The sequence below is a fragment of the Lissotriton vulgaris genome, chromosome 3_1 (assembly GCF_964263255.1).
Source record: "Lissotriton vulgaris chromosome 3_1, aLisVul1.2, whole genome shotgun sequence".
Lineage (NCBI taxonomy): Eukaryota > Metazoa > Chordata > Amphibia > Caudata > Salamandridae > Lissotriton > Lissotriton vulgaris.
Genome location: NC_141689.1, coordinates 1214893621 through 1215037799, shown reverse-complemented (window position 1 = coordinate 1215037799; position 144179 = coordinate 1214893621). Strand labels below are relative to the sequence as shown.

At 44.5% G+C, this 144179-nt stretch overlaps 1 pseudogene across 1 annotated transcript; it reads left to right on the top strand.

Annotated features, from left to right (window-relative positions):
* Positions 1-66183: 66183 nt before the first annotated feature.
* Positions 66184-123251, top strand: LOC147727667 (nicotinamide N-methyltransferase-like; annotated as a pseudogene). Its single transcript, XR_015309505.1, has 3 exons — positions 66184-66350; positions 80648-80855; positions 122813-123251. The product of XR_015309505.1 is annotated as a nicotinamide N-methyltransferase-like (transcript).
* The last annotated feature ends 20928 nt before the right edge of the window (positions 123252-144179 follow it).

Below are 144179 nucleotides of genomic sequence, written 5' to 3'. Positions count from 1 at the left end.
GTATCCAAAATGTTTGTCTTCAAAATATCTGTACTGTTTGGTTCTTTCTCCGCCAAATATTCAATTTCTTGTACAGATTTCAAAACTCGGTTTCGTGTTGCAGCAAGACCTAGACTCACCCATTTGATTGTTCTTGATTTGGCATAGAGACTTGCTGATGATAACCGATCAGAACATTCATATGCTTTAATTTCTCGATGCAACAACATCTTCGGACTGAAACTGTATAATTTTTTACTTATACTCTTTTCATGTAAAATGTCTTCCCACATTTCCTTCAGTTCAGTCTTTTCTTTATTTGTGATGTAAGACGTCACATATCGAGCCACAGCAATAGAGTTGTCAGCAAAGAACTGAATATCCATGTTAGCATTCCACATGGATAAAATCACTGGGTTGTAGTCGTTGAAGTACTTGGACTCTTCGTTTCTTTTTAAATTGTATATATTTTTTTGTGATTTCCTTGTTACAGTATGTCGCAGAAAAGACATCAAATTATTTACTCTTCCTTTAGAAATCACTGGTCGTGGAAACGTGAAACGACATTTCGTGTAGAATTTCTCCTTGTTTTTAAATTTTCGACGACAGTACTTTCCACAAAGATGAGATTGAAAACGTAAAACTTGTTGCCTTAAACTGTTTTCTTCAGTAGTTTTTGGAACAGCATATGTTGAAAATTCTTCAATGAAACTCATCACTGTGTCATTCGAACCAGTTCCAAATTTGGGTGCATCTTTAATCCATAACAACATATGTATGTGAGGAGCACCTCTCGCTTGAAACTCCTTCTTCCAAAAGAAATCCAAAACCTCTCCAAGGGGAGGATTTTTTTTGTTGGTCATAAAAGACATCATAGCTTCAAATCTATGATTAAAATATCTGCAAACATTCACTGGACCCAAAGAACACAGTTCTCCAGGTGTTTTCAATTCTATATTTTGTATGTGTCCATTTGCCTCTCGTAGAAATTAAAGTAAGTCGTCCCATGCATACTCAGCACAGCTAAGAGTGAGGAACCATGTAGGAGTTCCTAAGTTTCTTAGCATACATTTCAATTCCCCATGACGACGGAATCAATACTCGTTTGTTCCACTCTGACATGCCATGAGATTGATTAGCTGAGATTCCAAAATACTGTCTTGCAGATTGACTTTCTCCATAAAGTCCCTCGCCGAAACATTTTGCAGATGAGCTCCACTTTTCAGTATATGATTAACTGCATAAGAAAGCCCAGACAAATCACTTTCATACAGTAGATGAAACAAATACGGAATGCATTGACGAAACCTTGGATCTTCAGCATATAATCTTAAAGTCCGGTATTCAGCTGCAAGAATTTGAACTGGTCGATCGTCATATCGTCCACCTCGACCTGTTGGAAATAACTGTGGAAAACAACGAGCTTCCAAACTTTCTTCCCTTACACTAATAGGACTTCCCTTTGCTGCTTTCATTTGAAACAAGTCAATTGCATTCCCCATTACTTCTTTGGAATGCAAAGGATGAACAGTATAATGTTCATATATTTCTTCACTTCTAGACACATCAACTTTTTCAATTTGGCCAACTGAACAATCACTGTCTTCTTCTGTAGCTGTTTCCTCTGCTCCAACACTTACATCTTTGTAGTACTCATTGTTTTTGACCAAATACAATGTTGCCTTTTTGACTTTCACTAAATCTTGCCAGATTTTCTTACTCTTTGTCGGAACCCCATTAACTAGAATAACCAGAGGATCCTCTTCTACTCTTTCTACACCAATTGTATCAATATTTTTCTTGACATCTAGAGGCAAATAAACAACTCTTCCCTTTAATCCTCTTTGTAAATCTGTAGGAGGTAATTTCCCTATCTTAGGCTCCATGCGAACAATAGCTTGAAAAGGATGGACCCATTTAATCAAAATTGATTCATAAGTATTTAAATCCATAAATTCAGTAGGAATATCTATCAACTGAAGATTATTATGAACAGCTCTAGCAGGCATTCTTTTTCCTTTAATTTTTTCAAACAATAAGTACAAATACGTTGATCAAAACTCAAATCGAAAGAATTCTCCACCAACAAATACCTTACAAAATCCTTCCATTCACTATTATTTTCCAATTCACATTTTGCATATACATCAACTAAACTAGTCTGAATCTTATAATGAGTCCGTTGACAACACACACAAGTTAAATTAGGCCTTTCACTTGATTTCACCTTAAACTTGGTAATTTCCTCGTCAAACCTTTCTATACTTGAAATCTGTACATTGTCTTCCACATTACTATCCATTACTATATCCATTTATACACTGTCCTCTTTATTCCCAAAATAACAAAACTCAATTTCTTCAAAAGTAGTCTTCACATCTACTTTAGATCCATGCAAAAGAGCACTGTTTAACTGTTTAAGCTTAAGTGCTGGACTTTTTGCATAATACAACCTTCTAATTAATTTCCTCACCTCATTATGATGCACTGCTAACATCCTAAAATGGTGAAAAACACTCTGACATACTTTTCTAGAAAGACAAGCCAGTGAATGCCCATGCAAACCTGTGTTTTCTCTCACTCTGCAAGGATCTAACTCTTGCAAGATCTTCACTTTCTGTTTTACACTTTTCTTACTATATGTACGTAAGAAATGTCGAAGCAAATCGATTGAATCCTGTCGCACACTACAAATACTACTGCACTTCCATGTATACACTGGACCCTTAGTACGTCTCCCTAAAACTTCATCTGCTAACACCTTCTCTGCATCTCTAGACACAAGTTTCTCTTTTTCCATCGGACAACCATCTTTCACCTCATATGCTCGACCACTGGTGTCAACTGCATTCACCAAATCATTTTCCTGAAAGTAACTCTCCTCATTAAAAAATGGCTCAGAACTTGAACTATGCATCCATTCTCCAGAAAATACTTCACAAAAATTAGTCCGATTAATTATTCTTTTCCATATACTGTTCGATTTGAAAACATCAATTGCCTTGTTAAGTATCCTAATTCTATTGATTACTAAAATAAATAATTTTTTCTTAACTTCAAAAGCCTGATCAACAATCTTCTCTACACTTTTCTTTTTCTTGTAAAAAGCATCTCTCTGTTTACCTTTCTTTTCATTTTTTAGCAAATTTAAAACTACCCTATTGCGAAACATTCATCTACGAATGCCTCTAAATACATGTTGCCTTCTATTGCTATCCATACTCTTCTCTCCTGGTCCAGTAGAGACATTTTTTGAGGGCCTCTCCTTCCTTTTCAAATTTGTTCTCTCCTTCTGGATCTTCACATTACCGTTAACATTTGTTTTTGTTCTATATATGTTGCAAAAAAAAGACTTAGTTGTCTTACCAGGAACTCTTTTGGTGTTTTTTGAAGTACTTGTTGTAGAGGATTCCTTTAATTCCGTTGCTGATTTTTTTGTATTCCGTATGGTATTTTTTCTTCTCCTTTGCCTTGACGGCATTTTTGCTTACTTTTCAAATGTTGATTTCAATCTGTGGTAAAGAAAAAAATAACACATTATACACCACTATTAGCAAACAACAAAGCAATGACAATAAGCAAACGATATAAACAATAATTTGCAACATATCTAAGTTTATACCACAGCAACTATATAACTAGGAGTAAGACAAAGAAAAACAGCTAGAGGGAGTAACACAAAAACACAGAGAGACTCAGACAAAGAAACAGGTAGAGGGAGTAAAACATACAAAATGACTAAGGCAAAGAGAGTGTATAATATGTTGAAAGACAGAAAAAGGATGTAATAGGGAGAGGGAGTAAGTCAAAAAAAGGGAGTAAGTCAGAAAAAGGATGTAACAGGGTGTAAAACAGAGAGAGGGTGTAACAGGAAGTAACACAGAGAGAGGGTGTTAGAATAGAAAAGGTTGTAAAAGAGACTAAAACAGAGAAAGCCTGTAAAGGAAGAGACAGAGAGTAAGTTTGGGAGAGGGTGTAAGAGGAAGTAAATCAGAGACAGGATGTTACAAGAAGTAGGTCAGACAGAGGGTGTAACAGGGAGGGAGAAAAAAAAGTCAGAAAGAGAAAGAGAGATGGTATAAAACTGACAAAAGGTGTAATAGGGAGTAACTCAAGGCTAGAATATTACAAAGAAAAAGGTTGATTAGATAGTATTTGCATGATTCAAAAAATATATTAGCACATTTCACAATCATGTCATCTATGTTTCCACAGATTAGTCATATTTTTGGATAATGCTTGGTTAAAACATTTCGTTGCATAGAGAAATTGTCTTTTGTGAAAGAGTGAATTTTCAGTAGTGAAATTGAATGCTTGTACATAGGACCTGTGCTGTGTTTCTAAAATGTAATTTTAAAAACAACTTTGGGGTAATTTAATGGCTTTTATATTTTTCATAAGGAATTAATAGTGTCTTCCTCATTAAATAAATATATTTGAACCTTTTACAATGATGTCATCTGCATTACTTCATATTAGGAAACAGATTGAGCTTCTTTCTTGTTGGTTTGTGTCATGTTTTTTGATAATGCTAGTAAAAAGATTTTGCTGCATAGAGGAATTGAATTATGTAAAATTGAGAAGTTTCACTAGTGACCTGGAATGCTTGTACATAAAACCTGTGCTGTGTTTGCAAAATCCTCTATCTTGCAAATGTTGATAACAAGCATTATCAAAAAGCAAGACACAAACCAACAGCAAAGAAACTCAGGGCCTTATTTATGAAGGCCTTGCGCCACCAGTGCGTCACTTTTTTCCCATGTTAAAAGTGACGCACCGGCGGCACAAAGCAATCATAAATAAGGCCCAAATGTAAATACCATTGATTTGCTCCCAAAATCGTTTTTTGAATAACATTTTAGAAACACAGCGCAGGTCCTATGTACAAGCATTCAATTTCACTACTGAAACCTCACTGTTTCACAAAATACAAATCCTCTATCTTGCAAATGTTGATAGCAAGCATTATCAAAAAGCAAGACACAAACGAACAGCAAAGAAACTCAGGGCCTTATTTATGAAGGCCTTGCTCCACCGGTGCGTCACTTTTTTCCCATGTTAAAAGTGACGCACCGGCGGCACAAAGCAATCATAAATAAGGCCCAAATGTAAATACCATAAATTTGCCCCAAAATCGTTTTTTGAATAACATTTTAGAAACACAGCGCAGGTCCTATATACAAGCATTCAATTTCACTACTGAAACCTCACTGTTTCACAAAATACAAATCGTCTATCTTGCAAATGTTGATAGCAAGCATTATCAAAAAGCAAGACACAAACCAACAGCAAAGAAACTCAGGGCCTTATTTATGAAGGCCTTGCGCCACCGGTGCTTCACTTTTTTCCCATGTTAAAAGTGACGCACCGGCGGCACAAGGCAATCATAAATAAGGCCCAAATGGAAATACCATTGATTTGCCCCTAAAATCGTTTTATGAATAACATTTTAGAAACACAGCGCAGGTCCTATGTACAAGCATTCAATTTCACTACTGAAACCTCACAGTTTCACAAAATACAAATCCTCTATCTTGCAAATGTTGATAGCAAGCATTATCAAAAAGCAAAACACAAACCAACAGCAAAGAAACTCAGGGCCTTATTTATGAAGGCCTTGCGCCACCGGTTCGTCACTTTTTCCCATGTTAAAAGTGACGCACCGGCGGTACAAGGCAATCATAAATAAGGCTCAAATGTAAATACCATTGATTTTGCCCCCAAAATCTTTTTTTGAATAACATTTTAGAAACACAGCGCAGGTCCTATGTACAAGCATTCCATGTCACTAGAGAAACTTCCTAATTTAACATAATGCAATTCCCCTATGCTGCAAAACCTATTTACCAAGCATAATCCAAAAACATGACACAAACCAACCAGAAAGAAACTCAATCTGCATCCTAATCTGAGGTAGTGCAGGTGACATCATTGTAAAAGGTTCAAATATATTTATTTAATGAGGCAAACACTAATAATTAATTCTCAAAAATATAAAAGGCATTCAATTACACCAAAATCGTTTTTAAAATAACATTTTAGAAACACAGCACAGGTCCTATGTACAAGCATTCCATGTCACTAGAGAAACTTCTCAATTTTACATAATGCAATTCCCCTATGCTGCAAAACCTATTTACCAAGCATTATCCAAAAACATTACACAAACCAACCAGAAAGAAACTCAATCTGCATCCTAATCTGAGGTAGTGCAGGTGACATCATTGTAAAAGGTTCAAATATATTTATTTAATGAGGCAAACACTAATAATTCCTTCTCAAAAATATAAAAGGCATTCAATTACACCAAAATCGTTTTTAAAATAAAATTTTAGAAACACAGCACAGGTCCTATGTGCAAGCATTCCATGTCACTAGAGAAACTTCTCAATTTTACATAATGCAATTCCCCTATGCTGCAAAACCTATTTACCAAGCATTGTCAAAAAGCAAGACACAAACCAACAGCAAAGAAACTCAGGGCCTAATTTATGAAAGCCTTGCGCCACCGGTGCGTCACTTTTTTCCCATGTTAAAAGTGACGCACCGGCGGCACAAAGCAATCATAAATAAGGCCTAAATGTAAATACCATTGATTTGCCCCCAAAATCATTTTTTGAATAACATTTAAGAAACACAGCGCAGGTCCTATGTACAAGCATTCAATTTCACTACTGAAACCTCACTGTTTCACAAAATACAAATCCTCTATCTTGCAAATGTTGATAGCAAGCATTATCAAAAAGCAAGACACAAACCAACAGCAAAGAAACTCAGGGCCTTATTTATGAAGGCCTTGCGCCACCGGTGCGTCACTTTTTTCATATGTTAAAAGTGACGCAACGGCGGCACAAGGCAATCATAAATAAGGCCCAAATGTAAATACCATTGATTTGCCCCTAAAATCGTTTTTGGAATAACATTTTAGAAACACAGCGCAGGTCCTATGTACAAGCATTCAATTTCACTACTGAAACCTCACTGTTTCGCAAAATACAAATCCTCAATCTTGCAAATATTGATAGCAAGCATTATCAAAAAGCAAAACACAAACCAACAGCAAAGAAACTCAGGGCCTTATTTATGAAGACCTTGCACCACCGGTGTGTCACTTTTTCCCATGTTAAAAGTGACGCACCGGCGGCACAAGGCAATCATAAATAAGGCTCAAATGTAAATACCATTGATTTGCCCCCCAACTCTTTTTTTGAATAACATTTTAGAAACACAGCGCAGGTCCTATGTACAAGCATTCCATGTAACTAGAGAAACTTTTGAATTTAACGTAATGCAATTTCCCTTATGCTGTAAAACCTATTTACCAAGCATAATCCAAAAACATGACACAAACCAACCAGAAAAAAACTCAATCTGCATCCTAATCTGGGGTAGTTCAGGTGACATCATTGTAAAAGGTTCAAATATATTTATTTAATGAGGCAAACACTAATAAATCCTTCTCAAAAATATAAAAGGCATCCAATTATGCCAAAATCGTTTTTAAAATAACATTTTAGAAACACAGCACAGGTCCTATGTACAAGCATTCCATGTCACTAGAGAAACTTCTCAATTTTACATAATGCAATTCCCCTATGCTGCAAAACCTATTTACCAAGCATTATCCAAAAACATGACACAAACCAACCAGAAAGAAACTCAATCTGCATCCTTATCTGAGGTAGTGCAGTCGACATGATTGTAAAAGGTTCAAATATATTTATTTATTGAGGCAAACACTAATAATTCATTCTCAAAAATATAAAAAGCATGCATTTACTCCAAAATCGTTTTTTAAATAACATTTTAGAAACACAGCACAGGTCTTATGTACAAGCATTCAATTTCACTACTGAAAATTCACTATTTCTCAAAATACAATTCCTCTATGCATTAAAATGTTTTAACCAAGCATTATCAAAAAACATGACACAGAACAACATTAAAAACAATCTGCTTCCAAATCTTCTCCATAGAGCACACAAGTCTCCATCTAAATTAAACGAATCATTTCTTAACTTTACAGATGCTTTGGGAGATAGAGAACAATGTCAGACACACACACCAATTTTTCTTTAGCAGAGCAAAAGGTATGCACTCCAGACATTGCAACCATGAATGGCACAGACAATCTCTAATTCTACACAGATATGCCTCAATTCAACCAATCAAAACTCTTCCCTCACTATTTTCAAACCAACTCCCTTCCCCCCTCAGCCCTTTCTATCTGTTACCATAGCAACTCCCTCCTTACTGAACTCTCAGGTTCAAAAGTTTATTCTACAATGTTGCAAATGAACTAAGCAAGGATGTTTGACCTCTCAATACACCAGCTTATCCGATGAAATGTTTCTTTAATTGACTTTTTCTTAACAATTCAAATTGCTTCTTTCACAAAACACAACCATGCACCCTAACTTTTACTTTTCAACTATCTGAATCCACCAATCATTGCTTGTGATTCAAGAGCAGTGAAACTCCACAATTATTTTTTTGTAAACTCCTACTATTCCAACTGCCATTTCATTCCCACACTTCATCTGACTGCACCAGAACCTTCTCTCATCATGTATTCTGTGTGGATTATTGGACATAGCTACATCCACTGGGCTAAAAGGAATGCAGCTAGCAGAAATGTTCACAACCTTGATTTATCAAATGTGGATATCAAGTGGATTGGCCAGAGAGGATTGAGATGTCACCAATTAATACCATTGGTGAAAACCTTTTTGCATCTGCCAAACCCTGACCTCTTAATAGTGCATTGTGGTGGAAATGACTTGGGCACTTTGACTGGGGTTGGTCTGGAAATGCTTTTAAAGGGCACCTTTGATCAATTGATAACACTTTTTCCACAAACTGCTTAGGTATATTCCAATATATGCCAACGACAGAAATGGAACTGGTCCAACCAATTTTGTCCACAATTTGAGAAAGCACGGAAACATGTGAATAAATCTGTTTCTGCTTACATGAGAGACTATGGAATGGGTTCAATATACAACAATAACTTGCGTTTCAACATGCAAGATATCTACAGAGGAGATGGTGTGCACTTCTCAGATGAGGGGAAATGAACATTCCTCCTGAATTTAAGACTGTGCATTGGAACCTACTTGTAGGTACCTAAATCAGCCACAGAACCCAAAAGCTCTTTTCAGGGCTACCCTACCTCTGATCCCTCAAAATGATTATCTTTCTCTAACTTTTTTCACTATTTTTCACCAGAGTACGCTCCCCGGTGTTTTTTTGTGGCATATATGCCCCTCCGAAACTCCCCTCAGCAAACCTAGAGGGTCAAGGGCTGTCTACTGTGCTCCTTTTTACCCATTCCCAACGTTGTTTTTCCTTCATCTTGTGTCTCAATGCGACCGAAACACAAAATGGCGGAGTCCCGTATCGCTCCCGGTACGCGTACCGGGGCGCGCACCGGTGAGCGCTCCCAATGAAAATGTGGGAAACGAAATTACATAAAAACCACTGGACAGACTTTCACCAAATATAGCATAGACCCTACTACATACCAGTCCCTACCATTATCTCACATTTGATGGTATTCCATTGAGGCATTTGGGCTGTAGCCCCGTCTAAAAATCCTGAGGTAAATTACATGACAAAAACACATATGAAAGTGTTGGAAATTACAACCAATTAAAATATTACTTACATTTTGTACTTTTATGTGCTGACATTTGATTGGTTAAGTACATGAATATATAAGAAAAATGACAGGAAAACACAGCCATTTTGACTAATACTACCTGAGGTACATTTTGATTGAATTTTGACAGAAAACTTCAACTACTTTGAAAAAGGTAAGTTGTTAATTTGAAAGGGGAACTATGTTGTGCACTTTAAGTTAATTTTGGGAAAACGTTTTCTGATAGTTATATACTATCCCTGTGTAATAGTTATAGATTGAGATAGGCTTCTCTGTTATAATTATGGATTGAGTTAGGCTTCTCTGATATAATTATGAATTTACTTAGACTTCATCACATGCACTTTTTAATAGTTCTACTTCCTGCCTGAAACCATACACTGCCCCAAAATTACTTCACTGTTAAAAACTCAGAAGTACCTGTCTAAACTTAAACCCAACAACCCTAACTCTACTAATATAGTTAATTTTTATGCAATTTTCAGAAAGAAAATGGAAGGAGAAAAACAAGCAAATGTTACTTCTATCGAAGTAAAGGTGGAAAATCCAGAAGAGCAAAAAGATAAAGTTGATTTCATGGATGACTCTTTGGCCCAACAGTTAATAGAATGTTTGGAACAAATGGAATCATTTACTTATAATTATGAGGAAATACCGGACAATATTATGTTACAAGTTTTATTAAATTATGAAAAAGAATCAGAAGAATACATTTATATTTAATAATTTTAAATTGTTTGAGACAATATTCATTTTTATATGTAATTCATGAAGTATTACCAAAATGATTATATTATAAAATGAGACTTATAGTATACTGTGCAACTTTTTTGTGTTACATAGTAAGTTTACTCATAGTTGCTACCTTTCTACCACTATATTATCTCCTATGTGTATTTTACATCGCTTTTTCATCAGAAGGGAGCAGGATAGACTACCCATGATCCCCTAGGACTTCTCAAGGAGTGCTTAAAGGATATGTTTCTGCTTTCCTGACAGACTTTGTTATGGATTCCATATACCACAATAACTTCTATAACAACATGCAAGATATCTACAGAGGAGACGGTGTACATTAAATTCAAGTCTCTGCATTGGTACCTACATGTAGGTACTTAAATAAAAAAATAACAAAAAGAACATTTCTTTAAAACAGCTACTTTTTTTTAAAACTGTCATTCTATTTCCCCATGGTACGCTCCCCGGTCCGCTCCCTGGTGCGCGTACCGGGCGCTCCCCCCGCAAAAATCGAAAAAAATATATAACTTTTTAGGCCCCGCGGGGCCCTTTTATGGCCCCCACATCAAACCTAGGGGGTCAGGGGGGGTCTACTCTGCCCTCTTATGGTCAATTCCCCCTTTGTTTTTGCCACCTCTTGTGTCTCGATCCTACCGAGACACAAGATGGCGGCCGCTCCGGACTGTTTGGAATGTTTACAGACACCCGAGAGCCAATCAGCTTTCCGCACGCAAGTCGCGTACCACGCCCGGTACGCGCCCTGGTGCGCGTACCGGGGCGCTGCCATGGATATATATATTTTTTTGAACCTAAATTACTCAAAATCCACTGGAGCACATATCTTGAGACATAGCAAAGGCACATTGGGCTACCAGTCCCTACAATTTTGCCAAGTTTGGTGGAAATCCATTCAGCCGTTCGGGCTAAAAGTGAGTTCGACCGCCCTATGGAAATTAACATGGGGAAAACACATTTTGGGACCCCCCTTTTATCTCGGCCCCCGCTTGAGTGATGTCACTGACCATGTCATGAGTGATGTAATATGTGACATCATCAGCAGTGCATTGCAGGCGCGCAAGTTATAGTGAGTCCAACTAATTATAACGTGGTAATTTTAATGGTTTTATGTTAGTAAAATTTCCAGCTAACTATAACTGGTGTGAAACCTATGTTTTTTTCAGTGAATTTAATAAGTTTTTTAAATGCTAATTCCTAACTATAACTGGTGTGAAACCTATGGTTTTTTCAGTGAATTTCATAGGTTTTTTAAATGCTAATTCCTAACTATAAATAGGGCCTCAAACCTATGAAATGTAATATTTTTTATAATGAATCCTATATTGTATATTTATATAATACAATTTTTTATTTTTTTTGCCCTGGAGCGCTCCCAGTGTGTGCCCCGGTGAGTGCACCGGTAAGCGCAATTTTCCGGCGCGCCCCGGGGCGGGCACCGGTGAGCGTCCTGTTAGCGCTATTGCCGCGAAAGAAAACATCATTGTGACGTATCGAGTAGCCGCGTCCGCGTGACACGCACGGCGTAAGCGCACCCAGAAGCACTCGAGCGAATAGGATTGCGCAACGTAAGCATCCAACGCGCTTACGCGACGCGCCCGGTGGCACGTAGCGTAAGGGCGTCGGGTCATTTGACCTGAAAATAACACTTTTTATTGGTGCAGAACAGTTTTGGTTTCCAAATAATGAAAGCCTGGGTCATGTGACCTGAAAATAACACTTTTCCTTGGTTCAGGACAGTTTTTTTTCCAAATGATGAAAGCCCCCACCTTTTTTCCTTATTCTGACTTTGTCCTTTGACTTGAGGAAGACCTGTTTGGAGATCTGTGACTAATATTTTGTACTTTAAAATGGCTACAGTAGCAGCAGCAGCTGGAGCATCTGCACCACCACCACCACCACCAAGAGGACCACCACAACACCACAGTGGTGGAGATGAAGAAGAGGAGGAGGAGGAGGAGGAGGAGGGGAGTAGGACATTCCTACCAGAAGACAATACCCCATATAGGCCAAAGCAGCACATTGTATGGGAGTTTTTTTCCATTCCAGAGGGCAAGAAGAAAGTGAATGCGCCAAAGGTGACTTGCCAAATCTGTGGCATTGAACTTTCAAGGGGGAACCCTAATAATAAATACTCATTTGGCAATAACACCATGATTCGGCACATGCAGCGCAAGCATCCCAACAACTATGCTGCGGCAGAGGTGAGAGAACTGGCCAGCAACTCTCCCCAATCTTCACCCAGCACCTCCAAACGAAATCAACCAACTCCGTCGGGACCAAAGACAAGGGAGAGGGTCCCAAACATACAACCTACAACCACAGTTTGGGGAATACAAAATCTCTTGTATATTTTGTGGTAAGACCATCACCTATGGTGAGCAAAGCACAAAGCTCATCAACCGTGCTGGTGACAACCACAATTGCCCCAAAAAACAATAATTTTTTCCTTATTTTTTTGCTCCAGTTGAGCCGTTTACAATTCCCTGTTTTTTGTTTCTCCCCATAAAAATAACAAAAAAAATATAAAATAGTTCATAAAAGCCAAGAAAAGTACAAAATGTTAAAAAAAAAACATTTAAAAAAATATAAAAGAAGAAAAAAAACAGTTCTTTTCAGAACTACCTCAATTTATAAAAAAAGGCTACATTTTTAAAAAACTCTGTCATTCTTTTTCCCCCATGGTACGCTCCTCGGTCCGCTCCCCAGTGCGCGTACCGTCGCTCCCCCCGCACAAATCGATTTTTTTTTTTTGCCTTGCGGGGTCCTTTTATGGCCCCCACATCAAACCTAGGGGGTCAGGGGGGTCTATCCTACCCCCTTTTGGTCATTCCCCTCTTTGTTTTTGCCACCTCTTGTGTCTCTATCCTACCGAGACACAGGATGGCGGCCGCTCCAGACTGTTTGGAATGTTGACAGACACCGGGGAGCCGATCAGGTTTCCGCACGCGAACTCGCGTGGCGCGCTGGTACACGCCCCGGTGCGCGTACCGGGGCGCGCTTATAGATATATATATTTTTTTGAACCTAAATTACTCAAAATCCACTGGAGCACATATTTTGAGACATAGCATAGGCACATCGGGCTACCAGTCCCTACAATTTTGCCAAGTTTGGTGGAAATCCATTCAGCCGTTCAAGCTGAAAGTGAGGTCGACTGCCCTATGGAAATTAACATGGGGAAAACACGTTTTGGGACCCCCCTTTTATCTCGGCCCCCGCTTGATGAATCCCCCCCAAACTTTCAGGGAAGGACCGGAGCGCCGTGAGGCAAATGTGAGGACATTTTCAGGCAGATTCCTCAACCGGCGCCAAAATTATTCCCAATAGAATGTTGCGATTTCCTATTGAAAATAATCCTAACTATAACTACCTACTGGCGACCGCCAGTAGGTAATATATATATATATATATATATATTTATATATATATATATTACCTACTGGCGGTCGCCAGTAGGTAGTTATAGTTAGGATTGGCTACCATAGAAAATTCCGAACATTCTATTGGGAATAACTTTGGCGCCGATTGAGGGATCTGCCTGTAATTTTCCTTAAAATGGTCTCGCTGCGCTCCGCTCATTCCCTGAAAGTTTCGGGGGGATTTGTGAAGTGGGGGCTAAGATAAAAGGGGGGTCCCAAAACGTGTTTTCTCCATGTTCATTTCCATAGGACGGTCTGACAAGTCTACAGCCCGAACCGCTGAACGGAATTACGCCAAACTTGGCAAAATTGTAGGGACTGGTACTCAGATGTGCCTTTGCTATGTTTGGTGAAAATTGCTCCAGTGGTTTTTATGAAAATTAACGTAATAAACACATATATATCTATAGGCGCGCTGCGGGCGCTCTCCGGTGCGCGTACCGGGGAGCGCACACGGCCCGCTACGGGAGTGTGCGAGCGGAAAGCTGATTGGCTGTCGGGTGTCTGTCAACATTCTAAACAGTCCGGAGAGTCCGCTATCTTGTGTCTCGGTAGAATTGAGACACAAGAGGTGAAAAAAGAAAGAGGGAAATAATTAAAAGGGGGCAGAGTAGACACCCCCTGACCCCTAGGTTTTCTGAGGGGGGCCTAGAAGGACCTTGAAGGGCTAAAAACTTTATTAATTATTTTTTTTTAAATTTGCGGGTTAAGCGCTGGCGGCGCTCCCCGGTACGCTCTGCGGTACGCGCACTGTGAGTGCACCACGGGGAAAAACAGTGTAAAAAATAGAGTAAAAAAAAAATGTTGAGTGTTTAGAGGAAAGTGATGCATTGCTGGAGTGTGTCACAAAAATGATGCAACTCCAGCAATGCATCCTTTCACATGGGGCAGTCCCATGTGAAAGGGCCTGCGTTAGTCTTACGGCTGCTGTTAAGTAGGCGCAAGATTTGGACGCAACAGCGTCATAAAAGTAACGCATTGATTTCTCTTAGATTTCACTGCGTCACCTCTACGACCCTTTCTTGCATCATATTAAATATATGACGCATTATGTCGCAAGTACTTACAGATACGTCAGTATTTCAGAAGTATCTGTAAGCGCAAAAGTGATGCATTGCTGGAGTGTGTCACAAAAGTGACACAACTCCAGCAATGCATCCTTTCACATGGGGCAAGTCCAATGTGAAAGGGCTGCATCAGTCTTACGCCTGCTGTGAGACAGGCGCAAGATTTTGACACAACGGCGTCCTAAAAGTGATGCAGTGAAATCTCATAGATTTCACTGCATCACCTCTACGACCCTTTCTTGCGTCAATACACCCCTTTTGTATACATTACACCTGACGTAGGTATAATGTGGCGCAGGGGTTTACAAAGTGACGCATCTACTTAGATGCGTCACTTTGTAAATATGACTCAATAAGGTGCCTTTTTTACAGCACTGGTGCGTCACAAAAAGTGACGTACCGGTGGCGTAAAAGTGACGCATGGCCTCATAAATGAGGCCTTCAGTCTTCTACTCATGCGTCATATTAAATATATGACGTATTATGTCGCAAGTACTTACAGATACGTCAGTATTTCAGACGTATCTGTAAGCGCAAAAGTGATGCATTGCTGGAGTGTGTCACAAAAGTGACACAACTCCAGCAATGCATCCTTTCACATGGGGCAAGTCCCATGTGAAACAGCCTGCCTCAATCTTATGCCTGCTGTGAGACAGGCGCAAGATTTTGACACAACTTCCTAAAAGTATATTCTAGCTTTCCGCAGAGCAACTAAAACCTATCTCTTTCCCCCCCTTTAGGTCCCTCCCTTCCCTTTGTTTCAGTTGGTTGTGTTATGGTTCCAGCGCCGGGACTCCCCGTTGCGGGGGCAGCTGTTTGCGCTTTACAAAACTGATAACATAACATAACAAAGTGATGCAGTGAAATCTCATAGATTTCACTGCGTCACCTCTACGACCCTTTCTTGCGTCAATACACCCCTCTTGCGTTCCTTACAACTGACGTAGGTATAATGTGGCGCAGGGGTTTACAAAGTGACGCATCTACCTAGATGCGTCACTTTGTAAATATGACTGAACAATCTAATAGATTTCATTTTGTTGCCTCTACGACCCTTTCTTGCGTCAATATGCCCCTTTTGCATACATTACACCTGACGTAGGTATAATGTGGCGCAGGGGTTTACAAATGGCGCATCTACCTAGATGCGACACTTTGTAAATATGACACAAAAAAGTGCATTTTTTACAGCACAGGTGCGTCACAAAAAGAGATGCACCGGTGGTGTAAACGTGACGCATGGCCTCATAAATGAGGCCTTCAGTCTTCTACTCATGCGTCATATTTAATTTATGATGCATTATGTCGCAAGTACTTACAGATATGTCAGTATTTCTGTAAGCGCAAAAGTGATGCATTGCTGGAGTGTGTCACAAAAGTGCATCCTTTTACATGGGGCCAGGCCCATGTTAAAGGACCTGCGTCAGTGTTACGCCTGCTGTGAGGCAGGTGCAAAAACAAGGCCTTCAGTCTTCTACTCTTATTTTTCTTTCACTTTCTCTGTTTCTTCACTGCCTTACTTACCTGGTCCGACACTTACTTGTCTTTATCCAGTCTGTATCTCCACTCTTTCCAAAACATCACTGCTCCTTTCTTACCCTTCCTCACCCCCGTTCCTTTACTACATTTTCTTCGAATATCCACATTCCCCACGTTCACTCTCCTTCTCCTTACTCTCCTTTTCCACACTCACCTTCTTTCAGTCCCCCTACTTCACTTCCTTTCTCCTCTCGTCCCTTTCTGTGCTTTCTTACTCATTTTCCTCTCCTTTATCAATGCACTCCACTTCACTTACTCTTTTTCATTTTTTTAAGAACATACGACCACATGCATCATTGTTGCCGTTTGCGATTTCTTAATTGCGAAAATTAAGGAATAGCAATTAACCTCTTCAGTGCTCATGACAAGGCCAACTCGTCATGGGTTTTACCTGCCCTGTGCTTATGACGAGTTGACCTTGTCATGAACAATGGGGATCCTGGAAATCCAGCGCATGAGGGGAAAACCCCCTAGAAGCCAAGGTGTTAAGAAATCGCAAAAGGCCATGCATCAAGAAATCACAATTTTTTTTGCGATTTCTAAAAATTCCTTAATTGCGATTTACAATTTGCGAATCGCAATTAAGGAATCCCTTCCCATTGATTCCTATGGGCCAAGATGCTCGTAGGAATCAATGGGTAGTCATTCTCAATTTGCGATTAGCAATTTGCGAATCGCAAATTGAGAATGCAATTTCAAGGGTGCAGGGGGGGGGTCCAAAGGACCCCCCCTTGCTCCCCTGAAATATAACTTTAAGTGCATTTTTCACACACACATGCCCCAAGGGCATGTGTGTGTGTAAAATAAAACTTTCAAAAATGCACTTTTGTGCATTTTTGAAAGTTTTTGCAAATTACCATGAAGGTCAACTTCATGGTAATTTACCTCTCCCTATTTGCGAATTCGCAAATTTAAAAGGTTCATGCATTGCATTTAAGAAATCTCAAATTGCGATTTCTTAAATGCAATCGCAATTTTAGAAATTGCAACATGATTGCGATTTCTAAAATTGCGAAAAACATGATCCATCCCAATTTTGTCAATTGCATTCGCAAACGGCCGAAAATTGCAATTCGCAATGTTTGCGAATGCAATTCACAATTATGTGATTCACAATGATACATGTGCCCGATAGCTCTTTGATGAGAATTGGAGGTAGTTCTGAAAAGAACTTTTTTTTTCTTCTTTTTTCCTTTTTTAGAACAAAAACAAAAACAGGGAATGGAAACCGCTCAACAGGAGCAAAAAAAAAAAAAATGTAGGGCTGGGAACGGCAGCGATGGTTCTCCAATTCTCGAACCATGAGCAGAACACTTTGTTCCCCATAACAAAATAGATGATCACAGTCTCTGCATTTAAGAACGCCTTTATTAAAAGCAGGCTGAATGTTAGGAATCAGCTCTTGCGATCACCCCCTCACTGAAGTAGTTGCTCCTCCGGTTGAAGTAGAGGCCCCATTACTGGGAACCTCTCGTGCCAGAGCCCTGACACTCTCCCGGGCAAAATTCTGGGGGTGCCTCCTCTCCACATGGCGAATCATTGTGGAGTTTCCAAAAGAATATTTCTTGGTGGGGTCACCCCGTGACAGGACAGTGTGACAAATCCTGCACTCCACTTTTGGAGCATTTACTTTTTTCTGGTCATTAGGAATGGAAAAAACTTTTATATGAAGTGTTCTTTTACTTTCAACTGAGGAACCTCTTCATCAAGAAATTCATTGGAGTCATCTTCACTGCTGGATGGTCTGGCAGCCATGATAATCCAATATATTATTCCAACAAAGATCCGACAGCAAAAAGGCAGGTCTTGCAGTCACAAAAGTGAAAGAAGAAGTGAAGGAAATGGGTGGGGATTTCATTATTTGTAAAAAAAATGTTAACAACCAATGAAAAGAGTTATTTTAAGGTCACATGACTTGACGCGCTTACGCTGCGCACACCAAAGCGCTCCCGGGGGCGCTTACGCAGCGCGAACGTAGGCGCTTCCGGGGGCGCTTACGCGGCGCGCTTAAGTGACGTTTCGATAGCTTCACGGAAATGCAAAATCATTTTCATTTCGTAAATCAAAAATACTGCTTTTATAAGTATGAAAATGTCTTGCGTCATTATTTACTTTTCATACTTTTTTTTTAACGAACGCAGAAATGGCGCTCAAGGTGCGCTCTCGGGAGAGCTTACCGGTGCGCGCACCCTGAGCGCCCCATGAATTTTTTTTTTTTTTTAAAAATGGAAAAATATTATTTAAAAAATAAATTATTAATAATTAATACTTACACAAAACAGCAAATAAAAAAAAATAGTAGGTTACAAACTTGATATAGAAAGGAATTCGCTTTTAAAAAACCTAAGAAATTCAGTGAAAAGACCAGAGGTTTCACAATCGTTATAGTTAGGAATTAGCATTTAAAAAACCATTGAAATTCACTAAAAAAATACATAGATTTCACATTTGTTATAGTTAGGAATTAGCATTTAAAAAACCTTTGAAATTCACTGAAAAAACCATAGGTTTAACACTAGTTATAGTTAGCTGGACATTTTACTCATACAAAACCATTGAAATTCCCACGTTATAGTTAGTTGGACTCACTATAACTCGCGCGCCCGCAATCCACTGCTGATGATGTCACATATTACATCATTCATGACATGGTCAGTGACATCACTGATGACATCACTGATGACATCTCAAATGACATAACTGATGACATCACTGATGACATCATCTATGTGATAATATAATGCACCTCCTCACACTCTAATCTAATCTTTGATACATACAGTGTTAAATACAAACTACCATTCATGAAATTATTGACACACCAATACCAGTAACTACATACACACTCACTGATTTCTAAGTCTACACACACATCCACTCATTCACCCATACAATCAATCATACATACGGTCACTCATCAATAGAACATTATCATATCCAGTTATATACCTATACAGACACTTATACACTGACACTCATTCACAGAGTTACTCAAACACCTAGTCAGTTATGCAGAGAATCAATCACACTCCCATTTCCTCAACTACAAAGTTATACACACTAAACCTTACTTATTCAAATATATAGTAAAACATACTTACTCTCTTTTACAATCACTGAAACAAGTACACATTGAACCATACAGTCACTTATGCAATCACAGGCTCTCATGTATAGTCATTTATATATGGCAACTCTCACATGCACTGTGTTTTACATATGTACCTACTTTGACATGTAGCACTGAGATAGCCATTCACTCACCAACATATTCATGCAGACAGTCAACCCCCATACAGCTCTTTCCACATGCACTCTTGAACCCATATACCAAGAGAATCAACTGCTCACCTATAATAATAATGACTCACTCATACAGTCAGTCACGCACCTACTAAATCCTTCATCCAGACACTCATATACATCATCCATACACATATATATATATACACATATATATATAAACACATATATACATATATATATATATATATATATATATATATATATATATATATATATATATAAACATACTTCCTTCTCACGGCTCTTTTGCGGTGGAACCTCCCACAGTCCGGTGGCGCGTTCACGGCTGGCAGAGCCCCGCCAGTCACTTATTTCCCATAATTTTCCAGTTAGACGCGCACTCAGAGGTAAAGTGGTATACAGTGTCGCTTTATTTGCTGTTACGCGTTTCGGAAGCCAAAACTCCCTTGCTCACACCATATATATATATAAACATATATATATATATAAACATATATATAAACATATATATATATATTTATATATATATATATATAATCATATATTATATATATATTTATAAATCCAACATCACAGGAACCCTTTTGAATCAGAGCCACACGAGGGTAAGTGAAAGCTCATTTTTATTGGGAAGCAGCCTGCCAGCAGGAACCATCCAAGGAATAGCAATGTTCAAATAAAACGCCAGATGCGTTTCAAGGTTAGTCCTCTCTTTAGTGGCGTTGTTGCTAACTGCCCGTGAAGATGCTGTTAAAGACACACAAATACGTTCCATCACCTTTCCCGATAGGCGTGGCCTCCCACATGGCCTTATGGGTGATGTAGTGCTCTTTTTCTTGTTCTCACCAGTGGGCACGCCTTCTCAGTCTTTCACCCGCAACAATTAATATGCAAAATCCAAGGCGGGACCTGCCCCGCTTTATGGCTGTCACCCGGAGCTTGTTGTACTGGCTCCCTCCCTGTAAGGTCACCAATAGGTCCTCGTTCTCAATAGGCAGCGCCCGCATGGTGCCACCAAAGATCCGCAAAAAGCAGTGGGCTCGTCTTCGCGACCGCCCCCCTTTCTCTACCACTCTGCAAACATGCATCCTGGCACAGCACTGGTTGGGGGATGAAGTCAACCATACTCCTTAGGGACTGTGGGGACCAAGAAGCCCACCTGGTCTCTTCTGTAAGTCCTAAGCAGTGGAATTCCTGAGTGCTGGTTGGAGGCCCAGTCCCATTTATCCACCACTCTGCAAACGCGACTACCAGTTAAAGAAGCATTTTTAATGTAATAGGTCTTGCATTTGCAAGAGTTAGAGCTAGTGGCATTGTAAACGTTTTTTACTAATGTTTTTGGGAGTGGAGTGGATGTACTTTGCGTATAGTGGAATTATGTGGTATGTTGTACAGTAAAATTAGGTGGATAAAAGTATGTGGTATTTAGTATATAGGAATTATGTAGAGTGGGTTTGCTTGCTATGGAGAGTAATTATGTGGTATTGAAGTCTGTTTTGTGGAGTCATAACCTCAGGTTTAGTATTCCTCGTTTCCATAGAAGCTAAATTATGAACTCTATGAGACAATAAAAATAAGGAATCACTGAGGAGCACTTCTGGACTTAGTCAGGGGTATGAGCAGGGCCACTGGAATCATGCGACTGTTTGGTTGTGCCGGCTTTTGCACAATTGTACGTTTTCCACATTAGCCACATAATCCATCATCTGCTGCCTAATCTGCAGATTTAAACAAAATAAGCCTGGTTGCTAGCTCAAACTGCTCAAACATTACCCAAAATGCAGAGACAAGTGTTACAGCATGGTGGAAGGCCCTTTGCAAACTTAAAATGGTCACCTGTTACTTAATGCTAAATGTGGGTGTTAAATTGGTACTAATGATTTGCAAACCACTCTTGCTACTTTCATGGAGTCTTTTGCCACTTTCTGCATTTCCATTGCTTCTTTCTGCAGCGTTCTTCTTTCTGCACTTCTTTTGCCTCTTTCTGCTCATCTCTTACACTGTCTGCACCTCTCTTGCCTCTTTCTGCACCGCTCTTGCCTCTTTTTCCACCTCACTTGCATCTTGATGTCCCCTTTTGCCTCTTTCTGCAACCCTGTTCCCTCTTTCAGCACCTCTCCTGTCTGTTTCAGCACATCTCTTGCCTCTTTCTACACTTCTCTTGCCTCTTTCTGCAGCGCTATTATTTCCTTCGGTACTTCTCTTGCCTTGTTCTACACCCCTCTTGCCTCTTTCTCCAACTCTGATGCTTCTTTCTGTACTTCTCTTCTTTCTGCACCTCTGCTTTCTCTTTATGTACCCCTCTTGCATCTTTGTGTACCTCTCCTACCCCTTTCTGCACACCTCTTAAATCTCTTTGCATCTCTGTTGGTTCTTTCTGCACCTCGTTTGCCTCATTCTGCATTTCATTTGCCTCTTTCTGTACCCCTCTTACCTCTTTCTGCACCTCTATTGCTTCTTTCTGCACTGCTCTTGCATCTTTCTGCACCTCTGTTCCAAATTTCTGCATTCCTCTTGCCTTTTACTGCACCCTTTTTGCCTGTGTCTGCAACTCTCTTGCCTCTTTCTGCCGTTGTGTTGCCTCCTTCTGCACCATACATGCCTCTTTTTGCACCTTGTTTGCTTCTTTAGCATTGCTCTTGCTTCTTTCTGCACCTCTCTTGCAACTTTTGGCAACCCTCTTACCTGTTTCTGCAACACTCTTCCCTCTTTCTGTCATTCTCTTGCCTCCTTCTGCACCTCTGTTGCTTCTTTCTGCACTTCCCAAGCTTATTTCTGCACCTGTCTTGCTTCTTCCTGCACCACTGTTGTCTCTTTCTGCACTCAACTTCCTTCTTTCTGCACCTCTCTTGCCTATTTCTGTATCTCACCTGCCTCTTTCTGCACTTCTCTTGCCTCCTGCACCTCAATTGCTTATTTTTTGTACTTCTCTTCCTCTTTCTGCACCACTCTTGCCTCTTTCTGCACCTCTGTTGCTTCTCTTGCTTCTTTCTGCACTTCTCTTGCTTCTTTCTGCAACTCTCTTGCCTGTTTCTACAGTTCTCTTGTCTCTTTTGACAGCTCTGCTGTGTCTTTGTGCTCTTCTCTTGCAAATTTCTGCACCCCTCTTGCTTCTTTCTGCACCCATCTTCCCCCTTTCTGCACCTCTCTTGCTTCTGTCTGTACCCCTCTTGTGTCTTTCTGCACCTCTGTTCCTTCTTTCTGCAGTTTTCTTGCTTCTTTCTGCAACTCACTTTCAGATTTCTGCATCCCTCATGCCTCTATGTATACCTCTGTTGCCTCTGTCTGCTCTTCTCTTGCCTTCTTCTGCACCCCTCTTACCTCTTTCTGCACCTCTATTAGTTCTTTATGTACCTCTATTGCCTCTGTGTGCACCCTGTTCCATCTTTGTGCACCTCTTTTGCCTATTTCTACACCCCTTTAGCCTCTTTCTACACCCCTCATCTCTCTATCTGCACCTCTTCTGCCTTTTTTTGCATCTCTCTTGCACATTTCTGCAACCCTCTTGCCTCTTTTTGCACCTCTTTGCCAATTTCTCCAACTCTCTTGCCTCTTTCTGCACTTTCCTTGCCTCTTTCTGCACCTCTGTTGCTTCCTTCTGTACTTCTCTTGCTTCTTTCTACACCTCTCTTGCTTCTTTCTGCACCCCTTGTTCCTCTTTCTGCATGCTTCTTCCCTTTTCCTGCATGTCTCTTGGTTCTTTCTGAACATCTCTTGCTTCGTTCTGCACCCCTCTTGCCTCTATCTGCATCCCTTCTGCTCCTTTCTGTACATGTCTTGCCTCTTTATGCACACCTCTTGCCTTTTTCTGCACATCTGTTGTTTTTTGCTGTACTGTTTGTGCCTCTTTCCATGCCTCTCTTGCCTATTTCTGCAGCCTTCTTCCTTCTTTGTGCACTTCTCTTCCCTCTTTGTGTACCTCTCTTGCCTCTTTCTGGACCCCTCTATCCTCTTTCTGCATCTCTTTTGCTTGTTTCTGCTCTTCGTTTGCCACTTTATGTACCCCTCTTGCCTCCTTCTGCACCTCAGTTGTTTCTTACTACACTGCTCTTGTTTCTTTCTGCACCTCTCTTGCAAAATGATGCACCCCTTTTGCCTCTATTGGCACACATCTTCCCTCTTTCTACATCTCTTCTGCCTCTTTCTGCACCTCTTCTGCCTGTTTCTGTACCTCTGCTGCTTCCTTCTGCACCCCTCTTGCCTCTTTCTGCACCTCTTCTGGTCTTTCTGCACTTCTCTTGCCTCTTTCTGCACCCCTCTTGATTTTTTCTACACCTCTCTTGCTTCTTTCTGCACCCCTCATGCCTCTTTCTGCATGCTTCTTCGCTTTTCCTGCAAGTCTCTTGGTTATTTCTGCATGTCTCTTGCCTCTTTCAGCACCCCTCTTGCCTATTTCTACACCTCTTTTGCTTCTTTCACCACTTTTTTTGCCTCTTTCTGCACCTCTCTTGCCTCTTTCTGCACCTCCCTAGCCTCTTTCCGGACCCCTCTAGTCTCTTTCTGCATCTCTTTTGCTTGTTTCTGCTCTTCTTTTGCATCTTTCTTTACCCCTCTTGCCTCCTTCTGCACCTCTGTTGTTTCTTACTGCACTGCTCTTGCTTCTTTCTGCATCTTTCTTTCAAATTTCTGCACCTTCTTGACTCTTTCGGCACCCCTCTTCGCTCTTTCTACATCTCTTCTGCCTCTTTCTGCACCTCTTCCGCACCTCTTCTGCCCGTTTCTGTACCTCTGCTGCTTCCTTCTGCATTTCTCTTGCATCTTTCTGCAACCCTCTTGCCTCCTTCTGCATCTCTGTTGTTTCTTACTGCACTGCTCTTGCTTCTGTCTGCACCTCTCTTGCACATTTCTGGACTCCTCTTGCCCTTTTAGCACTCTCTTCTCTCTTTCTGCATCTCTTTTGCCTCTTTTTGCACCTCTTCTATACCTAGTCTGCCTGTTTCTGAACATTTGCTTCTTCCATTTGCATTTCTCTTGCCTCTTTCTGCACTTTTCTTGCCTCTTTCTGCATCTCTGTTGCTCACTTCTGCACCCCTCTTGACTCTTTCTGCACCCCTCTATCCTCTTTCTGCATCTCTTTTGCTTGTTTCTGCTCTTCGTTTGCCACTTTATGTACCCCTCTTGCCTCCTTCTGCACCTCAGTTGTTTCTTACTACACTGCTCTTGTTTCTTTCTGCACCTCTCTTGCAAAATGATGCACCCCTTTTGCCTCTATTGGCACACATCTTCCCTCTTTCTACATCTCTTCTGCCTCTTTCTGCACCTCTTCTGCCTGTTTCTGTACCTCTGCTGCTTCCTTCTGCACCCCTCTTGCCTCTTTCTGCACCTCTTCTGGTCTTTCTGCACTTCTCTTGCCTCTTTCTGCACCCCTCTTGATTTTTTCTACACCTCTCTTGCTTCTTTCTGCACCCCTCATGCCTCTTTCTGCATGCTTCTTCGCTTTTCCTGCAAGTCTCTTGGTTATTTCTGCATGTCTCTTGCCTCTTTCAGCACCCCTCTTGCCTATTTCTACACCTCTTTTGCTTCTTTCACCACTTTTTTTGCCTCTTTCTGCACCTCTCTTGCCTCTTTCTGCACCTCCCTAGCCTCTTTCCGGACCCCTCTAGTCTCTTTCTGCATCTCTTTTGCTTGTTTCTGCTCTTCTTTTGCATCTTTCTTTACCCCTCTTGCCTCCTTCTGCACCTCTGTTGTTTCTTACTGCACTGCTCTTGCTTCTTTCTGCATCTTTCTTTCAAATTTCTGCACCTTCTTGACTCTTTCGGCACCCCTCTTCGCTCTTTCTACATCTCTTCTGCCTCTTTCTGCACCTCTTCCGCACCTCTTCTGCCCGTTTCTGTACCTCTGCTGCTTCCTTCTGCATTTCTCTTGCATCTTTCTGCAACCCTCTTGCCTCCTTCTGCATCTCTGTTGTTTCTTACTGCACTGCTCTTGCTTCTGTCTGCACCTCTCTTGCACATTTCTGGACTCCTCTTGCCCTTTTAGCACTCTCTTCTCTCTTTCTGCATCTCTTTTGCCTCTTTTTGCACCTCTTCTATACCTAGTCTGCCTGTTTCTGAACATTTGCTTCTTCCATTTGCATTTCTCTTGCCTCTTTCTGCACTTTTCTTGCCTCTTTCTGCATCTCTGTTGCTCACTTCTGCACCCCTCTTGACTCTTTCTGCACCCCTCTTGCCTCTTTCTGCACCTCTTTTGGTTCTTTCTGTACTTCTCTTGTATCTTTCTGCACCTCTCTTGCCTCGTTCTACAGTTATCTTGTCTCTTTTGGCATCTCTGTTGCTTCTATATGCACCTCTCTTGCCTCTTTCTTCACCCCTCTTGTCTCTTTCTGGTTGTTTCATTACTGCTCTTGTTTCTTTCTGCACCTGTCTTCCAAATGTATGCACCCCTCTAGCCTCTTCCTGCACCCCTCTTGCTTCTGTCTGCACCTCTCTTGCACATTTCTGGACCCCTCCTCCCCTTTCAGCACCCCTCTTCTCTCTTTCTGCATCTCTCCTGCCTTTTTTTGCACCTCTTCTACACCTAGTCTGCCTGTTTCTGTATCTTTGCATCTTCCTTCTGCACTTCTCTTGCCTCTTTCTGCATCTCTGTTGCTCACTTCTGTACCTCACTTGCCTCTTTCTGCACCCCTCTTGCCTCTTTCTGCACCTCTTCTGGTTCTTTCTGTACTTCTCTTGCATCTTTCTGCACCTCTCTTGCCTCTTTCTACAGTTCTCTTGTCTCTTTTGGCATCTCTGTTGCTTCTATATGCACCTCTCGTGCCTCTTTCTTCACGCCTCTTGCCTCTTTCTGGTTGTTTCTTTACTGCTCTTGTTTCTTTCTGCACCCGTCTTCCAAATTTATGCACCCCTCTAGCCTCTTTCTGCAATCCTCTTCCCTCTTTCTGCACCTCTCTTATTTCTGTCTGCACCTCTCTTGCATATTTCTGCACCTCTGTTCCTTCTTTCTGCACTTCTCTTGCTTCTTTCTGCAACTCTCTTGCAAATGTCTGCATCCCTTGTGCCTCTATGTGTACCTCTGATGCATCAGTCTGCTGATCTCTTGCCTTCTTCTGCAGCCCTCTTGCCTTTTTCTGCACCTCCGTTAGTTATTTATGTACCTCCATTGCCTCTGTGTGCACTCCTGTTCCCTCTTTGTTCACCTCTTTTGACTGTTTCTGCAACTCGTTTGCCTCTGTGTGGACCCCTGTTCCATCTTTGTCCACCTCTTTTGCCTAATTCTACACCCTCTATTGCCTCTTTCAGCACCCCTCTTTTCTCTTTCTGCACCTCTTCTGCCTCTTTCTGCATATCCTCTGCCCATTTCTGCACTTCTTCTGGCTCTTTCTGAACTTCTCTTGCCTATTTCTGAACCTCTGTTGCTTCTATCTGCTACTCTCTTGCACATTTCTGCACCCCTATTGCCTCTTTTTTGCACCCCTGTTGGTTTTTTCTGTACCTCTCTTGCTTCTGTGTGCACCCCTGTTCCTTCTTTGTGTACCTCGTTTGCCTGTTTCTCCAACTCTCTTGCCTCTTTCAGCACTTTCCTTGTCTCTTTTGGCACCTTTGTTGCTTCCTTCTGCACTTCTCTTGTCTCTTTCTGTATCTCTCTTGCCTCATTGTGCACCTCTGTTCCTTTTGATTGTAGTTTTCTTGCTTCTTTCTGTACTTCTCTTGCTTCTTTCTAAACCTCTTTTGCTTCTTTCTGCACCCCTTCTGCCTCTTTCTGAACGCTTCCTCCCTTTTCCTGCATGTCTCTTGGTTCTTTCTGCACACTTCTTGCCTCTTTCTGCACCTCTGTTGGTTCTTTCTGCACTGCTCTTGCTTCTTTCTGCACCCCTGTTTTCTTTTTGTACTTCTCTTTCTTTTTCTCCACCTCTATTGCTTCTTTCTGCTCCCCACTTTATTCTTTCTGCACCCTTCTTACCTCTTTGTGTACCTCTTCCCTCTTTGTGCACCTCTCTTTCCTCATTATGGACCTCTCTAGCCTCTGTCTGCATCTCTTCTGCCTCTTTTTGTACCTCTTCTAAACCTCTTCTGCCTGTTTCTGTACATTTGCTTCTTCCTTCTGCACTTCTCTTGACTCTTTCTGCACTTTTCTTGCCTCTTTCTGCATCTCTGTTGCTTACTTCTGCACTTCTATTGCCTCTTTCTGCCATTCTATTTATTCTTTCTGCACTTCTATTGCTTCTCCCGACACCTTTATTGCTTCTTTCTGTACCCCTTGTTCCTCTTTCTGCACGATTCTTCCCTTTTCCTGCACCTCTTCTGGTTCTTTCTGCACTGCTCCTGCCTGTTACTGCATCTCTGTTGGTTTTTTCTGCACTGTTATTGCTTCTTTGCACACCTCTTCTGCCTCTTTCAGCACCCCTATTGCCTCTTTCTGTACCTCTTTTGCTTATTTATGAACTTCTTTAGCCTCTTTCTGCATCCCTCTTGCCTATTTATGCACCTCTCTTGCCTCTTTCTGGACCCCTTTGTGTGTCTTTCTGCATCTCTTTTGCTTGTTTCTGCTCTTCTTTTGCCTCTTTCTGTACCCCTCTTGCCTCCTTCTGCGCCTCTGCTCCTTCTGCACCTCTACTGCCTCTTTCTGAACTTCTCTTGCCTCTTTCGGTGCCTTTGTTGCTTCTTTATGTACTTCTCTTGCTTCTTTCTGCATCTCTCTTGCAAATTTCTGCACCCCTTGTACCTCTGTGTGCAACTCTCTTGTCTCTTTCTGCTGTTCTCTTGCCACTTTCTGGACCCCTCTTTTTGTACCCTTCTTCTCTCTTCTATACCTCTCTTCCCTCTTTCCGCAACTATCTTGCCTCCTTCTATAGTTCTCTTGTCTCCTTTGCAACCTCTGTTGCTTCTATCTGCATTTCTGTTGCCTCTTTCTTCACCCCTCTTGCCTCTTTCTAGTTGTCTCTTTACTGCTCTTGTTTCTTTCTGTACCTGTCTTCAAAATTTCTGCACCCCTCTTGTCTCTTTCTGCACCCCTCTTCCCCTTTTCTGCACCTCTCTTGCTTCCGTCTGCACCCCTCTTGCGTCTTTCTGCACCTCTGCTCTTTTTTCTGCACTTCTCTTGCTTCTTTTTGCAGCTCTCTTGCAAATTTCTGCATCCCTCGTGTCTCTATGTGTACCTCTGTTGCCTCTGTCTGCTCCTCTCTTGCCTTCTTCTGCACCCCTCTTGCCTCTTTCTGCACCTCTGTTAGTTCTTTATGTACGTCCACTGCCTCTGTGTGCACTTCTGTTCCCTCTTTGAGCACCTATTTTGCTAATTTCTACAACCCCTATTGCCTCTTTCAGCACCCCTCATCTCTCTTTCTGCACCTCTTCTGCCTCTTTCTGCATATCTGTTGGTTTTTTCTGCACTATTCTTACTTCTTTCCACACATCTCTTGCTTCTTTCTACACTCCTTGCCTATTTCTGCACCCTTCTTCCTTCTTTGTGCACTTCTCTTCCCTCTTTGTGCACCTCTCTTGCTTCTTTCTGGACCCCTCTAGTCTCTTTCTGCATCTCTTTTGCTTGTTTCTGCTCTTCTTTCACCTCTTTCTGTACCCCTCTTGCCTCCTTCTGCACCACTGTTGTTTCTTACTGCACTCCTCTTGTTTCTTTCTGCAGCTCTCTTGCAAATTTTTGCACCCCTTTTGCCTCTTTCGGCACACCTCTTCTCTCTTTCTACATCTCTTCTACCTCTTTCTGCACCTCTTCTTTGCCTCTTCTACCTGTCTCAGTACCTTTGCTGCTTCTTTCTGCACTTCTCTTGCCTCTTTCTGCACCTATGTTGCTTCTTTCTACACATCTCTTGCTTCTTTCTGCACCTTTCTTCCCTCTTTCTGCACCTCTCTAGCCTCATTCTGCACCTCTCTTACCTCTTTCTGTAGACACTGTGCTACTTTTAAACTGACCTCGGACTCAGCAGTGCACACATGCAAGTGCAGAATAGGGCTGCTGGCTTCTAAACTACTATATGCTAGGGACTTAGAGGTTGTTTTAATCCCCCTGCCCTTTTAGGTACTAGCGCCTTACAGGGAAGGTCATGTCAATTACAGGGGTACTCCAACCCATAGTGTACCCTAGTGCATGCAAGTGTTTTCACTGTATTCTAAGTGTCTTTCAGCAAAGCACCGGCTCTGGGCCTGGTTAGTAGGCATGAGCGGATTTTGCGGATTGGCAATCCGCGAATTTGCGGATTTGCGAACTCGCAATCCGCAAAATCCGCGAATTCCCGCGAATTTGCGGATTTTTTTTTTTTTTTGTGTTCGCCCGTGTTTCTGCCAGTTCGCGAGGGTTTTTACAATTTCGCAATTTGCGAACTTACCTGTCGGGTCGCAAGTTTTGCGAACTTGTTGTTTCTATGTGTCCAACCTGTTTGGGACACTCTTCTTCATCACTGCCACTCTCTGTCACCACTGCCACTCTCTGACTACTCATGCCACCCTCTGGCCCACCCATGCCACCCTCTGTTTCATCACCACACCCTCTGGTTGTCCAGTGTACATTATTTTCGGCAAAGCAAAGCACACCTTCCCTGCCTCAAGTGACCTGAATTAATTTGGGGCTGATTAATGTGTCACAGAATATTTTTTTAGCTGGCACCTGCTTCCTTAGTGCGCCCTGATTAGTGATCTTTTGCACTTGCTAAGTGCTTTCATTGTTGCAAAATTAGTTACAACACCTGCCCTTCCCCAACTGACCATAATGAATTAGGGGCTCATTAATGGATTTTAACTTCCAGCCTGGCTCCTGCTTGTCTCCCTTAGCTGTAATTCAGGACCTTTGTGGCATATGTGTAACTATTCTGAGGTTCAGAGCAGGGTCACATAATAGTTTCAACTGGCAACTGAACTCTGGAGGGGCCCCTCAGGAAGCACTACAGGAAATGGCTACTAATGATGTGCCTGAACTTTTGAACCTGGTAAGTAGTTACTTTCAGTTTTGCTTAGATCGTATTTCTGCAATTTCGCACTTATTCGCGGGGCGCGAACTCACGCGAACAGTGCGAGCAGTGCGAGCAAAATCCGCTGCTCGCGGATTTGCGGATTTTGCAGGAAATTCGCAAATCTCGCGGATTGCGGATTTCCCGAAAATCCGCAAAATCCGCGAGCGGAACGGATTTTCCGCCCACGCCTACTGGTTAGGCAGAGCCCAGGGTCAGTCAGAGTCAGTTACCACCATTACCCGTCTCAAAAAGTTGGGAGGTGCCCAGGGCACAGGATGACTATGTAACAAGGACTAATGTTCCCTCTTTTAGCATTTCTCTTGCTTTTTACTGTTTACATGTATGTTTATGTTTAAGTGATTTCTATAGCGCACCAATATCCTGGGGTGTCTCTGCACTTATGGACTACGAATCCAGACAGGGGAGGTGCTAGAGGATGCGTTATTGGTTAAAAAGCCAGGTTTTTTATTGTTTCCTGAAGGCAATGAGTGTGGGACTGGTTTTAATGGTGAGAGGAAGAGAGTTCTAGAGTCTGGCTGTGGCGACTAGAAAGCGCCTGTCTCCCTAGGAGGATTTTTTAGTGCGTGGGACCGGTAGAAGGTGGGCTGTGGAGGAGCGAAGGGGTCTGTTAGGAGTATACAGGGAAAAAGATTTTTTAAGAAAAGTGGTCCTGAATTATTGATGGCTTTATAAGCGAGGCATAGAGCTTTGAATTTGGTCCGGGTTCTGATAGGCAGCCAGTGAAGTTGGCGTATGGCTGATGTAATGGATTTGAATTTGGGGATGCCGAGTAGAATTCTGGCTGCTGCGTTTTGGACCGACTGCAGTGTGTTAAGGACCTTTTCTTGGGCATTGAGCATTGAGCAGGAGGCCGTTACAATAATCCGTTTTAGAGAAGATAAGGGTGGTGATGAGAGTTTTACCAACTGATACTGGGAGGTATGGTAGTAATTTATTGATTTTCCTTAAGGTGTGGAAAGATGAGGAGACAACGGCATTTACGTGATGATGGAACAGGAGTTTATCGTCGAACAGGACCCAGAGGTTTCTGACCTTGGTGACGGGTTCTGGCGGAAGGCCCATTTCATTTGGCCACCAGGTAGGAGACCACCCGGGAGTGAGGTTCCTGAAAGTTACTACCTCAGTCTTATCCGAATTTAAAATGAAGCAGTTGCTCGTCATCCAGGAGCTGATGGCAAGCATACCCTCCTGTAATCTGGCCGCAACCGCTATACCGTCCTTACGTACTGCTAGCACCAGCTGGGTGTCATCAGCATAGGAGGTTAAACTCAGCCCCTGCGATTTGATGACCCTCGCCAAGTCTGAAACGTAAATGTTGAATAGAGTTGGACTTAGCGAGGATCCTTGAGGCACCCCGCATGGGAGAGTAAAGACAGGAGAGTAGAAGGAGCCTGGCTCTACTGTTTGTGTACGGTTGGAGAGGAATGAGGCAAGGAGGTCCCTGGCTGAGTGGTTGATCCCTAAGGTTGAGACACGGTCGATCAGGGTGGAATGATCGACTGTGTCAAAGGCGGCGGATAAATCCAGAAGTATAAGGACCGCCGCACCGCCGTGGTCTAAAATCACCCTAATCTCGTCGGCGGCCTTTATCAGGACCGTTTCGGTTCCATGACTCTGTCTGACTCCGAATTGCCTATCGTCCAGGAGGTGTTTTTGATTGATAAAATCTGACAGCTGTTTATTCATTAGATTTTCCAGAATCTTAGCTGGGAACAGAAGGCAGGCTATGGGTCTGTAGTTGATTGAGGCTGTAGTGTCGAGGGACGTTTTTTTCAGTAGGGGTTTGATGACTGCTTTTTTCCAAACAGAGGGGTAGGAGCCTGTAAGGAACATGGAGTTACAGATATTGGTGAGTGAAGGGGTTGTGACATTCGGAATGAGTTTAAGGTTGGAGGGTGGGCAAGGGTCTAGAGGGGATCCTGACCAGATAGAGGAGATTAATTGGGTGATCTGTTCGGGGGGAACCTGATGGAAATTGGAGAAAGTAGTGGTGGCGGTGATAGGGGGGTCATGGTTCATGGAATTGGAGTGAGTGTGAGAAGTGAACTCCGAATATATATAGTGGTGACCTTGTTTGCGAAAAAATTGGCGAGAGAGTTACAAAGGTTTTGTGATGCATCCAAAGAAGGGCAGGTGGGGGGATTGGAAAGGGTGTTGACTACCTGGAACAGTTTTTTTGAAGAATTTTGAGCAGATTCAATTTGAGATAGATAAAAGGAGCTCTTTCGTGTTATGATAAAGCGTTTGTATATGGCCAGGGCATCCTTGTAGATTTGTTTGTCCTGGGGGTTGTAGTGTCTGTGGCAGTGTCTCTCTAAGTTTCTGCAGTGTTGTCTCTGTAGTCTGAGGTCTTCCGTGAACCAAGGGGAGGAAGGAGTAGTTCGGTTGGGAAAGATCTTATTGGGTGGTGCTAGAGAATTGAAGGTGCCATGTAGCCAGTCCAAATAGTTATTGGATGCGGTGCTAGGGTTGGGGGAGAGCTCGTCAAGGGAGTTGGTGAATATAGCTGTGCCTTTCTTCCACTTTCTGCACATGTCCTCCCTCTGTAGGCATAGTTAGAAATTATCATTTAAAAAACCTTTGAAATTCACAGAAAAAAACACAGGTTTCTGGGACATAATAGCTAGAATTTTCTTTTTTTTAAAACCTGAGCAATTCACTGAAAAAAACACAGGTTTGAGGGACATTATAGTTAATTGGACATTTTTCCCATACAAAACCAGAGAAATTCGGACATTATTGTTAGTTGAGCTACCATATACAAAACCATATACACACCAATACCAGTTACTACATACCCACTATGCAAACACAAGGAGATGATGGACGGAGCGATAAAACTTTTCAGACACTCACTCCCAGTCACAGATCTGGGTTGAATATATCATAGTTCTTTAGCTCACTTTGCCACCTCTGTTCAGACCCACCTATATGCAAATCAGTCTTGACCCTGTGCCTCATGGGAACAGTTCAGCACGAACTGCCAAGCCAGGTCTTCCCTGAACCAGAAACAAGCATCCTGGTACCAGTTTCAGGCTAAAAGCCCTAATCAGCCAGGCTAGCTCGAATCCAGTGGCAAAGTGATCAAAGGACCCACATCTGGGCATACCCTGCCAACTTAGGGCGAACAAAGCAAACACAAGCATTGATGATGAACGGAGCCCTGAAACTTTTCAGATACTCACCCCCAGTCACAGATCTGGGTTGAAAACATCATCGTGCTTTAGCTCACTTTGCCACCTCAGTTTAGACCCACCTATATGCAAATCAGTCTTGACCCTGTGCCTCATGGGAATAGTTCAGCCCGAACTGCCAAGCCAGGCTTCCCTGAAACAGAAACAAGCATCCAGTGTGATGCTGCACACTGGAGGGCGGTCCCTCTCTCATTGCTTGGCCAAGCTGCTCTTTTCAAGATGATGTCCCTGCCCTTCTTTCTTTATGCCCTGCAAAACTATCTCGTCCAGGTCCTAGCACGATATTTTATGCAGATCGAAGACTTACAGCAGCAACTGCGTTGGGACGGGAGACCGAGAATAGCACTTCCCAAATTAACCCTTAACTGGTATGATGGCGGCATCAGACTCCCTGACATAAAGAAATACTATTGGGCGGCCCATCTCGCTGCCATCAACCAGGGTACATACCGAACCCCGGATGATCCAGGCTATGCCATGGATAGATAGCTACTACTGGGCGGGACGTACAACGGAGCCCTTTATGCTAAACCCAGGAAGTGCCTCCTGATGGGCCTACCCCACACTCGGTCCAGGTGTGGCACCCAGTCAACAAGAGCTTAGGATGGAATCGAAGACTCACCCTTGCAACACTTCTGTGGGACTCGGGGCTATTCGGTAGTCTACATGGCTACAAGGGGTTTGACAAATGGGACCTCATAGGTGGTTTTCGGGTGGGCAACCTTGGGTGAAAGGTAGAATGCTCAGTTTTATCAAGTTGAAACAGCAAAACGAACTTGCGGAATCAGAATTTTTTCGTAACTTACAAATTCGCAACGCGCTAACCACCACCATTAATGGGGACTCCCCCCTCCCTGACTCCTCCCTCTTAGAGGATAGACTATTGGATGGACTGCTTCCACAGAAAGCTATCTCATTAACCTACAGACAACTTGATAATAACATGCCAGATCCACTGGTCAAATTGCAGGAGTCGTGGCAGGTGGATAGTCTACTGCTGGACGACGAGGAATGGAGAAGGACAGTGGCCTCCCCCAGGGAGGTGGCGATCTCTGCACGTCACAGTTTAGTAAAACTGAACATTCTTTACAGGATATACATCACAGGACCACAGATGGTCTGTATGGGGCGGGGCAAAAACTGTAACTGCAGACGGTGGTATGGACAAGTCGCCACTTTTATGTACATTCTTTAGGAGTGTGAGCAAGTTCAAAGGTATTGGAGGGGGATACATATGATCATGAGTGAGGTTCTGCACAAATCTGTCCGCCCTGAGGCCAAAAGATGTCTCCTTAATGTGTAGGAACCCACTGATTTGGGAGGGGCGGAGAAGTTGTGGGTCACACTGGGGGCTGCGGTTGCCAAAAGAGACATAGCCCAATTATGGGGAGGACTGGTACTCCCTACTGTCACAACTTGGAAGCAAAATGTTGACTGGTGCATGTTTCATGGGAAAACGGTCTATGTTGCAAGAGGATGCCCCCCAAAATGTTCCTGAGTATGAGCTAAGTGGAACACTTATAAGGAGATATCTGTGTCGCACCAGCTGCCCCCCTAGACAATGAAACCCTGTCCCCCTGAGTACTTGATTCTACAAAGGTTCTGTTTCCTGCATTTTCTTTGTGTCCTACATGAAATGTTGTACTCAATCATGCATATTTCAAATATATGTGATTGGCCGACTGTTTGTTTGTTCATCATAATCAATAAAAAGATAACAAAAAAAGACTGATTTGCATATAGCTGTTTCGGAACTCGGGTGGCGAAGTGAGCTAAAGAACGATGATGGATTCAACCCAGATGTGTGGCTGGGGGTGATTGTCTGAAAAGTTTCAGCGCTACGCCCATCATCTCCTTGTGATTACTTTGTTCACCCAGAGTTGGCAGGGTATGCCCAGACATGGGTCCCTTGCTCACTTTACCACTGTATTCAAGCTAGCCTGGCTGATCAGGGCTGTAGCCCAAAACCGGTCCCAGGACGCTTGAATCCAGGGGCAAAGTGAGCAAGAAACCCATGTTTGGGCATACTCTGTCAACTTAGGGTGAACAAAACAAACACAAACAATTCAACGCATATCTATGAGTGAGGGGTGAGTCTCTGAAAAGTTTCAGCGCTCCGTTCATCATCTCCTTGTTATTGCTTTGTTCGCCCTAAGCTGGCAGGGTATGCCCAGATGTGGATCCGTTGCTCACTTTGCCTTTGTATTCAAGCTAGTGAGGCTGATGAGGGCTGTTAGCCCGACACTGGCCACAGGGTGCTTGTTTCTGGCCCAGGGAAGACATGGCTTGGCGGTTCGGGCTGGACTGTTTCCATGAGGCAAAGGATCAAGACTGATTTGCATAGAGTTATGTCTGAACTGGGGTGGCGAAGTGAGCTAAAGAACGATGATGGATTCAACCCAGATTTGTGACTGGGGGTGAGTGTCTGAAAAGTTTCAGCGCTCCGTCAATCATCTTCTTGTGATTGCTTTGTTCGCCCTAAGTTGGCAGGGTATGCCCAGACGTGTGATCCTTGCTCAATTTGCCACTGTAATCAAGCTAGCCTGGCTGATGAGGGCTGTTTGCCCTGTAGTGAAGACAGGACCCTGCCTGCACAAATTGTTATGTTAGTATAGGCTTATTACAAGTTTAAACACAATTTTTCCACTCTGCAGCTTTTGCACACAACACTACATGTATATGTTGTTTTAAGTTAGACTGCTTGGTTTCCTCACATGAGAACGGTCTGTTTTTCAAATCCCTAGACTTCCATCATGACCTTAGTCTGTACACTGTGTAGAAGCCTTCGAGGTCACCATAACAATGTATGCTGTTATTCAGGTTGATCGGCCCCCTCTGTAGACACAACTCGCACACAGCGGCACCCAACTGAAATTCTAGTGCCGTTAATATTGCACTGCATGCATGCTTTGGGCACTTGGATAGAAAACCTTTTCCAGACACAGAGAGCTTTGCTGATCTTGAGAGACCTTCTATTAATATAAAACCTAGTTCCTAGTAGGGAGGGTGGTTCACAAGGTGCTAGAAGATCTGTTTCCACTATCATTGTAACATGATATCTCCCTTTGTATTTTATGGAATTGTAACAATGTTGATTGATTTATTTCTAATCATATGCCTGCTTATGTTTGCCAAAATACTGCATTTTAGAGTACGTCGTTAAAAATAAACATTTTAAACTTTTCCAAGTCTCTGATTACTCATGTTGTGGACTGGTATGAGAATAAAAATGAAAGACTGTTCTTGATTCCCACCATTCCTGAGAGTAACCTAAGTTGCATGTCTGGGTTGTCTAATCATCGGTAGCTTCGCTGTAGGACGGAGAGCTAATGAGACACTGATGCTAGTCGGATAGGGGTTCTGGGTTCTTAGGTGAGTTTTTGGTATACCACAATTCACTGAGGTCCTGGTTTCCTGTGCATAGTTCTGTGCATGAGCAGATTCCCTGCAACAGCCCGGAACCAGTCACAGGATGTTTGATTCTGGTCCAGGGAAGACATGGCTTGGCAGTTAGGACTAGACTGTTTTTATGAGGCAGAGGGTCAAGACTGATTCGCATATAGCTGTTTCTGAACTGGGGTGGTGAAGTGAGCTAAAGAACAATTATGGATTCAAACTAGATCTGTGACTGGAGTGATTGTCTGAAAAGTTCCAGGGCTCCATCCATCATCTCCTTGTGATTGCTTTCTTCGCCCTAAGTTGGCAGGGTATGTCCAGTCGTGGATCCCTTGCTCACTTTGCCACTTTATTCAAGCTACCCTAGCTGATGAGGTCTGTTAGCCTGAAACTGGTCCCAGGATACTTGTTTCCGTTCCAGGGATGACATGGCTTGGCAGTTTGGGCTGGACTGTTCCCATGTGGCACAGGGTGAATAATAATTTGCATACAGCTGTGCCTGAACTAGGGTGACAAAGTGAGCTAAAGCAAGAAGATGGATTCAACCCAGATCTGTGAGTAGTGGTAAGTGTCTGAAAAGTTTCAGCGCTCCGTCCATTATCTCCTTGTGATTTCTTTGTTCGTCCCAAGTTGGCAGGGTATGCCCAGTCATGGGTCCCTTGCTCACTTTGCCACTGTATTCAAGCTAGCCTGGCTGATGAGGGCTGTTAGCCCGAAACCGGTCCCAGAGTGCTTCGTTTGGGTCCAGGGAAGATATGGCTTGGCAGTTTTTGTTGGACTGTTACCATGAGGCACAGGGTCAATACTAATTTGCATATAGCTGTGTCTGAACTGGGGTGGGGAAGTGAGCTAAAGACCGATGATGGATTGAACTCAGATCTGTGACTGGGGGTGAGTGTCTGAAAAGTTTCAGCACTCCGTCAATCATCTCCTTGTGATTGCTTTGTTTGTCCTAAGTTCATAGGGTATGCCAAGACGTGGGTCCCTTGCTCACTTTGCCACTGTATTCAAGCTAGCCTGGCTTATGAGGGCTATTAGCCCGAAACTGGTCCCAGGATGCATATTTCCGATCCAGGGAAGACATGGCTTGGCAGTTCTTACGAAGGTCTCAGAATGCAATAGACATGCTCACAGCACGCCCCTGAGATTCTCCTGGAAACTTTCGTGTTTGTGTGTTTTCAAACAGGGACCCAGCTCACCTCTGGCCCTTGGGAATAAGTTACTTCAGGACACAGTACACAGCAAAGTACTTCAAGCAGGGGGAAACAGCACAAAGTCCCTTTAGCCTTTCCTTGGCTGCAAACTGCAGGCCAGACCCAGAACACAGAGCAAGGGTCAGGCCTATCCTCAGTCTCTTCAGTTGTTTCTTCCTTGGCAAAGGTCCTCTTGACCGTGAAGTAGCTCCAGTTTTGTTCACACTTGATCAAGCCATGTTCAGGGGCTTCAGCTCTCATAGTTATACCCCTCAATGGCGTTGAAGTCTTTGTGTTTCAGGGGGGCACTAACCTCTGTCCAAACCAGTTCTGGGTGCCTCCCTGCCACTGATACCTTTCTTCCTTTGATTAGTGTGGGTCTGGATTCTCAATCACTCAGCAGGAGATGAGACAATTGTTTTATAGCAGCAACCCAGGCCTCTTCACCTCTAGTGGCTTCTCCTCCCCCTACACTCCAGATACAGGTCAGTCTGTTGCTTTCTCACCTCCTCCCCTGGGTCAAGACACTCCACAGATCCTATCGCTTTCAAATCTAGACAGTCAACCCACACACAGAAATGTTGGAGCACAAAAACTCAGCCAGTTCTAAAAGAGTGGCTTCTGAACACACAATGCAAAAACCTCCTTCATAAAAAAATGTCTTCTTACATTGTGAGTTCAGACATACTAAACATCATCTTTCCATCTTAAGCCTTTGAGAAGATAGGCTGGAAAACATAGTACACAGCCTTCCCATTCTATCCTATGGGCAAGATGGCCTTTCAACCGTGAAAAACGAAAATGGAGATTATATCACTGTCAGGACATGACACACACTTTAGTACATGTCCAACCTTTCACATGCACTACACCCTGTCCAGTGTGTACCCTAGATCTACCATAGGGGTGTCTGATGTGCATAGAAAGGGAAGTGTATTGTCTGGAAAGTGAGTGCACTTGACAGAACAACATGGTAGTTTAACAAACTGTGCAGAGGCCACGCAATGGTAAACCTGAGTTCCATTTTTAATGCTACTTGTGTGGGTGGCACAAATAGTGCTGTAGGCGCACTCGTAGCAGTTGCATTACCATCCATGGACCAAATAGTGCACTTTACTAGGGAATTTACTTAGTAAAGCAAACATATCAATCATGGACAACCAATTACCATTACACTTTATACAGGGAACACTTGCATATTGACACTGTTTAGCAGTGGCAAAGTGTCCAAAGCATCAAAGTTGGCGACAATTGTCAGAAAGAAGGTCTAGGGAAAAAGCAAAAAGTTTAGGGACTTTAGTCAAAAAGGGCCAAGTCCTACAGACACTCACACTCAGTCACAGATCTGGGTTGGATCCATCATCATTATTTAGCTCACTTCACCACCTCAGTTCAGAACCAGCTATATGCATATCAGTCTTGACCCTGTGCCTCAAGGGAACAGTTCAGCATGAACTGCCAAGCCAGGTCTTTCCTGAACTTGAAACAAGCATCCTCGGACCGTTTTCTGGGTAACACCCATCATCAGCCAGGCTAACTTCAATCCTGCGGCAAAGTGAGCAAGTGACCCATGTCTGGGTATACGTGCCAACTTAGGGCGAACAATGCAAACACAAGGAGATGATGGATGGAGCACTGAAACTTTTCAGGCACTCACCCCAAGTCACAGATCTGGGTTGAATCCATCATCATTCTTTAGCTCACTTTGCCACTTCAGTTCAGACCCAGCTATATGCAAATCAGTCTTGACCCTGTGCCTCATGGGTACAGTCCAGCCCGAACTGCCAGGCCAGATCACTGAGTCACATCAGTAGCATCACATTCATGACAACATCGAACCAGCATAAACAAATGCAAACTGCAATAGAAACACAGTGCATAAGCTTACACCACACACAATATGTTTGACAAACGTCACAAGACATGGCCTGCAGCCTCTGACTATGGTTTTGAGCGCATGCATGTGAATGATAAACATAGTTAAACATAGTTAGTGCAGGTGTACACATTTAAGATAATTGCAGCCCTTGGCTATGCATCATGTGGAGACACAATGCATGATTTTCAGATGCAAATATAGACAAAACATAATTAACAAACTTAACTTGTCAAACAATTTTTAATATCAGTATATTTAATCAAAGTAGGGCATGACTCTTACTCTTCTATGTCTGATCCACGTAGATACACAAAACGAGGGCCCCAGCCTTGGAGTACAAACCATGTTCATGCCATGTGTCGCACAATGAATACCTGCTCACTATGTATATTATTAAGGGCTATTAAAGATGGTCCTCTACTTTTGCCAGCAGAACTTGTTCATTGCTTGGCCTGGTGCACACAATGCTTGTCATACAGCATACACCTTTGGAATATGAGTAATGCACAAGAAGCTTCACAAAGTGAACAACCCCTGATCGTTACCTCTTTACACTACTCTAATACACTTAACACATCTCACACCCAAAACCTGCGAGTCCTGTCTGTTACGTGTACTGAATACAAGCAGTGCACCTCTCAGATACTCTAAACTTAGCACACAGCCATCACTGAGGATGTGGGTATGATTTAAATACACCAAGTATGCTCAGTTGCTTTCTGCTGCAGTATTTAAAAAATATCTGTAGTCCTATATCTTCCTGTCTCGCTTCCTCCATCCCTTCTTTCCTCCCTTTCTCTCTCCCTACACAGAGGCACACAATTTGTCTTTCAGTTAACAAGAGCCACATTGATAACATTGGAGATGAATGTTTGTTAGTAGTGTGAACGAGACAGTTGTTGTTAGGTGGCTAATTTGAAGATCAAAGATTCTAATATAATTTATTTGAGTTTTAGATTGACACAAGAGTGTCAGATAAACATGTAAAACAGAGCAAAAAACAAAATTAATTCATTTTCCCTTGTTCTGCATATTTCCAAGCCAATTGTCCAGTCTTGGACATGTAATTCTGCCCCATTTTCGTGCCATTTCCCTTGGCAGGGTATGCTCAGGCGTGAGTCCCTTGCTCACTTTGCCACTGGATTCAAGCAAGCTGGGCTGAAGACGGTTTGAATGCCAGAAACCGGTCCTCGGAAGCTTGTTTCTGGTCCAGGGAAGACATGGCTTGGTAGTTCGGGCTGGACTGTTCCCATGAGGCACAGGGTCAGACTGATTTGCATATAGCCATGTCTGAACTGGGGTGGCAGAGTGGGCTAAAGAAAGGTGATGGATTAAACCCAGATCTTTTGACTGGGTGTGAGTGTTTGATTGATTCAGATGCTCCGTCCATCACCACCCCCTTTTGTACCGCTTTTGGCCGCCATAAGTATGGCAGGGTATGCTCAGACGTGAGTCCCTTGCTCACTTTGCCACTGGATTCAAGCAAGGTGGGCTGAAGACGGCTGGAATGCCAGAAACCGGTCCTCGGAAGCTTGTTTCCGGTCCAGGGAAGACATGGCTTGGTAGTTCGGGCTGGACTGTTCCCATGAGGCACAGGGTCAAACTGATTTGCATATAGCCATGTCTGAACTGGGGTGGCAGAGTGGGCTAAAGAACGGTGATGGATTGATGGATTAAACCCAGATCTTTTGACTGGCTGTGAGTGTTTGATTGATTCAGATGCTCCGTCCATCACCACCCCCTTTTGTTCCTTTTTAGTCAGAATGAACCCTAGGTTAATCAGTTGTCTTTAATAAGAGGTTGCCTCAGATCCCCTCCATATTCCCAGTGGCACCGGTGGAGCATGCGCTTCGATAATCACTCCTGTGGCATCCTCCATTTTGTGTATCACTCCTTCCCAGAAGGTTTGTAGTTTGGGCCAGCTCCATAGTGTTTGTAGGAATGTTCCCTTTTGGTCAGTTTCTCAGACTTGTCGCCCCTACCGATTCTGGATAACAGTGATCTGGTGTAGTACATTCTATGTAGCATTTTAAACTGCATGAGAAGGAAAGGCGCCTTTGAAGCCACTTCACTAGAGAATTGTAACACGTCTCTCCTGTCATCATTATGTAGCTCCATTACGTCTCTCTGCCAGTGTGCCCCTAGTTTCCCAAGCTCATCCTGTGTATTTCTCATCAGTGTGGCCTATGTGAGAGAAATGACTTTTTGGCCATGTGTCTGTCTAATAAACTGCTTTCCAGGTGGAATCCTCTTCCATTTCCTCCCCCTGAGGAATGATATGATATGAACAATTTAGAAGCATATTAACAAGGAACAGGGAAAATTAACGCTAAGAGCTCGTAGCGTTAATTTTTTTAACGCCCTCTATCGCTGGATTATATCGCCTGGTTATCACGTTATTAACAACGCTAACCGCCTAGACGATACAAATATTCAGCGATAGCAGCATTTTTGGGAGGTTATCGCTGGTAATGCAGCGATAAAACTACAAGGCTAGTGATATCCTTGTTGATAGCCCATGGTGGATTTAGCCATGTAATCCACCTCCCATTGGATTACATGGCTAAATCTGAAAATTAGCAGACATAAAAAGCAGCGTTAACCGTGGTTAGCACTGCTTTTTTTTCTCTAACAGGGTTAGGGTGAAGCTTGATAATAGGAGAAATGTCACTTAGCAAAGCGAAGCGTAGTGAAAAAGGGTGCTAGTGCTAACATGTGATTTAGCGATATTTTTATCTCTGCTTCTTTGGCTTTTAAAGCCAAAAAAGCAGAGATAAAGTCCTTGTTAATATGCTCCCAAGAAAGCACAACAAACATCCCCATGCGTCAAGACGATGTAATCTCAGTAGACCGCTCGGCAAAGGAGTTGGTTTGACAGGATGCCAAACGAACTAACTCTCCCTACAGGATAAAAAGTAAAAAGCCAGGTCTTTGAGACTTTCCTAAAGGGACAGTGCACTTTAATACTAGTCAGATGATGAGTAAGAGAGTTCCAGAGCCTTGCAGGCGTGACCTAGACAGCTCTGCCTCCCAATCTTTTCTTTCAAACTCTGGGCACAGTTACCAAGGAGTAATAAGCTGAACTGAGATTTCTCCCTGTCGTATACCAATGAAACATAGCCTTGATTCCCTCCAGACTAACATGATAGAGGGCCTTATGCACAATGCAGAGCAACTTGAACATTGTGCATTTTTTATTGGGAGCCAGTGCAGGTCATGTAGTCCCTTGGATACTGACTGCCATTTAGGAATATCCAGGTGAGCTCTGCCAGTGCATTCTGCACTAATTGCAGTTTGGTTTGATTGTTATTGTTGGTCTCTCGGTAAAGTGAATTACAATTGTCAATTCTTGTGGAGACCTGCACTGAGGCTACTTATTTCCGAGCCGGAAGGGGGATGAACGGGAGTATTTTCTTCAACATTCTTATAATCCAGAAACTGGTTTTTGTTGTGTGGTTAACCTACCGGTCCAGTGAGAGCTCATTATCCAGAATCATCCCTAGATTTTTGGCCTTGCCTGTTTGAGCTGGTAAGGTACAGAGTGTATCAGGCCACCAATTAGTGCTCCACATAGTGGATTGTGTTCAAGAGGACAGCAGCTCTGTCTTCTCACCTTTATGATTCAGATATGGGAATCCTCACCTGTAATTCAAGCCGTAGTTGGAGATACTTAAATATTTGTGTCTCTGCCATCTCATATTTGGTTTAGAGATACTCAAAGGGTACCATACCATTTGCATCCCACATGTCCTCTAGTACTAAGAGGCCAATGAAGTCCCATTTTTTGGAAGCCTAGCAACTCAGTCACAGGGCCAAGTCTCGTTCCTAACCATAATGGGGTTTTGATTGGCAGACACTTTTCTCATCCCATTTCTACACTTAATTTATGGCAAATTTATATGACTGTTCAAGTTGCTGGTCGTGTGTCTGTCCCGAATCTCACTCCATACAATATGTGTGAGTATTATTTTTGTCCACATTTTAGCTGGTCCAGCCTGAATTCTGAGTCATCTAATGGTGCATATTCCCATTTGTTTACTATGCTGACCTGAGTGGCCTCGTAGTATCCACAAATGTTTGGTAGTGCTATGCGTCTCTTACACACAGTTTTTTTGCAAGGTTGATACCATGAGTTAGGATAGGTCATTTATCCATAACAAGGTCCGTATTTATCTATTTATCGTCCTGAAGAACATATCCAGAAATGTGTACAGACTGCTTTGCAGTATGTCTGCGAATCAAAGCAGCGCTCTGTGCAGAGCACTGTGCCTCTCCACCCGTTTCTTTTGTTTTCTGGTAGTATATAGATCATTTTGGCATCTTTTACTACTATTCAATGGGGGTGTTTTATTTAACACTAGCACTTTGCACGTAGATAAAGGTGGGGGTCAGACTGTGAAATGTTCCCACTTTGGCTGCCATTTTGATTAGTTTGCAGTCTAGTCGCTGGAGGGGGAAGTCCTCAGCCTTTATAAGGGAAGCCAGTGCACGGATGCACCTAAGGCAAGCCCTTCTTCACCCATTCGCACTCTGCCCACTCTCAGCGCCAGCCTTGCTGCCCAATTTTCCTCTCACAATGGTTTGCCTCAAAGTTATTCTTCAACGGAAATTCATGTGTAAATCATGGCACCCTATGCTCAGGTATGTGTAATTTATCAAGTTTGCCTTTTCCTTTGGTCTGTTTCCTGTGCTCTTCTAGTGCATTTTGCCTGATAACACTACCCAACCACTCCCGAAATGTATTAAGAACTTAGCAAATACTCTTGTGGTTGAGGCAGCACTAGTTAATGTGCGCTCCCTCCATAAGACTGCACTTCACATTCATGAGCTCCTTGGGAAGAATTGTTTGTACATACTCTTTCTTACTGAAACGTGGTTGAGTGATAGCTCAGCACCAGATATTTCGTTAGCTATTCCTGGGGGCTACACTATATTCCATCATGATAGAGTTGGTAAGACTGTTGCCATAGTTACCAAACAAACCCTAAAATGTATCACTTTTGAGATTGCAGAACTCCAGAGGGTTGAATCCTCGGTATGAGGAGCTTGCATGGTACATGATGTCCACTAATAATAAGTGGACACCTTGCACCAGTCCAGACACTCCTTATGGAGATTTAAGAGGTCTTAGACAACCACAGAAAGCTCTCAAAGTGGTATCCGTGGAGAGCAGCCTTCAGATTTAGTCTTGAAGGAGTGTAAAGAAGATTGTTTTACTAAAATGCAATCTTATAGTATGGATTAAATGAAAGAGAACCACACAAGGTATTTATAAAAATAATTATTTATTATATATTATTATGTAGAACGTTACAGTATCTCCCGCACGGAGATATACACAAAGCACATAATGTTATAGCAAATAAGTCACAGTAAATAGCACCAATACACTGTGGGCTCTAGGTTGAGGGATCAAACTATATACTAAGAAAGTGGTATAAGAACCAACGTCTTGAGTCAGGACAATGTCGAAAGGCTGTAGAATTGTTGGGGACCACCCAAGGTAAGTAGACAGGGACCCAATGGAGGACGCGTGCAGTGTGAGAACGCCATCGCAGGCTTAGTGCAACTCTACGTTTAAGTTGCTGTTGGAGTTTTAAAGATTAGGAACCCTTCCGAGTGGACCCTGAGGAAAACCCGTGGAAGACAGGAGGTTGGAGAGCCACCCCACCCGTGGATACCATGGTACCCAAGTTACCTATCTCAGGGAATCCGGGTGCATAGGTGTAAAGTGGCGTTGGAAACTGCTGTTGAACACAATGGCGGACTTCAGGAAAGTGCCACAGGTGGAAGAGGAGAAAGTGTCCATGGGAATCCAGATATGTATTCTTGATGAAGAGTACCTGAAAGCAGATGGGACAGAGTCTGGGTCACTTGGGAGTGACCAGGGGCTAAATAGACGAATGCCCACCAATGTCAGGTGCTTTAGAATAGATGTCGATGAACTTGACTCTACAGCTGTGGGAACCAGGCGATGCTGAGGACAACCAGGAGCCAGATACGAGCTGTCCCCCAAAGGATGTCGAGTGCTGAGGGGTCGGGGTCCGGCGGGAGCACCAAAAAGCCTTGGCAAAAGCAACACACCGAGGAGGTCAAGAAGTTGAAGGAAGAGGACCAGCAAGATCCAGGAGACTCACCACAAGCAGGGGGAGTCAGAGAAAGCCCAGAGTAATCAGAGGAGCCCAAAGAAGATGTAGTTTACCCACCAAAGGACCCACAGGTCGAAGACACTGCAGTTGCAGGAGTATCTCATGCAGCTTTACAAAACAACAAGCAACGGAGCACACGGTGCAAGGTGGTTGAAGATTTTAGCAGGAGAAGTTGCCAGAGGTTGGGGCTACTCGGAACCCAATGCACTTGCTGCAGAATTGCCAACAATCAGTTACACTTGCAAAAGTATGCGGTGCACAGGGGTTTGGATATTGCAGCCCCCAAATGGGATACTGGACTCAAACTCAGTAAGAAGACAGCTTAAGCCTTGAGGGACATTGGAACCCATCTCCTGTGTTGTTGAACCCTTTGGAGTCAGTAGGAGCTCAGGATCAGCAGACCTGTCAGTAGTGTTGCTGTACCTGCGAATGAATGGGAGTGACACCTTCACTCCCAGGGAGATTACTTTGATAGTCCTTGATGCTTCACAGGCATTTGAAGGTTCCTGTATGATGCACAGGAACAGACAATGCAGCAGACTGAAAGGGAGACCAAGTCAGGCCCAAAGGAAGTCCAGAGTGCCCAGATGGTAGCAGTGTAGTTCTATCAGATCTGAATCTTATCAGATGACAAATCTAGGGAGCTACACCCAGTTAAGCCCTTAAGTACCCTAAAGAAAGGGCTGGGATGATTCAGGTGGCCCTTTCAGTGGAGGGTCTGGTCAGCGGGGATTTTACTCCCATGTCTTTTGTCCAGTTTTGCACCAGAGTGTGAGCCAAGGCCTCTCAGGACTGATTCAACTGGACTACACACAGGGACACCAAATGTGCACCTCAAAACCTCATCTCTCAAGGAGATACTCTCCCTGAATGAGGCCCTGAAACTGACTTTCCAATGGCTTGCCTCCAATCAACTCAAACTCAAAACAAAGAAAACTGAATTTCTCCTAATTTCCCCTCCAAAAGCCAACCCTGAGATTCAATCATGGATTAAAGCTATCACAGCCTTAAATTGCCCTCCGACCATCGTGGACTCGGCCAAATCCCTGGGAATTACCCTTAACTGCAACTTGAATATGCAGGACTACATCAACTCGATGGCCAAATCAGCTAGATTCCACCTGAGCTACCTAAGGATAACGAAACCCTTCCTCGATGCTCCTGACCTAAAAATGGCAGTCCAAGCACTTGTCATCTCTAGACTGGAATATGGCTGTTCTACCCTCTCTGGTTTACCCAAGATCTCCCTGGCACCTTCAAAAAGCCTGCCTCAACGCAGCCACCAGACTACTTACTGGTGGGGAACAGCCATTACAGAGCAGTTTTTACCACACATTGCTATTACATCGCATGCATTACAATGCTTTCGATGTTACAACTCATGGTAAAAACCACACATATCATTACATCACATGCGCTTTTACAATGCATGCGATGTAATGTGTAATGGCGGCAGCAGCTATCCATGTAGTTGTGTGGAAACTTAGGCTGTTTCCGCAAAACGAAGTACACCAAACAGGAAGGAAGAAGCAGGAACCGGGAGCAGAGACGGCAACGCTGGAGAGGAGAGAGGTAAGGGGGTTTGAGCATGGGGGGGAGGTTACCTTTGTAGGGTTTAGGGTAGAGTAAAAGTAGTGTTCTAATGTCTGTGTGTTTTTTTAACATGTTAGTGTTTTATTTTGTAGTGTAGTGTAGTGTAGTGTTGTAGTGTTTATTTAGTGTAGTGTATTAGAGTTTAGGGTTTTAGGGTAGTGTAGTAGTGTTTGTGTAGTGATTTAGGTTTTAGAGTAGCATAGCAGTGTTTGTGTAGTGTAGTGTTTTATGGTTTAGGGTAGTGTAGGGTTTTAGGGTTTAGTGTAGTATAGTAGTGTTTGTGTAGTGTTTTAGGGTAGTTTAGTAGTGTTTGTGTAGTGTTTTAGGGTTTAGTGTAGTGCAGTAGTGTTTTTGTAGTGTAGTGTTTTAGGGTTAAGGGTAGTGTAGTGTTTGAGGTATTAGTGTAGTATAGCAGTGTTTGTGTAGTGTAGTGTTTTAGTGTTTAGTGCAGTGTTGTAGTGTTTCAGGGTTTAGGGTAGTGTAGGGGTTGGAGTAGTGTGGGTAGTGTTGTAGTGTAGTAGTGTTTTAGGGTTTAGGGTAGTGTAGAGGTGGGAGTAGTGTGGGTAGTGTTGTAATGTGATAGTGTTTTAGGGTTTAGGGTAGTGTAGTAGTGTTGGTGTATTGTAGTGTTTTAGGGTTTAGTGTAGTGTTTTAGTGATAAGGGTAGTGTAGTAGTGTTTGTGTAGTGTAGTGTTTTAGGGTAGTGTTGTAGAGTTAGTGTAGTGTTTTAGGGTTTAGCGTGGTGTAGTGTTGTAGTGTAGTAGTGCTTGTGTAGTGTAGGGTTTTTGGGGAGTGTAGTAGTGTTTGTGTTGTGTAGTGTTTTAGGGTTTAGGGTAGTGTAGTGATGTAGGGTTTAGTGTAGTATAGTAGTATTTGTGTAGTGTTTTAGGGTAGTGTAGTAGTATTTGTGCAGTGTTTTAGGGTTTAGGGTAGTGTAGTAATGTTTGTATAGTGTAGTGTTTTAGGTTAAGGATAGCATAGTGTTTTAGGTTTTTGTGGGGTATAGTAGTGGTTGTATAATGTAGTGTTTTAGTGTTAGTGTAGTGTTGTAGTGTTTTACAGTTTAGGGTAGTGCAGGGGTGGGAGTAGTGTGGGTAGTGTTGTAGTGTAGTAGTGTTTTAGGGTTTAGGGTAGTGTAGAGGTGGGAGTAGTGTGGGTAGTGTAGTGTGGCAGTGTTTTTGGGTTGGGGTAGTGCAGGGGTGGGAGTAGTGTGTTGTGTTGGTGTAGGGATGTCACTTACCTTGCAAACTTTTACTATGAGTATTGCTTTACCACACATGCCTTTGCGTTGTAATGGCATGCGTGGTAAAGGCATACTCTTGGTAAAAGTATGCGATGTATTGGCATGCGATGTCATTGACATTGCGTAGTAATATCCACGTTGTAATGGTACGTGTGGTATTACTATGCTATGTAATGACATACATCCCTTACTGGCATGAGGAAATTCAACCACATTTCTCCACACCTGAAAGCTTTGAACTGGCTTCCTCATAAGGCAAGAATACAGCTTAAACAAGCTTGTATTACACACAAGGCTTTATACTCAAACTCCCCTGCATATCTTACACAGAAACTTGTGGTCGCCGGAGGAATCAGAAACTCTCGGTCCGCCAGAGACCTCTTGCTCCAACCTGCAGGATTTCGGAAAAAAACAACTACAATCAGGTTTTCTTTGGGGCCGCTCCAAGAATTTGGAACTCTCTCCTACCCGCCATCATAAAAATCCCTTCTCTGGCATGCTTCAAAAAGGATGCCAAAGCCTTCCTTATTGGGAAATTCCTCATTTAAATTCTGCCTTCAAACACCACTGAGCCGCCAATCTATTTCCGATTATTGCCTCCCCTCTGATTACCCAGTCACCGCACCAAGAAACCTGTGACCTTATCTTGAGTAATTTTTTACTGTAAACTGTACATACGTGTCCTTCTATCCACTATATAACCAGCAATGGGGTCTTGTCTGGAGTAATTGTAAATGTATACTGTACATACATGTCTTTATATCCCTTAGGTATACAGCACCCCCCTCCTTATCGAATGTTTACTTTGTGATTCCAAGCCTTTTGTACAATTCTAGGTAAAGCCCAATGACACCCTAATGGGTCAAGTTTGCGCTCTATAAAACACCCAAAAAATAATCATGCAGGGGCCGATCCACAGAACTAATCTGAGATAAAATCCTACACTTACTACTTTTGGTTTTCACAGAAGGCATTTAGTAGTACTAAAGTTTAGACTGCTAACTTTGCTACTACTAAACTGAGATAAAGTCTTAACTTTACGACTTTCGGTATTCACAAAAGGCATATAGTAGTAGTAAAGTAAGGAGTCCTAACTTTACTACTTCTAAATGCCTTCTGGGAATACCAAAAGTAGTACGTCTAGGATTTTATCTCAGTTTAGTAGTAGTAAAGTTATGAGTCCTCATTTTACTACTACTAAATGCCTACTGTCAATATCAAAAGTAGTACGTTTAGAATTTTTTATCTCAGATTAGTTATGTGAATCTGCCGCAGACTTTCAGGCGCTGGCAAGCGCACCCACCCAGCCCCAATACAATATAACCTGTCTGGGAACAGGTCACACCTCCTTATGACAGGATGCCTATTGTTCCACCTTTCTCTGCTCGAGCTTGGCTCAGCAGCAGGAGGGCAGAAATGTGTCTCGGGTCTGCAGCAACCATTTTGTGCTGTTTGGTTCAAGAAGGCTGGTAGCAGGAACACTAAGAGCCTAATGGAGGGCTCTTCCAGTGCTTGGAATCATACCTCCCACACCCTTTATGGTGTGGGGGTATGATTCCAACATGTTTGATAACAAACATGGTAGGATTTGTTGTAGCCGTTTTCGAGATGTCATCACGTAATTACGCGGTGCCCCTCTATATAGTATATGGCTGCTTCACTGACAACCCAGGAGAATGGACTCAGTAGGCTGCAGGGGTGTCATGCTCATGCAGAGGTACCCTCTCACTTAAAACCAGGCACCTTGTACTCAGTATTGTAAAGGCCTGCTAGAGGGGTGACTTTTAGATTTTAAGTGCAGCGACCCTTAGATACAGTAAACCTATATCTTTAGTAAGTGGTGCTTTCACCAACTTACACAGGTGGCATTGGCAGGCCTGTACTTCCATCTTGCATGGTCCCTCATGGGTGGCATAATGCATGCCTTAGCCCATGGGAGACCTCTGGGGTACCTATGCCCTGGGTACATGGGTACCATACACCAGGGACTGATAAGGGTACCCCAGTATCCAATCTGGGATTGTACCTAAGTAGTAACACGAACGTTTAGGGAAAAAGCAGATAGACTGGGGTCCTGATTAGCAGGATCCCAGTCAGACTAGTCAAAAAACAGTGTCACATCAAGCAAAAAGTGGGGGTAACCATAAGAAGCAGAGACTATTTTCCTACACTTGGGTTTTTGCCTTTCCCCCATAGGAAGTAAATCCTTGGCAGAATTTCTAAATTACAGCTGTTCTGGCTATGCCGGTATGTTTCAGTCCTTCTTGAATGAATGTCTTTAGAAAATATCTCCTAAAATATTCACATTTTTCCATCTCGGAAGACTTGAACATTCATTTGGATAAAGTTGACAACTGTCTACTTCCTGTCAAAATGTCTACTTAGAACTTGAAGCAGTTTGTGGCCCAACCCACTCGTTTAGTAGGTCACTTGCTCGACTCTATCTTTTTGAACTGTTGCATTTACATTCGCGATGTCTGGAATAACACCTGGTTAGATAATACAGCAGTTTACTTTAGCTGGAGATTACAGCAGGGTCCCAAGTGCTGAAGGCTTAATACTTCTTTACCCCACCAAAGTTGGGCTAATTCCAACATGGAGAAGATTACGCCCATTCTCAACAAAACTTCCATCTTTGTAATGAGCCCCAATGTCCCCCAATATAGGCCTAGGTAATTGCGCAACCTTTTACCTACAATTGTCCTACCTTGCCCTACATTACTGTTCTGGCGTGGACCGTTTACCTAGTTATATGCCGAAAAAATGTGTGGTTTTCCCCAAAAACGAGCCTAATTTATTATGGATTGGGATTCTTAGTATAATATCTTTATCCCCTGCCTAGAACTTGCACAGCAGGATTACCATCTTCTGTATAATAGCTTGGTTGAACAATAGATTCACAGTAACATTTCACATCTAGGTAGAACCCCTGAGGGTACTTTTCGGGTATAAAAGAACCACATGTTCACTGGGCAACCAGAGTCGAAGTTTCCACGGTGACACAAGATGCTGAAGTCCCTGCAAGCAGAAACTCCAGCACGCAGTGGTCTGACATCCCTTGCGGGGTGTCCAACTGGAGACAAGACCGGGTCCAGAACTCATGGTAACCCCTCACTAGCAGTTATAACAGAAGTATTGAAACATATACAGAATGAGTACGGGGCAGAAGCTGCCCTGGACTTGGGGTGACATGGATAGGCAATTTTGCCCAGGTATCAACAATTCTGTTAGCTAAGATAAAAGGGGAATGCAAAAACAACAGTTGATGGACAGAATGCAGAACAATGGCATACATTCACCCCAGTACAGAGATGGGAACAGTCCAGCCCGAACTGCCAAGCCAGGTCCTCCCTGGACAGGAAACAAGCATCCTAGGACAGGTTTCGAGCTTTCAGCCGTCATCAGCCAGGATAGCTTGATTCCAGTGGCATGGAGAGCACGGGACTCACGTCTGAGCATACCCGTCCCACTCTGGGTGACAAATGCAAAAACAACAGTTGATGGACACAATGCAGAACAATGTTATACATTCACCCCAGTACAGAGATCTGGGCCTGAATCCATCATTTTTTTGTTCACCATGCCATTCCAGTTTGAACTCAGCCACATGCAAATCAGTCTTGGCCCTGTGCCCCATGGGAACAGTCCAACCTGAACTGCTAAGCCAGGTCCTCCCTGGACTGGAAACAAGCATCTTGGGACCAGTTCCGGGCTTTCAGCCCTCATCAGCCAGGATTGTTTGATTCCAGTGGCATGGAGAGCACAGGACTCACATCTGAGCATACCCGTCCCACTCGGGGTGACAAATGCAAAAACAACAGTTGATGGACAGTATGCATAACAATGTCAGACACACCCCAGTACAGAGATCTGGGCCTAAATCCATAATTTTTCTGCTCACCATGCCATTCCAGTTTGAACTCAGCCATTTGCAAATCAGTCTTGACCCTGTAACCCATGGAAACATTCCAGCCCGAACCTCCAAGCCAGGTCTTCCCTGTACTGGAAACAAGCATCCTGGGAACAGTTTCGGGCTTTCAGCCCTCATCAGCCAGGGTAGCTTAATTCCAGTGGCATGGAGAGCACGGGACTCACGTCTGAGAATACCTATCCCACTCGGGGTGACAAATGCAAAAATAAGAGTTGAAGGACAGAAGGCATAACAATGTCAGACATTCACCCGAGTACAGAGATCTGGGCTTAAATCCATCATTTGTCTGCTCACCATGCCATTCCAGTTTGAACTCAGCCATATGCAAATCAGTCTTGACCCTGTGCCCCATGGGAACAGTCCAGCCCGAACCTCCAAGCCAGGTCTTCCCTGTACTGGAAACAAACATCCTAGGGCCGGTTTCGGGCATTCAGCCCTCATCATCCAGGATAGCTTGATTCCAGTGGCATGGAGAGCACAGGACTCACGTCTGAGGATACCCGTCCCACTCAGGGTGACACATGCAAAAGCAAAAGTTGATGGACAGAATGCAGAACAATGTCATACATTCACCCCAGTACAGAGATCTGGGCCTAAATCCATTGTTTTTTTGCTCACCATGCCATTCTAATTTGAACTCATCCACATGCAAATCAGTCTTGACCCTGTGCCCCATGGTAACAGTCCAGCCCGAACTTCCAAGCCAGGTCCTCCCTGTACTGGAAAAAAGCATCCTAGGGCCGGTTTCGAGCCTTAAGCCCTCATCATCCAGGATAGCTTGATTCCAGTGGTATGGAGAGCACGGGATTCACATCTGAGCATACCCGTCCCACTAGGGGTGAAAAATTCTAAAACAAAAGTTTATTGGCAGAATGCAGAACAATGTCACCTCTCATTGGGGAGTAGTGGAACACTGCAGCTTGGGGAAGGCCCAGACTCCTCCACGGTTTGATAACCCCCTGACCTGGGTAGAGAAGGTGTCCCTGCCTGCTGGATGGAGCTTTGGCCGGTGGGGACCGGACTTTCCAGGCAAAGGTTATTGCTGCACTCACTTCTACTTGGGGGTTACTAGAACTGTTTGGCCTTGGTTGGCTTTGGTCAATTCCTGGTGCCCTGACATGTGGGACCAGGCAAAAGTCAAAGCTTCACCCACATCTGTTTAATTCTTGGAGCTTGGTATAATGCCTTCCTGGCCTTGGAAGGAAACTCTGCTCTCACCAATGCCTTAGTGACTGGATACCTTCATACATGAGCGCCAACCTCAGACCATCTCTTGCTGGTAATACTTGTAATTGGTAAGTCCACATGCCTCCTGGTCCTAAGTCAGCCTGCCCTGACTAGGGAAGTTCATGTGCTTTCCCAGGCTTGCTGCTGCCAACACAGTCTTTTGGCTGTGGACTCCAAAGAGTAATATCCATCTTCTTGGATATCAGCCTTGTTTAGCCAAGGTGGATTAAGCACCCCCGCATCACACCCTCTCAGACTATTAAAGAAGCTATTTTCATTGACTGTAAAGTCCTCACAAAGTCCGGGCTTATGTTACCCAGGAGGAGGAAACTGATGCTCATAGCTGTGCCAACTGACCCTCCATGAATCTGGTCTCCCAGCTAATGACCTTGTGGCCTAGGCATCCTGCTGACCAGACGGTCTGGGTCATGCAAGGCCACCAGCCAGATAGCCTGTTCAACCTCCAACCAGATTGCCTGGTACAACCACTGACCAGATGGCCCATGTCATCCACTGACCAGAATCTTCAGGCACATGGGAGCCACCGACCAAAGTGGACAAGTACATTGAAGACAGCTATCAGGAGCCTCTGCTCTATGAGTCCCTGCTTCATGCCAACAACTTGCTTCCTTTGAAAAGCTAAGAAGTTAGGCCCCTAGGAACAGTGAATAGGCAGGACCCTTTATATATCAGTAAACATAAAAAATGCCTATACCATTTATAATTTCAAATTGTCAGCTTTCAGGTCAAACACAAATTATTTTTGTTTGCACAGGTATTTTATTTATACCTTTTGATTTCACATTTTTTTTCATATATATCTCTCTTTATCGCATTTGCGTGTGAAAAGGAAAAAATATACAATCTATACAATATTTATGTCAAAATACAATGTTATCTACAAACACTTATTTACATTCCACATATTTACTGTGACATACTCCACATCATACATCCTGGATACAAAACTCTATACAAACAAAAATGTGTACTTATATCTTTATATTTTAACTGAATTAATCTATATCCAAATTAAAGACAAAGTCAGGAAGAAAGGAGCTGAACCACCAAAGGGTGCCAAATTTCAGTGATAGCAGAAATGAATTCGAACTATCATTAAAGCTGAATTCCTAATGTTGTTATGTGCTCCTTATTTGTGCCGACGCTTTTCAAATCCAGGCAAAACAGTTCCAGGATTCTCATCGGAGTTTTGTCACTTTCTGTATGAGATGTAAGAAAATAAAATAAAGTTTTGTTTAAAACTTTAAACTACTTCTCTGTCTTTGAATTACACTACTTTAGCATAGAACTCTATTTATATACCTGAGTAATTTGGGCGAGGGAGCCTTCTTAATCTTAGTTGTAAGCTCTTATCACAGTGTCTCAATCCGTTATTTTGGGAAAACAAGGTTCACTCTATTTGATTGAGATATTAGATCCCTAAGGAGGAAGAATATGAATATATATCAAGCTTGCTATCATCTCGTGTTCTATTTAAATTGGTCAATCCCTGTTAGTTCATACCATAATATGTCTGGCCAAGGTCGCTGATTTTCAAAAGCGGCACCATTCTTTATAGCTTGTCAAAATCTACTAAGATAGGCAATCGTATTAGGCTCACTGCGCTTTTTATTCAAAATTTCAAACATTTCTGAAAAGATCTCCCATACCTTGTCAGGTACCTCTCTAAGTGCTGTGTGCGGCTGAGGGTTTTCTTTTTCTGCTCTCAATTCTACGTTAGGTTGCTATTGCCGCATTCAATGTATATTAAGCTTGCGAAAGAAAGATACATATGTATTCCTATCCAACCAAATTATAGTCAAATGGATTCACTGTAATACACAACGTCTGTGTGCATACCTGCTTGCGGTCGTCAGCTGATTACCGATGCAGTATAAGCCTCTGTTATGCTCCCCGGTAGTTCCTAAACCAAAACAACATTTGTTTTACTTTCTATTGTCAACTCCCCCAAACTCTGTTATATTTATTTAAAAGAAGGGGTGAGTGGGGCGAGGGAAAGGGGGAGGAGGGAAAGGCGATAAGCCACAGTACCTCTTGTTTAAACCACCAGAACGATCCAATTTCACTCGACCACTGCGGCGGCCATCTTACTAAAAATGATTTGAACTCTACCTACCGCAGTGGAGGATTCTGGGACACGTAGTGTATTCTTTGTCAAACTATCGCATAGAGTTGCCCGCTCCTATTAGCTTATACCGCAACCACTCAATACATTTTACAGTCATTACCAGACAGAGAAATGTATTTGATAAAGATGGAATATACTGTTGTCTGTTAATATCTCGGATGAATACAAATCCTTAGTATTCCAAGACTATATATCAATTGTGTAGAAAAATACCAGCCAACATTATTTACATCGACATTTGAGGAGACGTGGGTACATGACTGTGTACTACAACCTTGATATTTCTGACAAGTTGTTTAGCCCAGTTTGCGTGCTGTTAAATTTCAGGATTAGATAGGCTTCTTTTTGGAGCAACACTGTCACTATGTCTGCGGGGCGCTTTGCTGGATTTATAGTGAATAAAATTGACCATTTAAAATCATTTTCTCCATGTGATTTCTCAACCAAATGTCCCACCATTGGAACTGTCAGAACTTTTTGTAACTTACTTAAAGCCGATTCCATACATATCTTTGCCTCTTGCCCTGTGTTAACACCTTTAAAACAAGACATAGAGAGGTTCTTATCATCCGTTCTCCATAGAGAGGTTACTCTGTCAAATGAGGCAATGGTACTTGGAGCAGACGATCCAGATAACCTTGGGAGTGGCCATGAGTTCATATTTGTCGCGATGGCTGTCTTGCGGCTATGCCTAGCTTTCGCTTGGCTAGACCCGTTAGCACCCTCTTTCCAACAGTGGCTAGCTAGACTATTAGCGGTGCATAATATCGAGATAGCCATTTACAAACGGAAAGGTAGACAGCGTCGCAGAAGGGGCATGAAAATCTGGACTCCTCTGACACAATGGCGGGACTCACAAAGTTAATCTAATATACTAGCATTGTTGTAATGTACATATGATTTTGTTCTTAGTCTGTTTTATGTAATGTTGGGTAAAAAAAACAATGTAATATTCATGACGTTAATGTACGTATGTTTACCTGTCCGTCACATGTGGGGTTGGGGGGTAGGGAAGGGGGGGAGAATGTAAAATTTTGTATAAAAACATAAAAAATAAAAAAATAAAGGAACTGTCGTAACTTTCTTTTTAATACGGGACCTGTGTTGAGTGATTCTCATGTGAATTTGCTGGTTGGTCTTTCCTACAGAAATCTTCATACAGGGGCATATTATCACGTAAACCACATTTTTTGTCTTGCAAGTCGAAAAGCCCAAATGTTTCCATTTTGTTCCTAAGCGGTTGAACTAATTTCCTTCAATAGTATTGGAGCCAGCCATGCAGTTTCCACACTTGTGGTGCCCCTTCACTGGTTTCAGGTTCCATTGTGATAGTAAGTCACTTTTTGGTTTTGATATTGAGACATCTGCGCGGACAATCTGTTGCCCTATACTTTGGTTCTTTTTAAAGGCAAAAATGGGTCTTGGAAAGGGGCATCCAAGGTCTTCAAGGAGGTGCCCATTTTTTAATATCACCTGCCGCATTCTATGTGTATCTGGTCCATAGGTAGTTACACAAACCAATCTATCCAGTTCTTGTTTCTCTTTAACCTGAAGGAGGCATTAACGCGGTGTAAATCGTGCCCCTTTGAATGAATGTTTAAGGAGTTTTTTGGGGTACCCTCAATGTAGCATCTCCTTACAGAAGGTTTGACCATATTCTTCTAAATCACTGACTTCCGTGCAATTTCTCCTAATTCTTAGGAGCTGCCCATATGGAAGATTTGCATTTAAATTCCTTGGATGGGCACTTCTATGATGCAGAATGGTATTTTTGTCGGTGCCTTTCTTATACTTTACTAACAACTTGCTTCCTGGCACCCCTACTGGCACCTGCTAGTTGTCTTGCTGACTTGAAAGGAAGGGTGTCCCCAACCCTGCACTCAGTGGTGCAGGGCCTGGAGGCCAAGCATCCCACAGCTTGAGGAGGCAGCTCTACCTCTGGCCCCAGTACACCAACAGGGAGGCAGGTAGAACAGATAATAGCAATAGCAGGCAGTTCAACTAGTGAACCACAAGGTCAGTTTTAGTGTTTAGCCCCAGCCCATCAACACAGGGATGGTCAACCACGTACCTGGCAATGATGGATGGTGGCACCATCTGCACTTCAGTTGTCCGATACCCACTCAGGCTGTCAGGAGCCTGGAAACGGCCTCTGAGTGTTGAGAGTCCTTTGCCTAGAAGGTGGCCATAAGCCATGCTGCCAGGTTGGGCCCCACAGGCCTGGTGGGGAAGCACTGATGGAGAAAAAAAAGGTTATGCCCCTCCATTGGAACAACTTACACAAAAACCACTGAGGTGGGTGCATGGAATCGTAAATAGATAGGGCTAGCTCCCCTCCACTGAGAGGAGCCAGAGTTTCACTCATAGACCCAGCTCCTTCCCATTCCAGGTTGATCTCCATCCAGGGTGGGCCACTCCTCTGAACCTAAGAGCCTGAAAGGGCCAGAATCATGCATGGCATCAGGGTTCTCTCTCAGGCCCAGCCCAGAGAGGCACTGCAATTTGATCACCAGGATAATGCTGAGTTATCTTAGTTTCCATATCAGAGGACTTTCTGCCACATCAGGCCCCACCTAGACCCACTGGCCAGAGACCCCATGCCACCAGCCCTCACATTTATCAGTTGTGTCATCATTGGTTGGCAGAAAAACCCACCCATAACCTGCCCTCACCTCAAGTGGCCTGCACATTAGAGGAGGTACCAGGCCCCAAGCCTGGGATTCCATCTGCGAGGCAGCAGAGATTCTAGCTAGCACCCCTGACACTTAGGCTGCTTTGCATTACTGATGCTTTCCCAGGTTTGCCTACGAGAACTTTAACACAGCTTTTACTTCCATTGGTAATGAAATTTGATCATCTTCTCTGTACTCCAACAGGGCTGTGCTTGATCCTGATGAGGCCAATTTGAGGATCTCATTAAACAATTCCATCAGAAGTAGTGATGGGTGGTGTGTACAAAGGTGAGCGGTTTCATTAAAGCCAACCTATGTACAACACTAGCTGTCAATTCCTCATTCAAGGGAAAAATTACAATCCCCTATTACTATCACCAATGGGATTCAGAGGGATACCAGCATCTGTTGGTGAAGGGTAGACACACGCTGATCCATTCAGTGTTTTGCACAATCAATCCCGGACATTTATGGGCCTCAAAGACCTGATTTTGCTCAGTCTTGTGTGGATGAACATGGTTTGTCACTCTAAGTTGAGCGGCAACCACTAGCAGTCATGTAAACAGTTCGCATAGAGAAGTCTTACTCATTATTGGAATTGACTAGACAAAACACTCCACCAACTAAGAAGAGTTATGCACCACTGTAAGAAAGTAGGATTTGCTTTTATGGCTACCCCCACTTTTTGCCCGGTGTTATTCTTTTTATGACTAGTCTGACGGGGATCCTGCTAATCAGGACCTCAGTCTCTCTGCTTTCTCCCTTAAATTGTTTTGGTCAGTACTTAGGTACATCCCAGATTGGATATTGAGGTACACTTATCAGACCCTAGTATTTGGTAATAAGGTACCCAGGGCATAGGTACCCCAGAGGTCCTCCTTGGGCTGAAGCATGCATTATGCCACCCATGGGAGGCCAATCAAAATGCAACTACAGGCCTGCCATTGCAGCCTGTGTGAGCTGGTGCTAGCACCACTTACGAAAAATATAGGTTTCCTATATCTAGGGGCACTGAACTTAAAACCTACAAGTCACCCCTCTAGCAGGCTTTTGCAATCCTGAAGGCAGGGTGCTTGGTTCTAAGTGTGAGGGTGCCCCTACTTGAGCAGGACACACCTACAGCCTATGGAGTCCTTCGTTCCGGATTGTAGGTAAGACAGCCATGTACCATATGGAGGGGCACCCTGTAATTATGTGATGACCATCTCAAAACTGGCTCAAACGAATCCTATCATGTTTGACAACAGTGTGAGAGGTATGATTCCAAGCACTGGAACGGGCCTCTGTAAGGCTCTCAGTGCTCTTGCTGCACAACATTGCTGCTGCCAACTAGAGACACGATTCTGCCCTCCTGCTGCTGAGCCAAGCTTGAGCAGGGGAAGGCAGAACAATAGGTATCCTGTCAATGGGAGGTGTGACCACCTCCCAGACAGTATTTAGTGTAATGGGGCCGGGAGGGTGCACTTGCCAGCACCAGTCAGTCTGCATGAGGGGTCCATTTGGTGCCCTCCTTGCAACGTCTGGTTCAGACCAGCTCTGGAAGCTGTTGGCTCACGCTCTGGTGTGAAACTGGACAAAGGTCATGGGAGTATCCTCACCCCTGTCCAAACCCTTCCCTGTGAGGGTCCTCTGAATTGTCCCAACCCTTTCCTTAGGGTACTTAAGGGCTTACCTGGGTGTAGGTCCTTAGATTCGTTGTGGGGCAAGATTACATTCAGACACCATTCCAACTTCTACTATCTGGACACTCTGGACGTCGCTGGACTTCATTTGGGCTTAACTTCATCTCTCTTCCAGTCTGTTGCATTGTCTGTGCCTGTGTACCATATAAGTATGGGCGAATTTTGTGGATTTGTGGTCCGCGAATTCACGCGAAATGGCAAAAAAAATCTGAGAGTTCGCGGATTTTCCCGCGAACTTGCGGATTTTTTTGCCATTTGTCACACGTGTGTCTGTAACTTTGCCACTGCGCTGAAAGGTTCCGAGGTCCCTCGAGTGAGCTGTCGATCATTGTGAGGAAAGGGCGCAAAGACATTGCATACCCTAGTGTGTGTGTGGCGGGGCCAAACAGGCGGGGCTTCCATGCGAGTTCACATGCCTCTTTAAGGGTCAGAGCCCGATCAGAGCAGAGATAAGAAGGAAGCAGCCTCCTGGTCACAGGAAGTACACGGGGATTGCGCTAGAGAAACTCGTGGATGCAAAGACCTCCATCAAGGATTACATTTAATTGTAGTCAGTAGATATGGGGAGGAAGCACATCTGCCTAGCCTCGACCATGCTCACTAGTTGTTTGGGCACCTAGGTCCCTCGAGTGAGCTGTTCATCATTGTGAGGAAAGGGCGCGAAGACGTTGCATACCCTAGTGTGTGTTTAGCGGGGCCAAACGGGCAGGGCTTCCATGCGAGTTCACATGCCTCTTTAAGGGTCAGAGACCGATCAGAGCAGAGATGAGAAGGAAGCAGCCTCCTGGTCACAGGAAGTACACGGGGATTGTGCTAGAGAAACTCGTGGATGCAAAGACCTCCATCAAGGATTACATCTAATTGTAGGCATTAGATATGGGGAGGAAGCAAACCTGCCCAGCCTCGACCGTGCTCACTAGTTGTTTGGGCGCCGAGGTCCTTCGAGTGAGCTGTCCATCATTGTGAGGAAAGGGTGTGAAGACGTTGCATACCCTAGTGTGTGTGTGGTGGGGCCAAAAAGGCCGGGCTTCCATGCAAGTTCACATGCCTCTTGCTCATAAAGGGTCAGAGGCCGATCAGAGCAGAGATGAGAAGGAAGCAGCCTCCTGGTCACAGGAAGTACACGGGGATTGCGCTAGAGAAACTTGTGGATGCAAAGACCTCCATCAAGGATTACATTTAATTGTAGGCGGTAGAGAAATGGGGAGGAAGCACACCTGCCTAGTCTCGACCGTGCTCACTAGTTGTTTGGGCTGATTATAATGTGTGAATGAATTTGAGCTTCAACTCGGGCACCTGCTTTATGTATATCATTCTGTAAGTGCTTCCGGTTGAGGTTTAATTTTTGTGACAGGAGCATTGTGCCAGAATGAATCCTGCCTGCATTATCCACGAAGATGCTGCAAACATTTTTTACAAATCCGCCTGTGAGCGGATTTGTGGATTTTTCTGCAAATTTACGCTATTTGCGGATCGCAAAATTGACGAAAATCTGCAAAATCCGGGAGCAGAACGGATTTGGCGCCCACCCTTAGTACCATACAGGAACCTTCCAAGGCCTGTTGGCATTCAAAACACCTAAAGGAATCTACCTTGGAGTGAAGGAGTTACTTTCCTGCATCTGCAGGCACCACAACCAAGCTGACTGGTCTGTCGATCCTGAGCTCCCACGGACTACGAAAATGCTCAACAACACAGGTGATGGTTCTTCTCAGCTCTTGAGGCATACCCTGCCCTCTCACCAAGTTTAAGGCCAGTATCCCTCTTAGAAGCCGCAGGAACCCAACCCCTGTGCACCGCATCGACTTGCTGTTGCAAAGGCTTGTTGGCTTCCTTCCATCAAGATCTTCAGGCTCCAAGTAGCCCCAACCTAAAGCATTTTCAGTGACCTAAATCTTTGTCCACATCACATCATTTGCACCATGTCCTGCATCATTTGGTGAGCTGCTTGAGGTTCTCTTGTGACTCTAGTGCCTCCGGCTTGTGTGTCCTGTTGAGGGTCATCTTTGTTTCTTTTGGGCCCTTTTGATTGCTGGGGGCCTGCCCTGACTCCCATGCTTGTGGTAAGACCCCTGGATCTTTCTGGTCCTGACACTGCACCTTCTTCGACTTCCACATTGTTTGTAGTTGTCAAGGCTTGTTGGTGCGCCTGACAAACACTGGCCATCAACGCTCGACATCCGACGTGGGACAGCTCGTGCACGGGTCCTGGTCTTTCTCAGCATTGCCTGGTCCTCACAGCTGCAGAGTCAAGGTCACGTCAACTCTCCTGCAAATCCCGACATTGGTGGGCAATTGTCATCCAGGTCTCCGGGTCATTCCTAAGTGACAAGGACTCTGTCCCCTCTGCTTACAGGTACACCTCAACTTCGATCCACCTTCCGGTTCCACTGGATACTTTCTCCTTCTCCAGCAGCAGCATTTTCCTGAATTCCTCCATTGGGTTCGACAGCGGTTTCAGACACCACTTCACACCTATGCACCTGGCTTCCCTGGTGTAGGTAACGTGGGTACTAGAGCATCCAAGGGTGGGGTGGCTCTCCAACATTCTGTTTTCCACAGGATTTCTTCAGGGTCCACTGGAAATGGTCCTTTAAAATTGCAACCGCGACTTACACGTTGATTTGTATGGAGACATAATTGTGTTCCCACACTGCACAAGATCTCTGTGGGGTTGCTAGTCACTCACCTTGAGTGGTTCCTTGGGTCCACGGCACTTCTAGGCCCTCTGGACATTGTCTTTAACATGAGTCAAGGTTTTTATACCACTTTCTTAGTATGTGGCTCGGTCCCCCCCTGGGGTCCACCTTGTACTTTGAGCTATTTACGTGATTTCTATCCAAAGTATTGTGTGCATTGTGCATATATCTGGGTAGGAGATATGTGTTTATTTTAGTTAGTGTTATATAATAAATAATTTTTTTATAAATACACTGTGTGGTTCTTTTTCACTTAGTCTATACCTATAAAATTGCATTCTGTCAACTTACATAAGTGTACATCATATACCAGACCAGCCTCTGACAACCACTGCCAACAGATTTAAGAAAGAGCTATCACTCTGTCAGTCCTTTCCTTTTCCGGGTCTGGTGAGATTTCCTGTGCTGAGCCAAATTAAACTGAAAGCTTCACGAGTGGTAGTGCTTTCCATCAATTTCTTCAAATTTCAGCTATGCAACCACACTCTCCCAAACCCAAAGTCTTTGGTTTCCTGGAAGCTGCTTGGCAGGTAATGGGAATAATACTGCTGGATCACTAGTCAGTGTATTCAGGGTCTGAACTCAGATGATACCTGATATTATCCGAACCTCTGATTTTCATTCTTGATAAGGAAAACTTTCTTGGCAAATGCTTTCACTTTGGTTAGTCTTGTTTTGGTCCAAGAATGTTATCCCTTTTGGCACAATAAGAATGCCCCTGGCCATCTCTCTTAATCGTGGCCCAGGTTCCAAAAAGCAACAAAATAGAACCAAAGCCTTGTTCCATTTTTCCTATCTGAAGTATTCAGGTGGCCGTACGGCTCTGAAGCTCTATAGACATGGACAGGTGGTACCTCATCTCAGAGTGAAACAACTTGCTCCCAAGAACCAACAACGAGCTTTTAAGCGACAGCAACTTACATATATGCTATTTAGCTAGATTTACACTGGCTACTGGCAACAGACTTACCTTCCAACAGATCCTAGTTAAAGGATTTAAAGTGTACTCACTCTAATTACAGGGCCTCAAAATAGTCTTGTATTGTTATTTTTTATCATTACCTCCCTGAGTCAAGAGTGGATACTTTTTGGACCTGTTGTCTTCCTTGGATGTGTCATTCATATCATTGAGTGCTTTCTGGACTCAAACCATGATTTCCCATTATCTGTGGTCACCATGGTAGACACAGAAACTACCATCGAAAGTTGATAGGGTAAACATCCAAATCTAAAGGAATAAGCAACCGGCCGAGGTTATCTAGATTCACCATAGTGGTAGGACTAGCCATGACTGGTTTGTTCTGATAAATGCACACACTCCTGGTGGTTAGCATTTGGAGGCATGTATTAGCTCTGGAGTTGTCATAGTTATCATCGTAACAGATGGAGCAATCAAATGAACCATAACTGATTTAATAAGTCGTTCTCATTTTCACTGTTCTTAGTCCAGCATTGTTTAATCTTTGAAACAAGTAAATGCTACTGGCAGAATCAACCAGGTAGCGGTCCCTGCTGTAGGAGGAGATGTGTGCCTGTACCAGACTAAGCGTCACATCCTTTGGCAGCCTGTATGAATGTGGAGGCAATGTTACCTGCTAGAGCTGTGAGGACAGAGTGATCCTGCGCGCAAAGGTGGCTCTGTCTGCTCTGTGATGATGGAATGGAGCAGCAAGTCCAAATCAAGGAGCAGCCTGGCTGAGATGGGGACACCACACGAAACAATCATTTCGAGCTGCTACAGAAATACATTGAATGAGAAAGGGCAAACGTGTGGCACACTGGGCTTGGGCTGTTATGCATGCATTTAGCATGACAGTGGGTGACAATCAATCTCCTGAAGTCCAGACTGGGCTTCAAGCTGCTAATGAGCCCCTTGTGGACATTAGGGCAGCTCTGCTATCTGGTCACATCATTCACTCCTATTCAGTGCAGCACCAGAATACTGGGCCCAGTAGATGGAGATCTGGTCTGACCATGCCTTCTGTACAGCAATCGGAGTGGCAATCGCCTCCCACAGTGTCCCCATATGTACCCCACTCAGAGTTTTTCACCGCAGTGAAACAGGGGAGACCCCCAAGGTGTGTAAAATCCTATCCTGGTCTCTCTGACACATTATATTCTGGTGCCTGCACTTCAGATCCTTGGGCCCTTTCATGTTACCCTTCAAAACACTGACCCGGGGCCCAATCAGGTCTTTTCACCCGGCCTGTGGGACTCTGCCCTGGGTTCTTTGTGACACAGCGGGTTTGAGATTGGAAGCCAGTGCCAGGGTCTTGCAGATTTGATGTGTTTTGTTTATTTCTTTTAAATACAAAACTTCATCAGTTACATTGGTGTGGCAATAACTTCAAACACCCCTAATTATACTCTTGCATACTCCTAAGTTCCAGGCTGCATTGTTTACCATGTTTCTCATATATTTGTTAGTTGTTTTGAGACTGTTGTGTTGGGATTGGAATGTTAATTAGCTGTTGCTTGCCTTGCTTGCCAGCCTGCACAAACAGTCTGCTACATGAGGCGTGTATATTATAAATGTAGTGAGGCACAGGTCTCAGAGCTCAGCGCACAACGAAAAGTAGTAGAATGGAGTTTACGGACAGAAGCATGAAAAACCTTCACGATGAGTTTGACCCAGAAGACTATTTGAAAGCCTACTATCCTTTAGATCCTAAGGCACCTTTGAAAGACGACTGTTTAAAAAAGCTGTTAATAAAGGTGCACAGTATATTCTCTTCAGGTAAGATGCTTTTACCAACTTTGAAATGTAAACCCATGTTCACATACTGATACATTTTTGCTGTCGTTTCTTGCCAGCATTAAAGGGAATAAAAATGAGTGGCCATTTCATGGAGAGCTGCTCTCCAAATATTACTTAACAAAAACAAATGTCCCTGTAGGAATTATTTAATCAATATTCGTTAAATTAATAGTTTGCCACCAAAGTGATCAATTTTTAGACAGAAGCAAGGAAGAAACAGAATTAAACTGTTTATTGTTATTCTCCAAATTATTCTTTTTTACGCAACAATGTAGAATATGGAAACAGAAATACTACTACATTGACAGATATGATTCTCAGTAGTATATGGCAACTTTTGCTAGACACATGAAAAAATAAATGCCATGTTCAGAAAAGTACTTGGCATAATACAATCATATAGAAATCAGAAGATGATACATTCATAAGCAAAACGTTGTCAAGGGTCGACGTTTCGGTCCTTAGTAGGTTAAAACATTCCATAGGACCATCTTCAGGACCATACGTTGCACATATCAATCAATGACCTCCAGCCGGAAGTCCTAAGGCTATGCACTGCAATAGTCTTATGTAGGTGAGGTCCAATAATCTTCACCTATATCGTCTTGCGTATCGATTTCAAGACGCTGCCAAGAAATAGAGCAATCACGTAACTTAACTACGTGGGGGAGAACCGCGTTGACTGCCCGCTCGACTGTAGCGTTTTTTGCAATTTTCACTCCAAATGGGCTGGGTATGCTCAGACGTGAGTCCCAGGCTCTCTACATCACTGGAGTCAAGCTATCCAGGCTGAAGAAGGCTGATAGCCAGAAACCCACCCGCGTAGCTAGGGGGGGCGGGAGGGGCGGTCCGCCCCAGGCGGCACTATTATGAGGGCGGCGGCCGCGCAGCACTGGCCCATTGCAGCGGCCTTCATAATTTATTTAGGGACATTGACTTCTCACAGTCAGTGTCCTCAAATAAGTTGTAAAGGCCGCCGCAATGGGCCAGGGCTCCGCGGCCGCCGTTTTGCAAGCGCTGCTCCCATTTAGGGCTTCTGCTAGTGCTACAACTACAAAACTGTAAAAGTGTGGCAGTGCGACGTCCCTGGCATACTCGCTATTTAATTCTGGCAGCCAGTATGGCGCTCCCGGCAGAGTTAAGGCAGGCTGCTGGCTGGCGCCTACTCACCCCAACTGTTACAATGTAGCACAATACATTTTTTTCCGATTCCCCGGGGCACGGCTCTGTCAGCCAACGTCATCGAGGTGGTGTGCCGATGATAATTGTCTGTCACCGGAGCCCACCCCCTTCCCTGGGACTCACAGGAGTCAAGACAGCCCCTGCCTCATCAGAGGCGGGCTGGGCGGCAAAGCAGTTAATTTTCGCGGCGGTTCACGGCCTGAGTCTGCCTGCTGCAGCCAGACTAAATTAACTCCCTGCCCGATTGGTATATTCAGATTAGATCTCCCCAAAGATAAGGAGCCTTCCACGTGACATGTGTCACAGTGTTCTTCTGTTGTGTTCAAACAAATTAATTTCGATCCAGCGGACAGTGCATGCCCCTTCGTGGATCTGGTGCCCTACCTGTAATTTTTTCGGAAAGGCCTCTGCACCACTGTGACCACGCGTGTGGTGCCCTTATTGGCCAGATGCAGACAGACGGAAAACTAGCAGGCAGCTTTGATTTTCCTTGCCAATACAGTCGCTGCCTGCCTAAGTGGCACGTTTTAGTGCGCAGCACCCAGCCCACATGTGCAGCCCGGAATTCAGGAGATCACGGGCCAGCCAGTCACATTCAAGGCAGTGTGGCAGGAAAAGGGAGTCTGCTGTAATCAAAGCGAAGATTTTAAAAGGTATGTTAAATGGTGAACAGATGCCGGGGCTGTGTGTCATGACTCATGCCACCTTTGCATTTAATGTTTAGATAATAACTAGCTGCGGATGTCGGCACTCACTCTAAAATTTCCAAATTCCAACCGTTTTTTCTTAGCATTTAAGCTTTGTAGTTCTGTTTATAATTCATTAGGAAAAAAATGTGACTGCAAAGGATTAGATGAAAAACTCACGCCTGGCAGGTCCTGGAGAACTTAGGAGCTTTGATGGCAATGAGATGCTTTTAGTAGATCATGGCCTACCCAAACATCGTTTTTGTCTGTTTCCATACTTGCGCTTTAAAGGGGATATTTGAAACTACATACTAGGTCCTCTTTTACACTTGCAAAAAGTATCAGATATTACCTTTAAGTGAACATTGGATTCCAATATGAACCACACCTTTGCTGTTGGTGTGGACAGGAAGACAAAACAAAAATACACAACTTCAGAAAAAGCTTAGTTGACCAAAGCAGGGTGGTCCCTAACAGCCAGAATAGGTGTAATAATGTGGCTTGAAGAAAAGCAGAGTTCACACGTCATGTAGTATTTGGTGTCAGGTTGTGACTTGTCATTTCCCGTCTTGTGTATGATACTAACCCAGGCTTCTGAATATATTTACGCTCTATGAGGGATGCAAGGAGCATTCTGGGATATGAAGTCCTGTCTACTCCATGTTAAATGCAATGCATTATATTCCAATCTATTTTACATGGGCTTGTAGTCTTGTGAGGTATGTGTCCAAGGAAATAGCTGTTTAATTTAGCAGATTGTCTAGGGTATGTCGGGAGTGAACATCGCATCCAGAGGGTTGTGGGACATATTGTTTAACTTCATTCAGTGTCTGAGTTATTACAGCCAGGTTTTACTTCTACATGAAGTACTGTGAACCGTGTCAGCACCTTTTCAAGCCGGGTCACTTGAAAGCCCTTCAACTTGCCGCACATCTCAAGTCAGTGCATAGAGTGAAGTAATACACTCTGCTAGTTTCTCATAACATTAAAGATGTGCTTGCCTTTTAAACTAGCAGAGCCTAGTGCGCAGTCATGATTATCTTCAGCTGCCTGCTCTGTTACAAGATGTAGTTTTGCAGTCACTCACAGCCTGTGTCTGTTCAATCACTCGTTTTCACGAGACGTGCTTCTCCACATACAGCCGCACTAAAATCGTGTTAGGCCGCTCGGGGTTTCTGAGCCACACCGTGTCACTTAAGTCAATAGAGCCTAGTGTAGCTCTACCAGCATGTGGGGGTCATGGTGTGATTGGTGCCTTGGGCATATAGAGGTTCCCCAACCAAGGGAGGGGTGAACGCAGACCTCTCAGGGTTAATGATTTTTATTACAGTTGGAGTCAAGTTAGCTTTTGGAAAAAACATTTCTACTCATTTATGTTGCATTTTTTTATTCAACCCCAGCGTGTTTCCCTTGTTTTCATTGCTTAATGTTAGTTTTGTGAAGGTGTCATTCATTGTCATTGAAACATAAAACATAATTTCACTGAAATTATGAAACGTCACTCATAGCAGTCTGAAACCTTGGCAGCTATGGTGCTCTCTCTGTTATGTGTAGAGGGAGTGGGTTGCAGGCTCTGACCTTGGCCTTGGACACAGGGACAAACTGGCACAGTAATAGGAGCAATGTTTTAAATGGGCCTGCACTTCAAAATACTCTTCTCCTCAGTAATGGAACTTTTGTTTCGCAGTTTTGTAGCAGTACAGAGGTGTTAAAAGTACTACTATGTTCCTTGTATATTGAGCAGTTTTCGGGCAACACACAGTGTCAAGTAAACTCTGGTGATTAGTTTAACTGCTGGAGAGAGATGGGAGTTTCATCTAGTGGCAGGTTTCATTTGTGTGAGGTAGCGCAGGTGGTTAATATCATAGCTGCCAAGTATTCGCATTGCTAATGTGACATTTCCATTGATGCAGTGACTTATGAAAGACATTCCACAGCGAAATGTGACACTTCAAAAACATTTTATACTGTGTGGAGTGCAAAAAAACGTTGGATTTAGGCCCAGATCTTTGTACTGGGGTGAATGTAAGACATTGTTCTGCATTCTGTCCATCAACTATGTTTTTTGCAATTTTCACCCCGAGTGGGCTGGGTTTGCTCAGACGTGAGTCCCAGGCTCTCCACATCACTGGAGTCAAGCTATCCAGGCTGAAGAAGGCTGATAGCCAGAAACCGGTCCTTGGATGCTGGGTTCTGGTCTAGGAAAGACATGGCTTGGTAGTTCGGGCTGGACTGTTCCCATAAGGCACAGGGTCAAGGCTGATTTGCATATAGCCAGTGTCTGACCTAGGGTGGTGTGGAGTGCAAAAAATGGATTTAGGCCCAGATCTTTGTACTGGGGTGAATGTAAGACATTGTTCTGCATTCTGTCCATCAACTGTGTTTTTTCCAAATATTACAGACTGCACAAATCAAAAGTAGTGATCAGAGTTTGCCTGTCTCTGTCACCGACTTGGGCTGTCTAAAGATCCAAATTATATGTATGAACTTCAGACACCTTAAATGCAATAAAATATGCATGCAACTCTGTTCTGAGCCAGCGCAGGACTTCATGATATGGCCCCATGATGGGTTTTGTGTGAAATATTTCCAAATCGTCCGTCAAAGAAATACTTTAGCCCCCTTCCAAAGGTTATATCTTTTATTATGTATGCTCCTCCATACCATTGACTCTAATGGAGGTCCAACATTTCCAATGCTGTAGCATCAGGTTAAGTAGAAGTTGGAGAGATTTATCAACACTTTACATCGCTGTTATGTCACAAAAAACTGCAGAAAGTGGCGCAAACTCTTGATAAAGTATGTAGTTAATTTTGCTTTTTATTTACTTTAAGGATGACTTTCCATCACCAAGTTGTCCTTTAGGTAAGACAAATATAAATGTGTGCCCCTTTGCGCTATTAAGTATCAAGGGGTTTTCAATGGGTTTTACTACCGTGTTCCAACGCTAACATCTATATTGCTTCCTTGAAATGAGCTAAAAAGGAGACATTTTTAATTTCTCTAAATATTCACATTCAGTGTGTAAAGTGTGAAAAAAAAGTCTAAGCATAGTATTTTATGAGGGAAGGGTATGCTTCCGGTACAAAACCTATGTAAGAGATAACACACACAGCCATGCAATATAATGCAAAGATGTGTGAGTGGGGCTAAGCAGCCTCAAAGACGATTGGTCCATGGGAAGCCAGCTACAGTAGGCCATATTTAGAAAATTTGACTCTGCGATGCTCTCTCCCTTTCTCGGAAGTAACCCAGCACCGTACTTTGGTGTCACAAGTACAATTTGCTGGTCTGGCCCCTGTAACTGTTATATGAGAGCGATACAAGTTAGAAAGGTCAGGGGGCAGCTCTTTGATACAAAAGCTTACCCTAAAGGGGCACATCTGACAAATGTTGTTTTGACCGTGCCCTATGCAGTAATAGTTGTTCGGTAGACTGAACAGCAAATGTGGGCTTTGTGAATATGAAACTGACCTAAAAGACACAAACTTTAAGAAACACACTGGGCTAAATATGAGGTTGTTAACTACGGCTGTGCAAACATGAAGGTGAATATGCTCGAAACAACTCACCCACATAGCTACCCCATGACAAGTGTGACAAAAGAATGTGATGGTATGGACCTATAAAAGTCTCATAGAAAGAGCACTTTATATGCTTCTATCCTTCTACAACTACGAAAGGACAGAAAATTGAAGGTGCCACTATTAAGAACAGAACATTTAGTTAGCTAGACCAAGGACTGAATGGTACATAGTATTTGACTTCTGTGGTCAGTGCTTAATTTGAGCCAGTATGTGCTCTAAAACGGCCTTCTCCCTTATAGGACCAATTCAAAGAGGGGTCATTTCACAATAAATAGTTTGACATTTTGGAGCCAATTCTCAAATGCATTTTGTGTACTTGAAGGAGAACTGCTGTAGTACTACATCACATGCTTACAAATGACTTTATTAATTGATCCTGACAGGCAGGATTCTCAAACACAAGTGTGAAGGTCTCTGCACATAAAGATATATGTTCTTGATGTAAATGTGGGAGGAGCAAGAGAGAGTTGTAGGAACATGGGCAATATCTACTATGAAATTGGAGGAGTAAGGGAGAAATAAGGAGGAGCTCTGGAATGCACACCAATCAAACATTACCTACAAAAGAATAAGACAATTGCTATTCAGCAAAGTTGCACTTACATCTACCACAAGGGTACTACCGGCAAAACAGGCTCAACTCTACTCCAGCCAAGTCTTGGAGTAAAATCACTCACCCTACAGTGGCAATCACTAGTAACATAAGGCTCCCTCACAGAGATCAGTGGAGGCAGGGAATAAGCTTCTCAAAATGTCGGAGGGGGCGGAGCTTGCCGGCGTCCATGAAAGACGTGTGAGCGTTGAGCTCCTCGCCTGAGCCCCATTAAACTCCGTCAAACTTATCCTTCTGGCACCTAACCAGCTCTAAAAGTTGCGGCGGACTCCCTACCTATGCTCTGGCCCGGTGGGGGTTCTTTACCCGGTCAAAATCCGGTGTGGTGGAGCTTTGCTGCTCGGAGGACGGTGCGGAGACGGACCAGGCCGTAATCCACGGACTATCCTGAGGGGCGGCCCGTGCTGCGTCACACTACGTGCGGCTAGCTGTACTGAAGCGGGGCCGGTCTACCTAACCTGCTGCTGAGCAACTGGTCCTGAGCGGCGCTACTACGCCCTGTCTCCGGGCGGTGTTGTGGTGAACTGGCATTCGATTGTGAAGGTTTGGATGGGGCAGACGTGCTGGTGTTTGTGGTGATCCTAGCCGCTGGAGGAAGTTTCTGGCTGGCCGCCGATCTGCTGGGAGGACGCCCTAGCTGCTTGTGCCTGGACCCCTCGCTACCTACAGACAGCTGCGGGACCGTAGGTGTGCTGTGACCCGGAGTGGTGGTGACCCGTCTGCCCGGTCTTGGTTCGGTGTGGTTACGGAAGAGTGCTTGACGGTGTACCTTTTTGGTGGCTGGGCCTACTCGCACTATCGTGCGGACGGCCGCCATTTTGGGCGCATTTCTTGCTGCGTAACACCTCGCCCTGTGGCGCCCACTGCCTCAGTGTCTCCTGTTTGCCCTCCTACCATCCGCTGGTGGTGTACTGCTAGCGGATGACCACCAGGAACGCCATGGGGAAGGGCGACAGAACCCAGCCCAAACTGTCGTTTGATCAACGGAAAGCGAAAGGAGCTGAAGGACCGGCCCCAGACACCTCGCCGCGGCCCGCTGCCCCCGACAGCTCATTATGTGCGGACATACGAGGAATGCTAGTGTCGATGGAAAAAGGCTTGCAAGACAGCATGGCGGCGATTGGTACTAAAATTGATGCATTGACATATCGGATGGACCGCATGGCCGAGAGGGCCGATAAGCATGCTGAACGGCTGGATATGGCGGAGAGACGGCTGACGGAGGCAGAGGAGGCCCAGACAGAATGGGATAAAGATCGCAAGCAGTTCGGAAGGCTACTCCAAGTCATTCAGGACAAGACGGAGGACTTGGAGGCGCGCTCACGGCGCTCCAACGTTCGCATTACTGGGGTGGCGGAGTCTACCAACACTGGTAAAATGGAGCTGTTCGTAGAGAAGCTGCTGCGGACCCTGTTAGGGGAGGAGGTCTTCTCCCCTATGTTTATCGTCGAGAGGGCACTTCGCATGCTGGGGCCGAAGCCGCAACCAGGACTCCCACCGCGGCCGATTATTGCGAAGCTGTTGAACTATCGAGACAGGGACATAGCGCTTCGGCTGGCCAGGGAGAAAGGAGATCTGCAATTCGAGGGCATGAACATCTCTCTCTACCCGGACTTCACAGCGAGAGTGCAGGAGGAAAGGAAGCGCTTCGCCCCATATAAGAAACAATTGAGGGAACTTGGGCTTGACTATGCCATGTTGTACCCTGCGAGGCTCCGGATTAACAGGCAGGGGCATTCACATTTTTTCACCGACCCTACGGAACTGAAAAAATCTCTGAAGGAGTGGGCCAAGGAACAGAGCAACAGTCCGAGGAGTCGTCGAGAGGACGCTGATGCTGCATCTAACATGGACGACCAGGAGTAACCGGGAGTCCGGCCTCCTTTATGGGTCGACTGTGCCCTATCGTACTCTGGCCCTTGTAAGACGATGCAAGCCTAGTGACACAATCTCGGGGTGAGATCTTACTGGTTACTTCCTGAACTAATTTGATTGTACCGGGGAGTTTGTTGGCACCACGATCTGCTGGCCGTGTGTTACTGTGGGGAAGGCCCTCCCGCGTGCGGGAGTTTCATTATTAGACTATGAGGATTTGAGCTGGCGAAGGTGCCGAATGTTGGTCGGGGGCGGGGTGGAGGAGTAACTGAAGTTTAAGGTCCCGGACCCAATTGTGCTGTTGTCTGGCTGGGAACCTCTGCCCCTGCGCTTTCGGCTTTTGGCTCCTTTGAGAGCCCTTAGGGTTTGTAGAGTCAGTTGGTAGTTCGGGGGGGGGGATGGTGGGTGGTGGCGGGGCCTGTCTGACTGGGTAGGGGATGGTCGGCTGTGGGTGGGTGGGTGGATGTTCTTTTATCCCTTTGTTGAACGTGTTGAATATGACAAATGGGGACAGTTGGGGGGAGGGTTTTGTTTGGCCTACTACGGGACTGTGTCTGCGATTCCAACTGCGCGAGTTCAATACACTCATTACTCTGCAATGGCGGACGCTGAGGTTTTAGGGTCAGAGAGTGGCCCCAACTCTATCAGAATGCTGACTTGGAATGTGAGAGGGTTGAACGACTTTCGTAAACTCCGGAAGGTACTGGCATATTTACAGCGACACCGGGTTGACCTTGCACTGTTCCAGGAGACACACCTGCCTCTATCCAGCCCTATGCTGTTGACTAGAGGGCTTGGAGGCAATTGCGTGGCAGCGGGGTTTACTACGCATGCAAGGGGTGTGCTTACATGGGCTAATCCCAAATCACAATTGAAATTACAGCAGATGGTTGTGGACCCGGAGGGTCGATACACAATTGCACGTTGTGTAGGGAAAGGTCAGGATCTGATGGTTGTGAATGTATATGGCCCCAATTATGATACGCCTGACTTCTACTCCTCTCTAGCGGATCTAAGCAGACAGTATGAGGGTTCCAGGTTGCTGTGGGGAGGTTGATTTCAATTTTGTGCTGAACCCAGAGCTGGACAGGTCGTCTGGCACTTCCAGAAGCCCGGCGGCCTCGGCATTGATTATGCAGGCGGAAATGGTGAAGCTTGACCTGGTGGATGTGTGGTGCCATAGACATCCGGCGAAGGGAGGTTACACTCACTACTCGGCCTATCATAACATACACACGCGAATTGATTATTGGTTTGCCTCCCACTCCCTCCTTAATTCAGTGAAGGGTTGTGTAATATTGCCCCGCACGTTGTCGGACCATTCACCACTGCTTATACTGCTGGAGGCGCCGGCTAGGAGAATCCCCCGTTCACTTGGAGGTTCCCCCCATACTCACTTATGGATGAGGCTTTCAGAGGGGAATTAGCTGAAGACATCGACACTTACTTTGCGACTAATGTGGGGTCGGTGGATAGTGTGCAGGTTCTTTGGGATGCGTTCAAGGTGTACATACGAGGTATGACGATGGCCAAACACTCAGGGGTGCTCAAAGCTATCAGGCAGCGGTTGAAGTACTTAGAATCGCAGCTGTCTGATCTGGAACGGCGAATGGGGTGTGCAGGAGACACTGACACTGATGAGAGGCTTAAATCCTTACTAGCAGAATTCCATGATGAGGCGGACAGGGAAATACAGCACATGGGGAAATATGCCACGGCACGCGCCTATGGGGAGAGAGACCGCCCTGGTTCCCTACTGGCTAAACTCATGCGAAATAGTAGACCGCCATTGGTGATTGAGGAATTACTAACATCTAGCGGTGGGGTGGTCACGGAGGAAGGAGATATACTGGCGGAATTTCACGCTTACTATACTGAACTGTACAGAACGCGGTCAGGTCACCTAGAGGAGGAAATAGATGACTACCTGAGCTATATTGATATGCCCTTTCTAGCCAATTGGCAGAGAGAATTTCTTATGGCTCCGATCCAGAAAGAAGAGATTTCGGAGGCACTCGAGGGAATGAGGTCAGGCAGTGCTCCGGGGGCTGATGGGCTTACGGTAGCTTTCTATAAGGCTTTCCAAGATAAACTTATACCACACTTGATGTTGCTTTTCGATGACATTTGCCAACAGGGTAGTATGCCGAAATCTATGAGGGAAGCACTTCTCATTACAATTTCGAAGCCGGGGAAACCTCCCAACGAATGTGGCTCGTATAGGCCGCTCTCCCTGATTAATGTAGACGCCAAACTGTACGCGAAAGTCCTGGCTGCGCGTCTGGCTCTCCTGGTCCCGGACTTGGTTGCCCCGGAACAGGCTGGGTTTGTCCCCGCTAGGAATTTGACATATAACATCCGTACTGTGTTAGGCACCATACAGCATGTCCTACAAGAGAATAAGGCTGTCGCTATTTTCCTGGACATGGAAAAAGCCTTTGATTCGGTGGAGTGGCCATTCATGCTCAGGGTCCTACGTAAGTATGGGCTGGGCGAGCCTTTTTTGCAGATGCTAGGAGCCTTGTACTACAAGCCGACAGCCCGGTTGAAGATAGGGAACTCGGTCACTGCTCCGATTGAGATCAGCAGAGACACCAGACAGGGTTGCCCCCTCTCCCCTCTTCTGTACGCCTTAGTGGCGGAACCACTGGCATGCGCTATCAGGGAATACCATGGGTTTGAAGGGATCAACTTTCCTACCTATCAGATCGGCATATCGACGTATGCTGACGATACCCTGCTATATGTTCGGGAACCGGAAGTGAACTTGGTGTCTGTCCTGCGGGAAGTGGTGAGGTTTGGAGCTCTGTCTGGTTTGCGGGTCAACTGGGACAAGTCCGTGGCGTTACCCCTGACCCCGGTGACCCACCCATTTGACTCGGAGTACCCGTTGCAGTGGACCACAGACTCGATTCGCTATTTGGGGATACGTGTCCACACTGATCCCGAGACCTTGGTACGCGAGAATTATGGTGTAGCGTACTCTAGACTGGTGGATAATGTGGAAGTGTGGTGCAGGCTGCCGTTGTCCTTGATGGGCAGAATAGCGATTATGAAGATGGTGGTCCTCCCCAGGTTTCTTTTTCTTTTTACTAATATCCCCGTGCTGCTTTCAAAGGCATTTTTCCGGCAGCTTACGCAGACGCTTATCAGGCTTGCGTGGGGGGGCAAACAGCCTAGGGTCCAATGGCAGACTTTAATGCTCCCCTATGAACGAGGGGGACTGGGGGCTCCGGATCTGAAGCGGTACTATAGAATAGCGCAGGGGGCTCATCTACACACTTGGGTCCATGGGAACCCCGGTATCCCACACGTGAAACTTGAATGCCTCTTTGCGGATCCCACCCAGCTCCCGGCCACAATATGCTGCCCTGTTGACCGTAGGGTTGGGAATTTAGATTATTTTGCGGCTACGAACCATGCCTGTCATGAGCTGGTCCACTCGAGGGAGAGCGAGCTACTGTACTCGCCCCTCATGCGCGTGGAATGGGCAGTGTGGTTAACTCCACTGACAGAGAAGGGGGTCCTTATGGCGTTACGGGACTTGGGCATAGAAAAGATGGGCGATCTCTTCCTGAAGGGTACTGTTAAAACACTGCAACAGGTCCTACAATCCCGTCCTGGGAAGACGCTATTGCACAGTTTTCAATATCATAGGGTCCGTGGTGCGCTACAGGCGATACTGGGCGCGGAAATGTCGGAGCCCCTGGAGGTGCCGGAGCTCACCTACGTTTTCAAAAACCCCTCGTCCAGTAAGTTGGTCACGAACCTTAAGAAACTGGGGGACCGACACAAGCTGTACCCGCTCTCCAAGGCCAGATTAGCATGGCAGACTGATCTACAGATGACGGTCACGGATGAGATGTGGCAGTACTGCTGCACGAATACTAGAAAGATTTCGCTTAATAGCAGACATAGATTGATACATTTTAAGTATCTGCAGCATGTCTATTACACCCCGGAAACACTGCACAGATACGGACTGAGGGATTCGGCGGAGTGCGAGCGGTGCCACTTCCCCTCGGCTGATTTTTTACACATGGCCTGGACCTGCCCTAGCATTTATACATTCTGGCGGGGGGTATTCTCGGACCTCAGTGTGATATTGGGAATGGAGGTCCTGCCGTGCCCGGCACTGGCGCTGCTGGGCTTCTCCAAACTGCTGCCGGTGGTGGTGCGGCGCTTGGCGGATATTGCGTTGTTGACTGCCAAACGCCTGGTTGCACTGTGATGGATGAGGGGACCGATACCAACTAAGAGGCGTTGGGAGGTAGATTTGCTGTACTGCTGCATGCAGTCAGAGGTCTATAATGAACTGCTGCCCCCGAAGAGTCGCCCTAAGAATTTCTGGGGTCTATACAGGGAATATCTGTGTGCCAAGGAAGGTGGGGAGTCCGACCCTGAAGGGGAGGAGCTGGATGTGCTGCAGGAGGGAGGGGTGGAGGCGACGAAGAGAGACTTACTACACGTTTGAATGCTTCCTTCTGAGAGGTGGTCACTGGTCACTTGGTGCTGTTGGCTGTGCTCTGGGGGGTGGGTGCCCCCGAGGAGGTTACACAGGGAGGGTAGTCCTTGGTGATTGTTTCAGTGGAAACACTCGCACACAAGGGGCCTAATGGTCTCTGGCTGTAGGCACAGTGTTAGCATTTAGACATTGCAGATATGGCAGGTGGGTGGGTGGACACATGTACGGGTAGGTCGGTTGCTGGGGGGGTTGGGGGTTTGTTTGAGTATGGGTTTTATTGTACTGTTACTTAGCGGAAATAGTTTATTGGCTTCAGGACTTCTTTTGCTCAGTCACTCTAGCTGCACTGCACTTGCACTTTACTCTACGGTTCTGGGTTCCGATATACAGATTGTCCATTCCATTCTTGCTGCATGGCAGCACTGTTCATACATGAGAATTTCTCTGACTGCGCCGCCAGGCCTCCGGGATGCTGGCATTACGGCTGTGTATGATGCTATTGAACACTGTACCGGATACTATTTACTGTTGCCGCCGGCCTCCGGGTTGTGGGCGAAGAGTGCTGTGTGCTTTTGTTGAATATGCAATAAAGTACAAATTTAATAAAAAAAAGCTTCTCAAAATGTCAAAGTCACTTGGGAACAGGCAACAGTTGGCAATTGAATTCTATTCCATTGCCCCATTCACTTGGGTCCTAGGTGCCTTCAATTGAACCCATCTGGCTCTTCAGCCATTCTTCCAGAGCAGACAAAATTTCCACGAAAGACAATACAGGCACTTCATCAATGTGCAATCTGTCTGCTCTTGCTTGGCAATTTGTGGCTGGGTACTTCAGTGGCACACGGCTAACTGATTAGGTTTAAGTAACTCACTCTGGAACAGTATGTATCCCAGAGGTATGGATTCACGAATGTATTCACTCAAAACTTCACCTCATCATGCAAGCCTATATCAAATGTTTGCAACAATGTGACATTTAAGCAAATATCACATGTTTTTTCTTGCAGGTAATGCCGAGTATGCCCTTACCCCTATTGTACGACCCCCTTCTGACATTCAATTGCAAAAATTTAATACGGCACACACATGTATGCAAGCCATCAATTAACACACTTTTCTCATCCCTAAGTTCTGCTTCAGATATTTTGAGGATAAAGAGGGTGATCCAGTATTTCCAGAAGAAGCATGCAAGATCATTCTACCCATTGCGTGTCACACAACATTATCATTCAGTAGGCTTAAATGTAAACCTCACCCTTGAACTGCAGCTCCATTTAGGGTCCAGGGGTGAGGCACAGAACAGAGGGCAGGGTCTGCAGGTGCCTTCTAGTGGCCTCACATTTCACTTGAGCTGCTGGTTTTGTTGCTGCATCACAGGGATTTACCAGTGTTAAATCAGTGGCTAAAGGTGGACTCTGCCACCATCCACATATGTCATCCTGAGACCTGTGCTGGTAGTTCAGGCTCGACTGCTTCAATTGCAGCAGGGCCAAGGCTGATTTTCATATGAATAGCTCCTGTTTGACGTGGCATGGTGGGAACAATGTATGGACTGGATTACTGGCCAGAGTAATTACCTGTGACTGAGATTAATTCAAGCATCAAGCATTCCAACATCATGTTTTTGTTTTGCTTCATGCCATGCCTAAGTGTGATTGGTAGGCCCAGACGTGGTTCCCATGGTCAATGTACATAGGACTCAAGCAGCATCCTACTGAATTACTTATTTTAGTTTTCTTTTGCAAATTTTACAAACCGGCACATTTGTTAAATAAAAATCTAAATATGTGCAGATGGTATATTCCAATGTCTCACATGAGTAACTTGGCGCAAGTTATGCTGAACTATCATATTACTCTTTCTTCAAGGACGTGTGAAAGGAAATCTTCTGCTAGATATAGGCTGCGGACCAACCATCTATCAGCATTTATCTTCTTGCGAGGCCTTCACAGAGATCATTGTATCAGACTACTGTGCAGCCAATCTGCGCTACTTTGAAAGATCCCTGAACAATGAACCAGGAACTAAAGACTGGACTACATGCATCAAGTTTGTCTGTGAACTAGAAGGCAACAGGTAAGATCTAAATAATAATGATGTATGTTTTAATGTCTTTATTTGTTTATGTATTACTTTAGTACTTGTATCTATCACTCAAGCAGCTGTATCTTCTCACTTTACAGTACAACCATAAAAAGTGCCTTACAAATAGTAGAACAGAGTTTGAAGGCACGTTCTATGGCTGCAGAACAAGTATATTTAAAAGAATAGAATATGAAATGAGCAGAAGTGAATGTAAGAGAAGGAAATAAGTTTGAATGGCTAATTCAGTAGGTTCAAGGAAAGAGCATGGCTTGTCAATTTAATAGGCAAATAGAAGGGGTAGCTCCCTCCTGCAGACTAAAAAATATTGGAAATATGGATCAGAGTGCAGTGCTACATAGACAAACAGGGATCAGCAACTATAGCTTAGAGTGGGCTTGATTGCGGATGAAGATAGAAAAGGAGCTGAGAGGAAAGAAAAGAATCAGAGTTTTTTAAAACTATAAAAACCTGTAAAGGTCTGGGTAAAATTTAAATTACACAGGATTAATTCACGTAATTAAGGACATCTGTTCACATGTTTCACCATTCTCCCACCCCTAACCCTTCTTCTGCCCATACAGCTGAAGGGGCACATGTCATTGGACTTTGGTCTGGCAGGGGGCCCTGTTCCGTTCATTCCCCAGGACCTCCAGTTGCTCACCCAACTAAAGATATGCTTTAAGTACCAGACTTCCTTCTCATTTGGCCTTCTTATCTGAGGACCCTGGCTGAGTACGACAACAATCTACCCTAGTATTATGTTTTAATGCCTATAGTAACAGGAGCACATTGAATTCACTGCAGTGTGGACATTACGCCCTATCCATAGTTCTTCAAATAATCCCGATTTAGCTAACATCTTACCTGTAATAAATACTGATGTCGTCCGTCATAAAGCATGCCTCCTACCAATGGCCTAGTGGTAGTATCCCTGAATATGATTGGATTACGCACAATAAAAGGAAGCAAACACGCACATAGCTTAAATCTCTCTCTCCAGACAAAGTCCTCTTGCAACAAACCCACCTTAGATCTGTAGACCACCAAAAAATTACAAAGAGACTGTGTGGAGACAATATATTTCTCCTGTAAACCTTCCCCCTGTGCTATCCTTGACAAAAACAGGATTTAGTTTAAAAAGCGAAGTGGCAATATTTATCTGCAGGGATCTCCCTATCCGGTCAACACAGTCCCTGTTGGACCCTGACGTTCATTACATTTTCATAAAACTCCAGGTACATCATCAAACCCTGACTCTAGGATCTGTACATGCCCCCAACTGGTAACAAAATCACATTCTTTAAGCAGATAACTAGATTGCTCCTTTCTCTGCCCCATAATAAGTTCTTAGTGTGAGTGATTGGAACCTAGTGCCCGATCCCTATTTGGACAAATCTCAACATTAAACAATACACCACCCCAAGGACTCACACCTTTTACGAGACCTGATACAGGATTTTTCCTTTAAAGCATATGGTGACCATAGCATCCATGGAGAGAGATTACATGTTTACTTCATGTGCCCATAGCACTCTTACCTGTATCGACTTTTACTTGGTATCTCTTACTCTTCTACCCAAAGTTATGCACAGTGACATTGTATGCTGCAGTATATATGATCACAACATTATCACAACGTGTATTGATTTACTCACTGGGACTTGGAGAATCCATGTATTGTATTACAAACTATGATAAGAAGCATCTCCAGTCCCACTTAGCCTCATACCTGACAGCCAATGAAGTCACTGTCTCTTCTGCACAAATATTGTGGACAATTGGAAAGACCAGTGTCAGGGGAAGACTGCCTAGGGACTCAACCCAGCAGAGGAAAAACACTAACCAAAAGTAAATCCTCAGTGAAGGACAAAAGCAAAACCTCACAAACACACACAAGCAACACAGCACACCACACCTCAGACACTTCAGTTCCTTCTGCAAGCAAAATATGACCATAATGCCATACTGACATAAGATGTGGAAAAAACATTATTTCACATCTGCAAACATCACTATGAGAGGGAGGGAACAGGACAATTCTTAGCCCAACAAATCAGGGAAAGAGAGGCACAACACACCATCCCAGTCATGCTCAGTAACCATGGTGTACTCGTGAAGCATTCGATCGGCATACTAGAGACATTTCACAAGATATATCAGTCATTATACAGAGCATACTGACTCTTGAGAGAAGGAGGACTGGCTTATCTCACATGTTTATCTGCTTACTCTGCCTCCAGACCTATCCCAAACTCTTAAGAGGGAGATTGCAGCCAATGAAATTGACAAAGACATAAATGCCCTACCAGCTGGCAAAGCGCAATGCCTGGATGGCTACCCCACTGAATACAACATAATGGAATGGCACAGCATGTTTTGAGTGTTGGAGAAGGAGGGATTTCTTACCAAACTCAAATGGCTATATTTAAATACCAGTAGTATGCCATGTTGTTTTGTCTCAGACTATTACTCGAGGAACCAGACAGGCTGCTCCAGTTGTCCCCTCCTTTTCATAATGGCATTGGAACCACTAGCAGCAGTGATGGAGAACTTCATAATAGGGGAGCACAGACTACAGGAGGAGAGCAAAAGGCTCTCTACTATGCCAATGATATATTAGTCATGCTCCCAAACTCACGCAGAGTAATCCTGGCTTTAACAGCTTGAATATCAGACTACTCTACAGTCTCTGGTTATTGCGTAAATTGAGATAACAGGGAGGTGCTTCCTCTCACCCCAGGTATAACTCAAGACTCTCTTGGAGACTCCCCACACAGCTGTCTCTCTCACAACCTCTAATACTTAGGAACCCACTTAAACAGGGGACTTCAGAACATAATTCAAGACAACATTGGTCCCATACTTGACAGAATACAGATCGATATCACTCAGTGGTTAGCAAACTAATTTGTCTCCTTGGGGAAAAGTACAAACAATAAAGAATAATATTATGCCCCACCTGAATTGTGTATTTGCAATGCTCCTTTTTTGAATCCTGGCTACTCTACAAAAACACTATCACAACTTTGGAAATCATACTTATAACATGGCATTAAGCCTGTCCTTAAAGTGATTAATCTATACGTTGCCACTTAATGTGGGGGGCCTTCGACTGCCTCATGTGAAATCATGTTGGCTAGCCTTAAACTAGCACAACTACAGTGTCACACTCATACATCTTTTGATACCGCCTTCTTGGTAGTGATAGAAAATGTGATTGGGGGAAAAACAAAGGCCTAGGCATGGGGTACACCAAGTGTCAGGGAAAGACTGAGCGAATAAACCCAATACTACATTCTACAGCATATGCACGGTTGGAGTCCCCCAAGGCTTAACCCTGTCCCCCACCCTCTTCAATCTTTACCTAGAGCCACTCACCGAAGTTCTCCGTACTGCCAACATCTCCTATCATATGTATGCGGATGATACCCAAATTTACATCAATATCTCTTCGCTCAAGGAGATCCTCCGCCTGAACGAGACCCTGGAAATTACCGTTCAATGGCTAGCCAACAACCATCTCAAACTTAATGCAAAGAAAACAGAATTTCTCATAATCTCCCCTTCAAAAACCAACCCAGAGATTCATAATTGGACCAAGACCATCACAGCCCTGAACTGCACACCAACCCTTGTGGACTCGGCCAAATCCCTGGGCATAATCCTCGACTGCAACCTAAACATGCGAGACCACATTGACTCAATGGCTAAAGCAGCCAGATTCCACCTGAGCTACCTCTGGAAGCTGAAACCTTTCATCGATGCTCCTGACCTAAAAATTGCAGTTCAAGCACTAGTCATCTCCAGACTGGAATATGGCTGTTTCACCCTCACTGGACTGCCCAAGAAATCCCTAGCGCCTTTAAAAGCTTGCCTCAACGCGGCCGCCAGGCTACTTACAGGCACCAGGAAGTTCGATCACATCTCGCCACACATGAAAGCACTGAACTGGCTCCCTCTAGAGGCCAGAATTCACGTTGAAACTTGCATGCATTACACACAAGGCCCTATACACAAACTCCCCCGCCTATCTGGCACAGAAACTAGTGCTATCTGAAGGAAGCAGGAACTCCCGGTCCACTAGAAACCTCCTACTCCAACCTGCCTCCTTTCAGAAAAATAGAACCTGCAACAGGGCGTTCACCGGAGCAGCACCAAGAATTTGGAACTCTCTCCCACCTTCCATCAGAAGAATTCATTCTCTAGCACGTTTCAAAAGCGAGGCCAAAACCTTTCTCATGGGTAAATTCCTTGTCTAAGCCATACACGCAACCACTGCATTGCCGGACTAATCCAAGACTAACACTTTTCCCAGATCACCAACTCCCTACACAGAGAACTTATTGGTCCAGAGCAATTACAAACTTTCTTCGTGATTGTAACCTTACATGTTGATCTTGTATATTTCTGCACTAAAATGTTCTTATCTGTAACACTGTATACCATGTAAAGCGCTCTGATGCCCTCACAGGTCAAGTTTGCGCTCTATAAAACATAATAAATACATAAATAAATAAATAAATAAATACATTCATTTTAATATGTTGATGTGCTAATTTGTATTTGTATTGTTTATAGTCAGCTGTGATTCTACAAGGTAACAATATTTGACAGTAATATATGCATGAATATCTGAACTATGTTGATGAAATGCATCACTAATTCTTTTTATCTTACAAAAATACTGTTAACAGGATGCATGGCACGTTTAATATATGAGATGTCTAATAAGATGCATCAATATTTTTACACCAAAATCTGACATTTTTGATGCATATTTGTATACTTGAAGGGGAGCCTCGGTCAGACCATCTTTCCAGAATATATCCATATTTTCAACACTTTCTCTTTAAAACTTAAAGGCAAAGACTACAGATGTTTGCAAAATGCTTCAACAATAGATCGCATGACGTATGTTTCACCACGTAGAGAAGGTAACAACAAATACATTTTCTGGACTTACAAATTCTCATTGAGGATGATAAAATGATTGTGAGCCTATATACCAAGTATACAGACCACAGAACCCTTTAACATTTTCAAAGCTTTCATCCACATACAGTGAATGAGAACAATGTATATGAGGGAATGTGCTGGACATCCAGATCATTTTGACAATGCATACAATTTACCCTAAAACACTATTTAGAAAGGCCTTCAAAAGTGCATTATGTATAGTCCAGTTGGAAATAGAATTTGCAGCACCAAAAAGAAGCATTGGCACTTACTGGATCCGTTAGTAATAGATGAATCCTTGTTCTCCTTTAAGGAAACCAAAGAGAATCACAGTTCAGAGCAGATGTAGCACAGAAAAACCAACTCTAAGAGCACTTAGGAATCTTGCAGAGGTAGTAGGACACTACATGTATGGGTGATTGCTCTGTTTGTCTGCCTACTTTTAATACAACTGAAATCACTATTAATGGGAGTACACACTAAAACTATTTTCCTGCTGCAGCAGTGAAAAGATAATATATGCCAGCTTCCGATCAACACTTATATAGATTGACAACCAGACAAATTAGAAAATGTATAGGACAAAATATGTACCCCATAAACTGCAGTATGGTGACTGCCTCCTTGGTCAGTCACTTCAGAGACATGGGTCACACTGCAACTGATCTCAGATAGACCATCTTTGCTAAAATTGAAAATGACCAATGAGGTGGCAACATGAAAAGACAGCTCCAGTCCCTTAAGCCCAGGCGTGCACAACAGTTCAACACTGTGAACCGCAACTTGAACACCTTAGACAAAAAGTGTAATTTGATTGGGTTTCAATTATACTTTCATGTCTGTGTCAGTAATTACACCAACATGGTCAATATATTATATGGAGACTGCACTGTGCTATTGCAAATATGTTTTAAATTTTGCACAAACACTATATTAGTTCGGCACATTTCATTTCATTTCATTATTTATCCTATGTATATTGCGCCTTTGTGTGGGTGTAAGGTCATCATGGTACTCCAACCATGATGGCCTTACACTCACCCAAAGTCTTACAATTGCTTTAGTTAAGATACAGGCCTCCTTTGTCATATATTGTATTACTGTTTCCGCGAATGCCAAACATTTGCAAAGTCTATATGTGAAGTTTTCTATCCAACAGCCAATTTATGATTAGCCTTCAGCTTAAGCATTCCTGCCTCATGACAAATTATTTTTTATTGCAACTGTGCTGCTATGATACCCCCTAGAACCACTGTGCATCTGTTTCAGTCAATTTGCAAGTCTTTCTAATGTATTATATTTTATTGTATTTTATTGGGACATCTATGAGTTCATGTCTTTAGAAGGTCCATATAGCCTGTCCAATGGCCGAAAACGGCAGATCCATTTACCTGCTTGATTAGTTGCACTCCCTTACGTGCCCCCAGAGTCACCCTACATCAGTTAAGTCAGGGTTCCGGCCTCTACCATTGATTCTTTGTTCGCACTTTGTGACTGTCTCCTTAGAGTTGGATGAATCCTTGCACTTATGGCATGTCCATTCATTTGAACCCCTGACCTAGGGGTATCCCTGGTCTTTTACATTCTACAGAATGGTGTGAATTTAAAAAGACACAGATGCCTTCCATCTGGCTGTTTTTGTAAAACCTGGTATGTTTGCGTAAGGTCAGGGGTACTGTTAGAATTTACTACATGGATATTTGCCACACTTTTGTGTGCCCATTTTCTATGTCAATATGTTCCTTTTATCGCACATTTTTGTATGAATATGGTTTTAATTGATAGGTCCTTGGGATCATCCCAATGAGGTATATTGAGCGCTCAACATTTCAACAACACCTGTAAGGCCAACTCTCTCCAAGAAAACAAGGACATTATTAAGGACTATTAGTATGTATTGTTACATTGCTGGACGAACAATATTATCTGTAAAAAATGTGGACCTCATTTCAACAAATAAGCTTGGATGCTGAGCAGTAATTTGTCAAAAGATTGCCTCAAGTAGTATTTGGTCTTAAGCATTCTTTCCATGCATACTTATGGCATGGCATGGCAGGAAGCCTGTCCATAAAGTGATTAATCTATACGTGGCCACTTAAAGTGGGGGCCTTCGACTGCCTCATGTGAAATCATGTTCGCTAGCCTCACACTAGCACAACTACAGTTCCACACTCATACATCTTTTGACAGCGCCTTCTTGGTAGTGATTGAAAATGCGATTGGGGAAAAAAACAAAGGCCTAGGCATGGGGTACACATAGGGGCCGATTCCGATTCGGGAGAAAAAAACGTCGTATGAATCGTATTCGTAGCTGTCTCCGTACGAATGGAAAAAGACCGTCAGAACTGCGTAGTACGATCCGTATTCCGTAAATACGTCCGAATATCAGCGAACCGTACGAACCATAATGGAAGACCCATACGAAAAGGCGTCTGAACCCAAACCGTACGATTTGTAAACTTGCCGTACGACCAAACAAGTACGATCCAGACCGGGGACCGAGTACGTGATTTGTACGGGCAAACCTAGTCGCGCCTGAAGCATGATTCATATGGAAAACATCACGTATGAGCGATCCGCACCAACAAACACGAACCGCACACCAATCAATAAAGCGTACACGAACACCCAGCCCAAAAACGTCTCGTATGAGCGGGCCGCACCAACAAATACGAACCGCACACCAATCAATAAAGTGTACCCGAACCCCCACCCCGAAAACGTCATGTATCAGCCAGCCGCACCAACAAATACGAACAGCACACCAATCAGTGCCTTACAGTATGGGGGTGGTATGTGGGTGGTCATGACTCCCAGCAGTGCCTAACAGTATGGGGTGGTATGTGGGTGGGTGGCCATGACTCCCAGCAGTGCCTAACAGTATGGGGTGGTATGTGGGTGGGTGGCCATGACTCCCAGCAGTGCCTAACAGTATGGGGGTGGGTGGCCATGACTCCCAGCAGTGCATAACAGTATGGGGTGGTATGTGGGTGGGTGGCCATGACTCCCAGCAGTGCCTAACAGTATGAGGGTGGTATGTGGGTGGGTGGCCATGACTCCCAGCAGTGTCTAACAGTATGGGGGTGGGTGGCCATAACTCCCAGCAGTGCCTAACAGTATGGGGGTGGCATGTGGGTGGGTGTCCATGACTCCCAGCAGTGCCTAACAGTATGGGTGTGGGTTGCCATGACTCTCAGCAGTGCCTAACAGTATGGGGTGGGTGGTCATGACTCCCAGCAGTGCCTAACAGTATGGGGGTGGGTGGCCATGACTCCCAGCAGTGCCTAACAGTATGGGGGTGGGTGGCCATGACTCCCAGCAGTGCCTAACAGTATGGGGTTGGTATGTGGGTGGGTGGCCATGACTCCCAGCAGTGCCTGACAGTATGGGGGTGGCAATGTCTCCCAGCAGTGCCTAACAGTATGGGTTGGTATGTGGGTGAGTGGCCATGACTCCTAGCAGTGCCTAACAGTATGGGGTGGGTGGCCATGACTCCCAGCAGTGCCTAACAGTATGGGGGTGGTATGTGGGTGGGTGGCCATGACTCCCAGCAGTGCCTAACAGTATGGGGGTGATATGTGGGTGGGTGGCCATGACTCCCAGCAGTGCCTAACAGTCTGGGGGTGGGTGGTCATGACTCCCAGCAGTGCCCAACAGTATGGGGGTGGAATGTGGGTGGGTGGCCTTGACTCCCAGCAGTGCTTAACAGTATTGGGGTGGGTTGCCATGACTCCCAGCAGTGCCTAACAGTATAGGGGTGGTGTGTGGGTGGGTGGCCATGACTCCCAGCAGTGCCTAACAGTATGGGGGTGGTATGTGGGTGGGTGCAAAGGACTTCACTTCCAGCAGTGCCTAACAGTATGGGGGTGGGTGCAAGGGGAGTGCCAGAAGATGGAAGGTGGAGGGTGAGAGGGTGCAAGGTATAGGCTAGGATGCTGCACTCATCCCATATGGCCCAGGTACAAACCCATGCACAATGCCAATGCAGAGGGAATGTGAAGGTGCTGAAAGATAGCTGACACTGGGCCCTGGTGTAGGCAGCACAAGGCCCTCCTGTGACCAGTGAAAACACTAACACCAGTACAAGGTCAGATATCCTGCACAGGAACTCACAACCACCGCCATGGCAGCATGCTTCATGGGGGGACAGACACACCACGAGGGACGTCCACTTGCAAATCACACTCAAATTACTAGCATGGCCTGTCACACACACCCCTTACAGAAACAGAGCCTCTGGGGACAGGCAATGGAGTGCACCACTGTCACAATTGTCATGTAACACAACAAAACAAATACTGAACTGATGACGCATCCAAGATAAAAAAGCACAGTGCAGAATCACAAGTCCATTGTGCCTCTCACACAATGCTGTAGTCATAGCTTATGGACGCTGTGGATGCACTTAAATAGCACCATGGACCTGTGCATTGACAAGGTGATGCATCTTTGAGAAGTGCCATGTTCTAAAGCCCTGTGCCACAAGTAGGTGTACTGGTCCAGGGGGGTTGGCAGTGGGTGGCCGTCACGCCACAGCAACAGCTCACAAAAGTTGCTGACTGAAATTAGAAAAACTTCCCCTTTGTCTCTATCATAAACATGCTGCATTTAAACCCTGTGCATGCTTGAACCAGGCGTAAGGATTGACGCTGCATTGTGCAGATTTGGACACAAAGAGCGCAGCTGGATGTGTGTTGTGCTGGCGACACAAGCCACAACAATGGTTGTGGCAGTCAGCGTAAACACTACCGAACATGTCAATGACCCCTGAGCACATGTCAATCTGATTCAACAATATACCCATACACAAGTGAACCATGGCAACAATACAAAGCAGGTGGAACAGTGCTAACGAAAATGGTTAACAAAATTGGATGGCGCATGATAGTGCATTAACAGTGTCTGTCTCTCACACCCACAGGGCAATGTGTGGACACTACCCACAACCAGGGGGGAGATGGATCCCAGTCCCAGGCTCAGCAGGACCTTGACCCCACCAACAGTGACGCCTCTCAACACACTGTGGTTGACCCCAACAAACCTGGCCCCTCTGGATCCCAAACCCATGCAGCAGCTGGATCAGACACATCTGTGCCAACCACCACACCCATTCCCGCCACATCCCAGCAGACAGCTCGGAGCCCTGACCATAATCCACAACAGAGCCAGTCTGATAATGAGGGACAAGGTTCGCCGAGCACCCAGGAAGTGGCAGACAACACCACCACTGCCATCACTCATGGGTCCCGTCGATCCCATGTGCCCACAAGCGCTGGTCAGGCTCGTTTTGTCAGGGGTGGTGGGAGTGGCGCAAGGCGGAGGCGAGAATCTGACCAGCAAACTGCAGGGCCCGGTATGTCAGAACTCCAAAACATCATGGAGGCATACCAGCACCAGGGAGTTCAGCCAGGTAGTGGAGGCCCTCAACCAAATTAAAAGTCTTCAGGTCGAGCAACATGCCAGTCAAGAACGACACCAGGGATGGATGGAGGCGAGACTGGATGAGCTCTTGACGGTGCATAGGGAAATAAGCCAATCACTCGGTCAGATTGCTGTCAACATGCAGCACCCTCTCTGTGTCAACAGGCCAGAAACATCAAGGCAAAGAACAACACCAGACACAGGGAGGGAGGAGGAGGAGGATTTGTCTGATGGAGCGTCCCAGGCATCGTCAAGGCCTGCACGTGAGGGTCCCCCAAGGAAGGTGGGTCGTCCACAGCTAAGACGTTGAGAGGGAGTGGGCTATGCACAGCTCCCAGGTCACCTGGTCTGGCATCTTGCCTTTGTGTGCAACAGCATCACCTTATTGACTCTCCCACATGGACTTGCTGGTCGCAGTGTGTCAAATGATGCCAAGCACTGTGGCCTGGACTCTGTTGACTCAAACTGTAAGGCATCACATCTCCAGCTGTGAACTTTGGATTCCCCCACTTTTTGTACAGCACCTACTCACGTTTCACGCACAAGATCACAAAATAAAATAAATAACATAATACGCAGTGGTGGAGACGTTTTGTACCCAGATACAAAAACATATGTGTGGGGACATGTAAAAAATGTTGAACAAACTGCAGCCATCCACACACTGGGATCTGAGTCTGGTTGAGGACACACATAGGTCACAATATTCAAACAACTACATACATGGATGGCAATACACACCTGTGATGGTTACAAAATGCAGTAGGGGGGTTGGCTTGCAATACTGCAATTACAGACAGGTACTGAAGAGTCACTAGGAGGTGTACAGATCATGGGTAATATGTAGGTGTCCACGGAGGGAGTACCAGGATCTGTGTCTGGAGGTATGAGAACTATCTGCTGCATGCAGTTGTACTGTGGATGTCATGAATGGTGCCCAGGCTAAGGGTGGCAGGACGGACTGCGGGCAACGGGGTGTTGGATGGTAGACGTCCATATTAGTTAATTGGCCTGGGCCTTTGGAGTACCTACTGAGTGTGGCTGAGGAGTATGAAGGTGAACCTGCAGTTGACTGTGGGACTATTGTAGGTATCTCAGGTGGATGGTCATGTGGCAGTAGCAGGGTATGTTGAGGATGAGGTGTATGCATGCACCCTGGAGTTGCACAAGTACTCCTGGAGTCTGGTACTTATACCTGTGTAGAGGTTCTTGCTGTAGTTGGGCTGGCTGGTGTCGTTGACGTCGACCAGGCTGAACACCACCTCATCAACAGACATTGCCATAGCCATCCCTGAAGACTATAAGATCTCCTGCAGACAACGAACCAACAGAGTGGGATGAGAAATCACCATCATCCACTTGAACACTCCCAGAGTCACTACTAACACCAACGACACCCTCCACACCGCCTAGCACATGCACTTACAGATCCACACTGACGCCAACAACACCTTCAGAGGAACACTCATCGACAGACCACCGGGACCCCAACCACAATCCATCAACTCCATCCCTGACCTCATCAGCATGCACGCCCTCGGCTACACGGATTACAAATTCCTTGGGGGCATGAACCTCCAGCTTGAGAACAACAACGACGCAAACTCCACTGCCATGAACGACAACCTCGTCAACCTCGTATTAAAACTACTCATGACAACACCCACCCACACCGCTGGACACACACAGGACCCCATCTTCTCCGCAACTCCACACGTCTCCTTCAACCACACCACCTTACACCACTGGACAGACCACATATGCCTCCACTTCATCTTCAGTAAACCCACCACACCACCCCGCACACAGCACATGCCATGCCGCTGCGGGTGCGTGGACTAACTGACCGCCACCCTCGCCCTGGGACCACCCGCCGACCACACCTACCCACGACTCGGCTGTCATCAAGCTCAAACAGTGGATCAACGACTGCGCCAACACCCTCCCCACACTCAAGATCGCCGCCACCTATCACAACAACAACATAGCCGCATGGTTCACCAAAGACCTCAGGATCTCCAAGGGCACCTGTTGGAAGCTGTAGAGGAGCTGGCTCCGCAACCAAACGTCATAAAGCTACACCGTTCACAAGAGCGCCACATGCAGACACCAAAAACTCATCAGGACCGCCAACAGGACAACCTAGACAGCAACGCACACAACAGCAAACATCACATCAACATCGTGATTGAACTCACAACTCCCACCTACAACACCAATGCCATAGCACCATTTCAAGACCTGTGTGACTCACTGTCCACCTTCTTACACCGTAAGATCATCGACATCCACAACAGCTTCCACTCCGCTACCCCCACCACACAAACGAGTCCACCCCCCCTTAGACCAACACCTACAAAAATTACCTCACCGCCTGGTACAACGGCAGCAACGAAGACACCATCAGGACCATGGATTCCATCCACTCTGGATCCCCATCTGACACATGGCTTCTCAACATTTTCAACAAATCCAGCTAAGCCAGCGCACCCCTTCCCCCAAAAACAATCAACATCTCCTTCGAGACAGCTACTTTCAGTGGGAGCTGGGAGAATGCTGAGATCAACGTCTTAGTGAATATACAAAATGCGGACCACAAATACCTCAAGAACTTCAGGGCCATCTCCCCCTCACAGAAAAGGTCCCATAGAAGATCGTCAACAGACTGTTGAGCCGCTACCTCAAAGACAACAACATCATGGGACCATCCCAGTCTGGATTCCGCAGCAGCCACATCACGGACACCGCCCTCATCACCGCCAACAATGACATCAGCATCCTCATGGACAAAGGAGAAACAGCTGCTCTCATCCTTCTGGACCTATCACCAGCCTTCCACACAGTTTGCCAAGACACCCTAACGGCACGCATCCATGATGCCGGAATCCAAAAGATTGCCGTAGCCTGGGCCACATCCTTCCTCTCCGGCAGTGCCCAGAGCTTCTGCCTCCTACATTTCTATTCCAAGACCACTGAGACCATCCGCAGCATCCCACAGGGATCATCCCTCAGCCCGACGTTGATCAATATCCACATGGCACCACTCACCCATGTTGCACTACAACATAGCCTCAACATCAGCTCCTACGCCAATTACACACAGCTGATCATATCCCTCACCAAAAAAGCACACACTGCCAAAGGAAACCTCCACAGAGGAATGAAGGCCGTTGCCAAATGGATGAAGTACAGCAGGCGGAAGCACAATTCTGACTAAACAGAAGACCTCAACCCCGGCCCCACCACCTCAGCCTGTGATGACTCCTGTTGGCTAACATTGCTAGGAACAGCCCCAGAACCCACCAACCACACACGCAACCTGTGGGTCATCCTCAAATCCTCCCTCACCATGACCAAGCAGGACAACGCCATCTCAGCTTCCTGCTTCAACACCTTCTGAATGCCCGCAGGATCTTCAAATAGATCACCTCAAACCCATGAGAAACAGTCATCTGGGCCCTCTCCACGAGCTCACTGGATTACGGGAATGCCCCCTATGCAGCTACAACAACCAAACTCATGAGACGGCTGCAATGCATCCAGAACGCCTCGTCACGTATGATGGTCGAATTCCCCAACACGCCCACATCACACCACACCTGAGAGGCCTCCACTGGCTCCCTGTCAACAACAGGATCACCTCCAAACTCATTATCCACTCACACAAAGCTCCTAACCACGCCGGACCAGCATACCATAACACCGACTCAGCTTCTAAACACCCACCCGAAGCCTCCGCTCTATAAATCTCGCACTTGCCACAGTCCCTCACTTCTGGAAAAACACCGTCAGTGACAGATCCTTCTCCTACCTTGCCTCAAAGACCTGGAACACCCTCCCTACAAGGCTACAACAGACCCAGGACCTGCTGGCCTTCAGATGACTTCTCAAGACCTGGATTTTAAATCTGCAGCATCCCCCCCCAACCCCCCCAGCGCATTGAGACCCTCACGGGTAGGTAGGGCGCTCATAAAATGAAGAGATTGATTGTTTGATAGATGGTTTAGCCAAATTGTGTGGCATCTGTGGTCTAATGTTAGAGCAAGATATTAATCTCACACATTTTGACCATACTCTAATTGGGGATCTGTTAAATGAGATATTGTTTAATTGTGATTTGGGATATGCAAATGAAGTGGCTCACCAACCGACACTATTTGCCCTGACCTTTATTGGTAGAGGAGCAGCGTCGACCATTGATTTTACTATTTGTTCAAATAGCTATGGCCACAAATTAAGTGGATATAAGATTTTGGATTCACCTATGAGTGATCATCTCCCTCAAATTCTTGAGATGGATACTCCATTTGTGGTATGGCAAAAAGATCTGCCTCCTACCCATGAAGTTCAGGATGTTATCCTGGGTAGGCAAAATGGGTACACACTCAAGTGGAGTAAGGTGGCCCCAGAGGAACTTTTAGCTAAAGTGGTGAATGCCTGCACAGATAGTTTTAGAGTCTGCCTGGGTGAAGATTCCTTGAGTGAACATATAATAGAACACTTCTACATTATAGCTTCCTTTATTAAGGATAGTCTAAGGGTGGAGTTAAAGAATGGGCGCAAGAATAACAGAAGATGGTTTAATACGGAATGTAGCAAGGCCCTGACTGAGCTCAAACACGCGATACATTGGGTGCCCCGGGACCTCTCTTTAATAAGAGATTTAAGAAAAAGTTATAATTTGGCATTAACCAATAGGAAAAATGCCATAAAGAAAATGGCCTGGGAAGATTTATGTGCAGCTTCAGAATCTAATGATATATCTGCTTTCTGGAGGGTGGTAAATGCCCCATTCCTTTGCGATAATACCAAAGCCCGCCTTGAAATTGCGATAAATGAAGATAAGTGGGATGCTCATTTTTCCACTCTTTACATGTCTTTAGAGGAAACTCCTGAAATAGGACTGTACAGAGTGTATGAGAAAGGGGATGATGTACAAAATCTGGGGGTAACTCTCCCCGAAGTCCTAAGGAGTATAAAAGCCACAAAGGGTGGAAAGGCTGCAGGTCCAGACGGGATCCCAGCGGATCTGTACAAAGCGAACAGTGACATTTGGGGTCCCATTCTGGTACAGCTTTTTAATGCAGCCTTAGCAAGGGGTTTAAGCCTGTCCTGGTATACATTGATCATTGTCCCTATTTACAAGAAGGGAGATAGGCAAAACTGTGTATGTTATAGGCCAATATCCCTACTTGACTCATCGATAAAGATCCTTGGTAGAGTTATTTCAGAAAAACTACAATATTGGGCAGAGGACAACGGGGTAATAAGCGACCTTCAATTTGGATTCCAAAAGGGCATAGGAACCATTGAGCAGGGCTTAAATGTATTTATCGTTCAGCAGAAATCAGAACGATAAAAAGGGAGCGTTTATATTTTACGTTTGTCGACCTTACATCGGCTTTTGATTGTGTATCCCACAACAAACTATGGGAATTGCTGCAAAGGCTGGGGGTGGAAGAACCGATTATTCGGTTTCTGAGGGAGTTGTATTCAGGGGCAACTGCTACTGTTCGTTACGGAAAAGGGGGGGAATGTAGTAGATCATTTGGAATAGGGCGTGGTGTACACCAGGGGTGCGTCCTGGCACCTTTTTTATTCCATATCTACATAAATGGTCTAGAGGCTCGTCTCCTACAAGAGTGCAGGGAAATGCCCAAGGTGGGGAGAAGATCTATCCCTGCGCTCTTGTATGCAGACGATGCTGTTTTAATGGCCCGTACCCCCATGGCCCTGCAAAAACTGTTAACTTCCTTTAACAACTTTATGCTCAGCCTGGATTTAAATATTAACTGCAGCAAAACTTTCACCATGAATTGTGGACCATGAACAAAGAAACAAATGAAAACGATGTTTATAAATAATGCTCCCTTAGAACATACGTCCACTTTTCCTTATTTAGGCATTCTGATTCATGAGAGTGGTTCTTGGGCCAGAGTAATAAAAGCAAGAACTGGTTTGTTCTCAAAGACAATAATGGCCTTAAAGAGTTTTTTTAAAAAACTGGGAAAGAAACCAATAAGAGAGATTTTAAGTATTTATAATGCAACGTGTCTATCTGTGGCTCTGTACGGATCAGGACTGTGGGGGTATTCCAACATAAAATCGATTCAGTTAGTGGAAAACAAGTTTATGCGGCACATTTTGTCCATACCCGAAAGTATTGCAACCATTATTTGCCACGTGGAGCTGGGGCAGCCATATATCTCTGATATAATTAGGACACAGTCATTTACAGTCCATACCCTGTGGCACAGGGTATGGACTGTAAATGAGTGTGTTGTAAATCGTGCCATACTTTAGGATGTGTTAAAACTTGAACATGTGAGTGATTTTAAGTGGTTAAACTATGTTAAGACCTTCCAGACAGAAATTGATTGTTTACAATATTATGAGGATCCACTGACAATGGTACACATATCGCGAAAATCATTGAAACAAATGTGTATGGAATACCTAAGGGAAAAAAGACTGTCAGAAGAAATAAAGAAAAAGACGGTCTGCTCACATCAGCTTATTTTAACTGGAGGTAAATTACAGCCATATTTATGCATTGTCATTTCAAACCATGAGAGATTCTTTTTAACACGTTCTAGACTTAATATACTTTTTAGAGTATTGACATTCCCAGAAATGAACTCTTGGTCGAAAGAATTGTGTATGTGCCCATGTAATGAATTGTCTCTGCAATCGGATATCCATGTTTTATTTTTTTGTAAATTTTATACCTTGCCTCGTAGAAAATGTATTGTCCCTGCACTTAAAGATATGAATATAAATAGATGCCGCCCAGCGTTTTTAGAATTACAAAAAATTGACACTTTTTTTATTGTTGTATCATTATCAGAATTTTTTAAACATGTTTTTAAATTGCGAAAATCAATATGTTTGGATGATTCTTAATTGTTTTTAGTAAAAACTGTGATTCCTTCGCCTCAGATAAAAATTGCTGTAATATTCACTGTAAATGAATTCTTATTTTGTCGCTTTTATGGTTATTGTCTCTTTTAACCGAATAAAGTACTTTTTGACTTGTGTGTAGGATTGGAGAGCTGTAGATGATAGTTACAAGTGGTCAGGTCAGGCTGTTGGTGTGGGTATAGAGTCAAAATATCGAGTATTTTTTATTGACTAGACATATTATTGAGTAAAAAATATAGAATGGACATAATATCGACTAGACATAATATAAACTACCAAAATATCGACTAGAACATTTTGATATCGAATAGCATGGACATAATATCAAATCAAAAATATAGAATGGACATAATATCGATTAGACATAATATAGACAACAAAAATATCGAATTTAGGATAAGTTAATATTAATGTTTAATTTTTGTGTAATATAATTCTGTAGCGGGTTGTGGATTTATAGGGGAATAGGGTGGGAAGTATTTTAATTATAATTAATTTAATATGTTATTTCATTTATTGGTATTTTTTTATAATTAATTGTTAATTAATTATTAATTGTTAATTAATTAAAATATAATTGGTAAATAATTTTAATTGATTAATTGATAAATATGTTAATTTTAGTCATTTATTTTCTGTAGCGGGTTGTTGGTTTATAGGGGAATAGGGTGTGGAGTAATTTAATTATAATTAATTTAATATGTTATTTTATGTATTGGTATTTATTTATAATTAATTATTAATTAATTATTAATTGGTAATTAAATAAAATATAATTGGTAATTTATTTTAATTGATTATTGATAAATATGTTACTTTTATTACATTATTTTCTGTAGTAGGTTGTGTGTTTATAGGGGAATAGCTTGGGAAGTAATTTAATTGTAAGTAGTTATATTTAAAAAAAAGATTTGTGTCTAATTTTTATTTATTTTTATATTGTAAAATAATGTAGTTGTAATTGGTAAATAATTAGTATTAGTAGGTAATTTTAATTGATTAATTAATATATTTTATAAAATTGTAAAATATTTTAATGATTTTGTAATTGGCATTAATATTTATGTTATTTATATATATATATATGAAGTATTTACTTTCCCTATTATTGCACTCACTGGAGTGGGAATAGCATTTTTTACCCCTACGCTATCCAACGCTTTCCGTACTGTTGCACTCACTGGAGTAGGAATAGTAATTTTTACCCCTAGGCTAACCAACGCTTTCCCTACTGTTGCACTCACTGGAGTAGGAATAGTAATTTTTATTCCTACGCTATCCAACACTTTCCCTACTGTTGCACTCACTGGAGTAGGAATAGTAATATTTATCCCTACGCTATCCAAAGCTTTCTCTACTGTTGTACTCACTGGAGTGGGAATAGTAATTTTTACACCTACGCTATCCAACACTTTCCCTACTGTTGCACTCACTGGAGTGGGAATAGTAATTTTTACCCCTACGTTATCCAAAGCTTTCCCTACTGATGCACTCTCTGGAGTTGGAATAGTAATTTTTACCCCTACACTATCCAACGCTTTGCCTACTGTTGCACTCACTGGAGTGGGAATAGTAATTTTTGTCCTTACGCTATCCAACGCTTTCCCTACTGTTGCCCTTTCTGGAGTAGGAATAGTAATTTTTATCCTTACGCTATACAACACTTTCCCTACTGTCGCACTCTCTGGAGTGGGAATAGTAATTTTTACTCCAATGCTATCCAACACGTTCCCTACTGTTGCACTCTCTGGAGTGGGAGTAGTAATTTTTACCCCTACGCTATCCAACGCTTTCCCTACTGTTGCACTCTCTGGAGTGGGAATAGTAATTTTTACCCCTACGCTATCCAACGCTTTCCCTACTGTTGCTCTCTCTGGAGTAATAATAGTAATTTTTACCCTCTCACTATCCAACGCTTTCCCTACTGTTGCACTCACTGGAGTGGAAATAGTAATTGTTACCCCTATGCTATCCAACACTTTCCCTACTGTTGCGCTCACTGGAGTGGGAATAGTAATTTTTAACCTTACGCTATCCAACGCTTTCCCTACTGTTGCTCTCTCTGGACTGGTAATAGTAATTTTTACCCTCTCACTATCCAACGCTTGCCCTACTGTTGCATTCTCTAGAGTTGGAATAGTAATTTTTACCCCTACGCTATCCAACGCTTTCCCTACTGTTGCACTCACTGGAGTGGGAATAGTAATTTTTTCCCCTACGCTATCCAACACTTTCCCTACTGTTGCACTCACTGGAGTGGGAATAGTAATTTTTAACCTTACGCTATCCAACGCTTTCCCTACTGTTGCGCTCTCTGGAGTGGGAATAGTTATTTTTACCCCTACGCTATCCAACGCTTTCCCTACTGTTGCACTCTCTGGAGTGGGAATAGTAATTTTTACCCCTACGCTATCCAACGCTTTCCCTACTGTTGCTCTCTCTGGAGTGGTAATAGTAATTTTTACCCTCTTACTATCCAACGCTTTCCCTACTGTTGCGCTCTCTGGAGTGGGAATAGTAATTTTTATCCCTACGCTATCCAACGCTTTCCCTACTGTTGCACTCTCTGGAGTATGAATAGTAAATTTAACCCTCTTGCTATCCTACGGAAAATATATATATCTGTTTTTTCATGTTTCTTTTTTTTTAAAGTTACAATAATTATTTATTAATTTTAAGTTTGTTTAAGTATTTTAAGTATGTTTAAATTAACTATATTTATTATTATATTACTTTTAAATTACTTTTAAGATATTTAAAAAATTCGATATCTTGACTGTCTATATTTTTTCCTATCAATATTTTGGAGTCTGTATTTTTGTACTTACCTGTTTGCAGATAGGAAGTCGATATTCTGGCATTCTATATTTTTACCTCAATATTTTGGCAAGTCGATATTTTGACTGTCGATATTCTGTCAGTGATCCGTTGGTGTGATACCAGATGTGCGGATGTTTCACAATGCGGAGTGTGTCCTTGGTTTTGTATGTGACTCTGAGGGTGTACCTCGTTAAGGTGGAACAACCATAATCCTGGTTTTGGTGTGTGGTCCCTGTGGGTTTTTGACTATCTGTCTGCGATGGCTATGTAGAAGTCGTGTGCTGATGTTGCGTACTACCAAGTTACAGTAATGAAGGCGATGTGTGGTGCTGTTGTGTTGACGTGGTAACGAATTACAATGAGGTGCTGCTGGAAGTTGTGTGTGTGCTGTATGAGGCACATGACCTGGTTGTACGTAGACTTACTGTTATGTGGGGCTGCATCATGTTGCCAGTATGAGTTGCACACACAAGCTAAGAAGCTGTCATGGGTGTGTTTGTGGTAGCGTGATACCAGGTGGATGTTTGTCTGGTGTTCACTGTGTGGAGGGTGGCTGGAGCAACCAATCAATCAATCAGGGAAGTTGTAAAGCGCACTGCTTACCTGCTAGAGTCTCAAGGCGCTGGGGGGGGAGAGCTCTAGCTAGTGGTCGGAGCCAGGTCTTGAGCAGTCCTCTGAATGCCGGGAGGTCTGCGGTCTGTCGTAAGAGGAGGGGGAGGGCGTTCCAGGACCTTGCTGCTTGGTGGGAGAAGGATCTGCCCCTGGAAGGGGTCCTGTGGATGCGCAGGACGGTGGCCAGGTATAGGTCGGTGAGCGGGATTTCCTGTTGGGTACGTAGAAGGAGAGTCTGTCATTGAGGTAGGCTGGGCCGGTGTTGTGGAGTGCCTTGTGTGCGTGGATCATGAGTTTGAATGTGATTCTTTTATTGACGGGGAGCCAGTGCAGGTCTCCCAGGTGTGGGGTGATTTGGTCACGGTGTGGGATGTTGAGGATCAGGCGTGCGGAGGCGTTCTGGATTCTTTGGAGTCTGTTGATGAGTTTGGACGTGGCTCCGGCGTAGAGGACGTTTCCGTAGTCGAGTTGGCTGCTGACGAGGACGTGGGTGACGGTTTTCCATTTGTCTATCGGGATCCATCTGTAGATCTTGCAGAGCATGCGGAGAGTGTGGAAGCAGGAGGAGGAGACTGCGTTGACTTGGTTGGTCATGCTGAGCTTGGAGTCGAGGATGATCCCTAGGTTGCGTGTGTGGTTGGTTGGTGCTGGGGGCGTTCCCAGTAATGCTGGCCACCAGGAGTCGCCCCACGCTGAGGGATTGGGTCCGAAGATGAGGACCTCCGTCTTGTCCATGTTCAGTTTGAGTTGGCTTGCCTCCATCCATTCGGCAACGGCCTTCATGTCCTGGTGTAGGTTGGATTTGGCGGTGAGGGGGTGTTTGGTGAAGGAGAGGATCAGCTGGGTGTCGTCGGCGTAGGAGATTATGTTGAGGTCGTGTAGTCTGGCGATGCAAGTGAGGGAGGCCACGTAGACGCTGAACAGAGTCGGGCTGAGTGAGGATCCCTGGGGGACACCGCAGATGGTAGTGATGGATCCGGAGTGGAACGAGGGGAGGTGGACTCTCTGGGTTATGTTGTTGAGGAAGGAGGTGGTCCAGTCCAGGGCCTTGTCTCAGATCCCTGCATTGTAGAGGCGTGTGCGCAGTGTGTGGTGGCCAACGGTGTCGAAGGTGGCAGGGAGGTCCAGGAGGATGAGGGCCGCTGTCCTGCCGCTGTCGAGTAGGATTCTGATGTCATCTGTGGCACTGATGAGGGCGGTCTCTGTGCTGTAGTTGCTGCGTAAGCTTGACTGGGAGGGGTCCAGGATGCTGTTGTCTTGTAGGTAGCAGATGAGCTGGGTGTTGACGATCTTTTCCATGACTTACGCAGGGAACAGAAGCAGAGAGATGGACCGGAAGTTCTTGAGGTTGCTTGGGTTAGCCTTGGGTTTCTTTAGGAGAGCGTTGATCTCTGTGTGTTTCCAGCTCTTCGGGAAGGTAGCGGTCTCGAAGGAGAGGTTGATGATGTAACGCAGGTGGTGTGCGATGATGCTGACGGCTTTGTTGGCGATGTGGTGGGGAAGCGGGTCAGACGGGGAGCCTGAGTGGATGGTGCTCATGGTCCTGGTTATGTCTTCGTTGCTCACGTTGGTCCAAGTGGTCAGGGGGTTGTGGTCGGTGGGGCTCGGGGTGTTCGTTGTGGCGGGGTCTGTGGGGTGTGTCCGGGGGGTGAAGCTGTTGTGGATGTCGATGATCTTGCGGTGGAAGAAGGCAGCGAGCGTGTCGCACAGGGCTTGTGATGGCGGGATGTCGTAGGTGCAGGAGCTGGGAGAGGAGAGATCTTTCACAATGCTGAATAGCTCTTTGCTGTTGTGTGCGTTGTTGTCGAGGCGGTCTTTGAATGAGGCTTTTTTGGTGGTCCTGATGAGGTGTCGATGGTTGCGGATGGCGTCTTTGTGGGCTGTGCGGTTGGCGGGTGTTCTGTCGTTCAGCCAGATGTCCTCGAGTTTCTGGCAGGTGCGCTTGGAGGCTAGGAGCTCCCATGTGAACCAGCTGGCACTCTGGCTGGTGTCTCTGTCAGTGGGTTGTTTCAAGGGTGCTACGGTGTTGGCGCAGTCCTTCATCCAGAGTTTGAGGGTGCGGGCAGCCTCCTCGGGGTCGGTGGGTCTGGTCAGTGGGTTGAATGCGAGGTGGGTTTTTCTAGTCGTTCCTTGGTGACTTTTCTTCAGCCTCGGCGGGGGATCTGTAGAGTGCAGTGGTGGGAGAGGGGTTTCTGGAAGGTGAAGTGGATGCAGTGGTGGTCGGTCCAGGTGAGCTTGGAAGTGTGGCTGAAGGCAACGTGGGGCTGGCATTGAAGATGGCGTCGAGCGTGTGACCGGCAATGTGGGTCGGGGCAGTGACAATCTGTCTCAGTCTGAGGGTGGCGAGGTTGTTGATCAGGGTGGAGTAGTTGCTGTCGTTGTTGTTTTCTATGTGGTAGTTCAGGTCGCCGAGCAGGATGTAGTTGGTGGAGGTCAGGGCGTGCGTGTTGATGAAGTAGGCAATGGAGTTGCAGAATTGGGGACGTGGGCCTGGTGGTCTGTAGATGAGGGTGCCTCTGAGGGTGGTCTTGGGGTCAGTGTGGATCTTGAAGTGCATGTGTTTGGTGGTGGCGAGGGTGTCGTCGGTGTTTGTGAAGACCTTGATGGTGTTCTTGTGGATCATGGCGATGCCTCCCCCGGCTCCATTGGTACGGTCCCTGCGCGAGATCTTGTATCCGTTGTGGATGGCAACTGCGATGTCTGGGGTGGAGGCATCATTCATCCAGGTCTCGGTCAAGAAGGCGACGTCTGGTGGAGTGGTGGTGAGCAGATCCCAGAGCTCAACGGCATGCTTGCGTGCGTAGAGGGTGTTGAGCAGGATGCATCGTAGTTGGTTGTGTTCCATTGCTGTGGGGGTCTCAGAGTTGTTGTAGCAGGAGAAGTTGCAGTTCTGGCAGGTGAAAGGGCCGTGTGTGTGCTTGGGCGTGGCCTTGTAGCAGTTGGGGGTGCGTCCGTGGTTGAGTGCGATGAGGGTGCTGGCATCGTAGCGGTGGCGTGCGTTATGGGTGGTGAGAGGGCCAGGGGTTCTGGCGCAGGCCGCGGTCCAGGCGCAGAAGCTCGCGCAGCGGACGCGATTTAAGGGTAGGTGGGGAGGGAGGACCAGCTAGGAGGCGGGAGGCGGGAAAGAGGGCAGCGGATGGGCAGGGGGGTGCGGGCCGCAGGGGAGGCAACGGCGGGAAAAGAAAACGGGAAAAGCGGAGCAAGAGTCTATTGTGTCACATGAGTCAGGAAATGAGCTGAGTCTTTTGCAGTGTGCTTGTTGCCGGTGCTGACTGACCTGCCTATGTCATGGAGGTTGTGCAACAGTGGCACAGACAAGCTGTGGCATGCTTTAACAATAGATGGATGGAGGAGTATCTTGTAGGCGTGTGTGGTGCAGGATCTGGCCACTCGGTGCTGCGTTGTGGCTGGGGATGCAGCAGCAGGAATGAGTGAACAAATGACGGCAGAAGGGGTGAGACAACATGCTAAACAAGCACACAAAACCAAGGATTCTAGCAGAGCACAAAGTGACATGCGTATGTGAAGGCTGGAGTGTCTGGTTACCCATGGGTCACCGCGAGCAACATGTGTGAACAGTGGCCAGAGATAATGAGCACAGGATTAGGCAGCCTAAGGCCAAGCGGGGCACAAGACACACAGCGTCAGCAGGTGTAGTCTGCACGTCGTATGTAGCAAGCTAAACAACACATACACAACCATGTCTGTCAGGGACAATATGGTACATTTGCCATTACCAACAGCATGCATGTTGTCACTGTACACGTAAACACATATGAACAATCCTCGTAAACAATGCCATATTGAATGCATGCAGACTGGCAAGAGATGTGCGTTGACAGCAATGAGGCTCAAGGTACTGTGGTAAACACACTTACTACACAATAGGATAAAGTTATTTGTGAGGCCATGCTGCATTAGCCAATGTACATGCCCAGTGGCATTGCTCTGAAGACAATAACAGTCATGCAATGATGTTACCTCTAATGCTGCTGGAAGATTCTCCAAACGACTGCCAGGGACTGTCGTACCTTTGATCATCAGAGTGGTGCGATGCTGAAAAGGTTCCATCTCCAAATAGCCCCTTGGTCTGAGTACAAATGACAGACACAAAAGGGAGATCAGGCGAGGGAAGGAGAGGATGGGAACTGCATGGAGGGAGATCTGAAACAAAGGAAAATAAGCATAAGAATTCAATACTTTTGTCACAGAATCACAGAATACCTTGGGACCTACACTGTACCAGTCACACCTGTGAAGTGTAACCACTGCCACTGTACCCTATGTTTGATCACAGATTGAGCAATGAGACTAGATCAGATGCTTAAACACCGACACATGAATAAGTAGTACAGTTTCACACCTAAACAAAGCAAGTGTAACGCTCACAAGGCTGCCACTATGCAATTAGATCCATGCGCCCATCAAATCTTTCACAGTGTATGATTGAGGGTCATAATCCCAGAAAATGTAATGTATAGCAGTGCTACTGACACAAAGCCAACAATCCTTATTTAGCCCTGTGAATCCGTAAGGGCCATGACGGGAAAGTAGACATCACCTACAAGAGCCGTTGGCAACTCCTCCAATGAGGAAGGGAATGACCTAAACACAAGGAAGCCCCTCAGGAGCCACTCATTGGCTCTTGCAACTGTGCCCCACTATGCTAAACTTGACAAGCAGGTGGGACCAAACTCAACAGCGAGTAATGAGGAACAAAGCTACAAAAATAAGCCTACCGTGACCATGAGATGCTGCACGGCACAAGATAATCCTGTGAATAACCTTATTCGACTGGTGCCACGGAGATTTTACATTTGCTACAGCCCAACGTTGTGATGACATCAGAGCAACATACCTGGCATCATGGGAATGGAAAGTTAACATCAACTCACAGAGAAGGCTAGCAAAGCAGGGTTCTCCACCAGCACTGAGGTAATGACATGAAAGTGACATGACATACTGGCACAAGGGGCAATGCACCAATGCAAACAGACTCACAGGGCAGTTCAATGAACATGTGGGACATACACTGGCCCACACCTAACACAACATGGTTTTTGGTAAATCAAACTGTACTGGACCACAAGGTTGAGTGGATGATCCTGACACATCCTTATGCACACAGTGAGGCTGCAATTACCCACAGAGGCCGTGGTTGTGATGTCCCACACAATGTCAAGCCGTGGTATTTGCAATTTGTCAGGGTCAAGGTTTACACACATTGATGCATTCACCAGAGTCAAAACTCAACTACAGATGACGGTCAAGAAGGGTGACTGTCCTGTCATAGTAGAAGGGCAACATGAAATTAAATGTATGGTCCGACAACATGCGCGTGAACATTTTCCACACATTTGAGAACATACCAACACATAACAACCTGTTTGTAATCCTTACCCAAATTAACATTTCAATGTGTCTGTGCATGTACCGCTGATTCGGCTGACGTTGCTATCTTCATGAGGAATAGCAGGAGGACTAAGATGACACCAACGGACAGCAGGCTGGGTGACCTGGAAATGACAGTAACACAAGGGGTCACGTTCAGAATAATTCCATTCAGACATGGTCATTTATAGTACACTAACAATGTACTACACTTGTACATTCCATGTTCACACATTGCACGCATGTGTGTGGCATCACATCAGCACTTGTGTGACACTGCACAACAAACAACAAAGTGACATTGCATATAGTCAGCTGGACACACATTATGCTACACATGCCACTCTATGGTACAAGCTTGCACAATATTTTACTAGGACTCAGCATCATGAGAAGAAGTTGCAAATGAGTTGACTCCGGATATCATCCTCCTCCTCCTCCTCCTCCTCATCGCTTGCATCCTGGCCAAGGCCCTCATCCTCAACGGGTGGATGTTCCATCTCATCAGGATCGAGGATGAGTGTCACGGCCTTCTCAACTGCCATGTTGTTCAGCATGCAGCACGCAATGAGGATGTTACACACCTTGAGCGGGGCGTATGGGAGGGATCCACCAGTCTTGTCGAGGCACCTGAACCGGCTCTTCAGGAGTCCAAACGTTCTCTCTATGACTCGCCTGGCCTGCCCGAGTGCATTTTTGTACCGCTGGTCTGCAGCTGTTCTGGGGTTGCGGAGCGGAGTCATGAGCCACGGCATGTAGGGATATCCTGAGTCTCATAAAATTGACATAATGGCAATGAGTGTGTAATGTGATACCGTCAGAGAAATACATAAAATTAATACTTACATGATAAACAGAGTTTACCCACCAACAAGACATGCCCGATAGTTGCGCAGCTGCAGCATCATCTGTGGTACCCTGCTATGCCTCATGATGAATGTATTGTGTCACGATCCTGGAAAACATGCACAAACATGTGAAATCAGCATGTTAGCAAGACACACCACCAGGGCATTTATGGAGTGGTAATGTTTTCTGTTGCGGTAGGCCTGCTCCTGAGCTTTTGGTGGCACCAATGGACCCAATTACATGTGGAATCCCACCCAGGGCATAGTAATCACCCTTGACACCGGTCAACTCTTCTGGAGTAGGGAATTTGATGAATTCATCAATGTGACTCAACATAGCAGCTAACACATCACGTAGTACATGGCTGAACATGGTCTGGGACATCCCCCCACATCAGCTATGGTAAATTGTAACGTACCTGTGGCAAAGAAATGTAGGGCGGCCATCACCTTTACCTTGGGTGTCAGTGCAGTTGGATACCTGTGTCGTGGTAGGAGATGTGGTTCCAGCCTGTCCGTCAAGTCCTGAATCAACTGTTGTGTGAATCGGTATCGGCGGATGCAATCACGTTCCCTCATGGCATCCAAGTCTGGCAACGGCCTTGGCAGAGGGGGTGCCCTGCACGACATGTTTGTGGAAAATGTGTACAACTGTCAGCCAACAACTATTACAATGTACATAGCACAAGCAACAATGCTTCAACACATCAAATCACCATTGAGTCTGGCATGGGCTGTACATCAAGTACACATATGCCAGCTGGCTGGCACTCTTCCATTAGAACATATACATCTGTTGTATGTGAAATGGACATGACATGCACACTAATGATCTGCTGGGCTGGTCTGAGTGAGCAGGACAATGTATCACGTCCGTGACACACGTCACGTGACCTGCATGAGAAGGTTGTCAACACATCCAGACAGCTGAATGCAAGGCACACAAAGACATCACATTTGCCATCAATTGCACAAATCTGTAATATTGTGAATGAGGTGTGCATTTGACTAAACTACACCACAGTCATTATCAGAATGCAGACCTGTATGTTTGTGGACAAAAGTTCTATGATGCCATTACACACATGAGCAGTTTAAATGGCCCTCTGGCATGGTGTGCGTACCTGGGAAACCCTTGCAATCACGGCACAGACCCATCATAGATGCACCAACAGCAGAAAAGCAGATTAAGTATATGGGATACAAACAGCATGCCTAATGTTTCACATGGCACACATATTACATTGTCACACAGGGTCATGCTGAGCGTCAATTTTACAAGTGAGACAGTGCCCCTGTCCCTGGCATCATGTGACAGATTCCCGTACTGAATAGTGTCTATCCCAGTGTTGATGTGCATCACAACATGTTTATGAGGTTACTTATGTGACAAGTGTAAAGGTCATGTGACCCACATAGTGCCCCATCACAAATGACATGTCTCAACAGCTCATCACACCTCAACTGTGCCACATGATCACATGCCCTGTGCGACATCACGGTCTGCCACACCTAGGGCCTGCTGATGTGAGGATGCAATGCCAATATATACAGCAACATCCTCATTCTGAACTTACACCTACATCCCTGCCATGTGTTTACCTGGTATCACTATTGTAATGGCGACATGCGTGAGCTCATAAAATGCACCATACACATGCATTCACTAGAGCGTGTCAAATGCCCAGTACCCCAATAGTACGTGCGTGTGTACGGGTCGTTTCACAATTGCATTCAAGCCATACGCGAGCGGAGCGTACCCGAATAGTACATGCGTGTGTACGGGTCGTTTCACAATTGCATTCGAGCCATACGCGAGCGGAGTGTACCCCAATAGTACATGCGTGTGTACGGGTCTTTTCACTATTACATTCGAGACATACGCGAGCGGAGCGTACCCCAATAGTACGTGCTTATGTATGGGTCGTTTCACAATTGCATTCGAGACATACGCGAGCGGAGCGTGCCACAATAGTACGTGCGTGTGTATAGGTCGTTTCACAATTGCATTCGAGACATACATGAGCGGATTGTACCCCAATGGTACGTGCGTGTGTACAGGTCGTTTCACAATTGCATTCGGGACATACGCGAGCGGAGCATACCCCAATAGTACGTGCGCGTGTATGGGTCGTTTCACAATTGCATTCGAGACATAGGCGAGCGGAGCGTACCCCAATGGTACGTGCGTGTGTACGGGTCGTTTCACAATTGCATTCGAGCCATACGCGAGCGGAGCATACCCCAATAGTACGTGCGTGTGTACGGGTCATTTCACTTTTACATTCGAGCCATACGCGAGCGGAGCGTACCCAGCCATTGCGTGTATGTGTGTGGGACGTTTCACTATTGAATAAGTTGCATTCGCGATGGAAAAACGCACCATACTTGTGTGGGGATCCCAGGAAATACATAGGGAACATCTAGTGGGTGAGTAGAATGCCCAGAATGCAGGCTAGTTGTCAAGGAAACAGAGATTTGAGTGTGTTCTACAGGTGTTCTGAAAAATTCAGTTGGGCAAAACTATACAATGTTGCAAATTTGTTGCGGTGCTCAAGCTCAATTTTTAAACCATGCAAATGTGTGTCATGGCCTTATGTGTAATGGGATTGGAAGAAACATAGGATGCAAAGTTATCTGGCCTATCACACTGTACTCCTTGGACTGACAGCCCCTAAGCAGCACTGATTTCAGGCTGCATGTGGCAGTGTGAGGGCACTTGCCTGCCCAACATTAGAGTGGACCACACTGCTGCTGTCTCTGCATTCCCTAAACCCTGATTTTGCTGAGCATGGAGATGGCACCTGCATTCAGTGAGGAGGAGAACAAGGCCCTGCTGCATGCCCTCCTGCCAAACTACAGCAAGCTGTATGGGAGACTAGGGGAGCAGGTGAGTGATGACTGCACTGCCTTGGACTGTGCACCTGTTGCGTGGGTGACACTACGGCCATTGTGTATTTATGTAACAGAGATGCAATGTTGTTTGGAGTGGGTGCCGGGTGTGTACATTGTGGTATCTCCCATGCAGTGAATGATGTGGTTAAATAGTGTTTACTGCTTACCTGCATTGTGCTAACTGTGACATTCAATGCAATGTGAATCACACTTTCTGCTGTGCCACACCTTGCATGTTTTTCTGGCAAGATTTACTGAGGTGTAACAGTGTTCCCCCCAGAGTGACAGATGAATGTACTCACTGTTGAGGATTGTTTTTCATGACCTGTGTGGATGTTCGACAAATGCATGCTTTAAAGTCATGGACATTGAAGAGTGTGAATGCTCTTTGTCACCTGGCTAATTGTGTATGCGATGTTTTGCAACACTGATGCATGACGTATGCCACAGCTATACCCATCTGATGTGACAAGTATGCAGTGCCGTGTGCATGACTTGGACAGTTAGCATGATGCTTGTGTCACATATTTCTAAAGTGTGACATGTGCAAAGTGATGTTGTATACACTGTTGACAATGACAAGCAAATGAACTGTGCCAGGGTGTGCATGTGTGGTCTGCTGAGGGTTCTTAGGTGTAGTGGGATATGTGACAGCATGTCACGTGCTGTCCACCACCCTGAAGTAGCATATCTTGTTCAGTGTGTGCCATGCTCAGTGAGTGGTTTGCACCCCTTATGCCATCTGTTGCCTTTCAAAGGCATGTAGTGCTTTGGTGTTTGCTCATAGGCCACATTCACATGGACAATGATGCAAGTCCGATCAACATCCTATGCCCTGTTGTCATCTGCAATGTGGTGCAAGTGTGTGCATTTGGGACATGGACCAGGTGTACTGATGTTGTTTCACTTTATCTTCCTGACAGGTATCTGCCTATGAGAAGGGGGAGATCTGGCTGGACATAGCCAGGGCTGTCAGGAGTGAGGGGGGCCCTCGCCGGAGGATCCGTAACATCAGGAAGAGGTGGCAAGACATCCGGTGCTGGACCCGGCGTATCGCCCGGGTCCATCTGAAGCTTGAAGCTCCACGCCGGCATGGGGCCTCCGTCACCTCACCCCCCAAATGCTCCGGGTCCAGGAAGTGGTTTTCCCAGACCTCCATAGGCAGTTGCAGGAAGGAAAGCAGCAAGGAGGGGGTAGGTACATGTCTGTTTGTTGTCATGTGTGTCACATGCTACCTGCAGTGCTCAGAAGTCTGGTAACACTCCCACAGTTGGGGTGGTGTGGTCAGACAGGCAATTTATGCTTTGTCATTTCGATGACCCATATTCAGCTGATGCTCTTTTACATTCCTTCCCCTCCTCCACATGTGTCACCTGCTTTGGGTATTTCAATTTTGCGCATGTACTCCTAGATTGCTTAGCACATCATCATGTTGGAAGGAGGTCTGTGACACGTGTTGGTACCTTACCTGTTCCACGACCTGTGCACTGTGTTAGCCCTTCATGATTTTTTGGCACTGATCATGAGTCTCAACATGGAGTTCAGCACGGGTCTGCCTCAGTGGCCTTTGTACCTGGTATACTTTGTATTTCTCATGTGTTAGCTACATGTGCACAATGTCCATGTATACAATGTTTGGCTTGTGCATACTCACACTGGGCAGTGTGTGTGGGCATAATCAGAAGAATATGTTGCTTGTTGCTTGTGACTAATTCGGATGGGCTGCCACATGAGGTGACCTTGGTTTAATTTAAATTGCTGCCCACTTATTGATACCCTGATAGTGACTTTTCACTACTTGAGCTGTATCACTCACATTGACGGGGTGATGGGGTTGTTGTGCAGGGGAGGTGTGACGGGCCAGCCTGTTTCACCTTGTCGATGGTGAGCTGTGTATGTAATTTCTGATGTGAACTCATCACTATGCACTTACCCTGTGATGCTGGACAATGCTGTCATTGTTGGATTTAGTGGCTATGTTGTTGGCTCACAGAGATGATTGTTCCACATAGATTTGTGCAACATTTATGTATTGGTGGTGCAACACAGTTTTGTCTTGGTGTGCACACTACTGTATTCACATTTCCCATGTGGTTGAGGGTGTGTCAACAATGCAGCAATGTTTTTAATATTCACAATTGCAGGCAGATTAGCTTAGGCATTTTTAGGGTTTTGGACATGTGGGCCACTTCACTTGACAGCCAGTGTGTGTTATGTGCTAGGAACTGTATAATCTGGTGATAGATGCCCCTGTGAGGAGTGTCACAATAGTGTGTGGTGATGGAGGGTGTCTCTGTACCAATCATATACTCACACCCAGTCAACAGGTCAGGGTTTTATCCATCACCTTTCTGTTGCACACTCTGCCCCCCATGTTCAAACATGGTCATGTGCAAATCTGTCTGTCCATGTGCCTAATGGGAACAGTCCAGTCAAACATGTGAAGCCATGCTTTCCCTGGAATGCAAACAAGGTTCCTGGGACCACTTTCTGGCATTACAGCCGTCTTCAGCCATGATTGTTTGTATACACATCTGTGTTTCACGCAAGCCTGGCTGTAGACGACTGTGATGCCAGTGAGAGGTGATAGAAAGCTTGTTTCAGGTCCAGGGATGGTATTACATGGCATTTTGGGCAGGACTGTTCCCATGTGGCACAGGGTCAGACAGATTTAAACATGACCATGTATTGATTGGGGTGGCAGAGTGGGCAACAGGACGGTGATGGATCAACACCTGAGCTGTTGACATACAGTGGCTCATCATTGTGACTCTCATTCAAATTTTGGCCTGATCTGTTACTTGTATCTTTGTATACAAGGAGCGTTGTGTCTATCACAATTGCGCTGTACTGGACTCAAATATGTGCTGAGTTATGAAGCGTGTGACTCATGATGCATGCCATGATTAGAAATGTCCCCAAATGATTTGTTGATCATATGTCTGATGTGTACAGGTGACTAATATATATTTTTTCTTTCTCCTTGCCAACAGCATCATCACCTGAAAGTGGAGGAGACACGAGCACGGACCAGGCAGAGGGACCCAGCCACAGTGCCACCAGCTTTGAGGTGTCGGAGGGAGGCAGTGGCACAGAGGGTGAAGGGAGTCAGGCGGCCGGACGTCATGAGCAAGACACCTCATACCATGCGGACGGCTCGGCTTCGGACTCCCAGGAGGAGGGGGAATATGCAGCAACAGTATCTGCACCCACTATGCCTGTCCCCTCCTCCTCCAGACCCATCTTCACCCTCCCAGTTGCTAGGGCCCCTTTGGTCCGTGCTGCCCCCGTGTCTCCTTCGTCCCCGGCACTGCAGCCCCTGCCCCTGTCTCCCCTGCTGCCCTCAGTGCTGAGTCTGTGGACATACTCCGGCAGATTCAAGTTGGTCAGGCTCAGTGCTGACTGTCCTTCATGGACAAACCAAGATCATGACACAGTTGTTGTAATTCATGGAGGGCATGTCATCTGACATGTCTGACCAACGTCGGAGTTTGTCAGCCATAGACTCAATACTGATGGCAGCACTTGCCATCCTGCAGCGTCAACCCCCCCTCCTTCTGACCCATCCACATACCCCTCTCCCATACCTGTCCAACATACACGCAGACGTACCAGATCACACACCCCAACATTAACACCCAGCACACCCACACGTAAGCCGAAACGCAGACCTCCAGGCACCCAATCTCAGGGGGATGTACGCACACCCACAGGGACAGGGGACAGACATCACCCACCCACCCACAAACACACTACACCTGACTCACAGCCCTCTACCTCCACTCCCATTATGCCCCCTGGTTCAGGTGGTAGCCTGTCAGAACTGGCAGCAGTGTGCAGCGCAGATATTGTAGCCACCTTTTGCGCTGCACCTGGCACTGTGGAGGAATTCTCCCCACTACACATAACCTTCCCTCTCCTGTCCCAGCGGTGCCAGACACTGACTCCGATGATGTCCCCCATGTGTCCACAGACCTCTGACTCCACCAAGTGCAGGCAAGTTTTGGGGTGACAACCTCCACAATGTCACCACTGTTGTCAACAGTATTTTGGACTGGCCATTGGCCTTCTGTGAGGCTGGACTCATTTATTAATTATTTTACATGATGGCGCTGAATAAAGCATTTTATTTTTCATTCTAAACTATTGCATGTCAGGCAATTGCTTTAGGTGCTGTGTGCCTACGAGGTGGTGTAATGTTGATGTTTTGGTATTGTGAAAGATGTCTATTTTTATGATGGGAATGAGGTAGACCATGGTATCTCTGTGCTATCCCAATGTAGCAGCACATTATCTAGATAGGTGTGTGTGCATTTTGCATACAGACATTATCCAAAAGAGTGTCCCTTCCTCAGTGTCACATGAGATCTTCACTACAGACAGTTGCACTACTGTTGTGGTGACTTTTGTATGCATTTCCCTTAGGATTGTACATTCCCTTCGGCAATGGCCATGCTTGCTCACAAATGAAATCAGATAATTGGTCATTGCCATCCATGCTCCTCCCTGTGCTTGGGTTTGTAATGTGTAGTACTGCCTTCAGGGGGTAACTCATAATTTTTCACACTATGCATTATAATGTTATCCGCCTTGACCTCAAGATTCAGATTGTAAACGTAGAACTTTGTGCACACAAAACACATTTGTGTGCTTTGTATCTAGGGTTTTTTTAGCCTCTTCCTTCCATGAGGGAGTACATGTTTCACCACCTGGACATTCACATCATGTCCGGGATGTACATGACAATTTATTAGTCCATTTGTGCTTCATTTGTTTGTTGGTTTGTTACATGACTACACTCTATTGAGTCATGATGATTGTGTGTGGCAGCAAAATACATGGGTGGATATGCATGTGGGATCTGACAAGAAAACCACTTGTGGTGTGTCACCCAGTGTGTGACAGGATACCATTCTACGTGAAGTAGGTCACTGCTATGAGTGATGTGTTGATATGCAACTATCATTACAGGTTAGGGATGTACACATACAGGCATGTAGTTGTTGTATGCTGTTGAAAATGCACACCCCTATAACTGAGCACTGCTGGGAGTCCTATCCAGTCACCTCCTATACTGTCTGGGCACTGCTGGGAGTCCTATCTACACCCCCTCCTATGTCTGGACACTGCTGGGAGTCCTATCCAGCCACCCCCTATACTGTCTGGGCACTGCTCGGAGTCCTATCTACGCCTCCCTCCTATGTCTGGGCACTGCTGGGAGTCATATCCAGCCACCCTCTATACTGTCTGGGCACTGCTGGGAGTCATATCCAGCCACCCCTATACTGTCTGGGCACTGCTGGGAGTCCTATCCACACCCCCCTCCTATGTCTGGGCACTGCTGGGAGTCCTATCTACACCCCCTCCTATGCCTGGGCACTGCTGGGAGTCATATCCACCCACCCCCTATACTGTCTGGGCACTGCTGGGAGTCCTTTCTACTCCCCCCTCCTATGTCTAGGCACTGCTGGGAGTCCTATCTACACCCCCCTCCTATGTCTAGGCACTGCTGGTAGTCCTATCTACACCCCCCTCCTATGTCTGGGCACTGCTGGGAGTCCTGTGCACCCACCACTCAGATGTGACGCACCATACACATACATTACAGACGTGTGTGCGGAATTATCATTATTGCTATGCTGATATACGCTAGCGTGTGGCACACCGTACCCCGACAGTAATGGCACATGTGCGGCACGTATCACTATTGCGATGGTGATATGCGCGTGCGTGTGGCGCAACGTACCCCAACATTAATGGCGTATGTGCGGCGCGTATCACTACTGCAATGGTGATATGCGCGTGCATGTGGCGCAATGTACCCTGACATTGATGGGGTATGTGCGGCACGTATCACTACTGCAATGGTGATATGCGCGTGCGTGTGGCACACCGTACTGGTATACTTAGGTTGTTGTTGTACGTTGTACTCACCGTCTGCGCTGTCGTTGGATTCGATGTACGAGGTCGTAGGCGTACAGGACTGGGATGACACGGACAATGGGGTTCATGTCGTGTATGTCGCGTGCCGGGGTCGGGACGGACTCTGCTTTTACGGCAGTTTTCAGCTTTCGTAGCAAAAGGGCCGTACGGAGTGTCGTCAACACGGATCGTACTTCCTGGTTCGGAAAGGGCGGCCTATTTACGTTAGGACGTAGCGTACCGCGTCAGCCGGACACAATCCGTATGTACTTTCTTGTTTTATGGTGTTTGGTACGAGTCGTACGGAGTGGCGCTTTGGGCTCAGATCGCACTTGCTTGTTCGTATGGGGACGTTGAAGGTGTACGGTTCGAACGGGAAAAATGCTACGTACAGCTAATCAGAGCGCTTTTTCCTGATTCGGAATCGACCCCTAAGTGTCAGTGAAAGACTGAGCGAATAAACCCAATACTACATTCTACAGCATGTGCATAGCCAACAAGGGTACATTGATATACTAATTTTAATATGTTGATGTGCTGTGCTAATTTGTATTTGTATTGTTTATAGTCAGTTGTGATTTTACAAGGTAACAATATTTGATAGTAATATATGCATGGACATCTGAACTATGTTGATGAAATGCATCACCAATTCTTTTTATGTCACAAATAATAATGTTAACAGGATGCAGGGCACTTTTAATATATGAGATGTCTAATAAGATGCATCAATATTTTTACACCAGAATCTGACATTATTGATGCAAATTTGTATACATGAAGGGGAGCCTCGGTCAGACCATCTTTCCAGAATATATCCATATTTTCAACACCTTCTCTTTAACACTTAAAGGCAAAGACTACAGATGTTTGCAAAATGCTTCAACAATAGATCTCATGGCGTATGTTTCACCATGTAGAGAAGGTAACAACAAATGCATTTTCTGGACTTTTAAATTCTCATTGAGGATAATAAAATGGTTATGAGCCTATATACCAAGTATACAGACCTCAGAACCCTTTAACATTTTCAAAGCTTTCACCCACATACAGTGAATGAGAACAATGTATAATGGGGATTGTGCTGGACATCCAGATTATTTTGACAATACATACAATTTACCCTAAAACACTAGTTAGAAAGGTCTTCAAAAGTGCATGGTTCTGCTCCCAGAGAAACTCTTTAAACTGCTAAAGAACGGTTACATATTTTACCGTTGGCATGTGTCATTATGTATGGTCCAGTTTGAAACTGAATTCGCAGCACCAAAAAGAAGCATTGGAACTTACTGGATCCGTTAGTAATAGATGAATCCTTGATCTCCTTTAAGGAAACCAAAGAGAATCACAGTTCAGAGCAGATGTAGCACAGAAAAACCAACTCTAAGAGCACTTAGGAATCTTGCAGAGGTAGTAGGACACTACATGTATGCGTGATTGCTCTGTTTGTCTGCCTACTTTTAAGACAACTGAAATCACTATTTATGGGAGTAAACACTAAAACTATTTTCCAGCTGCAGCAGTGAAAAGATAATATATGCCAGCTTCTGATCAACACTTATATAGATTGACAACCAGACAAATTAGAAAATGTGTAGGACAAAATAAGTCCCACATAAACTGCAGTATGATGACTGCCTCCTTGGTCAGTCACTTCAAAGACATGGGTCACACTGCAACTGATCTCAGATAGACCATCTTCACTAAAATTGAAAACGATCAATGAGGTGGCAACATGAAGACAGCTCCAGTCCCTTGAGCCCAGGCGTACACAACAGTTCAACACTGTGAACCGCAACTTGAACACCTTAGACAAAAAGTGTAATTTGATTGGGTTTCAATTATACTTTCATGTCTGAGTCAGTAATTACACCAACATGGTCAATATATTATATGGAGACTGCACAGTGCTATTGCAAATATGGTTTAAATTTTGCACAAACACTATAATACTTAGGCACATTTCATTTCATTATTGATCCTATGTATATTGAGCCTTTGTGTGGGTGTAAGGTCATCATGGTACTCCAACCATGATGGCCTTACACTCACGCAAAGTCTTACAATTGCTTTAGTTAAGATACAGGCCTCCTTTGTCATATATTTTATTACCGCTTCCTCGAAGGCCAAACATTTGCAAAGTCCATATGTGAAGTTTTATATCCAGCAGCCAGTTTATGATTAGCCTTCAGCTTAAGCATTCCTGCCCAATGACAAATTCTTTTTTATTGCAACTGTGATGCTATGATACCCCCTAGAGCCACTGTGCATCTGGTTTAGTCAATTTACAAGTATTTCTAATGTATTATATTTTATTGTATTTTATTGGGACATCTATGAGTTCATGCCCTAAGAAGGTCCATATAGCCTCTCCAATGGCCGAAAATTGCAGATCCATTTAGGACGATCTTCACCTACTTGATTAGTTGCACACCCTTATTTGCCCTCAGAGCCACCCTACATCAGTTAAGTCAGGGTTCCGGCCACTACCATTGATTCTTTTGTCGCACCTCATGACTGGCTACTTAGAGTTGGATGAATCCTTGCGCCTATGGCATGTCCATTCATTTGAATCCCTGACCTAGGGGTATCCCTGGTCTTCTACATCCTACAGAATGGTGTGAATTTAAAAAGACACAGATGCCTTCCATCTGGCTGTTTTTGTAAAACCTGATATGTTTGCGTAATGTCAGGGGTACTGTTAGAATTTACTATATGGATATTTCCCACACTTTTGTGTGCCCATTTTCTATGTCAATATGTTCAGTTTATAACACATTTTTGTATGAATATGGTTTTAATTGATAGGTCCTTGGGATCATCCCAATAAGGTATATAGAGCACTCAACAGTTTAACAACACCTGTAAGGCCAACTCTCTCTAAGAAAACAAGGACATTATTAAGGACTATTAGTATGTATTGTTACATTGCTGGATGAACAATATAATCTGTGAAAAATGTGGACCTCATTTCAACAAATAAGCTTGGATGCTGAGCAGTAACTTGTCAAAAGATTGCCTCAAGTAGTATTTGGTTTTAAGCGTTCTTTCCATGCGTTTTCTAATGAATTTACATGCAATTTTTCTTCATTTTTGTAAAATAAATTGTGAATAATGCAAGAACAGTTTTGACAAAGAATCATTGTTTATAATTTAGAATATGATTAATTCACGAATTAACTCCATACTCCGTAGGAGTCCCTGATGCATTGTAGTTAGATTGCAACTGACATGTATACTATTCAATGATATGGATTTATTTCCAGAAATGTATGTTTATTCTGTTATCATTGAACTACAGCATTGCATGTGCCAACAACTCCTCTCGCACTGAAAGGATTTGCACATGGAATAACAGCATGCAACAACATGTACTTCACAAAGGCATCAGCTCCCACTCCATTCCAATCCATCAGACTGCACTTCAGACCAATACACATGAAAGATCTGAAGGCGATCATACCAGATACCAGTGCATATCTTAACAGCACACATGTCCGCATTGCCAACATCCGCTAACACTGGCAGAGATTCAGGTCAGGAACACTCCAGAATGATAAAAATGGCAAAACTAGGATGCATTTGTGTGGTTTTGAGTGACTACTGACTCATTTCCAGCAATCCCTCGTGTGACCTGCTTATTCTGCCTGAAAAAGGCCAATCACTCAGAAACATGTGTCCAGGAATTCACAGCAACATAACACTGATTGCTCCAACAGAGGGTGAAAACTTTCTTAATAGATGGTTATAGAAAACATTGTGAACTGCATTTACCAGAATGCAATGGCGAGCTTTTGCTGAGATGCCACCAGAGTCCTCTCTCCTCCACTACACAGTGCATGCACTTCAGATGCCATATTTCGTATTGCCAAGATACACCAAAAATAGTTGTCATTCTTTATCTGTCGAACAAGTGTTAGTCTATATATCTGAAAAGCACAGTTCATGGCCTCGTACCCTGCACTGTCTGTCCACATAGTTACAACAAACATGGTCTAAAGCGTTTGAGTACAGGCCATGTTATGTGCGTGTGTACAATACACACAGGAATGGACTTATAAAGACCTTGTACCGGCTCAAGTGACTGAAAGGGACAAACATTTTTGAAAGGGAGTTCACTTTCCAGCGCAAAATATATTTGCACTGGAAAAGAGGCCTTTTTAATTGTGCAAAAAATAGTTTGAGTTGCTTTTCTCCAATTTGTGTTAAGGGGGTGTTACATGGTTGTAACTTGGGTGAATTCGCTGAAGCACCCATAGAGTGTGACAAGCACAATCTCCCAAGAGAGCCAACCCTGCTTTGCTTGAAAAACTATTTTCACCTTGAACAAAGAGAAATAATTTAATTTTTATTAACATTCCACACACTGCATATGTGCTGCGCTCTATAGCTTAATGCAATGTATGGAATGTTTTCGAATGTATATAGGCATAGGAATTTGTCCTAGAAGCTTAAGCTTCCTGTACAACTCCTATTCTACATATGATGCACACGCCTCTGAACCTTGGGGCATTGGTGGTGCATTGCCCCAATGCAGCCTAAAAGAGTGACAGTGCAGGGGATGACAGAAGCATCAGCCTTTTTAAATACATTTGTCTCTGGGCTGATTTCTTCCCCTTGTGCATTGCAACAATACAACTTTGTTGGCTGCTCGGCCATATGTGAAATTTTCAGAAATCCTACCAGAGTGCCTAATCTTTAACTAAGCAATGCATATATTAACCTATCAAACACGTCCCTCTGCCTTTGACAGTAGAACATGTTGCTTGCATGGACCTGGTGCACACAATGCGTGTCCTACAGCCTACCCTCGTGATTGCTCATGACAATGCACTATTTACCCATCTCTGACACACTTAACACATTTCACAGTCACACCCAAAACAAGTGAACGGTGTTTTGTACATGTACTTAATTGAGTGCAACTCTCTGACACTTTAAATATGACCCTCAGAAATCAGTGTCAGGATGTGTGTTTGACTGAAATGCACCAGACATGCTTGTTTAGAGCACATCCATAGTCAATAGGGTTTGTGCATTTCCAATTTTCAATATCCCTTAAGTCTGTCTTTCTTTCTTTCTTTCTTTCTTTCTTTCTTTCTTTCTTTCTTTCTTTCTTTCTTTCTTTCTTTCTTTCTTTCTTTCTTTCTTTCTTTCTTTCTTTCTTCTCATATAATATTCATGCCACATAGACACACACAGTCACTTTCGGCCTATGAGAGCCACAGTAATGGCACTGGGCAGGGGAGATGAATGTCTAAAAGTCCTGGGCCCTTATTTATGAGGCCTTGCGTCAGTTTTGCGCCGCCGGTGCGTCACTTTTTGTGACGCACCAGCGGCGTAAAATATGCGCCTTGTTGCGCCATATTTAAAAAGTGAGGCATCTAGGTAGATGCGTCACTTTTTAGACCCCCTGCGCCACATTATACCTGCGTCAGGTATAATGTATGCAGAGGGGGCTTTCCCCCGCAAAAAGCCTCGTAATAGTGGCGCAGTGAAATCTATGAGATTTCACTGCGTCACTTTTAGGATGCTGTTGCGTCAAAATCTTGCGCCTGCCTCACAGCAGGCGTAAGACTGACGCAAGCCCTTTCACATGGAGCTTTCCCCATGTGAAAGGACGCATTGCTGAAGTTGCGTCACTTTTGTGACACACTCCAGCAATGCGTCACTTTTATGCTTACAGATACGTCAGAAATACTGACGTATCTGTAAGTCCTTGCAACATGATGCGTCATGCATTAAATATGACGCATCATTGGTGTCGCAAGGACTGCGCAGTGAAAAGTGACGCATCGCTGTTTTCACGCAGCGATGCGTCACTTTTCATAAATGAGGCCCCTGGAAACTAGACAGGTCATTGTGTGAGGTGCCAAGGTTTGTAGGCCAGTGAAGCAATTAGTTTCATATATGTGGTGCTATCAGTGATTTTACCAAAGATGTCCTTTGGGATTTCAACTGAATGTCATGTTTAAGTTTTGACAAATGATTTCACTTCACAGTAACATAGTTACTTTTCCTGCTAAACGGTAGTCTTAGCTAATCCTCAATTCAAGCTGTGTTTTTCAATGAAAATGAATATTAACAAAATCATGGGAAATAACTAAATATGTTTTTTTTTCTTATGTTTTTTGACAAGTCCTTTTTCATCCTCTTTTGCAGTGGCAAGCTTGATGAGAAACGAAAGAAACTAAGAAGTGTAGTCAAACAAGTATTGAAATGCGACATCGCTAAAAACAACCCATTCGATCCAGTTGTGGTGCCCCAGGCTGACTGTGTGATCAGTTTTGAGAGTCTGGCAGGTGCAAGCAAAAATGTGGAGAGCTTCCGGCAGATTGTAAAAAATGTCTCCTCACTATTGAAAATAGGCGGGTATCTAATAATAACAGATAGCTTAGGATTAACAAAATACTTGTGCGGAGGCACATGGATTCCAGTAGTGAATTTGAATGCTCAATTGATTAGAGAAATTGTAACCGATTCCGGCTTTTTAATCGAGTAACATGAGTGTTTTTCATTAGATAATTATGAATTTGAACGTGAACGCTGCAACTATAATGCAGTTCTATTTTTATTAGCCCGAAAAGGCAGAGATATCTAATTCAAGGAAACGACAGAGAAGGACAGAGGACTAGGATCCCTGTTACATAAACAGCAGCCACATTTGCAGCAATCCGAATCTTTTTTTTCTTTTATCTATTGTCGTGTTGGTGTTAAATTGTTAGTAGAGTGGGTAGTTTTGCTCCATCCTCATATATATGTGTGTATCGTAAAATGTAACCAGACTTCTAATGAGTGTGTGCACATTAACTGTTTTCTTTTAGAAACAGCTGTACCGTCAACAACAATTCATCTACATGCTAAGATTGTACTGGAGTAATATTATATGTATTAATGTATTTACTGGATTATTTTTGTTTTTTAAAATTATATGCTTTTGCAAGTAACATGCTAAATTAGCTTGTCTGTGGGATTTAAGCTCACAGTTAGAGCATTTTACATTGCACGTGAAAGTTGTTTTCAATATATTTTTCTTTTGAAGGTGCAGACCAAAGCCAATAATAGCTTTATTTCGATAATACATATCTTAAAAGCTGCAAATTTCATATAAAATTATATGAATAAAGTAAAATACAATTTGTCATAAGCATTCTTAGCTGGTGAAAGAACAGTGTGTTTTAGACACAGTGAGGCAAGGATGAACTGCCAAGGTCAATTAAATGTAATGAGAAAACAAGGGAGTGCTTCCAGTTGGCGATATCTGTCCAAGGGAGGAATTCAAGGATGCTTCAGAAGTGAAGATTGGAAGATGGGAGTGTTGTACCAGGCGCTGGAACTCTTCATGAGAAATGGAAATAATGAGGTTGAATAATGTGAGGTCATGTGTTTTTCACTATTTATTGTGTTTCTTATTAGTGAACTTAGTTAGTAGTCAGATCAGATGCCTTTAGACTCCGAGAGATGCAAATCTCTCCTCACAACTGATTGTGCGGCTTTATGCAGTACATGATCCTTTGTTTCCAGAACTTCTACAGAAGTTCTGATGCTGACACCTTTCTTTGCTTTTGCATTAATAGAGCTTCCTTAACTCTTAGGTTAGTGCAGGGATAACCAGATTCTGAACTCTTTCCCATGTATGCGGAGAAGGATTGAAACCATTCATGCACTCATCAGATTTTATTCTTAATTTTCTGCATTGAAATATGGAAACCATGATTTGTACTTTGTTGCTAAGGACCAATTTTGTACGTCAATTTGGTCCTCCTTTAATAATTCTGTACATATACAGTATATTTTTGCATTTGATTTATATTACTTTGGCTTTGAGCTTATATTAAATCCTTTTTTTAACTTCAAAATGGAGACTCTGACTCTCAATGTGTGGTCACATTGGTCACACTGTCTACAAAATTAAAATTTGTCGATAATCCCTTTCATTCACAGGCTACAACAAAGATCGTTGATTAAAAGAATTGTAAAGTTTGGCCCAGACCTTCATGAGATAGTAGCAAACGCCAATGGTTTGTCCCTGAGGTGTAGGGGTCAAGAATTGTCCCACTATAAAGTAGTTTAGGTTCAAGTGGACTTAAATGTCAGTGTGGTAATCTGACGAATTGCTGATGTTGCAGCTGCTCAAGAGCGAGTTATAACAGTGGAGGAGTGAGTATCAATAGTGTTGTGTATAAATGCTTTATGCTTATCTTGTGTTGTTGTGGTAATTGTGTGGTGTCTTGCGGAGATTGAACGTAATGGTTGGTAGGTGCTGTGAGCGTAGTGTTTATTGTGGTAAAGTTGTTATTGGGTCCAATGTGCCTAAGACTCCGGGATGATAAAAAGGTGTAAGAGACACCATATTGTATGTGCCTGCTGAAGCTTGTGGGGTTTGTCGTGAGATGTCGTCGGCAAGTCCAATTGAGATAGGGACATTTTTCTTGGTATGACTGAATCCTCAAAAAAGTGAGATATGATCAGTATGGAAAAACTATGCACAGAGAAAAGCTGCACTGATCAGGGTGACATCCCACTGATTGAGGATTCAGTCATATGTCTGTTGGCATGGACTGGGAAGTATTCTTCTGGTCACTTTTATGTAAATGCGTTCTGTTGGTTTCTTTTAGAGAAGCAGACTATTGTTATTTGTTGTTGCTTAGGTTGATGAGAGAGTGCTTGCATGAATTTGTGAAGGAGGGTGAGCTGCTGTGAGGAGCAAGAATGTTGTCTTGGTGTTCCGTGCTGGGATAGGTCAGTTGGTTTGAAGCCACGCTGTCATTGGTTGCTCATGTTGCGAGGTGCAGCACTGCTATTGTTTGATGATCTGAAGTGAAATTGCAAGCAAAACATTACATTTGGGTTAAAAAATAATTGCATGCTCATTTAAAAATGAAGGGGGATATGTAAAATGAAGTGGAGGTGCATGTTGTTAGCCTCCTTGGCTTAACGACACGCTCCGCCACTCTGGAAACGCAAGGCTGCACCATATTTACAACACTGTGGTACAGCATTGCGTTTTCCCCTGCAATGGCGCCAACATAGCGCCAATGCAGGCATCCTTGCACCAGAGTGCAAGGGTGTCTGTCTGTAGCTGAGGATTGGTGATGTGTAGGAAGGTGTCCCTTCCTGCACATAAACAATCCTAAAATGCCATTTTCAACTTTTATGAGTGCTGCTTCATGCAGCACACATGGAAGTTGCAAAATGGCCTTTTTTAAAAGGTTTGTTCATGTACAGGAAGGGACGCCTTCCTGTATATAAACAAGCCATGGCATTTTGCTTTTTCCATGTCTGCTCCACAAGGCAGCACACATGGAAAAAGCAAAAACGAAGAGAAATAATGCATTTCTCCTCGTTTTTCCAACTTAAGACCAGGATTTTCCTGGACTTAATTTTGGCGCTGCCACCTATGTATGCCACCCTTGTACATATGGGGCAACATCACATACAATGGTGTTGCAGTGGAACACCCACCACAACACCCACTGCACTCCCCTTTCATGCTAACCATAGGGGGAAGGGTGCCTCATGTACAAGGAAGTGTTAAGCCCTGTTAAGTGGCTTAACGCTGCCTTGTACATGAGGCACAGTCTTTATTGCCACCAAAACGTTAATAAAAGGGAGGTTGTGGTGGCAATAGGGGCTTGTAAATATGCCCCGAAATGTTTTAAATTTGTACGAGTATTGGTTAGAGGAGATGTGCAAATATCTCTCGGGGGAGAGGCCCCACTGGAAGATACCATAAGTCATTATATGGCAACAAATGTAGCGTTACATACTTGGGTTTGGCTTGAACAATGGCACAAGATCACAGAGGAAGAAGATGCATGAGCATTTCCACGTTATGGTACATTTAAATTGAGGACAATTGAAAATTTGAGAATAATATATGAAATGAGACCACAACCAAGACCCATACAATTTGAAATGATTAATACTTGGGAATGGAGAGAAAGGGAAAAATATCCAGGTCGAGTTAGAAAGGCAGTATGCACTGATGCGGATGCATGGTGAGATGCAGAGCAGAAGTGTTTGAGGATGTACATGATAAAAGGATTTAAATTATATTCACTATTAGAAGGGGAAGAAGGGACTGCAAAGAAGGACAATAATACTAATGAAAAGGGGGAGAAGGCTGAAGATAGTGAAAGTGACACTAGTGATAGTTTTTTAGAGATATTGATGTCTGAACAACCACCTCTGTCTGTGAAACTCGAACTGGAGAAGGTGAGAAGGCGGTTGTTAGATGGATTACGGGAATGTCCACTGCACCAGTGAATATGATTTTTAATGTCATAGGGGTTTCTCCTAAGCCGAAAGAACTGAGTGTTTGAGGAACTGTTACAGCAAATCAAATAAGGATGGGAGGAAACTCAGGGACATGCATTTTCGAGGCCTCTATGAATTGTGCTTCACCTGATGCACTTACGGTTTCTGTTATGATTGTACCCATGGTTTATATGTATGAGTCTGCTTCAGTAGGTGACGAGACATAGAATTCAGGTACCTCTATTCAACCACAAACTCCCGAAGTTGCACCTGAGATACAAAAAGTTTAAGAATTTGCCCAGTTAGTGGTATCTAAATCCCCAGATGAATGCTCTAGTTTAAAAGGGAATTAGAAGATTTTTGAAAGCTCTTAATGCCACAACGAATGTGAGTACAGAAATGAGTCAGGGAATCCTACAGTCTACTTTGAAGGTGAATCTAGTTGATGGTGGGAAGTTTAAATTGGAGATTGGACGAGACGATTAGTGGGTGTTTTGCAGTGGATAGAATAGAAACATACCAACAAGATGAACTTTTATTCATGAGTAAGTATGTGACTGGAAGAGCAAGACAAGCACATGATACATTATTTGATTTGGCCCAAAAATATGAACTTTATTTGGAACGAACAAAGGCTTTGCAGAAGAGCCATTCCATTGGCTTGCCTTCAGTGATCAGGACATGGAGCATATGAGAATACCAGGAATGAAAATGCATATTCAAGAGTTGATTCACAATATTTGAGTTTGGAGTGCAGTAGAAAAATGGGAGACTAAATGGCCCAAAAGGGTGACTTCTACGAGAGTAGTTGTTGAGACGCCTCCTCCAGGAGGGGGATAAAAGAAAGCAGCAAGCTTCCCTTTATGAGAGGTACATAGTAGAGGATATGTCTATGTACCATGGAGTAGGAGTGATCTAGTGGCATTTATAAATGAATTTCCAAAATGAAGAGAGCAGCCTGTGCAGGGGCATAAACAGGTTGAGTGATTTATGAAAATATCAAAGGTTTTATGGATGGATTTGAACACTATGTTTTATATTGTGTTCCAGAGCGATTTGTGGACAGCATGTAAGATAGCTGTGGAGTGTCCAGAATAAAGAGCCACCAAGGGATGTTGCAACTCATGGCCCTTTGGTTATGGTGATGAGAAAGTATGAACAGGTATTTACATGGTTGAAGTCTAAGTGCCATCTTAAGATATTGACTGAGTTAAGATTGACTTTCCAACCAAGGAACCAAAAGATATAAATCATGCTTATTGTGAGAGATTGTTGCAGGCTATAACACAGTATAGTGGGATAGATACAATGTAGCAAAAGGATATGGGATATATATTGTGTCCAGGTTTGAGACCTGAGACGAGTATGATGATACAGCAGCATTTGATATTCTGGCAAAATAATTTTCTTGATGAGATGATGTGGTATGCTAAATACGATTCCTATTGGAGCAAAGCTTCACTCCAAATAGAGGGGCACAGCTAGGTCACATATTCAATGTTTTTTTGCAATTCTATTGTCATACGAGTTAATCCAAATCAATCCAAGTACTCCAAAAAGGTTTTGATTGCATTCCAATTTATTAAGCTCTTTCCACACGTAATTTGTATTTCCGTTTTATACAAGCTTCTCATGCCGTGGATATGTAAATCCATGCCTTTTTCCCGGCACGTCGGATAAACATCAAACATCCTCAATCGCTAGTGATTATGTTACCCAATGCATTTCAGGCTTAAAAATAGTGCTTCCTCAGGGGTTCACTATAAAATAAATAAATGTGGCTGTTAACATTTAACTTCAAATCACGCTACTTCACATGCTTAAAACTATACCATACAATGAATCATCCCATGTACAATGCTTGCCCTCTGAACCCTGTGCTGTAATATTACCGTGGTTGAACATGAAAAGTCCTTAGACCACCCTCGATGTCCCATACTCTACGCCTTCCTTCACCCTGCATGACAACACCATTGGCCCACCCTTGTTCCACTCATTCGTCCGTTTTCCATACCCACTGTTCTTCATCCCAAATACACCTGCTCTCAGAATCATACCTTTGCAACTCGATTCGGTGCTTCAGCTTTTCAACACTGTTCCCTCTAGCTGGCGGCATTTAAATGTGCGCCATTCTTTCCACCTAATCTAACTGTTCTGAAGTTGCCCCGCCTTTAGAGTTTCACCTGGCATGACCACTTAATTAGCAAAGGTGTAATCGCTGTAAATTAGCATTTAAATGCCGCCAGCTAGAGGGAACGGTGGTGAAAAGATGAAGCACCGAATCGAGTTGCAAAGGTATGATTTCGAGAGCAGGTGTATTTGGGATAAAGAACAGTGGGTATGGAAAAGGGACGAATGAGTGGACAAGGGTGGAACAATGGTGTTGTCATGCAGAGTGAAGGAAGACGTAGAGTAAGGGACATCGAGGGTGGTCTAAGTACTTTCCATGTTCAACCACGGTAATATTACAGCACCGGGTTCAGAGGGCAAGCGTTGTACACGGGATGATTTGTTATATGGTACAGTTTTAAGCAAGTGAAGTAGCATGGTTTGAAGTTAAATGTTAACAGCCATGTTTTTTTATTTTATAGTGAACTCCTGAGGAAGGGCTATTTTTAAGCCCGAAATGCATTGGGTAACATAATCACTAGTGATTGAGGATGTTTGACGTTTATCTGCCGTCAGATACCTGAAGTTCACCCACACAGTAAGCACAACGGAAGTGGTATTCCTTGATGTAGTGGTCACCAACACTGTAACGGCATTGACCACTAGAACACATTACAAAACCACTGCTAAAAACAATCTCCTGGAACTTAACAGCTTTCACCCACGACCATTAAAAGAGAATCTTCCCTACAGACAATATTTAAGGATCAGGCGCAATTGCAGCAGCACTGAAGACTTTAAACAACAATCAACTGAGCTTACAAACAAACTACAAAGGAGAGGTTACCCTAACCATATCCTAAACAAAGGCTTCAAACAGGCACGAAATCAACCTCGGGAAGTTCTACTGGAACCATCTGTAAGAGCCCCAGAGGAACCACCCCTCACTTGTGTCACCACTTACAGCACCCTGTCCAACCTGATGAAAAGATCTATCAATAAGAACTGGAAAATCATCACCAGCACAAAAAAGACCTGGCAAAAACCACTCTTCTCGTTTAGGAAGGGACAGAGCTTGAAAGATTCTCTGGTGCACACCAGGCCCATGGAACTTGGGGCCATGCCTATACGCAGTATCACTGACGCATGGAATCTACCTAGAGTTACAGGACACTTCCCATGCTCCAACTGCTCAGTGTGTCATCTGACGACGGCAACTAAATCCCTCTCTCTGGAACCTGGAAAAACATGGTGGCAAAAGTCACACAGGAATTGCAATTCGGCCAAAGTTATCTATCTAATCACATGCCCATGCATGCGCCGATACGTTTGAATGACTTCAAGGAAAATCAAGCAGAGGGTGTGTTAACATAGGAGCAACATCAGATGTCGGAAAGCCACCACTAAAATGAGTGACCACTTTTTACAAGCCAATCACACCACCAATGATTTGAGGTGGACGATCATAGAGCAACTCAATGAGGGCACTAACATTGCAGAGAGACTCTTCGAGAAGGAACAGAGGTGGGTGTATCGCCTCGGTACCCATCTCAATGGCCTTAATGATGATATACCCTGGGCCTCAATCCTCAAGTAACCATTTACGTTTCATCCCCTGACCAATATAGGGTTCGTCCTATGTCATGGAACTCTGCATTCTGCAATAGGGACTCCAATATCTAACCAATGTTAATTAAGGTAGCCTATACTTTGGCACTCCCTTTTGGAGTAGATAGCCTTCCCCTTTTGCTCATCTACACACACCTCTGTTGCCCTTCAGCATAATATGGTGTTTTTTACTCCATCGGTCCCTCTGAACTAAGCCTCATACAATGGACCACCTTTTGCCTTGTCTCCCAGAAGCTCTTCGAGATGACTATTGGGCCGACTATCTGACCCATAACTCCACAATGTGGGTCACTATTGTGATTATCTCCCAGATATCCTAATTGGAATCTACACCAAGATCGCAAGTGCACAGCGATCTGAGCACATCTCTTTCTCGTTCTTTTGAGGATGTCCCCCTTTTTTACCACCTGCCGACCATGCTTCTTGCATGTCGGTTTGTTTACCTAAAAGATACGATTAAAGTTTTCCTCTTTCTAAGTAAGTGTGTCTGCGCTCTAGTTTCCTAACAGTGACACAGCACTGTTTACCTCAGCGCCCACTCCCATTGGCGTACACCACGCTAGCGCGACGTAGCCATGCCTACCCCGGAAATGCGAGTGCGCTCGCCCTGCTCACACTACTTATTCCGCCCTTGTGTACCGGGTCCCTATCGTCGAGACCCGGTTCTGAGGGAACGTGCAGGTTTACACACGGGTGCCTGGCGTCATGGGAGTGAGTGCTTTTGGGTCTGCATTACCTCTACCAGCTAAGTACTTCTTATGACTCCTTTGACAGTTTTTTCCCTTGTTCTTTTTCCTGCAGGATGTGTCAAGTTCGCCATCACCCCCCTCCCGCGGGCTATGTGGTGATATTCTCTCACCGTTCAAGTGAGAACATTCGCATTATTGTCATTTCGGGGTAGAGGGGTCACCGGCCTTTGGCCTATTGATCCGCCTGAGACACACACACATCGCTCTCCACGTTGTTTAAGGGCTTACAACTAAGGATTGCCCTTTCCCCATAGTGTCACTTATGCCTCTGCCCCTCTCTGGCGCATTAACCCACACACGCGCCCCGGTGGGCGACTTGCATTGCCCACCGGCACGGGATTTTGAATTGATCGGCATTACACCTAACTGCTGTCTTGGACGCAGCTCAGCACACACCTGCAGGCGGTGTCACTTAACTTTACAGATGGTTTAATGATATGTGTATTTGCCGGTCCATATGAGCACTAGTTATTAATTTTGTTACTTCCAAACTCAAGAGCAAAAAACGAATTGCTTGTTTGTCTCTTTATGTTTGTATGTGTCGTTTGCCTTCACAGGGGCATTTTAATTTTTGGTGTCTCTAATCCAGAGACAAGTAGGGGTTCTTACCACCGATATTTCTATTTGTGTGGCCCCCTTTTCATTTGCACTTTTCTGACGACTTTTTAACTTTCACGTCCCTTGGTAGGGTGGGCCTTAGCGTGTCCATACCGCCGGGGTTTATTCACCTTAGGTCCTGACGAATGCCAGGTTAATTAGACCAACATTGGCAGAAACATGTTGACCATCACTTAAACTTATTGGAAACAGACCATTCAATTTAGTTGGTCTAGTTTATCAACACATTTTTAATATGTCTCTTTTGATCAGCCATTAAAACAATTTTTGATACAAGAAAGGCATTTTTAACTCACCTCGTCACTCTTTTCACTTATTCTCACATAGTCCATCACTTAGTTCAGACATCTTCACATTACCCGCTCCGCAGTAAATCTGGCGTTGTAGCATACCGGGGTGACATTCGGTCACTCCCAGTGGGGCCCAATGATGAAGCATGTTATCGACCAGGTTGGTGAGTGAGGGCTTTTTAAACACACCAAATAGGTGTCGTTTTCCTTTGTGCTCTAAATACTTGTGTGTTTTCTAAACAAGTAACACTCTTTTGTTGTTATTCTTAAAGTCAAGTGGGGAATAGGAGTGTGGCTCCCTCCCTACCACTCTCTTTGTTGATATGTAATTAGGAGCGCACAGCTGTGAGAGCCTTTTCAAGGCCAGTGTCCCAAGCACTTCGCTCTGGGTTCTCCCTGTGACCAGCCCATTGATAGTGTAATTTACCTTAAGCACTACTTTTCGCACCCTACATCATGGCGAACCTGGGACTTACCTACTCAGAATCCGAAATAGAAGCAATTATGTCAGACTCTTCTCTCTTTGCTGATCCGGCTATCTCACAGGCTGTAGCCCACACCCCTGACTGGGAGAAGCTGACTGAACAAAAACGGGATCGGATCAGGACAATTCTGCACAGCACTGTCCTTAAGCAGTACTTAACATCCAATACCGCACCTAGAGGCCTCCTGGTGATGAATGCACCCCGCATCTTTCTGAATGATGCAACTTTTCGGAAGGAATGGGCCATGATCGCGTGGCACTGCACGTGTGATTGGCTCATCCTCATAATCAAAACTGCATTACACCTCTCCGAGGCACTGATGATTGAGATTCAAGAAACTGAATCACAATTTAGAGCAACAGTAACCGGATATAAAAAGAAGCTTGACGAGATCAACCGCGAACTGAATGAGTACAAAGAAAATCTGATGCAGTCTAAAATCACTAAATTTCAAAAGGACCTGGAAAGGTTTGAATTGAATAAAATCTACCCATATGCTGATCCTAATACGATTCCAGCTAAAAGTAATAAGGATTCTGATCATTCTGATGATAACTCCTCCAACAGCAGTGGATCCAGCACTGGTTCCAACAAACAAGGGCGGAGACGAGGGAATAGAGGAAATCGGGGCAACCGAGGGTACCAGAACCATCAATCAAACTGGCCAATGGCACCTCCTCCTGGATGTGGACCCCCACCATTCCCTTTCCCCCATCCACATTTTCCAATGATGGGCTGGAACCCTGCCTGGCACCAACCACACTTTCAGAATCATTACCAACAGCCTTTTTTAGAGAGGGGCCGGAGAGGCAGATGCAAGAGTAGAAAGACAACCAATCAAGTGTCCTGGCAAACAGACGACCCGGTCGGAAACCACACCCGAAGCAAAACACCACAACCAGGGACAAGCAATCAGTAAGTCTCATAACGAATCTGTCAGATCTGCAACTGACAACCATTGAAGAACAGGTCCTGGAGAAAGGCCTGGGCTTTGTTCCCACAGCTCGTCCGGACAAATTCAGACTGCATTGCGAGCTTACCGATTTCTTTAGGAAATTGAAACTAAAGGCCTTCTTCGAAGGTAAGGAAGACCCTGATGCAGACCTTCGTAAAGGCGATACTGGTCTTAGACTCAAGTCTACGTTCACACCACCTCCTTATACAGTACCAGCAGCTATTACAGCCTTTTGAGCAGGCAGTGTTTCTAGACCTGGAGACCTGCCAGGAGCAGACTACTTATGGGAATTTCAGTACTGAAGAGTACAGAGCACTTGAAACACTTAAAAACAACACCAAAATTACCATCAAACCCGCCGACAAGGGTGGACGGATTGTCATCCAGAATACTACTGATTACAAACAAGTTTGTCAAGGTCTACTGAATGACACCAACAATTACACTCCCTTGTATCATGACCCTTCTGCCGATCTTCAAAACCGGATCACCAACTTGGTTAAGGAAGCTGAACAGAATGGGCAGTTATCTAAAAATAAGGCGGACTTTCTCTCTACCAGTAAAGGTATTGTTCCTTATTTTTATACTCTTCTCAAAACCCATAAGAACAAGCAGCTACCACTGGGCCGCCCTATAGTATCAGGCATCGGATCTCTACTCGAACCCTTGTCCACTTTTTGTGACTATTTTATGAAACCCATCAATCCAAAAACTCCTACATACCTAAAGGATACTAAGAGCCTCCTTCACTTGTTGCAAACCATGTCTTTCGAACCAAACTCAGTAGTATTTTTTTTTATTTTTTTTATTTTTGGTCCTTATCTCACCTTACAAGCCTCTGCGGGTCTTATGAAGCCGCCTTCGTTACTGGTCGCCCCTACGGCTTACCGCACTCGCTTGGGTCATCTGACCAGTCCCATTGTTTTGTATGGGACCCTGGTGTAATCATAAGACCAATGATGTTACAGTAATCTTAAATCCTTGCCCCAGCTCACCAAGGGGTGCCAGATATTCGAGAGCTTATCTTCCACTCCATCATACTCCAGTCGTGCCATAGAGAATGCAGCTTTAAGCCAATCCTCCCTTTGTGGGGGTAGGGCATCCTTCCACCTCTTACACACTTCCCTTCTTGCCAGCAGTATCAAGTTCAATAATAGACCCCTATCTCTCCGCGAGAGGTTCTGGCTGAGGCGACCATCATCTCCAAAAAATACCAGTTGTATATTGATCTCGATGTTGGTGTTAAATATGCCCAGTAAGTTGTCACCTACCTCAGCCCAGAATCTTGTGAGTGCTGAACACTCATAGAAAATATGTAAGTCATTTGACAAGGGTACTGCGCATCTAGGGCATTTAGGAACAGGATAAGGGGCAAACTTTGCAATTTTTGCCGGGGTGTAATAGAGTCTATTAATGACAAAAAAATGATTTTTTTTAGGGAGGCAGGTTTAACTGATCTGTACAGGGTCTTCAGTGAGGATTCATATAAAAGGTCTGCTGGTGGCCCGAGTGGAGATCCCGTCCACACAGCAACGGAGGCAGGAGTCTTATGGTCTTTGGCCTCCAGCAGACAATTAAACCACATAGATATTTCCTTATTCAGTGGGCGTGTCTCTTGCAGCAAGTCTTCAATCTCCCTGTTTCCGCTTATCTCCCGCTTTTCTGCCACATACCATGATGTTAACTGTATGTATTTAAATCTTGAGAACCCGGTGCCAATCTTAGCCCTCAAGTAATCCCAGGGAAGTATCACCCCACTGTCCAACAGTTCAGACCAGATTTTGACACCAGCCCTCTTTATCGGCAGTGCCAAGCCATCCTGCAAGCAACCCGGGGTCCCAGGGGCATCCCATACAGGGGCGTAATCAGAGTAGTATCCAATGCCCCAGCTATGCCTGAGCCTACACCAAATCTCCAGAGCTGTCCTTAGGACCTTCAGACGGACCCTCTTGAAGAACCTAGGTGATCCAAATTTATAAAGAAATGCTTCACCATTGCCTCCCCCTTCTACCCGCACCATTTCGCCTAACAGCTTCCCCCAAGCTGATTCCCCTGGCTTAACTAACAACATCCGTATGCTTTTAAACTGGAACGCTTCTGCATATAGTCTTACATCTGGGAGCGCCAACCCTCCTTTTTTTAGTCTGCGTCTAAGTTTTTTCCACGCTAGTCGAACCCCTTTGTTGCCCCAAATGAAACTGTTGATCTTACTCTGTATTTTACTCAAACTTTTACTTGGAAATGTCAAAGGAATTGAAGAAAAGAGGTATGACAGTTTAGGAAGAATGACCATCTTTACTAAATTGGTTTTTCTGTATATAGTCAAAGGTAGATTTCTCCATCTACTGAATAAGCTGTCAATTTCCATTACCACCCTCTTTAGATTTAGCTCAGGATCTTTTCAATTTCCTTTACTACATAAATCCCCAAGTATCTCATCTCTTCACTTTCTGTCCCTGTCCACTCCAAATTCCAGCACATCACCTCCGTCTTGGTTCTATTTACAAGAAACCCAGAAATTACTCCAAACTCGCACATACGCTCTTCCACCCTTATGATAGATGTATCCGGGTCGCTTGTATACAGAACCAGATCGTCAGCATACAGAGCTATTTTTGAGCTATAATCTTCTGATCTAAATGGATAGATTGACTCATCCAATCTAATCATCTGGGCCAGTGGTTCCATATATAAATTAAACAAAAGAGGTGAAATCGGACACCCTTGCCTCGTTCCTCTCTGAATATTAAAACTCGCGGTGAGGAACCCGTTCAAAAATATTCGGGCAGAGGCATCCTGATAACAGTTCTGCAGGGTCTGAATAAAAATAGGACCAAAACCCATAGCCCTCAGAACCTCCCATAAGTATGCCCAGCAGACTCTATCAAACGCCTTCGCCGCATCAACAGCGATAACGGCCAAGGGTTCTGTCTTCTTGATAGCCAGGTCGATGTTGCCTATAAGAAGCTGTACTTGTTCCTGTATATGTCTACCTGCGACAAACCCTTTCTGATCTGGATGTATTAACCCAGGTATCAGTTTGGCCAATCTCCCTGCTAAAATGCCCATAAAGATCCTATAGTCGGCGTTCAGCAGGGAGATTGGGCGGTAAGAGTCTGCCTTTTTTGGATCCTTACCTGGTTTCAATATCAGAACTATTATTGCCTCTTTCCAGGTGTTAGGGACCTTTCCATCCAAACCATAGATTGAGTTAAAGGTATTTTCCAAGGGTTTAAGGAGCTCCTCTTTGAGATGTTTATATATTTCACTCGGGAGCGCATCTGATCCTGCAGCTTTTATTCTTAGATTTATTTATCTGAGCTATGATCTCCTCTGATGTAAAGGGAGCATCTAAGTTGTTTTTACTTTCTTCCGTGAGAACTGGAAGTTGTTTATTACTGAGAAATGACTGAATCACACATGATCGGGGAGTCAGATCTTCCCTGTACAGATCTGAGAACATGGAGAGAAGACATGACTGTATATCTTCGGTCTTATTTGAGATTTCCCCGCCGGTGTTTATTTTAAGTTCTTTTATATCGTTCCTAGCCCGGTCGGCTTTGGCTTTCCATGCTAATAAAGCACCAGCCTTCTCTCCATATTCATATTTCTGCATCTTACCAGTCTCCCATTGTGCTCTACATTTAGCTTCTAGTTTCCCTCTATATTCTGATCTTGCCTCTTCCAACTTTCCCAAGATTTGAGTGAGTTGTTCCTGGTCCCCATTGCTAGCTCCATCTCTTTCTCTCTGCAAGCCACCTATCCTCTCTTCGATGCTCTTTAATACCCCGGCTTCAATCTTATTCTTATAACAGATGGCTCCATGGAGTTTCCCTCTAATCCAGGCTTTGTAGGCGTCCCATACTACATCTGGTGTTGTTGAGTCGGAGTTCAACATAAAAAACTCCAAGGTCGAGGCCTGTACAGCGGTGATCACATCGGGGTCCTGCAGCTTGGTCCTATTAAGGGTCCACCTTAGTGACCGTCGCTGAGTCTCCTTGATCCGATATACAATATGTAGAGGTGCATGATCGGATAGATGACTCGGGAGAACTAAAATCTCCTCTATGTTGGCTAATGAGCCTCTATCTAGAAGGATATAATCAATCCCGGAGGAATGACGGTACTTTTTGCTAAAAAAGGTAAAACCCTTCTCATTTCCTTTTATTTCCTTTTATAGATCTACTAGGTCCATATCGTGGATCATGTTAACTAACGCCCTACGTACCTTCACTGCACCTTTATAATGACTTACGTTAGATCTATCTTTAAGGGGGTCAATCAAAACATTAAAATCTCCCCCTATCACGTATGGTGGTGGTTCCAGCATCAATATCGATTGCAGTTTATAGATATAATCGGGGTCATCCGAGTTCGGGCCGTAAAAAGAGGCGCAGACCATATCACGATTTTCAAATGCTAATGTAGCGATCAACCATCTACCGGAAGAATCTGTCAGAATCCAACACAATTCTGATCGTCAGGCTCCTGGTCCTTCCTTCAAGGTCTGTGCATTGCGAACGCTGTCACTCCCTTTATGGAGTTGGAGACAGCGTTTGGCATCAACCTGGTCGACCTGATGCATTTCCTGGTTGCGCCATTCTTGCAGTTAGGTTAGCGCACTAGTTTAATTTTAGGTCGGCCATTTCGTGCGCTCGCGTTCTATACGCGGCGCACTTCAACTGATGTATTCCAGCGTACGGAGGTGTCTTCCCGTTACGCGTTAGTTTTTTCCGAGTTTCTTCTTGTTCTGAGAGGACATTATCGTCCTCCTTCATAGTAAGCCCTAGTACTTCCCCGCTCAGCATTTAGGGTCCGCTTCCCTCCCTTCGCCAGAGACGCTTTTGACTGTCAGAGTCTCGGAAGCCGGCGTTGTGGAGATTTCCAGTCAGCTGTTCAGCGCGCATCCAGTCAGCAGTCAGCGCGCCTCCAGTCAGCTGTTCAGCGCGCATTGGGACTGGTCTGAACATTACCGTTCGCCTGTGAAGCGGTAAGCGACATTTTCCTCGTGCCTTATGAACTCCCAGAACTTTGTTTAAATATTCGAGTTCAAGGTAATTCCGAAGTTCCAGAACTATTCAGAGACATTACTGACTGGTGTGTTGGAACTGTCTTGGCACCTGAGAGAGAGTCGGACTAAACTCAACTACTTGAGAGACGTAATTCAGAGTTGCCTGAGTCAACATCTTTCTACAGCCAGTTCGAGGATAGAGACAGCCAGCTGTTTAGTATACAGGGGTATTATTATATGCATATAATTGATACGTTTGTTTACCGACTAGTGTCAGCTTCTACCAGTGATATCTACTTGTGAGGACTATTCCAAACTCCTACTATGCTGACGTCTTATCCACGCTGTTAGATCTTCAGAGAGGGGCCCAGCTTCACACATGTACAGGTACATAACGTCTGAGAGGGGATTTTTAGGTAGGAGAGTTACATAAGGATCAGAATTAAGTGTGCTCATTATTATTCCAGGTGATCGCAGACCAGCCTAGCTGACTTGTAAGAAGACACCAGTGTGACAGCCTCTCTATATCCACTTCCCCTTTCCCCGTCATTCCTGGTCTTGGAGAGATTCGGGTCCAGGGGTGTGGGGGAGTTGGGAAATCAGCATCTGGGTTTTCAGCTTCACGTCATCCACTCCCACGGAATCACTGGAGTTCAGGTACGATTTCTGACAGATTGAAGTGTCAGATCTTCCTTCCGTCTGAGTAGGATGGCTGAAGGTTTGGACGTCAAGGCGTTGGCGTCCGTTTTGGAAGGGTTGCAGAAACAACTTAGTGAAACCAGGGAGGAGGTTCGTAAGTCCAATCAGGAGGCTAGTTTTTTAAGACAAAGAATAGATGAGCTCTCTGCCAGTCCTAGTCCAAACTTTGGGGGGCTTAAATCTCCCTCCTCGTCCTCATCTTCTGCCCTTACTACGCAGGTAGTGCATGCTATGTCCCCAACCATTCCTTTGGCCCCACCAGAAAGATTTCAAGGGGATCCACATAAGGCTCAGATCTTTTTGACGCAATGTTCTTTGCATTTCCTTTGCAAGCCAATTCTGTTTAAAGAAGACCAGTCCAAGGTGGCGTTCGTGCTGTCTTATCTTAGTGGAGACCTTGCAGCTTGATCCCTGCCTTTGGTATCCTCTAATGATCCAGTCTTGTATAAGATTTCAAGGCCGAATTCCTGCGCATCTTTGACCGTCGTACTGTTTCCCAGACCACAGATAATGAGCTGCTGGACTTGAAGCAAGGAAACAGGGATTTAGTGGCATATCTGGCTCAATTTAACAAGTTAATCGTTGAAACCAACTGGCCAGCAGAAAAGAGGGCGGCTATTTTTTATCGTGGACTCAAGGATGAGCTCAAGGATGGTTTGGCTCAAATCCCGAAGAGACCTACTGAAGTATCCGCATTGATTGATCTAGTCCTGCAAATTGATCAAAGACTGTCTGAACGTCGGAGTGAGAGGCGTAGGGACATAAAACCTATTCCGCCTCGATTTGATCGGGTTCGCTCTGATCCTCCAAAGAACAGTGAGGGAAATTCCATTGAGGAACCAATGCAGATCGGAACAGTGAGAGGTCCTCTCTCTCAAGAAGAGAGGGAGAAGAGACGTCAAGGCAAACTTTGTATGTACTGTGGCCAGTCCGGTCACTTTGTAAAGGAATGCCCAAGAAGACCCAAATCTAATCCTTCAGTAAAAGACAGGCTCCACCAGTAGACGGAGTTGCTCTGGTGGAAGCGGTACATGAGTCAACTCCCAAATCTCAACAGTTGGCAAATACGCTGCAATTGGAGGCCCCGCATTTGATTTTGTCCTGTGTCATCAGATTTGGAGGAAGTCGTGAGGAAAGGGTATCAGTAATGTTAGATTCCGGGGCAACGGGGAATTTTTGTGATCTACAGTTTGCCAAGAAGTTGCAGATTAAATTTGAGAAGAAATTGAAGCCTGAACCTGTGCGTGCAGTTGATGGCACAGAACTATCATCCGGTCCTATTGTCTTTGACACAGAAGTGATGACCGTTGTGGGCCCTGGAGAGCATCGGAGTCATCTGAGTTTCAATTTAATCGATGCTCCACAGTTTCAAATGATATTGGGATTGCCGTGGCTCACGGAACATAACCCACAGATAGATTGGGCCAAGCGATCTGTGGAGATGAATTCCTCGTTTTGTTCTGAACACTGTTTTCATGATCGTTGTGACCTTCCTCAACCAACGGTATCTGCAAGCTTAGCTGAACAAGTGCAGATGATTTGTACCATAGAAGTTCCTGAAATTCCAGAGGAATATTTGGATTTGAAAGAAGTCTTTAATGAAAAGGAAGCTAGTAAATTACCCCCTCATAGAGATTATGATTGTCGGATAGAGCTTGAACCTGGAGCCTCTCTACCCTGTAGTCGCATTTACGCTCTCTCAGAACCAGAAAATCTACATTTGAAGGAATATATCGAGGAAAATTTGGCTAGAGGCTTCATCCGACCTTCTCAGTCCCCAGTGTCTTCCCCTCTCTTCTTTATTCCAAAGAAGGATGGGTCTTTGAGAACTTGTATTGACTACAGGGCCTTAAATCAGGTCACCAAAAAGAACCGCTATCCATTACCCCTCATTTCAGAGCTACTTGATCAAGTCAAGAATGCGAATATATATACAAAATTGGATTTGAGAGGGGCTTATCATCTGGTGCGGATGGCAGAAGGAGAGGAATAGAAGACGGCTTTCCGAACTCGGCTGGGGCTGTTTGAATATCAAGTAATGCCCTTTGGCCTCTGTAACGCCCCAGCCGCTTTTCAACATTTTGTAAACGATGTACTTCGTGAATGTTTAGATCGTTTTGCAGTTGTTTATATCGACGACACCCTCATTTTTTCAGAGAATCTCGAGGAACATGTTCATCATGTGCGAACCATTCTGGAGCGTTTGCTAAAGTATCAATTGTACGTTAAGTTGGAAAAATGTGTTTTTCACACTTCCGAAGTGGAATTTTTGGGGTTCATCCTCTCCCCAAAGGGTGTCTTTATGGATGATACCAAATTACAGGCAATAAAATCTTGGCCAGCTCCAAGATCAGTCAAAGAGATACAAAGTTTTCTGGGATTTGCCAATTTTTATTGGCGGTTCATTCAGAACTTCTCTGAGAAAGTAAGTCCAATCACCCGCTTGTTGAAAAAGAATGAGCGATTCATTTGGAGCAAAGAGTCCGAAGAAGCCTTCCAATTGTTGAAGAATGCGTTTGTTTCGGCACCAGTTTTGCAGCATCCAGACTTGAGTGAACCATTCTTTGTGGAAGCGGATGCTTCCAATTTGGCAATTGGAGGAATTTTGTCCCAGCGGCAGAAACAGACTGGTCAGTTGCATCCTGTGGCATATCATTCTCGGAAGCTATCCCCTGCGGAAATCAATTACTCCATTGCAGATAAGGAACTATTGGCGGTAAAGGAAGCTTTTAAAGTCTGGAGGCATTACCTGCTGGGAGCAAGACATGTGATCACTGTGTTCACTGATCATCGCAATTTGCAGTTTCTTAAGTCGGCTAGAACTTTGACTCCACGTCAATTAAGGTGGTCCCTTTTCTTTGCAGATTTTGATTTTGTCTTGACTTACAAGCCTGGATCCGCCAATGGGAAAGCAGATGCCCTCTCTCGTCTCAGTCTCGGAGATGATTCAGAAAAGGTAGAAGAAAGCTTCATCATCCCACAGGAGAAAATCGTTGCCACAGTTGTGGAGGATGACTTGGAGAATCAGGTCAGAAAAGTATTTCAAGGAAGAGAATTCTCTAATTGGGAAAAAGAAGGCAAAGATCGTGAAGTCAAGGATGGGAAACCTTATTGTCAAGGGAAGTTGTTTATTCCAAGTGAAGAGTTACAGAACAAGATCCTCCAGCAGTTTCATGAACACCCGTTGGCAGGTCAAAAAGGTGCAGTGAAGACTTTAGAACTGGTGAAGAGGACCTTTGTCTGGCCTGGGATGGAAGCGCAGGTGAGACAGCACGTCGCCACTTGTGAGCAGTGTCTTAAGGGTAAGAGTTCCAGACAGTCCCCGCAGGGTTTGCTTCAGCCATTGCCCGTAGCCCCATCCCCTTGGCATACTATCTCAATGGATTTTATAGTGGATTTACCTTCGAGTGAGGGATTCTCAGTCATTTGGGTGGTGGTGGATCAGTTCTCTAAGATGATCCATTTCATTCCATTGAAAGGGTTGCCCACTGCTCCTCAATTAGCTACACTTTTCTTCCAACACATAGTCAGGTTGCATGGGGTTCCAAAGATTGTAATCTCTGATCGAGGTTCACAGTTTGTTTCTCGTTTTTGGAGGTCCTTTTTAAAGGGTCTAGGAGTGGATTCCCGTCTGTCGACCAGTTTTCATCCGGAAACGGATGGACAGACGGAAAGAGTAAACCAGGATCTAGAGCAGTATCTCCGCATGTACTTAATGGAACAGGCAGGAGAGTGGCCTTCTCTATTGAGTACTGCGGAGTTCGCCTACAACAATGCAGTTCATTCGGCCACTGGATATTCTCCTTTCTTCCTCAATTCAGGTAGACATCCAAATATGCTAGTGGGTAAATCGGAGGTTGAGGTCCCCGCAGCTGAGGAGGTGATTCAAGATTTACAGAAAGCCTATCAGTCCGCTTCACTAAATCTCTCCGAGGCAAAAGCAAGTTATAAAAGGCAAGCTGATAAGAAACGCAGGGAGGCTCCTACATATCTGGCAGGGGATTTGGTTTGGGTATCCACCCGTCATATGCGACTGGTAGGAAATAGAAAATTTCAGCCTAGGTTTGTGGGTCCTTATCCAGTGGTGAAGATGGTTAATCCAGTCAGTGTCAGGTTGGCTCTTCCCAAGTCCATGAAGATTCATCCCACCTTTCATGTATCTTTGATTAAACAAAGTCCACCAAATCTTAGGAGAGATCTCCCACCAGCCCCAGTACAGGTTCAATCTGCAGAAGAGTTTGAGGTAAAGAGAATTCTAGATTCTAAATGGAGAAAAGGCAGTTTATTCTATTTGGTGGATTGGAAGGGTTTCGGCCCTGAGGACCGGTCTTGGGAGCCAAGTAAAAATGTTCATGCTCCCAGGTTGGTTTCAGAGTTTCACAAGACGCACCCACAAAAGCCTAGAGAGGGGACTTTAGTGGGGGGTACTGTCAGAATCCAACACAATTCTGATCGTCAGGCTCCTGGTCCTTCCTTCAAGGTCTGTGCATTGCGAACGCTGTCACTCCCTTTATGGAGTTGGAGACAGCGTTTGGCATCAACCTGGTCGACCTGATGCATTTCCTGGTTGCGCCATTCTTGCAGTTAGGTTAGCGCACTAGTTTAATTTTAGGTCGGCCATTTCGTGCGCTCGCGTTCTATACGCGGCGCACTTCAACTGATGTATTCCAGCGTACGGAGGTGTCTTCCCGTTACGCGTTAGTTTTTTCCGAGTTTATTCTTGT